At 34.8% G+C, this 132,870-nt stretch overlaps 5 protein-coding genes, 2 long non-coding RNA genes and 4 pseudogenes across 42 annotated transcripts; 8 read left to right on the forward strand and 3 right to left on the reverse strand.

Annotated features, from left to right (window-relative positions):
* The first annotated feature begins 18,585 nt into the window (after positions 1 to 18,585).
* Positions 18,586 to 22,016, forward strand: SCR (GRAS family transcription factor). The gene is made up of 2 exons (XM_086426122.1): positions 18,586 to 21,164; positions 21,399 to 22,016. Exons 1-2 carry the CDS (start codon positions 19,150 to 19,152, stop codon positions 21,838 to 21,840), a joined length of 2,457 nt encoding a protein of 818 aa, XP_086282248.1. The 5' UTR covers positions 18,586 to 19,149; the 3' UTR covers positions 21,841 to 22,016.
* Positions 22,017 to 25,050: 3,034 nt separating this feature from the next.
* Positions 25,051 to 32,413, forward strand: LOC147385187 (uncharacterized). Of its 2 annotated transcripts, XM_086425036.1 has the most exons (9): positions 25,052 to 25,197; positions 25,828 to 25,940; positions 26,629 to 26,717; positions 26,818 to 26,956; positions 29,052 to 29,126; positions 29,449 to 29,570; positions 29,652 to 29,727; positions 31,216 to 31,275; positions 32,118 to 32,413. In XM_086425036.1, exons 2-9 carry the CDS (start codon positions 25,848 to 25,850, stop codon positions 32,253 to 32,255), a joined length of 792 nt encoding a protein of 263 aa, XP_086281162.1. In that variant the 5' UTR covers positions 25,052 to 25,197; positions 25,828 to 25,847; the 3' UTR covers positions 32,256 to 32,413. The 2 variants fall into 2 exon arrangements, with proteins under 2 accessions (XP_086281163.1, XP_086281162.1); XM_086425037.1 differs by lacking the exon at positions 31,216 to 31,275 and having other exon boundaries at positions 25,051 to 25,197.
* A 1,641-nt stretch (positions 32,414 to 34,054) lies between these two features.
* Positions 34,055 to 40,714, forward strand: LOC147385188 (putative galacturonosyltransferase 7). 3 transcript variants are annotated; one of them, XM_086425034.1, is made up of 9 exons: positions 34,055 to 34,559; positions 34,687 to 34,718; positions 34,892 to 34,951; positions 35,914 to 35,998; positions 36,107 to 36,159; positions 36,293 to 36,597; positions 38,115 to 38,472; positions 38,564 to 39,109; positions 39,887 to 40,714. In XM_086425034.1, exons 1-9 carry the CDS (start codon positions 34,421 to 34,423, stop codon positions 40,163 to 40,165), a joined length of 1,857 nt encoding a protein of 618 aa, XP_086281160.1. In that variant the 5' UTR covers positions 34,055 to 34,420; the 3' UTR covers positions 40,166 to 40,714. The 3 variants fall into 3 exon arrangements, with proteins under 3 accessions (XP_086281160.1, XP_086281159.1, XP_086281161.1); XM_086425033.1 differs by having other exon boundaries at positions 34,064 to 34,559; positions 39,884 to 40,714; XM_086425035.1 differs by having other exon boundaries at positions 34,502 to 34,559; positions 34,892 to 35,748; positions 39,884 to 40,714.
* Positions 40,715 to 41,897: 1,183 nt separating this feature from the next.
* LOC147385189 (methylenetetrahydrofolate reductase (NADH) 1-like) lies at positions 41,898 to 48,585 on the forward strand. The gene is made up of 12 exons (XM_086425699.1): positions 41,898 to 42,448; positions 42,565 to 42,747; positions 42,842 to 42,902; positions 43,019 to 43,101; positions 43,793 to 43,966; positions 44,468 to 44,641; positions 44,719 to 44,819; positions 44,926 to 45,037; positions 46,096 to 46,176; positions 46,280 to 46,457; positions 47,763 to 48,097; positions 48,229 to 48,585. The coding sequence occupies exons 1-12, from the start codon at positions 42,230 to 42,232 to the stop codon at positions 48,310 to 48,312; spliced, it is 1,785 nt and encodes a 594-aa protein (XP_086281825.1). The 5' UTR covers positions 41,898 to 42,229; the 3' UTR covers positions 48,313 to 48,585.
* Positions 48,586 to 53,652: 5,067 nt separating this feature from the next.
* LOC147385190 (leucine-rich repeat receptor protein kinase HPCA1-like) lies at positions 53,653 to 62,956 on the reverse strand (annotated as a pseudogene). The gene is made up of 19 exons (XR_015172681.1): positions 62,529 to 62,956; positions 60,368 to 60,491; positions 60,212 to 60,282; positions 59,845 to 59,919; positions 59,674 to 59,745; positions 59,427 to 59,588; positions 59,159 to 59,233; positions 59,014 to 59,085; positions 58,829 to 58,900; positions 58,656 to 58,724; positions 58,461 to 58,535; positions 58,290 to 58,361; positions 58,036 to 58,170; positions 57,413 to 57,882; positions 57,156 to 57,308; positions 56,539 to 56,678; positions 56,230 to 56,449; positions 55,898 to 56,133; positions 53,653 to 54,382 (listed from the first exon to the last, which is right to left on the reverse strand). The product of XR_015172681.1 is annotated as a leucine-rich repeat receptor protein kinase HPCA1-like (transcript).
* A 3,230-nt stretch (positions 62,957 to 66,186) lies between these two features.
* Positions 66,187 to 67,884, reverse strand: LOC147385191 (uncharacterized). Its single transcript, XR_015172857.1, has 2 exons — positions 67,790 to 67,884; positions 66,187 to 66,579 (listed from the first exon to the last, which is right to left on the reverse strand). It is a non-coding gene; the product is annotated as an uncharacterized LOC147385191 (long non-coding RNA).
* A 26-nt stretch (positions 67,885 to 67,910) lies between these two features.
* Positions 67,911 to 69,524, forward strand: LOC147385192 (serine/threonine-protein kinase STN8, chloroplastic-like; annotated as a pseudogene).
* A 4,092-nt stretch (positions 69,525 to 73,616) lies between these two features.
* LOC147385193 (uncharacterized) lies at positions 73,617 to 97,725 on the reverse strand. Of its 10 annotated transcripts, none has more exons than XR_015172671.1 (8): positions 97,181 to 97,720; positions 93,057 to 93,207; positions 92,247 to 92,333; positions 78,107 to 78,318; positions 77,319 to 77,399; positions 76,558 to 76,592; positions 75,220 to 75,394; positions 73,617 to 74,009 (listed from the first exon to the last, which is right to left on the reverse strand). It is a non-coding gene; the product is annotated as an uncharacterized LOC147385193 (long non-coding RNA). The 10 variants fall into 10 exon arrangements; XR_015172670.1 differs by lacking the exons at positions 92,247 to 92,333; positions 93,057 to 93,207; positions 97,181 to 97,720 and adding exons at positions 78,567 to 78,653; positions 79,377 to 79,527; positions 83,491 to 84,029; XR_015172669.1 differs by lacking the exons at positions 92,247 to 92,333; positions 93,057 to 93,207; positions 97,181 to 97,720 and adding exons at positions 78,567 to 78,653; positions 79,377 to 79,527; positions 83,491 to 84,026 and having other exon boundaries at positions 78,107 to 78,243.
* Positions 81,517 to 83,173, forward strand: LOC147385194 (serine/threonine-protein kinase STN8, chloroplastic-like; annotated as a pseudogene).
* LOC147385195 (serine/threonine-protein kinase STN8, chloroplastic-like) lies at positions 95,207 to 96,863 on the forward strand (annotated as a pseudogene). The gene is made up of 2 exons (XR_015172664.1): positions 95,207 to 95,982; positions 96,086 to 96,863. The product of XR_015172664.1 is annotated as a serine/threonine-protein kinase STN8, chloroplastic-like (transcript).
* A 12,702-nt stretch (positions 97,726 to 110,427) lies between the features above and the next one.
* Positions 110,428 to 132,804, forward strand: LOC147385196 (myosin-17-like). Of its 22 annotated transcripts, none has more exons than XM_086425058.1 (23): positions 110,428 to 110,825; positions 111,515 to 111,586; positions 113,236 to 113,310; positions 113,699 to 113,736; positions 114,309 to 114,414; positions 114,528 to 114,796; positions 115,275 to 115,373; positions 115,514 to 115,667; positions 115,998 to 116,462; positions 116,565 to 116,626; positions 117,193 to 117,345; positions 119,755 to 119,940; positions 120,042 to 120,094; positions 120,864 to 121,067; positions 123,151 to 123,232; positions 124,467 to 124,530; positions 124,624 to 124,705; positions 124,788 to 124,837; positions 125,239 to 125,424; positions 125,573 to 125,704; positions 125,796 to 125,905; positions 126,700 to 126,758; positions 131,069 to 132,803. In XM_086425058.1, the coding sequence occupies exons 16-20, from the start codon at positions 124,501 to 124,503 to the stop codon at positions 125,690 to 125,692; spliced, it is 468 nt and encodes a 155-aa protein (XP_086281184.1). In that variant the 5' UTR covers positions 110,428 to 110,825; positions 111,515 to 111,586; positions 113,236 to 113,310; positions 113,699 to 113,736; positions 114,309 to 114,414; positions 114,528 to 114,796; positions 115,275 to 115,373; positions 115,514 to 115,667; positions 115,998 to 116,462; positions 116,565 to 116,626; positions 117,193 to 117,345; positions 119,755 to 119,940; positions 120,042 to 120,094; positions 120,864 to 121,067; positions 123,151 to 123,232; positions 124,467 to 124,500; the 3' UTR covers positions 125,693 to 125,704; positions 125,796 to 125,905; positions 126,700 to 126,758; positions 131,069 to 132,803. The 22 variants fall into 22 exon arrangements, with proteins under 22 accessions (XP_086281184.1, XP_086281185.1, XP_086281180.1 ...); XM_086425059.1 differs by having other exon boundaries at positions 116,574 to 116,626; XM_086425054.1 differs by having other exon boundaries at positions 115,998 to 116,626.
* The last annotated feature ends 66 nt before the right edge of the window (positions 132,805 to 132,870 follow it).

Consider the following 132,870-nt stretch of genomic DNA (forward strand, 5'->3'; position numbering starts at 1 on the left):
TAGGGACTTTATCAATGAATTGATAGATTATAAAAATGACAAATTCACTAAAAAAACATGTTTTGAGAATTAAAATAAGAATTTTTTCATATTCATCGTACGAAATGGTAACTCGCCCTCATTCTTTGACATTTAATATGAATAGGTGATTTTGTGCCCTGATGAAATTCCGAAATCAATACTCACTGATAATTTATCAATCAATTCGTTGATTATAAAAGTGATGAGTTTCATTGGAAAATCAAGTTTTGAGAATTAAAATGAATAGGGTACCAGAACAAACATTTTGTCATAAGTTGAGCACGTTTTGGGAAATATCTCAACATGACTTGGTATGCTCTTAGAAAAAGTTTGTGTGGCAATAGACTTTATGGTTAATTTCTTCCCTAAAAGATCGGATGAGCCTCTTGTCTATCTTGTTTCTTCTTTTATATCAAATATCAATATTGATTCAAAGTCCACTTCGATAACAAAACAGATTTGATTCGGTTTGAATCAAATCTGATTGGTATCAAAACTACTTAAGAACAATATAGGTATATAATTTACAATTTTACATACTCCCTATTAGATTGGGACATTGTTATTACCAACTGATCTCCCACCAAATCAGCAACCAAATCAGTCAAGTATTACCAACTGATCTCCCACCAAATCAGCAACTAAATCAGTCACTGATCTCCCAATCAAATCAGTCAACGATTTCCCAAAATCTCTCTTTCCTTATTTTTCTCTTTATTGTTACAATGAGTTGTACATTCCTTATTGCTGGATTTTTCCCTTTTCTGTTTAGATTGTAACAAGCCTTTATAAATATCATTGAACATATCTCTTCTTTCATTAAGGAAGAGAACATTAGATTCTTTCAGTCTCTTAATTTAATAATTGTTGATCTAGAACCGATCCTTTATGTTTTAAGATCGGATTCGTGTACTTATAGAATTCAAATCTTCGATCCATATACAAAGGTATCATATCAGAATAGAATGGATCGGGTTTCGATTTTGTTCCAAACCATTGACAACGCTTTGCACGCCCTCTATACTTCCACATGAAATAATTGATCATCAGCCCATGCTAAACGCAATCCAATTCTTAGGGGAGTAGATCCTCTATAGCATGTTTCCTCTACAACTCTCTGTAGCTCCAACCAATGATTGGGTGTATGCCACATCATCAAGTAGTTTTCATCCAATCGTTAAGTTTAAGAGGTCAGTGACCATCCAATTTCAAACACTATGTTAGAATCCTAAAAATATTTTTTTAATATTTAAAAAAAAAAATGATCTAAACCATGAATCCAAGAGATCTATGGTGTTATTTTTATTCAATCTAATATTTTATGGACCGTAGAACAAGAGTTACCAGGGAACGCACCACAGAGGATCTACTCCCAATTATTAGGAAGGACACCCATCTTAGTAAGGGCACCCTTTTAACTTATTTCTATGATTTGAGCATCACGATAGATTTGAGCACTCCATTTTTTTTTATGTCAACATTGACCAAACAATCTCGACTTGAACATGTCAAGGGGTGCTTTAATCATGGTAAACTTAAGGTTTGCTTGATAATGCTGTTAGCTTTTATTGTCAAATTCTGAGACTGGAAACAGTTGAAAAAAGTTGGAGCTATGAAAAACTTATTTGATAGAGTCCTAAAAAAGTGTTGTGTTGTTCGATACAACTATTGTATTTTGGTGAAATGATCAGAATGCCCTTAATATCTACAATGTACCAAATTGCATCGAAATACATAAAATGACCTCAATAGTTAAATAATAATACTAAAAATATTTAAATTTAATATTCTATAATTAAAAATTAGAACTAATTAATTAAAATTAATACATTAATTATATTCATCTTTATACCCATTTATGATCGATCGACCCCAACTATAAACGTGTGTCGATCAATTGGTACATTGATCAATGAAAAAGAAAAAAAAGCATCTTTGATACCAATTAACAATCAATCAACCCCAACTAAAACCCATAAGAGTCGATCGATTATTAAACCCACATTTACAATAGACCGATCAACTAAAATCCTTATTTAAACCTTTAACATTGATCAATTAAAAAGAAAAAAATATATATCTTTACAAACATATTTACAATAGATTGATCAAATGACAAATCAATGTAAAAAAATTAAAAATACCTTAAGATTACACCGAATTTTGAAGAAGACCGGTATAGTTTCATCGTCGTTGATCAATCGGTGTTTGAACCATATCACAGAGATGAGATGAGATTTAGGGTAGCGAAGATGAGGTTTAGGGCTGTTGTGTTCAAATGATAGTTTACATGGGAAAGAGACAAAAACCGTGGAAATATTAATTTGTTAAGGGGTAAAATTGACTTTTCCCTTTGAATCATTTTCGATCTTTACTTCTCCAGCAAACGCACTTAAGAAAAGTGGGTCACAATCGAACCTTTGAACCCAAATCTCTTATTCGTAGATTATGCCTATGGAGTCAACTTGCCCGAAAAAATTATTTTAATCTAAAATTAAATTGGAGGGCCATTTAACTATATGAATAGTATTGACCCAGTATCACATGACAATCGATTTCGTCTCGAGGATCCAATCGCTACATAAATCACCCAAACAATTAAGCGGGACAGAAAGGATTTTAAGTGTTGGACATATGGAGCAACATATCCCAAATTTAAAGGGGCCACTTGCACTGCGGTGAGAGAGGTCTCTCTCTCAATAAGGAAGGGAGTACTAACAATAATTGTCAGACAAATACTATATTTTGCTGGGGCATCCTACACGTAATTGGTTACCTAAATTGCTGTGCAATATCTATTTGTCTTAAAATTGGCTATATTTATGAGTTATTCCATTAACAAAGACAATATAAGGATTGCAAAATAAATCTCATTCCAATCTAATTCAAAGATCAAAAGCGATAAGTGTCCCCTAAAGATCCCCAGCTTAGATGTGTGTATAGTGCAACTCTCATCTTCCCTTATGGGTTTGGAGTCTAAAATGCTCTCCTCCAAGCAAAGGGAAGAAGAGTACGTATCAAATTGCTGGATCATATATGTGATTTAGAAGAAAAGTATCACCTTGGTTTCCAATCATTTAAAAACCGTAAACTTGACTTTTCGAGGGGATGGTGCATGTGATTAGTCTCACCTGAAGGGTGGGGATACCCACAATAAGCTAAAAAAAACTGTTAACTTTGTTTAGACGAAAACGAGAGAAACCTCATCCCAATCATTTACAAATTATTAATTTGATTTAAATGAAAACTAGAGAAATCCAAAATCATTAGGACTTCTCTAACCTCAACTCATGATTGAGACCTTCCATCAACATGACCATTGGGATTTGAGGAAAAATGCAAATTTCCTAGACATTGGTAATGCTCTTCTAGAGATTAACACACACATCTTCCTAGGGAGACATTTTTTTGGGAATCCCTAACACCCTATAATTTGTAAAGAAATCGATTGAAGAACAATAAAGAAATAAAATAAATCAAGATGCAATCGCACACATATATAAAAACACAAAGATTTTACAAATCATTTATTTTTTAAGTAACAGAATTACCTCTCTTAGAAATGATTTTGATCAAATCACAAAAGGATGATTAATGTCCAATGATAATAACAAATACACAGCTTTTGGTTACCAATTAAACAATGAAATGGCCACTAGTTTCACTTTGTGCAAGCATTTGGAGCATGAGAATATGCTTAAAAGACAATTTTGGAGAACGGACTTATCGAAAAGATAACTTTGTTCGAGATCAAAATCTCCGATGATGAGTTAAGGAGATAGTCATGGGTGAACAAACTCATGTTACTTCTTGTTTTTTATTGAATTAACAAGAATAATTACGTCATACATAATTCTCGAAAGCAACTGAGGAATGGAAAACATAAAGGACGTTTGATAGCAAAAATAAATTTTCTAAATGTATTATAGAGTTACCAACCAAAAATTAGGAGAAGAAAATCCTATGTATATTATGGTGTATTATATAAATAATAATGTTGAAGAGAGGTTATATATATACTTAGACAAAAGTGGAGTAGATGGGACTGATGTTAAGTTAAATAAATAGAGTGTTACCTAGTAAATGTGGGGAAGGGGGGCAAAGGCACATGGCGGAGATCTGGGAGGTTAGATACTTAAAAATATTAATGTCGAAGGAAGGAAAGGCATTGATAGGAAAAGGACGGAAGGAGAAGGTACCGAAAATTCGAGGTGCTACAACACAACAACTACAAAGGTGTCAATATAAAACCAGTAGAGAACAGATAAAGCGGATGAAGGCGGGTGCATAAGTCAAACACTACGTCGTCTCTAATGTCCATTCTCACCGCCATTGCACAGTTTTCAATTATTATGTATTTGCAATCAATATAGTATAATAGTATTTAGTTAACATGTCTTGTTGTAATATATAGCAGTGTTAATTATATAGGTTTTGATCGACAAGTTAGTTTCCACGTTACCAATCAATCAATCACTCACTCACTCACCCATCCATCCATCCATCATTCCTCATGCATGCATCCATCATTACACATATATGATTTATTGAAATGGATTTGACAACGAAAAATCAGGTTTCTCACACTAATTAAACAACTGAAAAGAAAGAATAGAGAGAGCAAGTTACCCTTTCTTTCTTCTATGACAAAGTATAATACTGTTCTCTTGAGAATCTTTTATTTGAGAAGTTATATGATGAGAAAATATAAACCATCTTAATTAAGGATGAACAGGAGACCCTTTAATTAGTTAGTTCTGTTACACAGGATGGAATATCCCATTTCCGAATAGGTGATGATGAGTAGCTTGACATAAAAAGGTGCATATATAGGAGATTTGATTGACTTCTATAAAAATGTTCCAAGTTTCAACACACACCTCCTAAAGTGAAGCATGGATCGCACTTGAAACTTAATTTGTCCCAAAAAAGAAGGTAAGTTTGCTTCTCTCGTAAAAATGTATATGAAAAAGTTGCATATAAAGAAAAAAAAAGGACACACACATAAGAGGGGCCAAAAGGCTAGTTATGTTGTCTTGATGATGAATAAGGTGATAATCAATATCTCATCGTGTTGTTTTAATTGGATAATATATATATATATATATATATATGATGATCTTAATTACGTACATAAACAAGATAATACTAAAAATTTTATTTTCATATTTCTGATTCCACCAATACCTCCAAGCAGAAAAATAATACCCAAGCATATATGTATGGATAAGGTAGTGTTTGAGGGACAATATCACATAATGCCTATTCATGCACTATATTCTAGTCCTAAACACCATACAATATCACACAATGGCCTTTGGGCACGAGGGAATATGCATGCCACTATATAATCCTTAACCAATGACAATTTAAGTTTATCTATGGGAGTCCCTTGAATTAATTGGACAAGAAAAGAAAAAGGATATTCTTGAAGAATCTTTTCAAAATTAAATAGTGCACAGTATATAGATACTTTTAGAAAATTTGAAGAACGAGTCTGACTTTGAAATTTTGAAGGAACCCTACTTGTTACAAGACATGCGGTGTTTTGAATTTATTTCATGCCCCTACATTTCCGTCAAAATTTATAATACCTTCTTGAAAATGCCACGTGTGATCCACTGGAGAGGGTTCCTTCAAAATTTTGAAGCAGGGCACCCGCTTCGAAGTTTTTTCCTTGATGAACACTATGAAAAACGCGTTAGGCTGCTTTAATGTCCAACTTATCATTCAAAATCTGAACTCTAGGTTGTCTTCCTTAAATAACTTATTTCACATATTCCAAAAAATCACATCAACGCCCAAAAATATCTAGAGTGCAATTTACCTCTACAATAACATAAATCCTAAGGAATCCATGAATACCTCAGGTCCAAGGACTACACTAAATTGCATAAGATAAATATTACACATCACCATGGTAAATTCCAACGTGTATTATCCAACATATCCAGTTAATGTACACATCTCTTGTATACATTCGCATCTAATTCAAGAGTCTCTATCACCTTGACTAATACAAGGCACTATTGAATAAGATCTAACTTTATTCATAATTTCTTAAATGATTATTACATGAACCCTAATAGAATATTTATAAATATTACATCAATTAAGATATAGAAAATAATCCAATATAAAGATTTTAATTAACAATACTTTCTAATATAGAATATCTTAATTAATATATTAAATATATCATTAACCTGCATCACAATCTACCATTTGTGATGAGATATATTAACAATGATACAATGTATCTCACGTGTCAAGATTCTTGAATCATATGTCTCGGTTATGACAATACTTATTAGGGGGGTTTTTGGACACCAAAATTAGGAGGTGACTTCATTCCTTTTCCTATATAAAAAAAAAAAAAAGAGCTTCTATTGCCACACCAACTTTTGCTAATGCCACTCAAAGATGTATGCAAATTCTTTGGGGGATTTTTTTGAAAATGGATGCAACTTTTGCAAAATTTTTGATTCCAATACATTGTTCTTTTTAATTCCTAAAACGTATTTTTCAAGCAAGTTTGCTGACGATCTCGTTGATGAAAGTGACGATGTCACTAGTAAAAACACATTTTAGGAATTAAAATGAGCAATGTATTGAACTCAAAATTTCACCATATTTAATATGTAAACACCCTATTTTTGCTTAGACCGAGCTTGAGAACACCAAAAACATTTCAATAAAGGATTTGACTTGAGTCAATTTCAAGTGGTTGCGAGGACCACATGTTGTACCAGCAGATAATTGCATTTTTATGATTTTGGCATGGTATGGAGGTAACTAACAGTCAGATTTTTTTTTTTTTGTCTAGCCATAAGTTACCATTGGCCAAAAAAAAAAAAAGCTAAGACTATATGGAGGTGACCAACGGGCAGAAGGAAATTTTGCAGTGCCCATTAGTCATCTAAGGCCAATTCTGTTGGAAAGTTTTGAGCCCCATGTGCATTCAAAGTTGTTAAGGTTCAATTACCTTCTATTCCTCATCTTAATCGTTTTTCCCTCAAGAAAGCCTCATATTTTGTCTTTTTACCCATAACTTAATTTTCCAATAAACTTATCACCAAGGTTCTTTATTCAATTTTTTTTTTTTTTTAAAGTCTCTTGATCAATTTGGTCCCCACATGAGTGTAATTATTACTATAATCGCAAGTTGTTAGAGTCTAATCTAGGTAGTTTACACTTATGCCTCTTAAGTTTATCCTGAATCTTAAAAATGTCAATATAATTAGACAAAGTTTTAGAAGTGTTGACAATTTTACCCAATCCATAGAATTCACTAGAAATTGTGAACAAAGACTAGACTAACCCTAGGTTGTTAGAGAGTTAGTTGAGTTAGATGACATTAATACCCATATTTACATGCAAATTTGACTCAAAGCCAAAAACCTAAGACTCTTCTACCCTCCTCAAAGAATTCTCTAGAAACTATGACTTTTACAATCCTACCCACTTGATCATCATGATTGGTGAGACATTAAATTAGTAAAAGACCTTTAAGTCCAGGGAGAGTAGAGGTCATTTGGATTTTCTCTAGAAGTTTATTTGCAGATAGTAAGAACCTTAGAGTTTATGACAAATTTATCCCCAAGAGTCTCTTAAATTCCTATAAATATGACCCCCATCCAAGGCAATATGGAAAAGCACAAGAAGCTAAAATTCTGTCGAAATCCATTCTCTAACATTTAAGAAGCTTTAATCAAGAGAAAAAAAAAATCAATGTAGGGTTGAACCCTCCATTCTCCCCTTCTAAGCCTCGCTCTTTTACCTATCCCTTTATTTTCATTTAAACAAGTTTATTTCATGTTTCTTTATCTGTAGTAATGTAGATCTTAACATTGTTCTTGTGTGTCTTGGAGGTAGAAAGTAAGACATCTTAAAGGCAATTTCCTCCTATAAGTCCTCAATAAGTTCCATGAGCGTTAGAATAGTCTTATTTTTTTTACTTTTTAGTCATCTTTAAATTCCTAGAGTAATTGTTTTACTTTCCTTGTAATTTAAATCCTAAAATAGATTTTTTTTATATTTTTTTCTTAATGACTTAAGAGCTAAATAGTAATAATCTCTTCTTAAAGGTAATATTTTCTTTCAAATCCATTACATGTATACACTACATGCACATACATCACTTTTACTTTCTTTAAAATAGCTAAGGGGTTAAAAGTAAGGATCTACTTAGATCTACACCTAAATCCCTAAGCTAATAAAAACAATCTCAAAGAGGACACATTGCATGCATAAATTTTCTAGTCTTTCTATGGTGGTGTCCAACTCATGGACACCCTCTAAAGACTAATCTAATAACAAAATGCTCTCAAGTAAGCACATAACTTTTAAAATAACTTTTAGATCCCAAAAAGGTAAAATCCACATGGATTCTCACCAAAATCCTAGGCTTATAAAAATTTTCAACCAACACATTTTTCTATTTTGATTTGCCAATTGGTTTAATTTCTTAGTTTTCTAAATATAGACTATAATTATTTAATTTCTTAATTTTCTTTGTTGTTTTCAAAATCAAGTTAATATTTCAAAATCACACTTATGGCCATACATTGATAGCCATCATAGGATGGGTGGGACAAGGTGCCTAACCCCTTCTTTATCCCTCAACTGAATATTTTTACCTTAAGAATCTAGATAGACAATTTTTTTTATCATTTGGATATATGAGTCATTACAAGTCAAAATATAGAATTTCAAAAAAAAATTCATAGAGTCCATTCATACTTTAATTGAATGGTGACAACTCTAAAATCATGTAGATGAACTCAAAATCTCTCAAAAGTTTTCAAAGTCTGTGTATCTACACAGCATATGAATTGAGGTGGCAATACTAGAAGTTGGTGTGGCACTAGAATCTCTCTCTATAAAAGAAAAAAAAAAGGATAGAAATACAATAAAATAAAATTTGGAAATTGATCCATTTGGACGGATCCCAAATTGATAACCCTACTTGAAAGTTCAATTCAAACATTAAATACAAGAACATGGCATGGGGATTGGATTGGATTTCACTACTTGAAAGTTCAATTCAAACATTAAATACAAGAACATGGCATGGGATTGGATTGGATTGAATTGGATTTCGAGAGGGATGAAAATGTAGAAAGAAGAGGAAATAGGGATTTATTTGTATAGATGATGAGGAGGACCACAAGGGAAAAGGTGCCCCCCTTGGAAAATGGTAAGATGTTTTTCAACATGTCACGTGCAGCTGATAGCTGATGGAGAGGACAGGGTAAAAGACATTGGACTTTACACACACCAACCAAAAGTTTCTGAACATCTATCAGTTTACAATTACATTACCACTTGCTACCCAATTTTATTTTTCCACAAAAATAAAACTTGGAAGCCCAACTAATATTTTAAAAGATTGAAGAAACTTTCTAAATTTTCAACACGTGTACATCAAACGCTTGGGTTTTGAAGATACATACACGTGGTGAAAGATGAAGTGAGTTGCTTATTTTAAAATTTTGAAGCGGGTTGCTTTATAGTAAGATTCCCAAATTTGTCCGCGTTCTGTAAGAAACTGGTAGCTGTGATCAAATCAAACTGACATAATAAAAGGATAGAAGAGATGACGGCGAAGAGCAGAAGACAAAAAGCTTAATAATATAATAATATATAATAGTAAATTATTAGACAAAAAGCTTAATGCAGTTGAAAGGAAAATGTCAAACACTACGTTGCATTTTGGGGAACTGAAGGCCCACTGTCCCACGAAATTGTCCGCCCATCCCAAAGACACAAACAGCCCACAGGCCACAGATGTGATCTACTTGACACTGCTGTACAAAGCCCGGGTCTACATGGCCCACAATCCTACAATACTACCTCAAGAATCATATATATTATTATATGGAATAAGATCTCACCCATGATGACATATATATATATATATATATATATATATATATATATGGGTCAGGTTCAAGGGCCGTCTGAGAAACCGTCTAAGAAAACTTTCGACGGTAAATAAAATTTTAAAATATGGGTTAGAAATTTTGGATTGAGCTGATTTTTTGTGAGGATGATCTCTATGATGGGAAGATCATCCAAAAAAAAAATCAGCTCAATCTGAAACTTCTAACCCCGTTAAAAGTGATTTAGAATGTGGACCGTCGATTTTTTACCACTTTTTATCACTAATTTGTAAATCACTTTTGATGGATTTACAAGTTTCTGATTGAGCTGATTTTTTGTGAGGATGATCTTCTCATCATAGTGACCATCCTTGCAAAAAATCAGCTCAATCCAAAACCTCTAACCCTTATTTTGAAAAACGAAAGTTTTCTTAGACGGTTTCTCAGACGGCCCTTGAACCTGACCCTATATATATATATATATATATATATATATTATTTTATTTTATTTTATTTTAAGATCAATTGAGTAGAGAATGATTGATGAGGATGACAACAACAATACTGCTGGAAAAGATGTTTGTTTGAATTTCCCATGTGATGTGAGTGTTATTTCTCTGTTTTCACAATCTAATCGTTTTGGGTATGCATACATACAAGGGAAAAGGTGGCTGCTATTCTTTCAGACTACCGACTTAAAAAAAAAGAGAAAAAGGAGAGCTTCTATTTCTATACCAACTTTTGCCAATCACCCTAAGATGTGTATTAATTTTTTTGTGATTTACTTATGAATTGGGGTGGCCTTAGGAAAAGTTGATGTGGCAATAAAATTTTCTAAAAAAAAAATAAAGAGTCCCAATAAATTGACTTGAAAAAAAGTCACTTGTTGACGTGACATGTGCATGGAACTATAAATCTTTTCCTTCATAATACACAAGGAAAAAGATCTATGATTTCGTACATTCATATATGTTAGCGAGTGAATTTCAGGTCAATTTATCATTAGTTTTTTTAAAAAAGGGAATATAACTGCAAAAACTTATTTTTTGAAAATATGTAATGAAAAATCCCTTCTAAAACAAATGTGAGCTTTTTAGTAGGGGTGTCAATGGGTCAGTTCTGGTTCGGTTCCTAAGGAACTTAGAATCATAACCATTATATTTATTTTGATTTTAATTATTGTCGATTCCAAAATAAATAGAATCGAAACTGCAAAAAAACACTAGTATCCATTGGTTCCGATTCTCAAGAATCGAATGAGAGAAGAAGTGTTTCAAATCATTATAAAATTTTATTTCTTTCAAGAAATTAACATATTATCTACAAAATTATTAACTTTGTTAATTATATTAAAGATATAAGTTTATGATTTTTTTCCAAAAATAAAAATTTATCTTATTTAAAAGTAATAATTTTTTTAGAAGAGATAGTTCATTTTAAGCTTCAATCGAAATTTGTATGAAAAATTGAAGAGCTTTATATAACATGCATTAATTTTAAAATAAAAATAATACCTTAAAATAGGGGTCCAACTTGGTTCGGTTTGAGGTCAAATTGGAACCGAACAAACATAGGTCGGTTCGACCAAATAAGAATTAGAACCGAACCAAATTCCATTGGAACCAAACCAACCTAAATTGAACTAAAGTTGGTTTGGTTCAGCTCGGTTCTACGGATTGTCAATATTTTATAAATTTTAAGTAATATTTTTTAATGAAAAAACAAACATATAATAAACATAAAATTTCATACAATAATCACTAATCTATCTATAAAAAGTCATTAGTTTATCCACAAAAAAATACAAATCTATATCCTAACTCCTAAAATAATTATAATAATCATTATTTACATATATATTTATTTATTGCATAGGGGTTCGGTTCTATACAAACTTGATCTGAGAACCGAACCAAATTGATCGGTTCTCCATTTTCGTAACATGGAACCGAACCCCAACTTGTTCCAAACCACCCCAAAGCTATTGGTTTGGTTTGGTTCTTGGTATGAACTGGATCAAGTTGCACCCCTACCTTAAATCATCTATATTACAAACAAATAAAAGTGACACAATAAATCGGTTCAAGGTACTCATTGGATAGAACGAAACGGTTCTGATTCTTGTGAATAACTTTTAATAAACAAAGATATTTATATGTTTTTTTTCATAGAAATATTAACAATCGAATAAGTTGGTAAAGTTTTTTTAATTTTTATTTGACTTAATATATTTTTAGACAAACCACTTTGGTAGAATTGTTAAAAGGGTCTTTCAGGTATTTTTCTTAAAAGAAATCTTCAAAAGATCTTTAATAGGTTAATATTTTATTAAGTGAGATTTAAATAACCCTCATTTTTTACCAAGGGACTATTTGGTACATACCCTTAATAAAGAGTCATTCACAATCATTGTTCCACTCAAACATACACATGACATGTGTATAGAACAATAGATTTTTTAGTCATGCTACACTGCTTGTGTTGGACACTACGTTCAAACTAAGGTAACATGGTAGTGCACATATAACCATAGATTTGTTTTCTTCAAGATACAAATTAAAAATAAATGATTGGATGGTCCAACTCAGTGTTGAAGGCAGTGTCCAACCCAGGCATTCCATCATTTTCCTAGATTTTTCTTCTCAAGATATGCAAGGAAACAAATCAATGGTTATGTGCACAGTCCATGTGAGTTTAACATTTTTATTCAATTTATTATTATTATGCACTCTTTACGTAAGAGAGTTTCTATTGAAACACCAAATTTTACTTATAACACACTAATTTACATGTGAACTAGGGGTGCAACTTGGTTCGGGTTGATTCAGTTTAGAGCAAAATCAGAACCAAACCAACCAAGATCGATTCCATTATATGAGAACTAGAATCAAACCGAATTGGTCTAGAACCGCACCAACCTAAATCGACTTTCATTCGATTTGGTTCCATGGGTTGTCAAGAGAGAGATAGAGAGAGGGATTAACCTTTTTAACTCAACATTCCAATTGTACACGAAATTGATCCCCAGTTCTCCTATTCAAATCTTATAATCACTAAAGATCAACAACACAATTAAAGAAGGAATAAAAAATAAAATAAAAAATCCAAACTTAAACGTCCAATTGTCATAAACCCTTTTGATTCGAAACTATAAGAGAAACTAGAAAAATGAAGAATCAAATCGAAGAATTTGAGATTTTAATCTAAAAAGAGAGAAATTAAAGATGAAATATAGAAGCGAGAACAATGGATTTGTGGGTGATTGGATACTTGCAGGTCACAACCGCAGATTGTTGGTCGCAGGTCATAAATCGTTGGTCGTAGATCGCAAATTGCAGGTCGTAGGCGCAGATATATATAGCCGATGGTAGTCGATGGCAGTCGGTGGCAACTGCAGGTTGCAGTCGCAGCCGCAAAGACGAGAGAGAGAGAGACGAGGGTTAGGTTTGAAAAATATTTTACATTTTATTTTTATAAATAATATTTTGATTTGATTTGGTTTGGTTATTTATAAACCTTGAATCGAACTGAATTCATCGATTTTTATTTTCTTTAATCTGAAATCGAATCGCACTTAGTTAAAATCTAACCAACACAATCTAAAATTCACGGATTGATTCGATTCTCGATTTGAACCAAATTAAGTTGCACCCCTAACGTGAATCATTTAATTTGAAAAAGGATTGGTGTGTAACAAGTAAAATTTGGTGCATAAATAGAATTTCTCTTTATTTATTAAGTGTGGGTTTTTTACTTTCCAAATAGTTAGGTCAGTTATTACCCCACAACCACTCCTTACCTATCTGAGTTGTGAGGATGAGAGTGGCAGCAGCTGAATTAAAAAGGGCATTTTGGCACGTCAGTCTCTTCCCACGTGAGAGGTTGAAAATTGAGTTTGTGAACCCTACGGCCTACTCTAGTAAAGCAAACGCTTCCATACATATAAAGATAAAAGATGAAAAAGGTTATTTATAGGATGTCACACCACAAACTTCAACGTGGTCGCTCGCGTCTCCAAATTAGAATAACACTTAAATTGTCAATATAGATTTATAGAGGAACTAAAAATAAATAAAAACATTCCCCAAGATGGACTTTGGCTTCGCAGTCAAATATATGTATAAGTATTACTTAAATTATGCGTCGTTTTCTCCAAGAAGTTTATATATATATATATATACATAAAATAGAATAATCTCGTTCAGAACAAGAATAGTCAAGCATAGATCATCCACCCCTTTTATTAATTGCATGTAAAGGAACGGAGACCTAACTGATAGTTAACATTTCACATTCATTTATAAATATAACCAAGTGATACAGACAAGAAGATTATATATATAGAATAATGCTGAAGTGATTTTAAGATTGTACCTCATATCACACTTTCCTACAATTGAAATGTGTATGAGTGAAAAAAAAGCATTTATGGTCCAGAATGGTGTTCCATTCCTATAACAATACAAAGTGTCTATATTACAAGTTTTAATTGGAGATTAAACACATCGGGATGTTATATATGTAGAAAATGATTTGGTTTGATGTCTTTTAAACTCCAACCAAAACATGTCATCTAAACATCATTTTCTATTTTATATGAACATGACAACTTACTTAATCTAGTACTTAAATTTGAATACAATTGGCGATCCTTGCAAGAATTTTATTAGGCAATTATTTAAACAAGAGTCCATTTTAAACACATGGCGGCTGTATGTTAGAAGAGTACTAATCCACTTGGTCAATAATGTTTATGGGGAGGGGTATGGTTTCTTAACAAGTTTGATAAAATTTAAAAGATTAGCATTGTACAGGTAAAGTTATACGGAAACTACATCTCTCTTTGAGACAATTGCTACACGGGGGTGGAGAATTTCATCCATTTGTGCCAAATAACTAAGAACAAGAGAAAAGCGGTATCTTAGATTAACTGTGAATTTGATATGATCTTTCACAAAAAAGTATCCAATATAGTATGTTGGGAGACTTTCATCCATACCTGCAATCGATGACGCAAATCTCAAAAATAGAACCATGGATATCTAGGATAAAAAAACATATCAATAACTAATGGAAATCGTAAGTCGAATGAATGGTATAAGGGGAAATTTTCTAGGTCCGGGTGAATATGACCAAATTAATCATTAAGCTTTTTGCAAGTACCACAATTGTACCAAACATTATGGAGAATGAATGATATCAAACACATATTATTAGTGATCTCAAGGTGCTAAGAATCATCATTGACTATATTGAGTTATGTCTTTTATTCCTTATTGGTGACTTCGGACTATGTTGCGGGTAGGCACTGGGTTGAGCTCCTCAATGAGCTTGTGAGGGTGCAGGGAGTAACACTCCTGAGCCAAAGTATAAGATAGTTTTTTATAAGAGAGAGGAGGTAGAGGAAGATTGTAATTTTGTTCTTCGATTGGTTAATATGGTAAAATTGTCATTTTCACTCGTGAATGTAGGTCAATTCCAACTGAATCACGTATATCTTGTGTGATTATTTTATATGTTCTTGTTGATTTTATAGTTCAATTTGTAATTTTGATTTAACAGTCTAACATTGAGTGAACACTATCTTCAAAATGTATTTAAAATGAGAAATACAATTTTATATTTTTGTCATTTTATCAAGTAGCACAATCATTGACTAGGAGTGTATGAATGCTAATTTGAAATGTATTTAAGATGATAAAAATATAGGGGACTTTCTCTTTCAGCAAAGATGAATGTCAAGGGTACATATCGGGCATGTTCTTGTTTAAAAGACAAAAAAAAAAAAAAAAAAAAAAAATTAGAGAAGAAAAATAGAAGAAGAATGAGAAGAGAAGAAGAAAAGGAAGAAGAGAGAAAAAGGAAAAAGAAAAAAGAAAAGAAGAAATACCTAATTTGAACTTCCTTTGAATCTGACGGAACTTCGACAATTGAACCTGAGAGTCTCAGGTTCGTTCCTCTCTCTCTCTCTCTCCTGGATCTCTAACAGATGAAATCAAAGATCCCGTTTTAATGTTTCGATACAGCTCTTAATTGTTTCATGTCCATATGCTGAAAAGCCGAAATATTTCGACCGAAACACACTGAAACGAAACGAAAATTTGAACCATGGATAAAACTACTATTAGTGATTGAAAATGGCTGAAAGACCATCTTTATTGTCACCCATTGTTTTTAAAAATAGATGGAAATAATAGACTATACTCAAACCAAGGTTTAGGTTGAAGAAAGGAGAACTCTAATCTTTCCAAACAGATGAAGGTTACGAAATTTGTTCTCAAATTGAACTCTTGAAGAGTTGGGATCCATCTGATTTTTTCTGGTTTACTTCCTCATCCGCAATACTTATTAATGGATGTCAGATTAAATTCGACAATTGGCTTGTATTGTTCAAGAAAACATATATGGAAACTTTGGAATTCATTGCTTCCGACGCTTTGACCTTTCTTGATATGCAATAAATCACCGACATAGTTAAATGATTTGCCCTAAAAATATTGTACAGAAAAATTTGCTATTGCGTTCATTTACTTTTACTCATCACTCATTCATATTCAATTATAATGCATACTAACTTGATCATATCACTTGCAAAAATAGTGCCACTCTCATGGAAATTATGTCATGTAAAATATGAACATCATCGTAAGGGATTTGGCGAAGGATAGTTAGGAATTGTCTAATAATAAAAGATAAGGGTAAATGAAGGTCTCTTCATTTGTACGATCATCTGGGTTTAGTGTTTGGCTGTTATGGGGACAATGTATATTGCCTAATACACTGCAAAAAAAAAAAAAAAAAAAAAATGTGACTCACTTACCATGATGGAAATAGAGGAAAATAAGATTTGGGTAAAAAAAAATAAAATAATAAGGGTTCCTTAATTGAAAAAATCACTAGAAAAGATTCCTAGAAAAAGAAGTTTTGCTGAAAAAAATCATGCAATAGATTAAAAAAGAAAAAAAGGGCAAGCAAACAATGAAGAAATGTAAAGTTTGAAAATCAAATGTAGTATCTTATAAATACACGTGCATTCGAGAAGGAATTTGAAAAAGTTAAGTTGAGAAATTTTTTCCATGAGTATGGGTAAGTTTATATGCCCACATTAGAGGAAAATGAACCGTTGAGAATAGATTGATAGAATGCGTGTTGGCATTTAATACACTATTTTTTTAGCAGCCAAATATGCACAAAAGAAGAAATATTGGGATTAAAGAGCATGAAAAGTACTATGTATTAGATGTATTGACAACTAAGAGACTGTTCCTAGGTAATAATAGAATGATGAAAAATGTCTCATTGGGAAGACACAAAGGTTAAAGCTAGAAAGACACATGCATAAAAATTATTGGGATACGATGAGAAGCAAGCCATCCTGAGATGGGATAATTGATTAGTACCTAAGGATAATAATCTAATCCACCATACAATAGGACAATCTTGATAATTATCCTCAACATATCAGAAGAGATCTTGATGATCATCTTCGGGGGGACAAGGGGGCTCAAAGGAATTCTCGAGTGACAATAAGTGAAGTTTGGAGGGAAGCGAATCCTCTGTAGTGCAATTTCCTTGTAGTCCTTTGGAACGTGATTCAACAATTGGAAGAGTGCCACATCCATGAGATACTAAAATCTCACAGTTTGAAATTGGGAGTTCATTGACCGTCATTTTAAAAGTTCTGGATCTAACCAAAAAAATATTTTTATTTTTTAAAATCAAATCTTGGCCATAAACACTACAGGATTGAGTTGTTATTTTTTCCCAACACAAATCACTCTCTAGTGTGTTGCAGAGGACAACAAGGAAGTTGTGCTATAGAGGATCCATTCCTAGTTTGGAGAGCTACATTGATACTAGAGAGTCATATGAGTGTAAAAAATGAAAACGATTTTAATGAAAATCAAGGGAAAGAAGGAAATAAATCATTATTGAGTTCAACAAGGAAACAAATTAGAGAAACATGAAAAGAATTTCAAAAGTCAAGAGAAGAGAAGAAAAAAGAAGAATTTTATTTATAAATAAAGGTAATTTTATTTATTTTTAATTGATCAATTCTAATAAATAATTTCTCTACAAATTTAATTTAGATATGAGAGTTACTTTGCCAGGGTTAAATAATGATGAGGATTTTTGTAAGCTTGGATTGATAATATCAAGATGGAGGTACGAATTTTTCTATAACAACAAGAAGATCAATAATAATGTCATCATAGAGGAGAGGAGACTTTTCCAATAAATAATCGGAAAAATCAAGGATTACCCTAATTTTAAGTGTGGGAGTAGTGGCTTTGGCTAAAACAGCTAACAAGCCGGGTGAGGCTATCAAGGAATTTATGTCAAATGGATTTTCTTTTGTTTCATTTACAACGCAAAGATAAAGTTGGAGGGGTATTTAATATACGTCAGAGTTGCAGCAGCAACAGAAGCATAAGGGGGGAAGGACGATGATAGCAGTGGTGAGACAGACAATGGACGGTGGAGATGGAATGACGTGCTGTCTTGAACGTGTGGCATGGATCGTTTCACTTTCAATGTAAAGAGACAGCTGTAATTAATTAACTAGAGAGTTGTGATTAATATGTAATAATTATTAATACTATTAAATTAAATAATTAGTTAAGAAACTTAATAACAAGAATGTGATAGTGAGAGAGGGAAGCTTGATGGCTGATGATGATACCTAATTTGTATTTCCAACTCCGCCCCCCCCCAACCAAAAACGTCAAACACACAACGACGAACGGACACACAGAAAGACGCACAGAAACAACGCAAACAGAAGAAGATAGATCTCCCCTCTTCACCTCTCATCAACACCATCCCATCCTTCTCCCTCCCATCTCTTCTCTATTTTCAGTCCACATACCACCCCCCACCCCCCATAATAAATATAAAAAAATACTCTCTACTTTGCAATTAGGAAAAGGGCTACGAAAGTGAGGCCAAATAAACAAACACTTTGGGCTCCCAACTCGCAAGTGTGTGTGTTGGGTTCAGAGAGAGAGAGAGAGAGAGAGAGAGAGAGAGGAATCCGACCCCCCATGTTACAAATTCCAATCCCCTCACCGTTATCTGTTTGGATGCCATCGGCTCAATAACCCATGTTCATTTTCTCTCCTCTTACAATTACATAATAACAACATCAACTCACTCTTATGTAGATGTAGAACACCATCTACACAATCACCACCACCACCACCAACAACATCAACAAGAAGAAGAAAAAAGTTTATCTCCTTTCATGGCTGCTTGTATTATGATAGGTAGCAATGGAAATGGTAGCAACAATACTAGTAGTAGCAGCGGTCGATTGGGTAGCACCGCCTCCAACAGCGAAGACAGAATCTTCCCTCCAATACCATCAGTAGCCCAACAACAACAACAACAACAAGAACTCCAAAACGATGGAAAGATGATAGCGAGGAAGAGAAATTGTTCTGAGATGGACCACCTCTCAAGTGAAGAGGACCATCACAGGCTTTCTCGGCGCCCCACCACTGACATCACCCGCTCTTCCTTGGCTGCTTTCCCAGTTTCTAATCTTGTTTTTACAGACAACAATCACCCTAGTCCTTACCATCATCACCACCATTCTCACCCTCTCCCTAATAACAACAACAACAACTCTTCTAATCCTTCTCTCTCTATCACCAACCACTCCACTATCTTACTACCTTCTCAGACGAATTCAACTCTCGCGTCATCATCAGCTGGTGCTGCTTCGGCCTTTTCTTATCTGGACTCTCATGCACCTTTACCACCACATCCACCAGCTGTGTCTGTATGTGGTTTCTCTGGTCTACCCTTGTTCACATCTTCAGAAAGAGATCGAAACGTTGGCACCACTACAACCTCCAATACATCTATTTCTGAAGGGCTCCTTCCTATTCTACCTAGCTCTTCTCCTCTCATGATGGATGATACAAATACAACAACCACAACAACAACTACTACAACAACAACAACGGCGTGGATAGATGGCATCATCAAAGACCTCATTCCAAGCTACACCAACGTCTCCATACTTCAACTTATCCAAAAAGTAAGGGAGGTTATCTACCCTTGCAACCCCAACCTCGCTGCCCTACTTGAGTACAGACTACGTTCCTTGACCGAACCAGCTGTAGTTGATCATCATCAGATGGACAGAAGGAGACAGGAGGTTGTGGTGCAAGGGTCTTCTTCTTCTGGTCTTGGGCTCTATCTAGATCCTTTATCAGGCTTTGAAAACGCTTATTCCCTTCAAAACCCTTCTTCTTCTTCTCATCATCACCATCAGTACATGAACTGGGGTGTTACAAACCCACAATCTCACGATGGAAATCAAAACATCCATCTTCACCCACAACAACATCAGCATCCAAACTTTTCTGTTGCACCAGTTTTATCCCTTCCACATCAGCATCAGCATCCGCAACAACCTCCTCAGCATCAACAGCAACAGCAACAGCAACACAACTCTCCTCAGGCAGTAGTGGCACAGGCACCTGCAACAACATCAAATGCTGTAGTGGCAACAACACCAACAGCACATACAACTATGATCAGAGATAAGAAAGAGGAAATTCGACAACAGAAGAGAGACGAAGAAGGTCTCCACCTCCTCACCTTACTCCTTCAATGCGCGGAGGCCATCGCAGCCAATAACTTTGAGGATGCCAAAGATATGCTTCTTGAGATCTCTGAGTTGTCCACACCCTTTGGCACGTCTGCACAGCGTGTGGCTTCCTATTTCTCTGAAGCAATGTCAGCTCGACTAGTGAGTTCTTGCTTGGGCTTAAACTCGCCTCTACCAAATGCCCCACATCACAGTCAAAAGTTAGCTTCAGCCTTCCAAGTCTTCAATGGCATCAGTCCATTTGTGAAATTCTCGCACTTCACCGCTAACCAAGCAATACAGGAAGCCTTTGAGAGGGAAGAGAGAGTTCATATCATCGATCTCGACATAATGCAAGGACTCCAATGGCCTGGACTATTCCACATATTGGCTTCAAGGCCAGGTGGACCACCTTTCGTTAGGCTCACTGGATTGGGAACTTCCATGGAAGCCTTAGAGGCAACGGGGAAGAGATTGTCTGATTTCGCAGACACACTAGGGCTTCCCTTTGAATTCTTTCCAGTGGCGGAGAAAGTAGGAAATTTGGATATAGAGAGATTAAATGTGAGTAAGAGGGAAGCCGTAGCTGTGCACTGGTTGCATCACTCTCTCTATGACGTTACCGGATCCGATACCAATACAATATGGCTCTTGCAAAGGTAGCTTCGTTTCTTTACAAAAGAAAACACAAATAAAATCTGATTTTTTTTTTCTTCTTCTTCTCTTTTGTTTTACTTTAATGTTACAAGAAGAAAAGCAAGTAACCGGTCTCGAAGATGTTTTGGATAGATGGATTGATTGATTGATGTTTCATTTAGCAACAACAAGTACGTGTTTTTTTTTCTTCTTCTTTCTTGTTGTTGTTTTAAGTAATAATGTGTCTGTGTGTGCAGGTTGGGGCCAAAGGTAGTGACGATGGTGGAGCAGGAGCTGAGTCACGCAGGATCCTTCTTGGGAAGGTTCGTGGAGGCAATACATTACTACTCAGCAATGTTCGACTCGTTGGGAGCGAGTTACGGAGAGGAAAGCGAGGAGAGACATGTGGTGGAGCAGCAATTACTGTCAAGGGAGATAAGGAATGTGTTAGCAGTGGGAGGACCTGGGAGGAGTGGTGAGGCTAAGTTGGGGAACTGGAGAGAGAAACTGAAGGAATCAGGGTTCAGAGGGATATCTTTAGGGGGTAATGCAGCCACACAGGCTAATCTTTTGTTGGGTATGTTCCCTTGCGATGGCTACACACTTGTTGAGGACAATGCTACTCTCAAACTCGGATGGAAAGACCTTTGTTTGCTCACGGCTTCTGCTTGGAGACCCATCCACACCACCTACAGGTAGCCCAGCCAACCAACCAACCAACCAACCAACGTAAAAAGATGTATACTTGTTCTTCCTTGAGTTGAAGGAGGGAGGAGAGGTAGAGCTAGAGCTAGAGCTAGGGTATTGAAGAGTATTCGGACTTTGTTGTTTTATTACTTCCATTTCATCAAGCGTAATTTCTGTTTTTTTCTTAACTGTTGATTAAGGTCCAAATTAGCAACTATGATGCTAATATTATGATATGTAATGCTCCATCATGTTTGGAAACACAAGTTTGAATCGACACGCATCTCGAGGAGTTAAAGTCCAATGTTAACTTTACTCAGAAGTTCTTGTTTTTTTTTTTTTTTTGTGTGTGTTTGTGGGTGGGTCTGGTTCTGGTTCAGCTGCTGGCCTGGCATGTGATTTCTTCCAAGGAAAAATATTCAGCTCAAATCTATTTCATCTCTCTGATAAATTATATCAGAGTGCCTGCAAAGGTGTATGCCTTTTAAACCTTTTGATTCCTGTTTGCTTTCTCAATGTGAGTCCTTTGGAAGATTTGGATTTGAGCCATTTTGGAGAAAGAGAGAGATAGCGACAAAAGCACCTTGGGAAAAGCGTGATAGATTTTGATTATACAAGAGATTATTTTTCTACTGACATGAGGGGGAGAGATGGAAGTTGAGGGTAAAAGTCACGAGCGAGCGAGATCTGCCTGTGTTTTGATTTAAATTTTGGTCCCCCTCACCCCAGTCTTCCAAGTACCCCTAAAAACCGTGATAAAGTTGTGCTTTTTCATCCTTTTAGGACCAAACACAGTGAGGAGGGAGTGCTGGGTCAGGGGCAAGTAATGCTTGCCTCTTTACCAATCCCAACACTAAGGCCCATTTATACACGCATTACTTTGCCATCCATGCAGTGCTCTTTGTGCTCTTAATTTCATTTTTATTTTTTATGTTTGTTTGTGGATATGTATAGAAATTAAATCATTTTGTTTTGATCATTCTCTTCCCCAACCAACCAATGGCTTGAGCCAAGGTCTTGGGCGGGCCCAATTGTGATTGCTATTTAGAACTCTACCGTAAAGTTTGAGGGCCTTTCTATCTCTCTGAACTTGAAATTTTTTCTATCCACTATTATGCTTTCCTTGGATGTCCATTAGACGCTCTAGGTTTGTAATAATTGAAGAAAAGTGGGGCTCGACGTACACCACCACCAAGGGTTTGCGTCATCGTAAAGGGGGGGTGCTTCAATAATCATCACAAAGCTGTCCATTAGGGTGTGGGCTTATTGTGTCAAGTAATACAATTTCCCAATAGGCCTGCTTTTGGCCTCATTCTCAACTTGAGGAACATTGTACTATAGATCAATGTAGAGTAGCTCCACTTCTAGAATCTACTATTATTTGTATTAACATTAAAATTCCCTATGTTAAGTGTGTTAGTCAATACATTATAACGTAGGATGTGTTTGGGCTTGGACTTCAAGAGCTTAAAGGAGACCTTTCTCTCTCTGGGCCTTGCCCGAGCATGTATTCTTTTGGAGAATGTCACCTAGGTTTTTTCTTATTGACATAGGAAACCACATTGTTTCCCGTTTTCATTTTTGCTAGATATCTTTAAGGTTGTATAAAGTCAAAAGAATATTGTATTTGGATTTTGATCTAATCCATAGACACACTCTTGAACCATGTAAATCCTTGTGTTCTGTGTGCTATTTTATTCTCTGATGTATCGTTTTGATAGGAAATCCACATTTTGTAAGATTTTCGATCAATGCTTTTTCTCAACGGGCATAAACAATTGAGGATGTGGCTCGTTCTCTTAATCTCCATTCTTCCCATGGTAGAAAGACTGAAGAATCACATTGATCATAGTTCCGGCCTAGTTTAAATGCTTGGGGAGGCAGAGAGGGTACCTTCGGATATCTGCACAATTGCCCTCTTTCTTTGTGGCTTAGACTTCGATCTACATGGTGCATGTATAAACATAATTTAGTGCCAAAGGAAAGTCGTGCGATTATCCTAGAATTGTGTAGTCTAGCCTAGAAAGGGTGGATGAATGCAATCCCAAAAAATAGCCTCAATACACTAAAAAGAGCATGGGGAAGCTTGGTAATCTTGAGAACTAGCCAATTAAGAAAATAATATAGAAATTCTAGGGATTAATATCTATCTCATTAAGTTAGAAAGAAATTTTTGATAGAGTCCAAAAAAGAAATGGAAATCTTGCTAAAGAGGCTTGAATGAAAAGAAATTCAAAATAAAAGGGAAACTCTATAAGTATACATAGGCATAGGAGTTTCTTTGACAAGTATTACACTGATGCTTGTAGATTTAATTTGGTGGTGCAACATCACACTTAACTACTTCAATGGTCCTAAGCTGATCAAATCCTTAACGTGTTGTCTTTCCCCGACAGTGGTAATGTTATGAAAAATGACAATATAATGATTTAAATGAACAAATACTTTTAATTGAGATCTTTTGGTGAGGATGAAATGTTGGATGGACTGATTTTTGTGAGGTTAGTTTACATGGAATGAGATTGTTTATGTCCATGGGTGATGATGAGATCCTTTTTCAAAATTTCTACGAGAAACCAAGGTTACAATCTCCCAATATCTCACCTTCTCCCATGAAAACATCGAAACAAATTAGTCATTAAAATCTTAAGTTGAATTTGTACGATTGATTTTCAAAGTTTTTCTCCAAGAACATGATCCCATGGCATGGGTTAATCTGATAGGGCCCAAGACTTAAGATGTTGATCTCCACATGTGTGCTTAGACAATATGGCCTATATGCAATACTACAGACAGGTAAGAAGCAATCAGTGATGACCACCATGGTTTCAAATCTCGTCCGAGACTGAGATTACTCGCCCCAGTCAGTTGGTTCTAGTCCATGAACAAGACAAATAGACATTGCATCTCAACTATGCTGTATCTCGCAAGTAAATGAGATGACTCGGACTTGATTTTGAAAATATCATCCAAGTTAGTAAAACTTAGCCGATTTGGTAAAACTCAATCAGAGTCAATTGGAAATTTCTATATTATACTTAAAATTATTATTATTATTATTTTTGGTATTTTACATTTATATTATCGAAATGACCAAACATCTTAGCTTATTATATATATAAAAAAAAATTAAAATTATTTTCATAAAAAAATATATTTGAATAAGTAATTGCAAATCAACGTAAATGATTTATCTCGTACGAGACGAGTTGACTCGTCCGATACAACTCGGTCTCTTCCATGAACGAGACCAGACGTCAAACCAAGTTTTAAGACCATGATGAACAACCCAATCCCTCCGCCAGAACTCCAAAATTCTGTCCATTCGTTGCTGTCTTTTTCTGCGTGTACCCTCGGATCTTCTGAAAGGTATTCCTTCCACCATCTATTATTGCTATTAAATACTTATATATATATTATTAGTTTTCTTCGAAAGAAATTTAGCTTTCTAAGATAAAGATTTGAGTAAATATGCTGTTTTAAGATTTATATTTAAAGACAGACAGACAGACAGCTTCTTCGCTTAATTTCGATCAGAAGAAACGGTGTTTCTTTACTAAAATCATCATCTTTTATATATTTAGTTGTGTGTGTTTCTTTGAAGAAATCTGTTTTTGATTTCGTCATTCTAGAGCTATTATATATAACTCTATCTTCTGTCAACTCACGAGTCTTTCAGATATTTTCTTACAAATTATAATAATACAAGGGAAGGGAATTCTGAATTTCTGATTACTTTACATAGTAGTAAGATGAGATTGGGATGAGGACTTTCATATAGATTTGACTTATATATAGAAATAAGTATTGTATATTCATTAGGAGATCCAGTGTCTCTAATTGGCCTCAAAACAATCATCATCTTCTTCTTCACCTTTTCGAGCTTTTAATTAATTCTCCTTCTCATTGGCTCTGACATATATAAATTCAACAGCAGATATTGAAAAGGGCTTTTGTAATCCTTTTTTACTTCTGAATTTGGGATTTATGTTGCAACAGTTTGATCTGTACAAAGGGACATGGATGCAAATGACTTAGTTGCTAATGTTGCACCAAGCGACCAATTTCTCTGGATGATGTCTGTTTTTGCTGGCATTGTTATGTGCAAGACCGTAAGTGAAGTGGTTTTTTTAAGCACTGTTAATCTGAAATTGTTGTATATCGTAAATGGATCTAGAGCCTTCTTCCATTAATCAAAAACACAATTAACATCTACAAGAGGCTTTTTTATTTATTTATTAACATACCTGTAGAAGGAGAAATTTGAAAGATAAGCTATAGAATAAGAAAATAGGAATTCCTTGTGTTTCTTGATTCCAATGCACAAACAAACAATAACCCCTTTCTTCTTGAATACCATGCAAGATCAAAGTGATGAAAGGAAAACACTACCCCCAAAAACCCTGTAACACACAAATTAATGTGAGTTTTTGAAAGTGTTTCCTATTTATAGTGCTTCTTCCACTTCTTCCCATCATGGTTGTCGGAGAAGAGATAGGAGCCACTTCACTATGCATGAAGATCACACCCATGAACTTTTATTACCAATACCAAAAAAAATTGGTTTGTACCCTTTTGAATTTAGATAACCTATTTTATGGAAACGAATTGTACAAGTGGACCATATAAGGAGGTTTTTTAAGTTAAATATTTTATTTATAAAAGAGGTTGTGGGTTATCCCACGATTCCTTGCCAAACCAAAAGAGTGTGGGTTGTCCCACGACCCTTCTATTTTGTTACTTCCCTCATTTTTAAAGTTAAATATTCACTTTCTTAAAATTGTGCATTTTTTCTTGAAGGTCTATGAAGTTACAGGTTTGATTAGCTTGTCGTGTTTCAAATGCTATACCAAGCTAAGCAAAGTAGAAAAAATCGAATGGAATAACCGGTAATATTTCCTCTTTATGTGGAACTAGGTGCACACATATTTAGTCCTTTCCACAGTCAAGTTCCATTATGGATTACTATTTGAGAATTTCTGCTTGCAGAGGTTTCTCTACATTCCATGCATTTGTCGCTGCTGTTGCTGCTTTCTATCTTGTGCTGTTATCCGATCTTTTTGACAAAGATTCTCGTGATGATTTGATCATAAAAAGGAAGTCTACCCTGTCTGACACCATATTGGGGGTATGTTAATACTGACTGCAGGGGAAATTTTAAGGTTTTTCAGTAGTGAATTTCTATCACTATAATGAAATTCTTTTATTGCCTTTTTTATTCTAAATCTGAATCTCTTTATTTATCATAATGATGTCACATGCATTCAAATGCTTCGTTATAGCATCATATAGATGAAAATTCATATTAGCATACTCAAATAATTATGATGGTTAGGTTTGTGGACTTTCCACCTAGACTATGATCCTTTCCCTATCCACAGTCCACTGTTTTAGACTGTCATGTGCCTCGGCCGGACACTTTGGAGAATACTAGTTTATGGCAGTTAATTCAAAAGGGAAGCTGTCATATAGAAATATAAGTTAAAAAACATTTAGGTCATCTTTAAAATACACTGCTGCTCTGACAAAACAATACCTGCAACACATACTTGTCTCAACATCCACGAGTACATCCAAGCTATGTGAACTTGTTGCACTCATCACAACATCTCACACACCAAAATGCTCAGGTATGTAAATTTTGAAACCCATACTGAAAGCATGGAATCAAATGCTCGATACATTTAATATCCCAGAGTTGCAAATGATTCCTTTGTTAATCATTTGTTTGCATTATTTTCCACAACCAGAAGATTCTTGTGTTATAAGTTTATAATGTAAAAAAACTCTATCTTATTCTCATGCTTGCCGGCAACATCAACTTCGAATGTAAGTTTCTTACCTTTTTATTGGAAACTGAAGAGTAAGTCCATTCACCGGATCTTGATCTCTTTTGCCCTGGTCACGAGTCATGACGGATATAAAAGATGCTAAAGGTGTGTGGATATGCCCCTTCTTCAAATTGAAGCATTTGGGATGGGCTCATGTCCTTCAAAATAAAATTATGGATTTGGTTCAACTTAATGTCATTTGGTTAATCATTAATGACACCCTAACAAAATAGGAAGTAAAGAAATAGGAGATATATGTACATCTTAACATGATTATCTTTTGTCACCACAAGAGAGTTCTACTTTTTCATTATTGTACTAAGCCAAATTTGATTAGCAGGAATCTTCTACCCATTATGCCATTCACGCTCCGAAATCCTCCTCTTGCTCTGATTCTGGTTATAAAAAAATAGTTCAATTTCTATCAGGGGCGGAGCCAGGATTTTGTGCCCATGTGGGGGCAACCAAGAGTAGAATTTTTTTTGTGGGGGCGACTAAGAGTGAAACATAATATTTGTGGGGGCAGCTAAGAGTGAAAAAATACATTATAGGGGGGGGGGGCAATAGGGGCATATTTTGTTATCTGCCACTGAAATCTGTTGCAATAGCACTAGTCCATAGACTTTGAAAGTTCTTGTGGGGGCAAGTGCCCCCACTGTAAATCCGCCCCTGATATCTATTCTTAAACGATTCTCTCGTTTACAAAAATAGAACCACTTCAGAACATGTTGAAAATATTTCGGGACACACTCAATGGTTTGGGTTCTTCGTTTCATTCCATATCGTTTGAAACATTTCAAGATGGTCCAAAGTTTAAACCACAATCGCTATGAAAGCTCAAACTTTCCAAAATGATGTTGTAAACATCTAGGACAATATGAGGATTTTGTAACTCACTCTATGTTTTTTTTGGAAGATAAGCATTGCAACTTATTGTGAAAAGGTAGGATAGAGCAATACAACCTAAGAGGTCGTGATGAGCTACAAGAGAGGAAAAATGACATGAAACGAAGTGGTCAATATTTAATATTTTGTCTAATAAAGCAATGCAAGTGAAAAAGGAACATACAATACTTATTTATAGACAACCCCAGAATACAGTATAGCTCCATATCTTATCAACCAAACATATCCTGATGACCTTGTTTTTCCACAAAACACTCATATGGAGATAGCCTCAAAACCGCATATAAATCCTCTCAAAAAGGGGTATATTTACTACTGATTGACCTTTGGTGTTTGAACAGGATGGGGAATGATGTAAACGAGTTGTGATTTTAATTATTTATGACAGTGTAGGAACATACTTAATATTTGATAAGATCATTTAGATAGTTTTGTATTATTTTGTTCTTATTTATTTGGTTTGATGTTTTGTCATCTTTCATACAGATCTCAATGGGTTATTTTCTATCAGACTTGGGAATAATACTTTGGCACTTACCAGCTTTAGGTGGTATGGAGTTTGTAAGTATCCAGATACCTCTGTTGAAATTCCTTTAAAACTGAGATTGTTCTACCTTCCCAGTGTTCACAAACTCAAGTCCAACCCTGAAATAAGTCATTCAATTTCTGAGTTTGAATTGTCCGATTTATGAGAAATAAATTACTATTATAAAGAATTTTCTTAGTCAATCATCTAATTGGTTGATTGTTTTTTGAAACTTGTTGCCTGGATTGGTACCATGAGCCCATCAAACTTTACTGACTCGGACGAGATACAAAGCATTAAATGAGTTTTGGGTGGTTGGTTTTAACATTTTTGGTGATCTTGTACATCCTCTTTTAGGTTCTACATCATGGACTTTCCATGTTTTCGATTTTCCTCTCTCTCACAAGTGGCCAAGGTCAAATTTACATACTGATGGTTTTATTTTCCGAGAGCACAACTCCCTTAGTAAATCTAAGATGGTAAATTTTGACAACCTAGAATTGCTTCCGTTTTCATATCCATGTTCAAAATTTGCTCATCTATGAAAATTACACGTGCAGGTACTTAGACATTGCTGGACAAAAGAGTTCCAATCTTTATACCTACAATGGCATTGCAATGTTCTTTGGATGGCTGGTATGGTTTAAGGCCTTTCAATAATATATTTGGTTGTTGCATAATTTAAGTCTGCTATTAAGTGTATCTGCATCAATGGCAAGTGAACATGAGGTCAAATACATAAGTGTGCATGTGGACACTGAGATACATCTAAACCTGTGAGTGCACAAAATGAGTGGCCATAGAAACTTTTGTATGTGCATATGCAAAGCTCAGCTCTCTTGCATGAATGGTTTTCTGTATGTATGCATTCTTTTGATATGCAATGCTCATACCATACGGGATGTTTATAGTCTAAAACCACCTTAGCCCCATACAAGCTAATTTGGTGCATTTGGAAGATGTTGAAATTGAATTGGACAATAATTTTGCAAGCAGTGGAATTTGATTTGAATCAAGAATCAAATGGGGGATAATAGGATTTATAAATATCTTCCTTCTAAATGAAAAACATAAATAGTATTAAAAAATTCTATAAAAGTAAATAATAAAAAAAAAAAATCCTCCATGTTACATTTTATTTATTTTTATTTTTTGTGAGTATAAAGATTTTATAAAATAAAAATAGAGTACAAAGGGGAGAACAAAGGAGGCCGAGATGGCCCCCAAGAAGAAAAACACAAACCAAACAAAGAAAAGCAAAAGTTAATCAAAGACAAAAACAAAAGAAAAAACACAAGCAGCACAAGCGAATCTAGGAGTTACACAAGCCTTCCCATCTAAACACAAAATCTTCAAAGAAAAACCCAGAAAACTCCTTGCTTAGCTTAGCCATAAAAAACATCAATCCAAGAATCTCCATGAACACCAGGTGCGCGTTGTTCTCCTTGCCTTTGAACACCCTATTATTTCTCTCCTTCCATAGATCCCACACTATGGCCAAAGGAAGAATGGACCACTAGTGCCTCTTTTTGTGAGAGAAGATATTATAGCCCCGACCCTCTAACAAAGAGCGAAAGTTGTTAGGAAAAACCCAACTCATATGAAACAAAGAAAGAAATGTACTTTTGTCCATTGTCTGTTCAATTCCAGGTAATAATTGTATTTTGTAATCAAATTATATGCAACAATAGATTCCCCTTTTATATGGATAATGCCCATTGTAGGTGCTAAATTGCACTTAATCTAGGCTATTTGTAATCTTGAGATATATGAGTCTAGCACTCAAGAATCTAGGAAAGACCTAAGAAGTCAGGATATCGTGTTTCTTTTTGCTATAATTTTGAAGTGATTCGAGTGGATGAAAAGCTCATCAATTTCAGAAAATTATCAGACAGGGACCTGGTACAGGGAAGCTGACCAGTCCACGTCAACTTCACTGAGTTCTGAGGGATTATAATGAGCTTCTGAAATTAGCTGGAGGGCCGTCGTATTTTTAACCCTTCACTGTTTTGATCTTATGACTAATGCAGCCATTTGGAGTTTTTATATGTTCTTTCCCACCTGCGTTTGTATTTAACCTTTTGATGACATGATTCATAACTCAAGGATTTTCTATGACTTTAGGTTGCGAGGATCCTTCTGTTCATCTTCTTTTTCGCCCACCTGTACCTCCATTTTGATCAGGTAAGTTTCTGCTGGGTTGGTCCATATTTTAAGAGAGTGCTATTACGAACCCATTGATTCATCTTCTTTTTCTCCCACCTGTACCTCCATTTTGATCAGGTAAGTTTCTGCTGGGTTGGTCCATATTTTAAGAGAATGCTATACCACAAAAATGGATCAGCTATCCTTCTGTGCACGCATGCGAACATGTTCATAACCTGAATTCAGAGCCCAGAGAAAACCAAAATACCCTGGTATTCCAATAGCAACCCAACTGTTTTATGACCACTGAACTTTGTATATCTTTTTCTTTGATGGGTAATCTGGACTTGAACCCACGACCTCAAAGTTGCTTTGCAATGTGTGAAACCAACTGAACTATGAGTCTAAGCCCAACTTCGTATATCTTATTTGTCATTTATATGTGCAAAACACATGTACAGGGTGATGTAGTAACCAAGGAAACCTGATTTACCGATGCATCCAACAAGACATTATCCAAATTTAAGACCTCAATCTCCATGATAGCATCAATTAGTTTTCATTAAAAATTCTTCCTTTAGGCTGTTAGGATTGGCAAGTGGTACATATTTGTCCAAGAGGTGGTCCATTGGTTGGGCTTGTGAGTGGTCCAAACCATGGTTTGAAGTTTTGTACTGTCTCAGAAGGTTTTGGTCAAGACTGGACTGAAACATTGACCTCAAAATATGAAACAATTAGTGTTTTTTTCCAAATGTCTCGGTTGAGACAGCTTTGGTTTTTCTGCTTTTTTGTGTAGATTACTTCTATAATTTAGGGTGGGTCTCTCTCTCTTTCTCATAAAGATTGGTAATCCCATCTTGTTTTTCTATTTTAATTTTCAGGTCAAACAAATTTTTCCTTTAGGTTTCTACAGCTTGCTAGTGATAGCTCCCACGTTGACAGTGATGAATGTGTTTTGGTTTTGGAAAATCGTCAAGGGCTTGCTAAAGACTCTGTCGAAAGCTAGACACAGTTTCTAACCCGGCCCTTGCAGGGGCCTTGTCTGTGTTGTACGCTTCAGGCTGAAGTGGATGGGTGTATATCTATATGACCTTCACTTGTACATTCTTGTAATTTTCTCTCCATTGTGTCTTGATTGTAACTAATCTTTGGCAATCAGTTGGTTATCTTTTTGCAATTTTGGTTCTCATTGTAGAAATGATGAGGATGTGTCCCTATATTGGAAATGATTTTGGCAAGGATGCACTGGATCTTCTCATTGAGAGAGAGAGAGAGAGAGAGATCCCTTATCATGTTCTTTCTTTGAGAATGTATATGTGAAATGTCCCCTTAGGTTTGGAATGATGTATCCTAGAATTGGTTAGAATGCTTGCACAACAAAAATGTGAAAACTCTCTCGTTGGAAAGAAGTTCCATGCTATTTTCTTACTCTCTCATTCATGCATGAAAAATGATGTTTTTGGTGCCATCTCGAGTAGAGAAAAATGCCACCAACTTGATCTCTTGCCATTTGCATGATGATACTAATGAATCTTGGGGTGTATTCTTAGAGTTGCCATCTCTCATCCTTTTGGTCAGATTTCCTTGCAGATCATGTTCAAGGTGGAATCCATCTGACCGGAAGTAAGTCGATGTACAAGAATTCTATTCTATTCTTAAAAATAAAATAAGAAGTAGAAGGGGGATGTAAAATAAATAAAATACACTAAACCCACATTGTTGTTGAGAAACTGTATGAGAATTTGTAGGTCAACCATCAAACGTGTGCATCTTCTCAAGTTAAGCATGAAATAAACCCCAAGGGGTTGGCCTAGTGGTAAACTGAGCCTTGATAAGCTCTTCCTCGGGAGGTAGGTCAAGAGTTGGAAACCCTATGAAGCAATGAATTCCTTGGGGTCACCCTCTAGGGTCAGGTAGACCCTTGGCTCAACCAGTTGCACATAGGACTTTCAGAGGGGGAGGTGCAAATTAAGCATAAACTAAGTTAATATGCAAGATAATAAGTTAGTGCGGCTGAATCCATATGGAAGCAATGAATTCCTTGGGGTCACCCTCTAGGGTCAGGTAGACCCTTGGCTCAACCAGTTGCACATAGGACTTTCAGAGGGGGAGGTGCAAATTAAGCATAAATAAGTTAATATGCAAGATAATAAGTTAGTGCGGCCGAATCCATATGGAATTCCTTGGGGTCACCCTCTAAGGTCAGGTAGACCCTTGGCTCAACCAGTTGCACATAGGACTTTCAGAGGGGGAGGTGCAAATTAAGCATAAACTAAGTTAATATGCAAGCTAATAAGTTAGTGCAGGCGAATCCATGTGTTAAGCATTAGATTTGTGGATCTTTTCAAGCACGGAATTTTGTCCTGTTGGATCAAGTAAGTTTCAGAAACATAGTTAAGCAATTTGTCAGGCAACGTTGGGTGTGGTATGCAATTGTGTACACGATCAAGTATATGCAGTAGTGGGCGTTTCTGCTGTTGTCTGCAAAGACTAAAAAAATAGAAATATTGCAAAACCATCAGTAAAAGCAAATCACATTCTAAATGTTAATCATATAAGTTGAGTTAGTTAGTAATTTATTATTATAAATTTCTTAGGTTATTAAGCGTTCCATTGAAACCTCAAATAAAATGTGTCAGGCGTTGACTGGCTAGTGTATTAAATATTATTCCATGAATTTAAGTGTGATAAGCCTTGACTGGTGTTCAATGAATTAAAGTGTGATAAGTAAACATTGGGGTACCAATATAATTTCTTTATAAATAAAAAAGAAAGAGAAAGGGAATCGAAGGGTGAATAATATTAATAAGAGACGTCTGTAAGACGATCACTGTTCCTTTTTTAAGTTCCTCTTTTAGAAAAGAAAAAAAAATCTGATCTTTCTTTTTCTTTCTTTCTTCACTCACACATTCTTTTTCCTCTGTCATTCACGTCTGTCTGTCCGTGCGTGCGTGTATACGTAGTTCGATCGAGAGCCGACTTGATTTGAGCGAGTTTAAACGAAGGAAAGAAATTATTATTATTTTTTATTAAATTAAAAAGTAAAAAAAAGCGCGCGTGTATTGAAGAATGTAGAATGTAGAATGTAGAGGCAGCGATTGGTGATATATGCTGTGCTTTAACTGCTTAATGCCTATGGTAAACAAGGAATATAAAAGAGGTGAGGACTGAGGACAGAGGAGTGATGAAGGGAGGATTCTCTTCTTATTCCGTAACTCCAAAGAGAGGATGGAGAGGTCTTGCCATTGCAGTGCTTTGCCTTGTCATCCTCTCCATGCTCCTTCCCCTTGTCTTCTTGCTTGGCTTTCATTCTCATTCTAATGGTACGTACGTCTCTCTCTCTCACTCACACTCACACTCACTATGTTATTACCCTAAGTGAGATCTCTAGATCTGAGCTTCCTCACTCTCCTTCTGTATCCAATTATCTTTTCTTCTTTGGATCTGCAGGATACGTGGCTGAAGATCTAAGTTCTGCTCAGGTATGGATCTCTTTTTGACGGCATTTATGTTTGTTAATTGTTTGCTTGCTGTTTTGATTATTTTGATGTAATCTCCATCTGTCTCTTTTAATCTCTTTTTTTTTTTTTTTTTTTTTTAATTTTATTTAAATATATAGCAGACCATTCTAATTTCTTTATTTGGATCTTTGCAGGACTACAAATCAGCTGGCATAGACGATCTAATGAGGAGATTGGAGCCATCTCTATCAAAGGTTCTGTTCTCACCGATCTAAATAAACTAACCATTTGATATGGTCTCAAACATTACAAGAGATGTCTTGGAATTACAAGTTGTTGCTTGGATGTACCCCATAGACCTTTTTTGGTTGTTGAATCATTTGGATTACTGGATACCAAGAGAAGGCCAAACTGTGTATTGTTTTAATTTAATGAGAGAAAAGACAAACACTCAACTCAATCCGAACGTATGACATTCCATTTAACCATAAAATTTTCGAAGAAGACCCCTTTAAATTCATTAAAGGTTTTTTTGCTTCATAGCAAAATTAACCCCACAATGGCCAAGATAACCTCTTGTAAGGAACGCTCCTTCCCTAAAAAGCTCTACCATTCCACTCCATCCAAATTCCACAACATGTGGGCGAATGGGGTTTCGATAGAGGGTGGTCCGTGTTGGATGTAATTAGATGTGAAATTCACCTGTTGAAGAACTCAATGGAAAATAAACTTTTGTTTTTTGGGGGGTCTGTAGATCTAGTGAGATTCGCATTGTAACTACATGTAGGACCACTCATAAGGTAGTTGTCTACATTTCACCTTCCACTGGCATTATAATTAGTTCATACTTCCTGGAGAGTGTATGAATGTTTCACGTTTACTACAAAGTTGGATTGGATGTCAAGCTGTGGAAGCACCAGTTATACTATTTTGGATAAATCCTCCTTCCATTTTCTTCTTCTTTGTCATAACACCCCATCAAGGTTAATGTTGGTGGCTCTTGATTTCAACTGATCTTTTTGTCTGGTGATGTCACGTTGCCACTAATCAGGTACATATAACGTTTTTTCATGCTGAGAGAAAAAAACAAACACAGTTCTGGTTGACTTTGATTTCTTAATCATATTCTTTCCATGTTGTTAGTTAAGATATTTAATTCATGTTTGAACTAGTTTTCCTGATTTTCTTAAATAAATTGAATTTATTCATGTGTCAGGATGTTATTGAGAACTTTGCCAAGGAAGCTGCAAATGACACTGTCAATAGGGTGGCTATGCAAGTCACCACAGAACAAAAAAATGGTGTTGTTGAAATTACTTTATAGGCATTTTGTTGCATTTTTTTCTTTCTTTTTTCTTGTCTCTTGTTAAATTTCAACTGTATCTCTGCTCACTTTTTGTTATACACAGGTCAATCTGTATTGCCGGAGGTTGTGCTGGAACTGGTCCCTGATTATACAAAAGTAAATATTTTCTGAATGTTTTTCTTATCTGTTTCTTCATCTTGCAGTTAAAAAGTTCTTGTCCTCGTGTATTCTTTTGGTAATCAACTTAAAGAGGCTTCTCTCCCTCTTTTTTTTTCCAAATATGTGACAGAAGAAGGGAGACAATGGTACAGTTGAAGTTACTGAATATGTGAATGGTGTAACTGGTGATGAAACAGAAAAATCATGTCAGTTGGAATTTGGGAGTTACTGCCTGTGGTGTGAAGAACACAAAGAAGAAATGAAGGATTCAATGGTGAAGAAATTGAAGGACCAGCTTTTTGTGGCCAGAGCATACTATCCAAGCATTGCAAAACTTCCAGCACATGACAAGCTTGCACATGAAATGAAGCAAAATATTCAGGAGTTTGAGCGAATTCTCAGTGAGACAATCACTGATTCTGATCTTTCACCAGAGTAAGTGTTGATGACTACATGATTGCACTATAATTATGTCTCGATGGAGAAAAAGTGCTAAGCTCCTTTGCACTACTCTAAGGTGGAAAAATAACTGACACATGCTTCTGTGTTACAAGGATATTCTTGTTTAGACAGTTTTCATATCATGAAGACAGATGGTTATGAAATTGGAGAATTCAGTTGTATGAATTTATCATTTAAGACCCATCCCAAATATTAGATGGTATCATGAACCCTTTTCACCGTTTAGCTCCATCTGAAGGCATGCCTTTTATCAAGGAATGTGATTTCAGATATATATATATATATATATTTTGATTTCAGATATTTTCTTATTACCTCAGTCTACCTCATTTTCAGCCTTCCTCTCTCCGTTTTAGGGCATTCTATTTGAACCAAAGCGTTCCTCACTGGCGCTGTCACAGTTGCACATTGTACATGTCCAAACCATCTCAATCGACTTCCCTTCATTCTATTTCCTGTTGTGACTATTCCTTGATTCCTTTGAATGTATCTATTTTTGACCGTGTGTTTCCTAGGCTTACCACTCATCCATCTCAACATTCTCTTCTTCATTATATGTTCATTTTATCGAGGAAATAACACACTTATCTGCAAATTTAGGGGAAATTATAAATGAAAACATGGAGCCTACAGTTGAATGGATGTGCCTGTCTGCTGCATTTTTTTCTTCTAGGCAAGCAAAGCTTTAAACAAGTTCAGAAAAATAACATGAATTACATAGTTTCAGGGGCATACCCCCTACAAAACAAAGTTGGATTCCAAAACAACAGAAATCCAAAACCGGAATCAAACTCAGACATGGATAAAAGCATAAAAGTAATGAAAAATAACATTGCCCTAAACATGGCTAGAGCCTAATTCGAAAATATTGATTCTTCCTCAAAAGAAAAAAGCTCATCTTCTTGATCGAGAATTAGTGTTAATTGGAGGTCCTAGGAAGGACCATGATTTTTTGTCCTCAATTTACCTGTTTTGGACCGTACAATTGGTTCCGATTGAATATCCCATTCATCTACCGCTTCGGAGGGAACCCTTCCAGCTTATCACTCTTTGATTCTTCTATCAATATCTGATTGTCGAACGACTTGGTTTGGTTTGGGATTGGGAATCAATCTGCTCCTCTACATGTCCCATCATAAGATTTTCTTTCCTTGGTTGGAGAGGCAAAACCTCAGAAATTGAATCTTCCTCCATCTCCAATGCATTGAATGGATTTGGGTCCATCAGATTTGATTGGGTTGAACTATAAGACTTCCCCTTCTAGTTTGATCCTATTTATTTAGAGGGGATTAGCGGGTGCCTATCTGCTGCATTTGTATTGCCATGGTTAAAAATGTTACTGTCGTGTTCTTTTTTGTGTAAGACTGCATCATATTTGCTTCATTCTGCTTTTGTAGTGTGTTTAATGATGTCATTATGCTAGTTGTTTATGAGCTTTTCTTTAGGAGTCTATTTGGAACATTAAATACCATTTGGCATGTTTTTGTCAGTGTTGAAACAAAGCTACAGAAGATGGAAGCTGCAATAGCCAGAGCTAAATCATTCCCGGTGGACTGCAATAATGTTGACAAGAAACTGAGACAAATACTAGATCTAACTGAGGATGAAGCCCATTTCCACTTGAAGCAGAGTGCATTCCTCTATCAACTTGCTGTCCAGACCATTCCCAAGAGTCTGCACTGCCTTTCTATGAGGTTGACAGTAGAATATTTCCGATCCTACTCACTTGATATGGAGCTCTTGCCAGTTGAGAAATATGCCAATCCAGAGTTGCACCACTACGTCATTTTCTCCAACAACATACTCTCCTTGTCTGTTGTAATCAACTCAACCGTAATGCATGCCAAAGTATGTTGGACTGTAAACTCCAGCATGTTAAAATTGTGTTCTGTATGATGGTAAACTTTTTTGATTGGTTCTTCTGCTACGTATGTTACAGGAAAGTGGGAATCAGGTTTTTCATGTGTTGACAGGTGGACAGAATTACTTTGCCATGAAATTCTGGTTTTTCAGGAATTCTTACAAGGAGGCCACCATTCACGTATTGAACATTGAAGATCTAAACCTAGACTACCACGATGCAGCAAACCCACTACACTTGTCATTGTCTGAGGAGTTCCGTGTTTCCTTCCGGAGTATTGATAAGCCACCTGCAACCCAAATGAGAACTGAATACATCTCAGTATTTGGCCACACACATTTTCTTCTTCCTGAAATATTCCAGAATCTAAACAAGGTGGTGGTTTTGGATGATGATATCGTTGTTCAACAAGATTTGTCGCCACTATGGAGTCTTGAGATGGCAGGGAAAGTAAATGGTGCTGTTCAGTTTTGTGCAGTGAGGTTGGGTCAGCTGAAAAGTTATTTTGGTGGAAACAGTTTCAATAGGAGTTCTTGCACGTGGATGTCTGGACTGAATATAGTTGATCTGATGAAATGGAGGGAGCTGAACCTTACTGATACTTACCGAAGGCTGCTCCAAGTGGTAAGTAAAAAAATTTGTCCTCTGGAAGTTTTCTATGCAATTATGGCTGGGAGCAAGTACTGCTTAAATTACTAAATTCAATGGTAAATCAATCGACCGTATTCCTACTTTAGCTTTGTCAATTTCATCAATAATTTGTTGGAGACCAAGTGGATAGTTTGTTTTCTCCCAATTATTGGGTAAACCATGTTGGTTTAGATGAGGAGTTTTTGACCACTTAGTATACAGGTTTGTGCCATTAACGCACAACCTGCCACACAAGCCTTTTATAGAGCTTAGAATCTGGCATGGGTACTCTATTATCAGATTGTACTCACATTCTGTAAATATGATACCCCTTCAAAGAAAGAATTACTGTTTTTGTTTGACTACAGGAGTTGTGTTACTGCCATATTTGTCATTTCTGAAAACAATGGGAGTATTTTGATCATAGCTGGGTTATTTTGTTGACTTGAGAGTACCAAATAAAAATCGACCAATTGAAACTCTAGCCGAGAATCAGTGAGCTGGCTCTGGTGGAATTCTGGCTGGCTTGATTACCTTGAATGAGCTACAGTGGTGGACCAAGCCTATGCCTTTACAGTGTGTCTGAGCCTAGTGGAAAGGAGTAATCCCCCTGCGTATTTTTTTTTTTCTCCTGCTGTTTTATGGAATTTTGATATTAGTTCATAACTTTTCATAGTTTCAAAAGAAATGGTATAAAATTTTCTAACAATGGTAGTAATAAGTTGTAAGCTTTTAACTTTGTGCTTTCTCTTCTTCCTACATGAACAGCAGCAGAACGTGAGAGAGGTATCACTGGGGGTTGGAATATTACAAGCAAGCTTGCTCACATTTCAGGATCTGGTTTATGTTCTTGATGGTTCATGGGCTTTGTCTGGACTGGGTCATGACTACTGGATTGATTCCCAAGCCATTAAAAAAGCTACAGTATTGCATTACAATGGGAACATGAAGCCATGGCTAGAGCTGGGCATTCCAAAATATAAAGTGCACTGGAAGAAGTTTCTGAAACAAGGGGATCAGTTCATGGGAGAGTGCAATGTAAACCTGTAGTGGGCTCTAATGACTTAAGGTGTAAGTGAGACAGACTCCCCAAAACAGAAGAGAGGTTCAACAGAGACTAAGCTATGGATATTCATTTAATCAAGTGCAGAAGATAGATCTTTTTCTGGGCTAGGGGTCAAGGCTGGATGGATGATGATGATGCAGCAGTGATGATAACCATGTTGCTCTGATTTCTGATTTCTTGGGAAACAGTTGCAAGCCAAGAGTTTTGCTGGTGGGATCAGCATCAGTGATAGATTTTAAGGTCTCAGAGAGAGCACGGTTCTCTGCTTGTTAGTTTCCAGGAATGTACAAATATTTTTTGTAAATGGGTGCACGATATTGGAGGTCAGTTCCCAGGAGATTAGGTTGTCATTCACTTGTGTTATATAAATGATTGTTGGGTCGGTGCCCCCAAATGGTTTGTCACCATTCATTTCTGTTAGCATAAGTTTTTTTTTCAAATGTTGTTGATTGGTGACAAGGTACTACTGCTATTTGACAGCCTGCTTGCATATTATTTATAAAATTCATGGCAATAACCAAGTCCTCTTGGTACTTTCAAAAATTGGTTAAATATTTTTATAGTTGATAATTTGGGCATAACCAAGCCTAGGAGAAATGTTTTCTAACAGTGATTTTTATTTATTTTTAATTTCTCTCCTCAGTTCTAAACCAGACTATCAGCTCTTGATTGCCAAAGGAACATTTGTAGTCCTCACTGCCCTTTTCTCCTTCATGTTTTTGTACTGCATCATCACACTCACATCTTTTTCTTGAATTTTCACTATCAGTTCATCTGATGTCAAGATATAAGTCCTTTGTAAGGTCCTTCAACTGGATCCACTCCACAAGCATCTCGAAACAACGAAGCACCAACACATCTTCTTTTACCACATGAAATTGTCACCCATCTCATGACTTGGTTGGAGAGGTTGGAAAATGAAGTGATACTAGTGGAAACGAAGATATATGTGGGATTGGGCAGAGTGAGTGAATTAACATGGTGGTTAATTTTTAAGAGTCGCGATCTAGAGTGAGGGCCCGTTCCTATTAAAACTAAACTTAGGGTGTTTATGTGGTATGTTTTGGTTAAGTAAATAATCAAAATATAGCATCTAATTCCTGAAGTAACTTCACTTGGTAAAAGTGTGTCCTCATGCTGTTTCTTCCTAAGGTTGATCACTCTTAATCAGACTTTTGAGAAGCCCCTATCAACTAATTATAGTAGTGGGGGGGAGCGGGTAATTGTGATTTTACCTAATAGTTTCATCACTATATGGAATCATAAGAGAGTCGGATTACTGGCAGCAGCTGAGGTGGTGGTAATTAAGTGGTCCACATGGGGGTTTCACAAGATAAATTACAATTGAAGCAACAATCCTTCACCTCTACCTACCATCAGTGACGTTCAAGTGTTGGAATTAGTAGGTATGGTGGGGCCTTCTCACCAACCAAACCAATTCTTGATTGTTGACTTCGTTAGAGATTTGGTTTCAATTTGAGATTTTTCCTATAAAGCCGATAATCTACTAAAATAATAATAACTGACTGGCCACGTTTCTTTTTCATATTTTCATACAAAATACGAATAAATAATTAAATGCTTACAATACTTGTTCGATCGTGGTGTTGTAGTTGCATCACACAATAATAATCTTTAAAAAAAAAAAAAAAAAAATTTCTTCAGCAGTGAAGATAGATATATGTTGTGTCGCTCTTCCTCGAACAAATAATAATAATAATAAAAAAAGGGTTCGATTTTCCAATTTTCAGTAGAGGGAGTGGGTGAAATGAATTGGGTAATGGTAGGTGTCCAGAAAAGGTTGGTAATGTAAGAGATCGCGCGCCAATTAAAACATTTGTGGGAGTTGGTGGCAAATCAAAGTCGTCCTCCCCTTAATCTTATTCCTCGAGTCAATTAGCTCATATTATATATTATATTATAATATAAAAGAAGAAGATAGATCGAACATAAAAAGTCCGTCTCTTCTTCTCAATTCTCATTCTATTATTTTGGGTTGGATCTGATATTTTTGTGGGTAAGGAAAAGAGAAGAGAAGAGAAGAGAGAATGAAGGTGATTGAGAAGATCAGAGAGGCATCAGAGGAAGGGCGAGTAGTATTCTCGTTTGAATTCTTCCCACCAAAGACGGAGGATGGAGTGGACAACTTGTTCGAGAGGATGGAACGTATGGTCGCTCACAACCCTTCCTTCTGCGATATCACCTGGGGCGCTGGTGGTTCCACTGCTGATCTCACCCTCGACATTGCTAACAAGATGCAGAACATGGTTTTAACAATTTTTTTTTTCTTTTTTGGAATTTGTGTTTGTTAGATTTAGATCTGCTTGCTTCTCTTAATAGTTCTTGTTAGTTAATTGTGAAATTTTAATTTTTTTGTTTTCAGATCTGCGTAGAATCAATGATGCATTTGACTTGCACGAACATGCCTGTGGAGAAGATCGACCATGCTCTCGATACCATCAAGTCTAATGGAATCCAGAATGTTCTTGCTCTGAGAGGAGATCCTCCACATGGACAAGATAAGTTTGTTCAGATTGAAGGCGGATTTTCTTGTGCTCTCGATCTCGTAATTCCTCTTTTACTTTTACTTTTACCATTTTTTTTTGGATTTCATTTAGAGACCAACCACTATATGAAAAGATTTGGTGTATATTTTGCAGGTTAGGCATATCCGATCCAAATATGGTGATTACTTTGGCATAACCGTTGCTGGTTATCCAGGTTTGTTTGAATTTAAGCACTTTAAAAAAAAAAAAAGGAGAAATAACAATTTATTGTGGTCTGGCATCTCTATAGTATATGCATTGCTGTAGACATGATTTGTAATCTTGCTGCAGAGGCACATCCTGAAATGATACAAAGCAATGGTTTCGCCACATTGGAAGGATATCAAAATGATCTCGCTTATTTGAAGAGCAAGGTATATCCAATATCTTCTCTTATTAATTTCTCTTATCGTGTGTCTTGTCGGTGCTCTAAATTCTTTTACAATTAATCCGTTACTCAGTTTCCCTTGATATTCATCTAGTCACTACTACTTTTTCTTTATCGGTAGATGACTCATGGTTTAACATGCCAAATTATTTATGTTTCTCAATCACATCTTAATGAAAAAAATATTTGAAAGATGGGCATGGATATTCAAAGATTCTAAAGTCCCTTTCCTCCCAAATCCCTCAACATACTGCAAAAGATGTTATTGCCTATATAATTATCTCTTTGTGGAAAGGCCTTGATATGCCAAAAATGAAGCAATGTTGTTATAGAGGTAGGGAAGTACACAAACTATGGAACAACGATCGGAGATGAGCCCTTACTTTCCTTACGAATGAACAATGAATAAAAGGATGATCGGCTGACTCCCCATCTAACTTACATAGGAAGCAAATATTAGGCATGGATAATCCTTGTTTCATATGATTTGTAGTGAGATTACTATACAAAGCGGGTATTTTCTAATACGGTTTACTGCATTGTTCAATTTTTATGGAAGATATCTGGTTATGAAAGTAATTCATAACCTCAATATGACATTTTTTATCTTTTATTTTATAGAATTCTTTCTGCTTCTTGTTATGTTTGACCTATATTGATGGAGGTTTCTTTTATAGGTTGATGCTGGAGCAGATCTCATTATCACTCAACTGTTCTATGATACTGATAATTATCTGAAGTTTGTCAATGATTGCCGACAAATTGGAATTACTTGTCCTATTGTCCCTGGTATCATGCCAATCAATAATTATAAGGGCTTCTTGCGCATGGCGGGCTTTTGCAAAACTAGGGTATGCAATCTCCTCCTGTTGACCTTTTACAGGCTAATTTTTGGCAGATTTTAGCCTTGGAGATGGTATAGTAGATCAGTCGTTAAATGAATCATTGTACATTTCTTATCTTCTGACATTTATATCACTTTTGTCTTTAACAAAGTTAAAAATTTGAACTAGTTTTCCATTCAGGACAATCTTTGTCATTTGATAATCACATAATTTTTTTTTTAAATACCTAGTTTTTTCTTCTTTAGTAAATTATGTTCTTAATTATAATAACAAAGGTCTAGTATGAGAATGTCAGCCAAGTCATGGATGAGATAGCTCCACTGAAATGTGGATCTTAGTTTTCAAATACTAGGTACATATCAGGGAAGATTTGTGCCAATTGAAAACCTGGTCTTGAACATGCTGACCAATCTTTTCCCCATCGAACATTGCTAAATTTTAGTGTTAGGTAAACGTATGTCCATTAATTTTAACATGTCCTGTTTGTGTTTTGATGTCATATTCTAGATACCATCTGAAATTACAGCTGCTCTAGAGCCTATTAAGGACAATGAAGAGGCTGTCAAACAGTATGGAATACACCTTGGAACTGAAATGTGCAAGAAGATTTTAGCTCATGGGATCAAGACCTTGCACCTTTATACACTAAACATGGACAAATCGGCTTTGGCAATCTTAAAGGTTATTTTCCATATCCTGTTGTGGCCTTTGTTTGTAATATTTGGATTTAGACCTTATATGAAACTTATGAATGACAGAATCTTGGGTTAGTTGATGGAGCCAACATTTCAAGGCCTCTGCCGTGGAGGCGTCCAACAAATGTCTTCCGTGTTAAAGAAGACGTTCGACCAATTTTCTGGTATACTAAACCTTTGGCTACAAATGCATTAATGGGTGTTGTGAAGTATTTTTTGGTTTAATCAGACTCTACAAAGCTTCTGACCTTCTCGGATTGATGATGGCAGGGCCAATCGTCCAAAAAGCTACATAACAAGGACTATAGGATGGGACCAATACCCACATGGGCGATGGGGTGATTCTCGTAATGCCTCCTATGGAGCATTGACCGACCATCAGGTAATGAGCTTTAACATGCCGAATAATTCTTCCTGTCTTTGATTATTACTTCTTGGGTTAGTTCACAATTCAGTTTAGAACACTGATGTCATAATCCCATTGGCAAATAATACAATATTATCTCATCCCAGCAGTTAGATATGGAATATGTAATTTTTTGTTATTGTTCTCCAATCCAATAACTTGCACGCTAGAGTTTTTAAACTCTTTAATCACATAGATACATGATGTGGCATCCTCATTTGATAGACCACCATCTAGATTGACTCGTGGACTATGCCCTTGTTCCCATCACAGCCATATACCACCAATGTGTTTGTTAGAGTTTATCTCTAATTCGAAGGCAAGTAGATGGGTTGGCTGTGCAAATATTGGACAGCCAACTGCAAATGGAATTCTTGAAATCTGGATTGATTTTGTAATTTCTTGTTAATTTAGGCATGGCTTTAAGTTTTCCCTATACATAGGGGGTGAGCCAAAAAAATTATGGCATCGCACACTCCCAATGGTGTGTTTTTGGGAGAGTTTCAGCCACTGAAGAAGTATCCCAAGGTACCCCAGGCATTGGAATGGTATCCTTTGGAACTCTAGGTAAATGGAGGGGGTCCAGGTATTAGGTATTCTCTTCAGGTAATTGGATTGGGCGAGTTTCAATCGGGGAACAATTGGAGGTTGTGAGTTAAGTGCTGTCGTTTTTGAGGTATCTTGTATTTTGCCCAATATGCGTATTGTTTTTTCTCAATTGTCAAAGCCTGTAGACATTACTCTTAGTGTTGAACCACCTAAGTATTATACTGCTTGTGCGGTTTCGGTTGCTTTCTCTATTCTCTTTATGTTACTGCTATTAATTTTTGTGAGTTTTTGGTATTACTGCTTGTTACTATAAAGGTAATATTTTAACCATTCTCTTGCAGACCGGTTATCTCTAGTGTCTTTCAGTCTTTTCTGGTCATAACTTCAGTTATTTGCTTCATTGATATATTTTTTCTCCTTATTTATTCCATTATGCTATTCTAAGATAGCATAAATTAAAAAAAAAGTGTTAATTTTTATGATAGTTTCTGCGACCGCGTTCACGTGACAAGAAACTTAATGAGGAGTGGGCTGTCATATTGAAATCTGTTGAGGACATTCAAGAGGTACATTCTTTCAAGTCATTTCAATCTTTTTTCATCAAATTGCTCTTGGGTATGTATGATTTCTCATGGGAATGTCTTATATATTTACCTTCTGCTACATCAGAGATTCAAGAGATTCTGCATGGGAGAACTTAGAAGCAGTCCGTGGTCAGAGTTAGAAGGGCTTCAGCCGGAGACAAAGATCATAAATGAACAGTTGGGAAATATTAATTTGAAGGGGTTTCTTACCATCAATAGCCAACCTGCTGTTAATGGGGAGAAATCCGATTCCCCTTCTGTTGGTGAGTGAAATATTATTTCTAAGATATGCCTTGTATCATATTATTATGTTTTATTAGGGAGTGCCAATATAATTTAAACATGATTAGCACGTTTTATATGTCAAAATATTTTTATTATTGTTGTTGAAATATTATTTTTTACGATTTATTCATCAATATATATATATATATATATATATATATATGAAGCACTCTTCTCATCATAGAGATCATCCTCACAAAAAATCAGCTCAATCCAAAGCTTCTAACCCATATTTTGAAAAATGTTTGTTTTTACATATGTTTCGACTTACGTCCCTTGAACACCCCCTATACATATATATATATATATATACATATATATATATATATACATATATATATATATATATATATGTTTTACAATTCCAATCCTTTGATAAAACTGTACTGTCAGGTGTCAAGAATCAAAAGTGAATTGTACAGCCCACTTGAGAAATTGAAGGATCTGTAATTTTTTTTTATTTAAAAGTTAAATTGATAATTATAAACGCCGTTGCCGGAAAGGATCTGTAATTTCACATGACATTTAGATTTTGTTTGATTACTGAAAATCTGTTTACACTGAAAATGGACTAATTTTGTGTGTTGGTTTGCTGATCTCCAGCAAACAGATTTCTCATTAGTAATCATATTTCATTGAGTGGGAAAACATTTTTCCACTCCCCAGAGGAAGGAAAAAAAATTCTCATGAAAACGAGAGTACCGCTCGAGCAAGTACCAGTATTGACTTGGAACAACTTTCTGTCGGCTGGTTGCCGACATACTGTTCCATGTTTCTTTTGTGCTGTCTGAGGATTGATAACCTCTTCTTTCTCCCTCTGATCTGAGTCAAATCCAATCCTTGGACCGTAGCCATGTTTTTGAATTGTCCGAGCAAAAGGATTTTTCTGACATACAATCCATATTCTGGTATTCTGTTTTTGTTTTCTTGGGGGAGAGAATTTCTCTGCAATCAAACAGATCCTTAAAGTTCTTATTTACCAATGGTAATGAAATAGAACCACATCAATATTTTGAGATTTTTTATATATAAAATTTTCAATGCTCTATATGGTATGTTGCTAGCAGAAATACTTTGAGATGTGATGCAGTTTGATTCCTTTTGTTGTCCTAAGATTTCACGATCTGATTGCTTTTGCAAAATGTTTTGAATGTCATGTTGGATCTTACTCTTAGAGATTATCTGTTGGGTGAATCAATTATTATTGAATAGGATTTTCAACAATAATTTCTTTTTGTCAAATCAATGGCATTCATTAATTCTCACCCTGATATGCTTGGCAGGATGGGGTGGTGCCGGTGGATATGTTTATCAGAAGGCCTATCTAGAATTCTTCTGCTCTCCAGAAAAACTAACTGCATTGACTGAGAAATGCAAGACTTTCCCATCTCTCACCTACATCGCTGTAAACAAAGATGGGAAATGCATATCTAACATCAGCCCAACTGATGTGAATGCGGTTACATGGGGAGTCTTCCCGGCAAAAGAGATTATCCAACCAACTGTCGTGGATCCTGCAAGCTTCATTATTTGGAAGGATGAGGCATTTGAGATCTGGACAAGGGGATGGGCTTCTTTGTACACACAGGGAGACTCTTCAAGGAAATTATTGGAAGAGGTTGGTATCACTCTTGCAAGTTGCTATTAATTCTTTCTCTTTGGTTATGCATTCTTTGTGCCCCCTTTTCATGTTGTTGAAGGAGATTGGATTAGCAAATTGAGTCAGATGTTTTATTCTCATTATTGCAGGTGCAAAGCAGTTATTTCTTGGTTAGCTTGGTTGATAATGATTATATTCTTGGAGATCTGTTTGCTGTTTTTAAGGATTTCTGAGATGATGTAGGCCTGCCCCTGTCACTTGTGGCATATGTTGTTGGTCTAATAGCGCCAATTTGCTGAGTAGGTGGATTAATTACTTATAAGCTCTGTTGTTCTATTACTATTATTGTGTGGTAACTTCGTAATGGATTTTGGTGGTGTTTTTTCCTCTTCCCCTTAATGCGAATCGCATCTAGAAGAGCAGCCAAGTTGTATATCTAAACAAATGCCTATTAGCATTTTGTATTAATAATCGATTGATTTAATGGAGGGATCCCTCTTCTACTATTGCTTTCTTTGATGGCTTAAAGCTTGTATGATTGAGAGGGGAAATTGTTTTCTTGTTTGGAAGGGAAAATACCAAAACTAAAATCCTCTTGAGATTTTCTTTGGTACATTCAAACACCAACAAGATTTTCTTGAGGAAATCTATTCTCTCATAGGACATTGACTCTACCAAGTTATGTAGAAAAAGAGTAAAATAGATTGACTCATTCTATAGTTGACTTTAAATAAAGATTTAATTAGGTATTTGTTTGGTTGTTAAAGAAGGAAATTGATAATTGTTGAATGGCCTTTAGCTTCAATCTCAACACTTTCCCAGGTCTACGCTCAAAAGATAGCTCATTCCACCAAGTGTGGACCAACTCCCCAAAATCTTGAAAGTCTAACCACATCTTCTCAAATCTGAAAGGCGTAGGGCGATTCCTTGGCAACCCCGCCACCAAAGAAATAGGACTATGATCTGATGCAGGGTTTGGCCACTTATCTTGATTGATCCTTCCAAAATGTTCCTCCCACCCTAGAGACACAAGAAAACGATCCAATCTACTAAGGGTGGGATTGTTCTGGTTATTTGACCACGTGAACCTACTTCCACCAAGCGGAAAATCTATCAATTCATTCCGATCTACAAACTCTGAAAATCTACGCATTTTTGGAGTGAGTCTCGAACCCCCATTCTTTTTCAAAACAGAAACAGATGACATTAAAATCACCTCCCAAAACCCATGGTCTATCCCAACGGCCTCTGATATCATCCAACTCCTCCCATAACTGACTTCGCTTACTCTCTATCGTCGGACCATACACCCTTGAAAAGACCCAAGAAAAATCCTCTCCAATCCTTCTGCAAAGGACTGAAACTGAGAAAGCCCCTATGAGATTATCTTTCACTACTTCCATTTTTCTATTCCACAAAAGAATGATACCACCTGACGCCCCCCAAGAAGGAAGCTCACACCACCCTACTAAATGGATATCCCAAATCTCCTTAATCATCCTTTCATCAACCTTTTCTAGTTTTGATTCTTGTAAAACCACAATATGGGGTTTCTGGAGATGTAAAAATGCTTTAACTGTTGATCTTTTCGTTGCCGCATTCAAACCCCTCACATTCCAAGACAATATCTTAATCGACATTAAGACCAACCAAGCGCCTTCCGGCCCTCTTCCCATTAGTGGCTATGAGCGGGAATTCCTCCACGGATTTCTTGAGTTGAACAATTTCCTTCTTCAATCTCTTATTCCTCTCCTTTATCGTATTCTCACACGACGATAAAATACGCGCAACCTTCAATCTTGAGAACTTAAGATGAAAACGATCCTTCGGTGACATTTCCGTACCCTCCCTATCAAAAGAACACCCCCCCTGAAAGAGGCCACTGCCCCACAACAGAGCCTTATCCCAAAAATGTGGGTTTCACTAAACAAATGATGTTCCCTCACGCCACTCCGTCCAAGGTCAAATCTTTTGTTAATGATTCACTTTCTTTTGGGTTTTCATCTAGTTCTTTAAGGACCTTAAACCCGAACATTTCTTTTAATTGGGGTCATAATCGGCCTTTGTTGAACATAGCTAAATCTTCTCGGTTGATATTTTTTTCCTAACTTTCTGCCTATTGGATCTACTCCTACATTTGTTTTCAAATGTGTCGTTTCTAACTTTGTATTAATAACTAGTCTTTCAACTCATCCATCACAACATCCTCATGTTTGCTACTCTCAATTTATTAACATGACTCTTGGTAATTGCCCAACATTTTGCTGCATAAAGCATAGTTGGTCTAACTATCATCTTGTTTTAGTTTTGATTAGTGCGCATCTATCTCATAGTATTTGAAGTACACCTCACTTTAGCCTAATTCTGAATGAGTTAAAAATGGAAAGCTGGACTATATATATATACAACTGATCAATAAATAAATAAATAAATTATGGTAGGGAGGATGTGGGATATCAATCATAGGGGGAAGTAGAGTATTAAATATTCACATGATGGATGGTAAATCAATATTTTACCAAATGCACTGAGTTTTGGGTTATAATCAACAACCTGATTGTAGAAGTTGAATCGTTCCTAGAATTTTTTTTTCTTGTTTAAGTGGTCATGGCAAAATTACCACTCTCTTGGAAAGATAATCTAAAAATCCTCAAATATAGAAAAAATAGAAGCCGATGGATGATCTCCTTCAACATCTTCAGATTGAATCTTGTTGAAGGGAAAAAATTGAGGAGTAATCCGAACTTGCATCTTAAGGAATATCTGGTTTAGTCAAATGATGTCAAACAAAGAAGAAATAAAAGAAAAATCAATTCATAATGTTTTCATAATGCAGAAAGAAATCACATGTTTTATGTTCATTCATTTTGAAATATGGATACCTAATAATTTTAGATTATCATAAAGTAGATAAAAGATATTTCGTCACATTCATTGGTGATTGTTCTAGATCTATTCAAGTGTATTTACATTTTTTTGGTTCGATGGGTTCAAGCGTATTTACTTGAAAATAAAAATTAGATAGTAAATCTTAGGAAACCTTCTACTTTAGATCTTCTCTTATTCTCTTTATAATTCTGTGATCTTTCCTCCACTAACTAAGTTTTAGGTCATGTTAAGTTGAGTGCAGATTGGCCGACGGAGTGATTCAATTTTGTGTTGGAGTATTTTAAGCATCTTGTCAATGCCGACCATGAGAATTGGGCGAATTTATTTAATTCCAACTTTCACAAGAACTCTTCCTCCAACAAGAGTAGCCCCTTTTGATTCATCCTTGCCTTCCAATAGTGGTCACATCCCACATGGAGGCATCTTGTTGGTCTCATTAAATGTAATTATTAAAGAAATTTGATTTTAATTGAGAATCTTAGATGTATGTTACTTGAATCCTACTAGGGTATTTATAAAGATTACATCGACTAAGATATTAGACACTAACCTAATATATTAGAAACTCTATATTATATATATATATATATATATATATATATATATATATAGAAATTCTATAATTTCTAATGTAAAATATCTTAATAGATGTTGCTAAATATTTTATTCTCAATCACAACTTTAACCTTTCTTTTATTATAAGATACATTATTAATGATACAATATATCTCATGCATTATAATAATATCAATGAAAAAATAATAGTTGTCATCTCATAATGATCTTCCAAATGAAATAATTGAATGAAGTTAAAAAGTAACGAAAGAAGGAAAAAAGAAGATAAAATCTAGAAAATAATTATTATTTTTATTTGGTGAAAAGTAATATTGATGATTTTATTTAAGAAAATTAATAGTGTCTTAAGTGAGCATAGAAAATGATCCTTGGGAGTTGTCACACAAGTAAAATGTGATTTTTCCACCCTCCTTGATTTGGAAGTCTTCCATCCCCTCGAATGTGGTACTGTTTTTCGTGGATAATGTTGTTAGTGACTGCTGGTCAACTTTACACTTAATCTCCCTTTTTCCAAGAAGGAATGTGCAGGATGAGCCTGATCTCTGCTGTTGAGGAAATGATAATTAAGAGTAGGCTACTCTTGGTCGAAGAAAAGAAGAAAATTCCGTACGCAGAATGAGCATTAATTCCTAAAGGTTGGTGGGTGTGATGTGTGGGCATTGTACATGTTGCATGCCTAATCCTTGGATAAGGCCATGGTCTATGGATTGGACAAAGTCCAGATATGAGTCTGATCCGTTGCCTACAATAGGGGTGCAACTTGACCTGGTTTAAATTAAAAATCGAGAATCGAACCAAATTGATAGCTTTGGGGTGGCTTGATTCGATTTGGAATAATTTGGATATTCCAATGAAGTCAGTCCAGCATTTTCACTTTTTTTTATATTATAAAAATCATGAACACAGTTCCTCATTTGACGATGAGAATAAAAGAAATTCAAGAGGCTTTACAACGCTCGTAACTCTTTGATAGTATCGAAGAACCATGACAATGACCCATCCTTGGCTGTACCCAGGAAATACATTCAATGCAGTACTGCCTATTAAATTTTGGGAAAATTACATAAAGGATTTTAACTGAGGGATTTCTTTCTAAATACATCCTAAGTTTTGATTGGCAGCTTGATAGTCCATTTAGTAAATTTTTTATTTCTTAATGGTCCATCATCCCCATCTCATGTTATAATGTTTTTGAAATATCCAAATTACCATTTTTCTCATCTTCTTCACATATTTTGATTTTTCAACAGCAAGCGCAATTATTTCCGATGATTTTTTTTTTATCATGAATGACGAATGAAAATAATATACTTCTAATTTTGAACATTTACACGTATTTTTTAATTTATTTTGAATGATTTATAACAAAAAAAAATGAAGAACAAAGTTGAGATTTCAAAATTTTTATACAATGTTGAGTACAACATTTTTTTTATTGTTGAATTTGGCAATTAAATTTTTTTTTTTTTAATGAACTTGACAATAAAAAGTGGTGAGCTCGACACTGGTAAAATCCACCCGCTATCATTTTCTGAGTTTTTCCGACCAAAATATATGGAAAGATCAACTAAAAACTTGATATAACAATTTGTGTGGATGATTTCAAACCAAAAGAATCATCCTTGATTGATTTTCATCTAAAAATGAAGCAAATTTTTTTTTTTTTTTTTGAAATAATCCTACCTTTTTTTACATGTCTTCAAAATGCTTGAAAATGACATATTTCTTCTTAAATCCTTTCCATCACAATGGAGTTTCCTAACCTCAATTGGGATGCCAAGAATCCAATTTTTTTTGGACGAAAATGACGAATTCAAATGGTTAGGGCAGTTCTGACATTTCACTCGTGAGAAAGTGGAGAGTGGGGTTCGATTGATTAGAAATAAAAGTTTTACTAAATAGACTATTAAGAGAAGTCCTAAAACTTAGGATATAATTAGAAAGAAATCCCTCCGTCAATTGCTCACAGCCAAAGTTAACTTCAAATTCAATCGAGTCAGATCGACTTGGCCATTTTAAAACATGGGTGTCAAGTGAGGCTATTCAGTGTACCACCAGTAAAAACAATTCAAAAGTATTGATTCTCTTGTTTAGAATATCTATTGCATTGAAAGGTGTCTGATTATATTGAGGCCAAATTTATATCGATATCAAATCAGAGGAAAAGTTACACACATGTAGTAATTTCAGTGCTGTGCCTGTCATAATTTTTTTTATAACAAATACATGGCAAACAAATATTATAAAGGGAAACAAATTCTCTATCAAGATTAAAAAAAAAAGAAAAAAAAAAGAAAAAAGAAAAGAAGAAAAAGAAGAGAGTATCCACTATTTCGGTTCAATTTTGGCTGAGAGTGTGTACCCACCACTGTAGTCGAAGGAATCGCTGTTGTTTACATCCTTTCTTGGAAGAGTATCATTATAAGGATGGCGAGGAGCACCCTTTGCAGTTCCGAAGTCAGTAGCTGATGATGATGCTGATGTTGAGTTTGTGTTCAGCCCGTCGTTTTGAAGCATGACTTCAATCTCCTTCACCATATCACTCATCGTAGGACGGTCTGCGGCTGATTCTTCGACACATTGCATGGCCAACTCCACAAATCTCTCAAAACCAGTAAGATTTGTTGAATTTCTAATAGCTGGATCCATTATCTCCTTTAGGCCACAATGTTGTACCTCGTTCTTATCAATTGCTGTCCGAACCTCTCGAACAATGTACTTGCCTTTCTCTATTGGCTGCTTAGCAGTTATCAGTTCAAGCATGACTACACCAAAGCTGTAAACATCGCTTTTTTCTGTCAATTGTTGAGTCATATAATACTCAGGATCCAGATAACCCTGTGACAAGATGAGATAATTAATAGAATATTAGATAAGGTGCATTGTACTATAGGCTTATTTTAATGAACCAGCTCATCTTCTCATTAAGAATAGGGTAGAGATTATGTGTAACAATGGCACAAATAAGTGATGGTGATTGGTGTTGAGTAGCCTTTAAAAAGTGCAAAAATGTACATACGTCCATTCAATTTGGTATAATAGAATATTCTAGTTATGTTTAAATAAAAATAAAGAATAGTCTATGAAAAGTCAAAGAAAACACTTCCTTCCATATACTACAGTACCATTTAGTACCTTGATAAATATAAATGGATATATAAGAGGGAACATAATCAAACCACTGAGGCTATTTAAGCAATGCTTTCAACATCTAATCGGATTTAAAAATCTTGATTGGGAGAGATTCAAATTTTTATATCGTAATATTCATAAAGATCTATGCAAGTAACTAAAATATGAAATAATTATTAAAAGCTAAAAGATGATTATTATAGTGACCAAGTCTTTCATAATCCATCATAAAATGCCTTTCTATGAACATTTGCAAATAATAACAGAATAATCTCATATGATAAGAGTCAATAGTTTAGATATATACAACTACTTAAAAGAACATTTAAAAAAAAAATTGATCAAAAAGATCATCCACGCTTCATGGAGCTAAATATTGACACTCAATAACCAACATATTTATTATGTGTAGTAGAGATGAAGATGATGAGATGGATGAGTGGAAAATAAAAAATGAGAACATTTGAGGATATCTAAGAATATACCATGTTAGAAAAAAGAAGAAGAAGAAGAAGAAGAGAAGAAGAAAATCAATTGAGATGATTTTAGCAAATACATCGAAGACCAATGATTGCATCATTGAAAAAGTGCTATAGAAGGCCCAATTGAAGGTATGGCCGTGGTTAGAGTTGAATGACATGATTCATGTTGCCAACCCCAATGTCTGGAATAAGGCATAGGTAATGATGAAGAATCAAAATCATGTATTATGAATTCAATAACAAATTAAGCATGTTTCCATCTCTCATCAACAAAGTCAACTTTCAAACACATTCAATTGCATGTTTGGGATCTTCTCAATTGTAATAAGTTCATGGGAACTTACTATGATAAAAATATTTTTAAAGTCAATTGCATTAAAAGAGTATCTAGCTGTAGGATATCAAGTCTACCATCTCATATTAATGCATTTTAAAAAATAGCTTGTTGTTGTAGAATATTAAGTCCATAATCCCATTTTAAAAATGCAAATCAACAATGGTTGGAGGACTTGGTCTTGAGTTATACTTTGATCAATTTAAAAATGGAGATGTCTTTACAGGGATGGTATGCGCTAAATTAAGACAAATCCCCAATGCCTGTCTGATAATTTATAAATGAGTGTGGAATATGGAAGATGAAACACACCACCCCTTTTGTAGAAATCATTTTCTTGGGGTAAACTACGATATTTGTCACACAGCTGCAAAAAATTAAAGTATAATTTGATTGAGTACTCACCAATGTGCCTTTAACTTGAGTAGAAACATGCCCCTTTGCACTATCTGATACTAGCTTCGACAGGCCAAAATCTGCAACCTTTGCAGTTAAATTTTCATCCAACAGAATATTAGTTGATTTGACATCTCTGTGAATTATGGGGGGATTAGCAAGCTCATGAAGATAGGCTAATCCTCTAGCTGAGCCTAAAGTAATGCGAAGTCTCCTCTTCCAATCCAGATGAATACCAGATCTCCCTACAGTTAATAAATGCAGTGGGATTTCTGAATAGATATTACAGGTGTATGTATAAAATTAGTTTTCATTCAAAAAAATGAGGTTTGGAAATTTACCCGACAAACTTTCTCTCAGTGTCCCATTAGGCAAAAATTCATAGACCAGCATCTGCTCTCCTTGCTCGAAACAAAAACCCACGAGGCCAACAAGGTTCTTGTGATGAACCCTTGAAAGCAACTCAATTTCAGTCTTGAACTCTAGCCCACCCTGCATAGATCCTAGTTGTGCCCTTTTGATTGCCACAACTTGCCCACTTGAGAGCATTCCTCTATAAACCTGAACAGAGTAGGAAATAACACAGTAGAGTTTTGAGCAAAATGTTTCAATAATTGTTGATAAATGAATTCCAAGGAATGGATTACCACCTTCCCATAGCCTCCAGATCCAATCTCGTTGCTCTCCGAGAAGTTATTGGTGCACTTTCTTAGTTCTTCGTAAGAAAACCATCTGGCTCCTTTTAATTGTGGTGCACCACCGCTATCTTTACCACTTGGAGCCCACGATGCTGGATCATGGAGAAGAATAATTCAAATAAGTCAATGATTTTCGGCAGATTGCATCTCTCAGACATATTTGCAAACATCTGCATCTTGCATTTTGGTTCGGATTTTACAATCTGCTTCTTGCATATAATCGAATTCTGGGGTCCAATATTACATTTTGTTCAGATTATGAAAAAAATTCTCCTATAATCAGATACATACATTTTCAAGAATTAGAAACAAGGCGGGACCCATTTCCTGCATATTCATAAATCTGTTTCTTGAGTTTATTATTAATTTTTTGCTAATGTGACATTTTGTGCTTAGGTTCATACCACAACTGTGGAAACAGAGTCAGTCAAATGAGATTTTCAATCTGAGATTATGAAATCAGTTTCCATAATCTGATTCTAAAAATCCAAAATCAGAATTTACCAATATAAATGAAACAGTTGCAATATAGTGAAGCAGTAGTTTTCTAAATAGTTGTCACACATTACCAAATGGTTTACTTAATTCAATTGCTCTTTCTGCACGCTTCTTTTGCCGGAAAGCGTAGATCCCAACCCCCATGAGTATGAGGATCAGAACGACACCCCCAATTGCTATTCCAATAATCACACCCAAACTTAGTGTAGCTCCTCCTTGTTCAGCTGAAATATATATATACATATATATATTTTTTGTCAACCCAACCCATGATCAGTGATAAGGCATAATTCAAACTATATCCATAAATAAAGACGGGCTTGCATACCTGGGAAAGGATAAGGAGATGCAATGAAATAGTAGGGTCCAAACTCAGGTGGAGGCTTATAAGTTTGATTAGTCAAATCAAAACCAATCCTCTGAATTTCAGATCTATTAAAATACATCCCAGTGGATGGAAAGAGGTCCAACTGAACTTGAAGATAATCATCAATATTGAAGAAGGGATTCTGAAGGTAAACTGAACCAGGAGTGAGGCCGAGTTTCACCCATAGGCTCATTTCTAGTTCATTGAACACAGTTGCGTTTGACAAGTCCCGGAAGTATGGTGCTCTAAAATATAATGTCCCTTCATAAGGATAGGCACAGTTGCAACTCTGCGGACTGCGCTTCTGACCGAGTTCACATGTTTTGGTGCTGCAATGAGCAAGGCTGGTGGAATATTGATTTGTTGGTTCTTGCCGAAGCTGGCAGTAGTTGGTATTTGAAAGAACAGAACAAACTGGGTTTCCAACAAGTCTGCAATACATTGATTGATAAAGAAGGGAAATGGTCAGGGCAATACATGCAAATGCACTGTAAGTGTGAACAAAATAACAAGATCGAATCATTAAGGCAATCAATACAAATAAGGAACTAGATTTAATACTGGTTATGCATGCGAATTCTCACATTAGAGTATTTGTGTATCCAGAGCTCAGCTGTACAGTGGAAATACGATTATTTTGAAAATCAACGAGCTGAAGCTGTGGGCTTATGGTGTTGCCCATGTTTAGAGTTTCATTGAATTGATTGTCCCTTAGCTTTCTGTGACAAACAAACAAGAATTTAATTAAAGCTTTTTAGGTTAATAAGAATTCTTCTTATCTCTGACTCCAATGCAAACCAATACCCTCACTTTCTTCATCTTACATCCCAAAACTTACACTTGCTGTAGTTGTGGAAAGCTGAAGAGATTTTGTGGTACAGATCCTTGAAGATTTCCATACTCCATCACCCTAATCACCAACCATAAGAATTTTCTCAGTCAGATAGGTTATTGGTTCTAGGAAATTCTCATAGTTTTCAATCTCAGCTTGGATACCAGGAAAACTCACAGAGTGGTGAGAGTGTGGATGGTCGAGAACCAGTTTGGCGCTTCTGATGGGTCGAATGAATTGTTGCTCAAGTCTCTGGTGTATAAACAAACCATTAACATAATCAGTTGTTAGTGATAAAAGGAAGAGCAAGATGATACATTTAATTTGAGACAATTCATTCAGATTATGACAACTCCCACGCCGCCTTCTTACACATAATTAAGGGAATTCATTCCAGTTAGGTTCGGCACTGGGCCCATCAGCCGATTGTTTGCTAAATGCCTGAAAGTGAACAGGGAAGGAGTGAGGTAAAAAAAAACTATTGCTGAGTGCTACCAACATGCAGTACTACTAAAGATGCAAACCGTTAAAAGAGGGATACTTACAGTTCGTTAAGGTTGGTGAGATTGTTAAGGTTGGAGGGAACTGGACCTAATAGAGAGTTCCTATCAAGTCGACTGGTGAATGGTAGTGGTGTACATGCAAACCAACACAAATCAGGAAAACAGAAGAAAAAAAAAGATGCTCATACAGATGAACATAAGCAGCTATAGTAGAGAAGGCCACTCACAGAACCTCAAGAGTGGTAACAAGCCCCAAGGTGGATGGGATGCTTTCAGTTAACTGGTTTCCATCGAATAATCTGCCAGCAAAGACCAAACTCTTAGAAGAAGGAAAAAAGATAATAATAATATGAAGAGTGGGTATTATCTTACACATGTATCAGCACCATCTCAGAGGTGAAAAGCTTGGGAGGGATAGAACCAGACAGCTGGTTCTTGTTGAAATGACTGCAAGTACATAAAAAAATCAGATAATTTCTTCTATAGAGAGAACAAAATTGCATAAATGAAGCACAAGTGGGTTCTTCTTTCTTCTTTTTCTTTTTCTTTTTGAAGTGTGATGAGAAATTACAGACAATCCCAAAATTTTGAAACGAGGCCTCATTGTTGCATGACAGTGTTGAAAAATTAACATACTTACAAGTGCTTCGCATTTAGAAGGAGGTCCAAGCCAGGTGTGGTGTCAGTCGAGACGGGGATAGATCCTTTGAGCTGATTGTCCGCCAGATCTAACCAGTAAAGTTTGGAAAGGTTACCCAAGGATGGAGGTATATTTCCAGTGAAGTTGTTTGAATTCAGAGCCCTGAGGAGAGGAGAATTGTCCATTTTTTATAGGTGTTCTGTTAATAACATTATGGGAAAAGATTGGATATTTGAGCAGGTCTTACAAGAAGGAAAGATTTGCTAGATTGCCTATTTCCTCTGGGATGTTTCCAGTGAAGCGACAGCCAGCTAAGATCCTGAGTAATGGCAGAAGAAGATATGGTTATGAAAAAAAAGCTTTGAAGCATAAATGGGTGGAGTGGGGTATAATCAATAACCAGCTTATTGAATCTTACAGAGTGTTGAGATTTTTTAAATCCCCTATCCGTGCAGAGAGTGTTCCAGTAAGGCCTTGGTTGAATGACAAATCCCTGCAGTCGACAACAATTGCATGCATAGATACATACAGTGTGAGTGTGAGTTGAATGAACCAACAAGAGCATACTAATCAAGCTAAGATGGCTACATTTCTTTTACTATTTTTTCTGAGTTTAAAATTTTTATTTTATTTTTTTATGTGTTGTATTGTGTGTTGTTCAAGTGTTCCAAAAACTATTTGTAGTCTGAGAATGGTGTAAAAAGTTTCATAATTCCGTGATTATTTGTTGAGTTGTAGTGTTGTAGGATATGAAGAGAGAGTAGTCTGAGAAGAGCAGAACTCACAATGATCTCAATTCAGAGAGAACACCATGTCACCACCTACTGTACCTACGAGGCCCATGGTGGATAATCCCCTGAAAAAGCAATAATGGTTGGTTATAAAAGTAAAGGTAAAGAGAGAAGGAGAGGGTGGTTATTAAGGAGAGGAAGGGAATTTACAATGCAGTCACCCTGGTACCAGTGCAGGTGACTCCTTCCCACTGTCCACCACAAGGATCATCTGATCTTCCCCAACTTGGAGGCGTGTTGCGCCATTGAGCCTTTAGAGCCCCAAGTGCACTACCTGCATGCATCACCACACCACCATAGTGATCCTAGGCTAGGAAAACTTGTATTTACCGCTACCACCAGTGTTCCAGTTGTTCATCCGTTCCTTCCTACGTCTCCAACAAACGGTTTAGATCTTTCTATCTCAGCCGTCCGTTGGAACGGTTTAGATCTTTCTATCTCAGCCGTCCGTTGGATATATATATATATATGGGTCCCGTTCAGCACCCTAAACTTTACCACACACTTTAACAAACGTGTTTTGTCTTACATGGATTAGAAGTTTTGGAATGGACTGATTTTTTGTGAGGATGATCTCTATGGTGAGGAGATCCTCCTCACCAAAAATCAGCTCATTCCAAAACTTCTAACCCCATCAAAAATGGTTTACAAAAAATGGACGGTCCACAATTTTTCAACGTGTAAACATGGGGCTAAACATTTCGGAATGGGCTGATTTTTGGGGAGGATAATCTTCTAATCATAGAGATCATCCTCACCAAAAATCAGCCCATTCCAAAACTTCTAACCCATGTAGGACAAAAAACGTTTGTTAAAGTGTGTGGTAAAACGTAGGGTGCTGAACATTTCCCTATATATATATGGAAAATGTTCGGCACCCTACTATTTGCCCTACGTGTTTTAGAATACATGGGTTAAAAATTTTGGAATGAGCTGATTTTTGGTGAGGATGATCTCTATAGTGAGGAGATCATCCTCACCAAAAATCAGTCCATTCCGAAACTTTTAGCCCCATGTTTACAAGTTAAAGAATCGTGGACTGGCCATCTTTTGTAAATCATTTTTGATGGGATTAGAAGTTTTGGAATGGGCTGATTTTTGGTGAGAATGATTTTTATGGTGAGGAGATCATTCTCAACAAAAATCAGCCAATTCCAAAACTTCTAACCCATGTAGGACAAAACGTTAGGTAAATACTACGGTGCCGAACATGGCCCTATATATATGGGTCCTGTTCGGCACCCAACCATTTACCCAACTGTTTGCCCAACAAGTTTTGTCCTACATGGGTTAGAAGTCTTGGAATAAGCTGATTTTTTATGAGGATGATCTCTATGGTGAGAAGATCATCCTCAGCAAAAATCAGGCCATTCCAAAACTTCTAACTCATCAAAAATGGACGGTCCACTATTTTTCAACTTGTAAACATGAGGTTAGAAGTTTTAGAATGGGCTGATTTTTGGTGAGGATGATCTTCTAACCGTAGAGATCATCCTCGCCAAAAATCAGCCCATTCCAAAACTTCTAGCCCCAGTTTATAAGTTGAAAAATCGTGGACCATCCATTTCTTGTAAATCATTTTTGATGGGGTTAGAAGTTTTAGAATGGGCTGATTTTTGGTGATGATGATCTCCTCACCGTAGAGATCATCCTCACCAAAAATCGGCCCATTCCAAAACCTCTAACACATGTTTTGAAAAATGTTTTGCCAAAATGTTTGTTAGCTGAACATTTCCCATATATATAAAAGTAGAAGAGGAAAAGATAAAAAAAATTCTCAATGAAACCTGAATTTCTCTTCCCATCTCAACGCTCCTAGATTACAATTCAACAGCCTTCGGGGTGCTTGAGTAATTTATTTCTAGAAGCAATCTATTGATTGCAAAATTAGATCTATCCTGATTCTGGATCGATCGAATTAGTTCCATTCTTCACAAAATATGTGAGGAAGGAAACCAACCACCCCTACAAAATTTATTTGATAAATATGAGAAAGAATCGTATGTTATTTTTCATGGTAAAAAAAAATATGATTTTGGAAAATCATATATGTTATGGGTACCCCCAGTTTTCAAAGAAAATGTTTCCCTTCTCTCATCTGGCTCGCTAATTGTTCTTGAAAATTGACGACCTGTCTTGATTCCTCCCATAATAACAAAAACATTCACTAAATTCTCAATTTTCAACCGATCTAAAAGAAAAAAAAACATTTACTTGGGTTCGGTGTGTGTGAAGTGGGAACAGGGAACATAATGAAAAAGAAAATTCTAACAAATTGAACAAGTATTATAATGAAAAAGGAAAAATTTACGGTCGTCAGAGTTGGTTTCGATGGAGAATACGTAGTGTTCCCAGCTGGAGCATAACACCAGAAAGAGAAAGAGCGGAAGCAGCTTCAGCTGTATCGCTTCCATTAATCGGTAGTAGATGGGATGTGAGGGATCTCAAAGATATGGTTTGAAGTAAAACTCTTCACGATCAATTTAACCAATTGATTTGTTGGCCGAATATAACCAAAACTATCTGTGATTACAGTGTTTGTGTTAAAACACTTGAAACGCATCCACCAGCAACATAACTCATCCAATTGTTAGGTCTGTTGTGATTAGAGTGTTCTGCCTTGTCCTTTTTTTCTCCCATTTTACTCATTTGACTTGTCTTTTAAGGCAAATAATCCCTCTCTGTGATTATTGTCTCAACCCACCCCCATCATCACCTCTCTTCCTCCCTTGTACTCAAAATTCATTGACTTTGACGTTTTACCGTTTCCTCCGCCCGCCCCACCACTATCTTTTTAAAAAAACATAAAAAAAAAATCGACTCTCTCATACTCGAACATCCAGTGTGTCGACTCAACCAGTTATCTCGCAAATCGACTCGGATACTTAATAATATTTAAAATGTTCCAAATCTAGAAGTGTATTTGTTTTTCATAGAATATTTAAGAATAATCACATAAGTTTGTCGAGTCAAAATGTTTCAAAATACCTGGGAAGAATTACCAATTGACTAGGTGAGTTGGCTAGGAGGATTTCGATAAAAAAGACAGAAGAGAAGTAATAGGGCGTAAATGAACGACTTTGAAATTGTCTTCGATGCCATCGTCCTTAGCCTCCAACAAAATTGAATTAGTAATAAATTTGATTAAAACTAATCGATTGATGAGGTATTCTTTTATGCTTAACAGTTGGGCTATGACCCCTCAATTCATATATATTATATTATATTAATAATGATTTAATATAGGAAAATGCTAGGATGACACGAACAAAAACACAAAGATGACAAAAATGATGTGGTGGTACGCACATAATCATAGATGTTTTTTACTAGTATCTCGTAGAAAAACATTTATGATAATGTGTGCTACACCACATCATTTTGTCACTTTTGTGTCATCTTAGCACGACTCTTAAATATAAGAGTCGATATTTCGTCTGTCAATATTAGTTGGTCCAGTTGCCGTCCTTTGTTAATATTATTTTAGTGGTTGCTCTTGGACAACTGGAGTGCCCAGACCTGATTGAGTTAAATAATATCCACACCTATATTATTCTTGTGAGTCGCTCTTAATTGACTTCCTTCCACACAGCGGGGCAGAGTTGAGAGAACCTTAAATTTATGAATAATGATTTTCTACATTTTTCTTCAACCCCCATTCTTCTTCTGTGACATAACCCCCTATTTTTCTGATGTGGCATGTATTAGAATCATATATATATTTTTTTGGGATACATAATTACACATATTTATAAAGATATGCAATTGTGTATACCGAGAAAAAATCAATGGTTCTAACACACATCATATCAAGAGAGTATAAGAGAATATGTCACAGGGAAGTAAAAAAATCACGATTCTAAATTTATTTCCAAGGGGAAAAAGAAGAAAAATTATAATTCCTTGAAAATTGTCATGTCAATATACAGTGTTGAGAATAATGTCAAAGAAGTTTGTTCAGAATTAATAGCAGAAATTGATAAATATACCCATTCCATTTCGACTTTTATGTATGTACACAAGTTGGGTAGCTTACACGTGTGACTTCCTACTTCAAAACATAGAATAGACGAGCACCTACATGCTACAACGTATATTGAATAGAAAACAAAAATTATAGTGCCACACCCCAGGATCTGGAATCTGGATTACCCAAATCTTGAGGGTAAGTTAAACTAAAGTGTAAAAAGTATGGTGGAGATTTAAAAAAAAGAAAAAAGAAATTTGCTAGAAACTCCCCTAAAAAGTGACATGAAAAAATTGTAATTTATAAATAATTCCTACAAGAAATATTTTATATATTTATCCAATCCTAAAACTATCAACTCATCTTTCATTATATCTAAAATTTATCCTCTAAACAAATATTATATCTCCACTCCCACTATGTATATCAAAACCACACCACCATGTACCTCAAAACCACATATAATATTTTAGAGTCGTGCTGGGGTGACACAGGATTTACAGTGATTCTCACAATTCTGACGTGGACATGCATATATAACCGTATATGATTTTACACGTATCACGAGAAAATACATCTATGGTTATGTGCACATCCCACGTCAGACTTGTGAGAATTGCAATAAATGCCCTATGTTATTCCAGCATTTTCCAATATTTTATGATTATAGAGCACACTATAATAATAATAATAATAATAATAATAATAATAATAATAAAAAGTATGCCAAAAGACTATGTACACCTCAAAATAAATCACACATGATTTAAATAAAATTACACTTATGAAAAAGTTACATGGGAACGAGAAGACAAAATTAAATACAGGTACCCACATCTCTTCAATGATAAGGTACGTGAATTTAGAGGACTAAATTTCTTCTAAGGAGGGTAGAATGTAATGATTTAATCCAAAATTAGTAGATTAGGAAAAAACAATGATAATAGTAAATATTTGAGTGATGGGTAATAGGATCAAAATATAATAAAATTTTAAAATTAGGGGTAAGTAACCTTTTCTATTTTATGGTTCTGTAGGTTTTAACTATTGTTGTTCAAAATTTGTTAAATATGCTTGATATCTATGAACTTACAAGAAAAATCTGATTTATTGGATAATTATTTGAGCGGCAAACGATGTGATTTTATTTAAATTATGTGTGATTTATATAAATTAATTGAATAAAATAAAATTTTGAATTAATTATGAAATAGTTTGCGTGTTTGTAATAACATTCCGCATATGTCAGGTTTGAACCTTCTAATTTGATGAGTTACAAAATTACTTTTATATTCATAAAATTTTGATTTGGGCAACTGAGATAGAATACCAAACTTCAGTCTAAGTAGGGCATAGGGATCCCTTGGGTGCAAAACCCTTAATTCCGATGGTTATTTGTGGACCCCAACTCTTTTAGTTGGGAAGTGTGTTTTGATATTTGGTGCGGAATGCCAATTGACCCAAAGATGAATTCTATATGAATTTGTTATATTAATGTGATTTTACAATGATTGTTTCAATGATAAATTCTTATATAATTTGATGTGGTTATGATTGTCAATTGAACGTTTATGAGAAAAATGTACATTTAGAAATGAGAATTTTTATGAAAATTCGAATGAATCTAATGTCTAAAATGGTAGTATTATTTGCTATAACATGTATTAATTTATGTTATTTTATGACTGACATGAATTTTTTTTTTTTTGTTATATTTATTTAGTAAATTGATAAATATATATATATATATACAAACAAAACCCTATTACCACTAGTATAAAAAAGACTTTAGACATCGGGTTTCACCTGATATCTAAAACTATAGACATTAGTATAACATCTGATGTTTATGGAACTGATGTCTAAAGTCAGAGCTTATAAACACCGGGTTTCCCTTCTTGATTGTTTTTTGTTTTAATTTTTTTTATATATTTTAACAATTGTTCTATTTTATCTGCATACCTGAATACACAATTTCCAAGATAAAGAGGAACATGAAATATTTATAGATAAACTGACACATTTACTGAAATAAATATAGGTTCATAAACTTTACACATATTTAATCAAGGACTTTATACATGCATGCTTCATAAATGTATTTGAAACAATGAGTATAAAACAATCCCATTCAATCTCTCTCTTAACACATCCTAAAATGATGACTCGTTATTTATTCATTAGTAGTAAACAAGAGCATCTAAACAGAGATTAATCCTTATATCTCAAACAATTTGATTAAGGTGTTCATTCATGGTGGTGTATTTCACATCAGGATAAAGCTTAAAAGCTTCAACTCCAAATGAAGGTTCAATCTTAAAGTTGATGCGGTCTCCCTTCACTAAAACTGAGTGAGTGGCTGATAATATGAAGTTTATTGATTGATTCACGGCCTCTGCACCAACAATCAGACAAGAGAAATACAACAAAATAAACATCAGGCGATATTATAAAACATATAAAAGTGAGCCAAGAAATCCAGTTTTTAAACACCATATCAACCACCATCATCACCACCGCTGCCATTGCACCACCATGCCAAATACAATGTGAAATATTTAACCGTTTGTTCTCTATTTGGATTTTGGATTACTAGTTACGAAAAAATATTCTAAAACAAATTATTTCTAATAAATTTTTTGATATAAAATGGATAAGAATGGTGTTCGAAATAGGATTAGGTAGAGGAAAAATTGCAGAAAACAATCCAGGTACTAAAAGAACAAATTCAATTGTATGGCAAAGTATAGCACAACAGTCCATAGAGCTTATTGAATCTACTAGACCATATTAGGGAGTTGGCGAGAGGGTGGTTTATTATCTTCTCTCACACATTATGAGATGAAAGTGGTCAAGTGGATTCTCAAGCTAAAAATAGTGTACAAAGAGACTTTCTTGTATATTGGAAACTATGTTCTTGTCTTCTTGATGTCACATTTCTAAATATATAACACATTGTTACTTAGCAAGAAAATGTTAAAATAAAAAATAAAAAATAAAAGGTGGAGCAAAGTTTTTCTATTAACTATAGCAGGGATACTTGTTTAGCATGCACCAATAAATTTTAAAAATGAAGCTCGAGTATAAAGCTAGTTATATAATAGTCTTGAACCTTAATCTACGACTTTATACTTAATAAGAGTATAATGAGGATGCTTCCTAGGCATAGCAACTCCATAAAAACCCCATAATGGTTTTTTTTCCACAAGTTGAATAAATTACTTTATATTTGATTTCCATTGCTTGCATTTCTGAAAAAGAAAAATTTCAGATTGTTGTGGTTCAATTCTAATTTAACTTGTGCATTTTCCATCACTAACAGTAATTGTGTCATCTAGTAGAAGAATAATAGCTTTTATTACACTATTCCTCTCAACACCTACAAAGCCTAGAATGAATGCGATCTCATTTGTTAATGGCCAGAATTTAATTCTAGACTGCCCGTCAATCAACCTATAAAGTGTGAATAGTGTGTATGTCGTGTGCTAGTACTGTTTTAACATACGAGTTCTTAAAAGGAGTAAATCATGGCTATAGTAACAATCAATAGCCCAAGCTATACACAGTCAAGATTATACACATAAACAACTTGCAGAAGCCTTTACCTCAGATTTATGACCTTCAAGCTGGCTAGTAGAGTCATTTGAGACACAAAAATCATGTTGAAGTATGCTAGGGTCACTTCTTAAGACGATTTTTCCATTGACACTGGTAAATGTACATTAAGTTGCAACTTTTGGGTTAATTTTGTTCTAAAATTTATCTGAGAATTTGATGGTTACCATTTTTCTTTGTCATGTATCCATTGTATAGCTCCGTGGGTGTTAAAAAATTCGACTCAGACCTCTTATCACCTTGTTTGACACCACAAACTTGGTTTTGAAATCCGTCCACACCAATTTGCTTCCACTTTTCTTCCAACACAAAAGATAATATATTTTTTGCTGCCAAAATAAGTTTATTTGTTTTATTTATAGATAGTGTATAGTACTATATGCTTGCATATGGAATTTCTGCTTGTTGCGTAACTTATTATAGGGAACCCATGTTCCAGGGAGATCAAAACTTAACCAATTACATGAGGGATTGCAGCTTCCCTTTGAACTTAGAGTCCATTATGTTTGGACGCATCTTACAAGGACAAGACTCGATTGAATGGAATGCTGTGATCATCAAACAAATTATGCGTCACATTATAACTTCTCTCAAGAAGATTCATGACAATGGTATTATTCACCGAGACATTAAACCAGCCAACTTAGTGGTAACAAAGAAGGGACAGATCAAGCTCATAGATTTTGGAGCTGCCACAGACCTTCGAATTGGCAAAAACTATGTTCCCAACCGTGGTCTACTCGACCCAGATTATGGTCCTCCTGAGTTATACGTGCTCCCAGAAGAAACACCCATCCCTCCCCCAGAGCCCATAGCGGCTTTACTTTCTCCTATGCTTTGGCAGGTATAGTTTTCTTCCTGACGTGTACCACGGACGTCCTCTTATTGAAAACTCTGTAAAATTCGTTCTTCGAAATGTTAATGTTTGGTTTTGTTTATGAATTCAGCTTAACAGTCCAGATTTCTTTGATATGTACTCGGCCGGAATTATACTATTGCAAATGGCTATTCCCACCTTAAGAACGACATCGGGTTTATAGAATTTCAACTCGGAAATAAAGACAAATGGATATGACTAAAGTGGAGAGAAATCGCTCGAATGAGACCCGACTTACAGCTTCTTGATCTTGATTCTGGTAGAGGTTGGGACTTGGCTACAAAGCTTATTTCCGAGAGAGGTTTCCTTAGAAGAGGGAGATCATCGGCTTCTGCTGCACTAAGGCATCCGTATTTCTTGTTGGGTGGTGATCAGGCGACCGCGGTTCTTTCGAAACTAAGCTTAAGCAAGTAATCATTTTCTCAATTATGTAAGTATTGCATTGTTTTCTTCCCTCTATATTTTCTTCGATTACTTCTCTTTGAGTTCATGAATTCAAGTCTAGCTTACGTACCAAAACAAAATGTGTACTTGATGTTTATAGATGACTTGAGTAAAATTAAGGGAATTTTCGATCATTTTTTATTCTTTTTTTTGTTTGTTTGTTTTCGAGAAAGATTTCCTGACCTTTTCTTCCTCATTAATTCTATCGTCTCTTCCCAGATGTTATAAATTTTGACGATATTAATTCTTTTTGACCGATTCATCCTCTTTGATGCAGTCTGGTAAGAGTTTTTTGCCAAAAACTTCTCACAAAGTCCCATCTTTGTGAAGTCACCCTGCTAAGATCTATGAAAATGCCGTAACTTTCTCATGTGAGTTTGAATACTGATAGCTTGCATTTAAAATATTTTTTTCCCGCTATTTAACGAAAACAAAGAATCGAGAAAATCTTTTGTTTGCCTTTCAATATAGAACTAAGAATCAGTGCCCTTTAATATTTGCTAAATTTCTGTTTTTATGATTTGTAAGACATATTCTCAACTATCCTAATAGTTGCAAGACAAGCATCTGAACAAAGCTGTTCCATCAAAAGTAGAAACAAAAATGGATTCTCAAACAAAGAAAATCCAATACAGAAAGACAACAATCACAAAGGCGTAAATAATTGAAATATATAAAATAAAATTTTAGAAAATTTAAGAGAGAGAGAGAGAGAGAGAGAGAGGACCTGAATATGCAGGGTATGTTGATCATGACAGTAGTCTTAGAATTAAGGTGTCCACTGATGAAAAACGTAATCATCCCAACAACATCCAACGTTTAAGAAAAGAAAACCCAATCTCTCTGTTTCGCTGTCTGTCGCTCTCTCTCTCTTGAAGTCTTTGGCTTCTTTAACATTTGAAGGAAACGCTTCTGAATCTTGAAGAAGTCTCGGTCGCACCAGCCATTCCTACCCAGCCTTAACATTTATGGATTGAATGAAACACACTCCACTCTCCCCCAAATCGGTGTTTCCTCTCTCGGTAGTAATGTTTGATGTGAATCGAGTCCGCAATACATTCATCTTCAACAAGGCTTCTCTCTCTCTTCTTTGGGTATATTTTCTGTTTTTTTTTTTTTTTTTTTTTTGACGTTCATATTTAGATCAGGAAAACTTGGGCGAGAACATCAAATGCATCTTCGAGTTGACATTAAAATCACTCTTACAAACTTGTTGGCGAATTTTGGGGCGGGATCGACTCGGAAAAAAACAGCAATTTTTTTATTTTCTTATTTTTGACATCAACTCTTCAAAAATTCTAACCGGACATAAGTGGACTGAGCCAACTCGGTCAACAGAGTCAACTCGGTGATCTGAGTCAATTCGGGGTACTGAGTCAAACTCGTGCACTGAGTCAACTCGTTTGACCGAGTTAACTCGGTGACTGAGTCGACTCACTGCACTGAGTTTGGCTCGGTGACTGAGTCAAACTCGTGCACTGAGTCAACTCGTTTGACCGAGTTAACTTGGTGACTGAGTCGACTCGCCGTGCTGAGTTGACTCTGTGCCTGAGTCAAACTCGTGCACTGAGTCAACTCGTTTGACCGAGTTAACTCGGTGGACTGAGTCGACTCACTGTGCTGCGTCAACTCGTTTGACCGAGTTAACTCGGACACTGAGTTGACTCGATGAGCTTTGTTGACTCGGCCACTGAGTCAACTCGCTGAGCTTGAGTTGACTCGTTCGACTGAGTCTGCTCTTGCTTGAGTCAACTAGGTGGCTGAGGTGACTCGGTGAAGCACCTTGCTTTATTAATGAGCACCGGCAGAGCTAATAAGGAGCTGGTGGGGGCACACCTATACGTTTTCCTCAAATAGATGCCCCATTTGTCCCCACTCCCTCACCTCTCTCCCCATTTGCCCTCACACCCTCAATTTTTGCCCCTCCCTCCTTCAATTTTTTTGTTCACGACATTGGAAATGACCTAAATATCCTTTTCTTTAACTTCTAACCAAAAACCTCCTCCCTAAAATCATTCATCTTCAAGTTCTTCAACTATACAACTAACCATAGTCTGCCCCCACTACAAGAAAACCCTGGCCCCGCTCCTGTTAATGAGGGCATGCTTTTGGAGCGTTGAAAAGTTGTACATTTGATCGCTTGGCCATAGACGATTTGAATAATGACGAACATGCACAAAAGTGTGAAAAAGCAATTAACGGTTAAAATTTTACTAACATTCCTATACTCAGTGCCATTTCCACATAATCGTGAGCTACAAAGAGGATTTGCAATTGCAATTGAACGAAGAATTGAATCATAAATTATGAAAATGTGCACTGTTTTTTTCTTTTTTTTTTTTTTTTTTTCCTTTTGTTTAAATATCCAATTTGATGATTATGTTGTAGCATTTGCATGTGATGTAATCAGTTGTGTCGACGGGCGAAAATGCGGGAAAGGCTCGGGTTAAGGAATTGGATGGCAAATCTGTTCAATGACAATCTGCAGATTATCGAGGAGGTTAGTTTTGTAGTTTATGTGATTCAATGCAATGGTATTGTATGTTCGTCCTGCTCTTTCGGCTCCAAAGCCAGGGTTGAAGGACCATAAAGTAATCAGCTGAGATCTAATATGTGATTTTTTAGCTGTTGGAAGTCTCAAGCCGATTAAAGGAATAAATGAATACGTTAAGCTTCCTTAATTGTATTATTTATATGTGTTGTTTGAGGATTTGGGATGTCAAGAAGAAGAATTAATTAAGAAGATAGGAGAGACATATGCATGGCAAGAGGTTCAAAGATCCAGAAGATAAAGAAGATTATTCCAAGCAAGTTAAACAGAGTTGAAGCCAAAGTGATGCTTGGTAACCGTCTATCTGAATGGGTTATTGCCGTAGATAATTGCATGAAAGGAGGAGGATCTCATCATCATCAGAATGCCCTTAACACATCATTTTCTATTTTTCCAGTCCCTAAGAACATGCTTCAACTCAAGCCAAATACTTATAGGCCCAAAATCATCTCCATTGGCCCTTTCCATACCGATGTCAAAGAGGTGCCTCTTAGGCATCTTGGCACGACATAATAATATTAATCAGCAGCAAGACATCACTACTACTACTACTACTACTGTTACTGTTCTGAAAGAGGATGATGAGGAACTAGTCATAGAAGCTGCGGCATAACCTAATTGCATGAATGCAGAGACACATTTCATGGCCACGAAAATTTTGGAAAAGAAGACTAGAGCGTGATACTCAGACTCCTTCATTAAGGAAGTCATCCCTAGTGATAAACTTGTTCTGATTATGCTTTTTGATGGTTGCTTCGTTATCGAGCTCTTGCAATTGTATAACAAGGTCTTCAATTAGGTATAACTACTCTTTAATTAATTACCATATACTCACTGACGATCTATGTATCTCATTTTCATCCTCATGTGCTAGCTAGCTTTTAATTCTAATTTATTAATTAGCATGTCATATTATACAGATACACTACTAGAGCTATACCTACATATATACATTCTTCATTTTTTCTTATATATAAATATTAATTACTTGGCTTGCTTTGTCGTCAAAAAGATCGAATTTGTCGACCTTCAATCACAAATTATGGGAATTCGAAATGATGAAAATGTTGATCGGATATTTTTCGTTCTTCTTGTTTTTATATCCAATTTGATGACCATGTTATAGCATTTGCATGTAACCAGTTGTGTGGATAAGCTAAAATGTGGAAAGGCTTGGGTTAAGGAATTAGATAGCAAATTGGATTCAATGAGAGTTTGCATCTCTTCAAGGAGGATTGTTTTAGAGTTTGTGGGATTCAATGCAATGGCATTGTATGGTTGTCCTGCTCTTGCGGCTTCTATGCAAAAGGTGGAGTACCCTGAAGTAATCGGGTGAGATCTTGTATGTGTTTTTTTCTTTCTTGCATGCCTGAAATATATTAAAGGAACAAATGAATACGTCAAGCTTTCCTTGTTCTTTGACACTTGGTTATCAATTCTTATGAACTATGGGTATTTGGAATTTGAAGCATCCAGGACTCTAAAGATGCCCAATAGGGTGAGGATTCAAGGTAAAGTTTCATATTGTACCAAAAAATGATTGCAGAGAAGTATTGAATTTGTTTTTTTTTTTTTTTTTATGTATATTTATTTAGTGAATTGATAAATATGACTGACATGTATTAATTTATGTTATTTTATGACTGACATGAATTTTTTTTTTTTTGTTATATTTATTTAGTAAATTGATAAATATATATATATATATATATATACAAACCCCTATTACCACTATATAAAAAAGACTTTAGACATCGGGTTTCACCTGATATCTAAAACTATAGCCATTAGTTTAACATCTGATGTCTAAAGTCAGAGCTTATAAACACCGGATTTCACTTCTTGATTGTTTTTTGTTTTAATTTTTTTATATATTTTAACAATTGTTCTATTTTATCTGCATACCTGAATATACAATTTCCAAGATAAAGAGGAACATGAAATATTTATAGATAAACTGACACATTTACTGAAATAAATATAGGTTCATAAACTTTACACATATTTAATCAAGGACTTTATACATGCATGCTTCATAAATGTATTTGAAACAATGAGTATAAAACAATCCCATTCAATCTCTCTCTTAACACATCCTAAAATGATGACTCGTTATTTATTCATTAGTAGTAAACAAGAGCATCTAAACAGAGATTAATCCTTATATCTCAAACAATTTGATTAAGGTGTTCATTCATGGTGGTGTATTTCACATCAGGATAAAGCTTAAAAGCTTCAACTCCAAATGAAGGTTCAATCTTAAAGTTGATGCGGTCTCCCTTCACTAAAACTGAGTGAGTGGCTGATAATATGAAGTTTATTGATTGATTCACGGCCTCTGCACCAACAATCAGACAAGAGAAATACAACAAAATAAACATCAGGCGATATTATAAAACATATAAAAGTGAGCCAAGAAATCCAGTTTTTAAAACACCATATCAACCACCATCATCACCACCGCTGCCATTGCACCACCATGCCAAATACAATGTGAAATATTTAACCGTTTGTTCTCTATTTGGATTTTGGATTACTAGTTATGAAAAAATATTCTAAAACAAATTATTTCTAATAAATTTTTTGATATAAAATGGATAAGAATGGTGTTCGAAATAGGATTAGGTAGAGGAAAAATTGCAAGAAAACAATCCAGGTACTAAAAGAACAAATTCAATTGTATGGCAAAGTATAGCACAACAGTCCATAGAGCTTATTGAATCTACTAGACCATATTAGGGAGTTGGCGAGAGGGTGGTTTATTATCTTCTCTCACACATTATGAGATGAAAGTGGTCAAGTGGATTCTCAAGCTAAAAATAGTGTACAAAGAGACTTTCTTGTATATTGGAAACTATGTTCTTGTCTTCTTGATGTCACATTTCTAAATATATAACACATTGTTACTTAGCAAGAAAATGTTAAAATTAAAATAAAAAATAAAAGGTGGAGCAAAGTTTTTCTATTAACTATAGCAGAGATACTTGTTTAGCATGCACCAATAAATTTTAAAAATGAAGCTCGAGTATAAAGCTAGTTATATAATAGTCTTGAACCTTAATCTACGACTTTATACTTAATAAGAGTATAATGAGGATGCTTCCTAGGCATAGCAACTCCATAAAAACCCCATAATGGTTTTTTTCCACAAGTTGAATAAATTACTTTATATTTGATTTCCATTGCTTGCATTTCTGAAAAAGAAAAATTTCAGATTGTTGTGGTTCAATTCTAATTTAACTTGTGCATTTTCCATCACTAACTGTAATTGTGTCATCTAGTAGAAGAATAATAGCTTTTATTACACTATTCCTCTCAACACCTACAAAGCCTAGAATGAATGCGATCTCATTTGTTAATGGCCAGAATTTAATTCTAGACTGCCCGTCAATCAACCTATAAAGTGTGAATAGTGTGTATGTCGTGTGCTAGTACTGTTTTAACATACGAGTTCTTAAAAGGAGTAAATCATGGCTATAGTAACAATCAATAGCCCAAGCTATACACAGTCAAGATTATACACATAAACAACTTGCAGAAGCCTTTACCTCAGATTTATGACCTTCAAGCTGGCTAGTAGAGTCATTTGAGACACAAAAATTATGTTGAAGTATGCTAGGGTCTCTATTTTCAGAAGACTATGCGTGAAATCCATGCCAAAGCACCAATTATTGTTTGATGCCCACCCATGGTTCAGACCTTACATCGAATGCCATGCCACATCTGTCACAAAACACCAAAGCATCCAATGCAAAAAATGATTTTTAGTGCATGAATATCTTTCCAGACTAAAGAGAAGTGTAAGAGCAAGGATAAAAATCTGTATCCACAAGATATTTGCAATCCATGTTCTATTGAATCAAGAATATGGATCATCAAGTGATGACATTCAAATCCAAGGGCATTAACAATGATGTTGAAGTTGCAAACCGAAAGTTTTCTAGCGGGTGATCCTAATTCTATATGATAATATTCACTTCTTTTTTTCGGAAGGGTAAGCTGGAGTGCTGGACTTGAACCCACGACCTCAAAGTGCTTTGCAATGTGTCAAACCAACTGAGCTGTAGGTCTAAGCCCAAATATTCACTTTATTTGTCCACACATGCCTTTCTCTACACTATTCCAACACAACTTCTTATATGACTAAATTTTCCCTGAATGAAGACCTTACAAATTTCTGAGTGGTGACTTCATCTTTTGGGGTACTTCAATATATATTGGAGCAGGTTTCACATCCCAACCGGTATGAGTGTTTATGCCTTAATTTGTGTATTGTGTTTCTAAATTCCTTGTATCATTTGCTGCTAAAAGTTTTTCAGAAAAACTTGAATAGAGCATTCAAATTATGGGAACTAGGCTACCTAACTAGTTCTCATAAAATCATCCGTTAGATTTTTATTCTTGGGATAAAATCATCCTCGAGATATATGATATTAAAATAATATAAATTTCATCCGTTAGATTTTACATGATTGGGATCACATGTTTTCTCATGAGTCATTGAAACCTACTCATTAGTAACTGAGAGTTTGCTTGATTTGGTTCATATGACTTCGGCTAAATCTTTTGCATGCATGAACCAAACAATGGACGGGAGCGACGGTGAACACAGAGGCGGTTTCATCCACTCACCACCACTACCTCCCAAAGCTCCTTGGTAGAGGCTTCCATCATTGGTGAGCTCGGTCCATAGATGAATCCGAGAGACCTCACTTATACATCATATAAGCCTATTGAAATGCAATATTTATGAAAATTCAAACATGTAATTAACCATTCAAACCCCTGTTATTTTTCATGAGAAAAGAGAAAGGGGCTTGCTCCCTTACAATCATACAAAGCGAAAGAGAAAAGCGTGGGAAATTTTAACATGACAAATATATTACCTATTCCAAGCTTCTTTCCCACTTGTGCTTCTTACCTGCAACATAATCAAGACAAAGGAGATTGTTGGTTGAGACAGGAATTACGAGACAAAATGAATTAATAATGCCTGATATGGGCTGTTTTCAAATTACATTTTTTAGCTTGTTTCAAAACTTCTATGAGAGAATTAAATATCACTGCAGAGTTCAGAAGGTAGAAATTGTCTGAGTGTGCTAGATGAAAATTTGAACTTGCAAGTCTTGAATTCTCAAGGATTCATGTGAAGCAAGACACCTCGTTTGGTGATATTCATGTGGTGAAAAATCTTAGATTGAAGCAGTCGTACAAAGCCACAATTTGTATAAATATGTCGGGTATATTAGGTGGACCCAATTAGAGGTGGGAAAATTGACAATGATAACAACACACTTGCATGAGTCAACTATACCTACTAGTGATGGGAGAGGTAAAACCTATCCAATCCAATATTACAAACATAGGTTTAAAGAAGATCAAAGTGTAATAAAACATTCTCGGATAGCATATTATATTCCAGGAAGAAGAAATATTAGAGAATTTTGACAACTACGGAGAAAGGTCATGCAATGCTTATATCAGCTCAACAACTTGCTTAATAAGCAAGCTTGATGCACCCTTTATTATCAATAAGAACGTTTGCCCCCTGAACGTTGAACTGACTCAGTCGACTAGTTTTGGAAATATAGTAGACTCATTTTTTTTCTCAAATTAAAAGTACCAATTAAAGAGAAGGGAGATATACCTCAATGTCTTTGTGCATTATTCCATTCTTTTGAAGATACCCCAGCCCTAGCAACAGTTGCTTCTTGTACATTTTGATAACCTATCAAACAAATGAGTATGGAACATATCAGTAAACCAAGCATACCAACTCTGCAGACACTGTGAAAAAAGCCCAATATTTGACAGACCTGCCTGTCAAATATGCCCGTCAAATATACTTATGAAAAAAAATATATGCCCCTCAAGTATTTTCTTGTATAATTTTTTTTGACGGTCCTGAACTGTCAAATTATTGGGGGATAAACTTAAAAAAATAAAAAATAAATCCATAGTTTATGAGCGTTGAATATGGAGGTTTAACAAACAATAGGACCGTCCTATAATTCACCAATCACAATAAACGAAATAAAAAAAAAAAAAAAAAAAAAAAATTAGAATAAAAAAATCATAAAACAAAGATCATTCATAGAAACCAAATCTTGACCACCCAAGAAAGTCAATTCACATCAAATCCAATTAGAAACAAAACACAAAACATATCATTGCAATACCAACTAATTCACAAACAACATAGTGTAAAAAAAAATTGTTCAACTAAAAGGAAAGACTGTCGACAAGACAAAATGTCAGAAAAGAAAAAAAGAAAGGTAGCTCAAAGAGATCAGAAATCATAAAAGAAAAAAAGAAAGGTAGCTCAAAGAGATCAGAAATCATAAAAGAAAACAAGCAATCAAACCGATGTACCATTAGAACTAATGGAAAGACTATTTGAATCTCTTCTCTATTCTTATCTTCTATGATACTAACCTTATGTCCGTTGCTCGAAGAATTGCATCTTATGGGTCATCTTAATTTTCTTCCAAATCTTCAAATCGATTGAGTTCTTAGTACATCTACTTCTGTTCTTCTTCTAATGGGAATTGTTCCTTTGGTACATGATTCACCTGAAATTTTCCATAATTGAAAGCTTTCCAATGTTGTATTTGTCGTGTTATGGCCTTTCGGCCTCTCCAGTGGATCTTACAAAAATAAAAATAAAAAAAATATATGGACAATTTTAGGCTTTTAAGAATCTCTTGAACTCAATTGTATATCTCCAAAATCAAAATTTTCAAAGAACCCAATTCAATAACCAAGATTTCTGTCCTTCTAACTGAGGATGATAAAAGGCTAGTTGTTACTATTGAACTAGAAAATAAACATTAGAGAATAAAAGTAATGGATTGTTGAGCTAGAAAATAAATTAAATTAAAGCAAGGAAACTTACACTGTCGTATTAGCCCTAAATCCTTCCTTCCGTTGTTCATTTATCCCAATAAGAAATGGCAGACTAGCTATAAAAACAAGTTCTCTCCTTCACCACAACGCATGAAAGGCATGTTCATTTGCAATTCGAGCCAATTAAACATACTCAATAAGAGAAAATATAATTATAAACAGGAATTGAAAGTTGCAATTGTATTAATTCTAGCAAATTCAAGGCAACCTTGTCAAGATTCAAAAAACCTAATAAATCCAGCAAAAAATAGCAAAATTTGAATTCTAGTCTCCAAAAGACCAATATATTTTGTTATAAACTTTGTTATAAAATCATATTAATTCTTGAATTGCCTCTAAAAACTTCTAGGATTTCGAATTGAAACATCGTACCTGAATCTTTGTTGATGCTAGTGGTGGGGGAAGATGAAGAAGCTTCAACTATTGCTTTTTTAATGAAAATCATGGGTAAGGCAAACAACAAGATAATAATGTTTGTTAACATAGAACATCTATGGTGATAATAAAACCCAGAACAACAATTAGTGTAAATTTGTGGAACTCTGTTAGTTGTAGAAACACCAATGGTACAACCTACAAATAACTTAAGAATTACTTAATCTGTTTCTCATCTACAAAGTTGAATCATAAATAAATAAATAAGGTTAAAAACAAGTTTTGAACAACTAAGATACATAATCCAGCTACTTTTCCAACAACTATCATCCTCATTCAACCAGTCACAAGGAGAAACCAAACTTGGACAAAATGATTTCAGAACAACCAAAACTCCAAGCATCAATTTAAGTAAGACTTGTACCTATTATTCCAATTTGGTTGAACGCTAGTTGTTGCCCCATCCAATAAGTGATGAGCAGGATTTCAATCTTCTTAGATCTAACATATTCAAGGCTTGGAGGCACATAAATCTCTTGCTATCAATTAGGCCATCCATCATAATTGAAAATATTCTGAGAGAAAAAACACAAAGAAGTAATAAACCACACCATTTGAGTATTAAGAGCTTTTAGAGCAAAGGGTCTGTTTGGTAATCCCGTAGTTCCATGTCTTTTGCAAGGTGGGGATGGAATTAAAAAGGGAAGAGCCTATGAAGGATTAGCTCTATTTGTCCATCCACTATACTGGACCCACCCACACAACAATCCACCAAAACTTTGTTTCACTTGGCCAAAATAGATTATAAAATATTTCAAATCTGCACTTCCTTGCTAAGTCTTTATGAACATTTCCCAAACCATATTTCTTAAGAGTTTACAGATAAGAAAACATGAAACAAGTCCTACAATCAGTACATGAGAAGTACTTCTCACAGTTAGCTAAACCTACTCCACCCCACCCCACATTTGTTTAATGAAAATCTAACAGAGCAATCTAGGTATAATGATTCTTAATTTCAATGACCTCATTAAAGGATAGTTTCCCAAATTTGGGTCAAATCCTTTCGTATTCTCCATTTTAATTTCACAACCTAATCATCTCGAGAAGAAAAAAAAAAAAAAATGAATCTTAGGCCATGGGTTCAAGTTCATCTTAACTCTAAGAAAAAAAAATGAAATATCGATATCCATGAGATGGTTTTCTGTTTATTTAGTTGCTTAGAATGCTCGTTTTGTTAACAAAAAATGCATACCAAATAAGAAATATTTCAAAATGAACAAATTCCCTTGTCATAAACTTGTGTCCCTCTGTTTAATGTAGGCAAGAGTATCTTCAGCCACTAATTATCAAGAAAGTAAAATCAAAATGAAGCAGAACCTGAAATTTAGTTGAAGTTTTGTACCATCACAGAAGGTTTCAGCTGAGCATGCATTATTACATGGTTGATAAGTAATAAATTACCATTTACAATAGCAATATAGCATAGGTTGATATTAATGCAGTGATGTTACCCTATATGTTTTCCTATATTTCAAGACAATAAGTACAGTAAAGTGACCTTTCAAACATTTTAGCCAATCAAGAGCACTAAATTTGCCTAAATTCATTTAATGTGCCTACTAACATAAAAAAAATGCATGACAATATATCTATTGAAGTAGATATTAGTCTCTGAAATTAAGCATCTTTGCTCTCATTAGTATTTTGTTGTACTCAAAAAGCTAGTGGGAAGATAGGCCTTTGGGGTCCATTAGTGCTTGATATATATATATTAGTGGTGTAGATACGTGGGATTCGAAACCTTTGGGGAGGTTTGAGGTAATCTACATGGGTTTAGGAGTTGCCACCATTCAATTAAAGTGTGAATGGACACTATAAAAGGTTTTTTAAAATCTGTTTTTCGCTTGTAGTGACTCACATATCCAAAGATAAGCGGAAATGGTCTACCTAGAAATATAAGGTAAGGAGGTTTGGTTGAGGGATAAGAAACCTCTTAGGTGAGTTGGCAAGAAACTTAGGGAGTGATTCCAAGGAATCATCTTCTACTCCTAAATCTTCTTCTCTTTATCTTCTATTTTGTTTGATAAAACCCTAAATTCCAAACCCCTTGATAAATCTCCCTAACTTGTTTCCATTAACATCTAGAAAACACCCTTGCTCTTTCACTATAGCTACCTAATCCCCAACAACCCTACATTTAATTTCAGTCAATTCTTATTGACTTTAGATTGGAATATTGCTGAGATTATATGTGGAGGTTGAACTTAATGGATTTTTTAAGAAAGAGTATTGCTATTGCCCCACCAAACTTTTACTAATGCCACACCGATTCCTATGATAAACTTCAGTAAAATGAAAGCGGGAGGACAAGGTGGCCCCTTAAAAGTACAAGATGCAAAACAACTAAGAAAAACCAAAGCAACAAAATAACAAAGCACTCTGAAGACTCCAAAGAGCACAACTCCTCCCATCTAAACACAAAGTCTTCAAAGAATACTCATTCAAATTATTTTCTCAATTTGCACCAAAAGAATAGTAAATCGAAAATCTCCAAGGTCACTTCTTAAGACGATTTTTCCATTGACACTGGTAAATGTACATTAAGTTGCAACTTTTGGGTTAATTTTGTTCTAAAATTTATCTGAGAATTTGATGGTTACCATTTTTCTTTGTCATGTATCCATTGTATAGCTCCGTGGGTGTTAAAAAATTCGACTCAGACCTCTTATCACCTTGTTTGACACCACAAACTTGGTTTTGAAATCCGTCCACACCAATTTGCTTCCACTTTTCTTCCAACACAAAAGATAATATATTTTTTGCTGCCAAAATAAGTTTATTTGTTTTATTTATAGATAGTGTATAGTACTATATGCTTGCATATGGAATTTCTGCTTGTTGCGTAACTTATTATAGGGAACCCATGTTCCAGGGAGATCAAAACTTAACCAATTACATGAGGGATTGCAGCTTCCCTTTGAACTTAGAGTCCATTATGTTTGGACGCATCTTACAAGGACAAGACTCGATTGAATGGAATGCTGTGATCATCAAACAAATTATGCGTCACATTATAACTTCTCTCAAGAAGATTCATGACAATGGTATTATTCACCGAGACATTAAACCAGCCAACTTAGTGGTAACAAAGAAGGGACAGATCAAGCTCATAGATTTTGGAGCTGCCACAGACCTTCGAATTGGCAAAAACTATGTTCCCAACCGTGGTCTACTCGACCCAGATTATGGTCCTCCTGAGTTATACGTGCTCCCAGAAGAAACACCCATCCCTCCCCCAGAGCCCATAGCGGCTTTACTTTCTCCTATGCTTTGGCAGGTATAGTTTTCTTCCTGACGTGTACCACGGACGTCCTCTTATTGAAAACTCTGTAAAATTCGTTCTTCGAAATGTTAATGTTTGGTTTTGTTTATGAATTCAGCTTAACAGTCCAGATTTCTTTGATATGTACTCGGCCGGAATTATACTATTGCAAATGGCTATTCCCACCTTAAGAACGACATCGGGTTTATAGAATTTCAACTCGGAAATAAAGACAAATGGATATGACTAAAGTGGAGAGAAATCGCTCGAATGAGACCCGACTTACAGCTTCTTGATCTTGATTCTGGTAGAGGTTGGGACTTGGCTACAAAGCTTATTTCCGAGAGAGGTTTCCTTAGAAGAGGGAGATCATCGGCTTCTGCTGCACTAAGGCATCCGTATTTCTTGTTGGGTGGTGATCAGGCGACCGCGGTTCTTTCGAAACTAAGCTTAAGCAAGTAATCATTTTCTCAATTATGTAAGTATTGCATTGTTTTCTTCCCTCTATATTTTCTTCGATTACTTCTCTTTGAGTTCATGAATTCAAGTCTAGCTTACGTACCAAAACAAAATGTGTACTTGATGTTTATAGATGACTTGAGTAAAATTAAGGGAATTTTCGATCATTTTTTATTCTTTTTTTTGTTTGTTTGTTTTCGAGAAAGATTTCCTGACCTTTTCTTCCTCATTAATTCTATCGTCTCTTCCCAGATGTTATAAATTTTGACGATATTAATTCTTTTTGACCGATTCATCCTCTTTGATGCAGTCTGGTAAGAGTTTTTTGCCAAAAACTTCTCACAAAGTCCCATCTTTGTGAAGTCACCCTGCTAAGATCTATGAAAATGCCGTAACTTTCTCATGTGAGTTTGAATACTGATAGCTTGCATTTAAAATATTTTTTTCCCGCTATTTAACGAAAACAAAGAATCGAGAAAATCTTTTGTTTGCCTTTCAATATAGAACTAAGAATCAGTGCCCTTTAATATTTGCTAAATTTCTGTTTTTATGATTTGTAAGACATATTCTCAACTATCCTAATAGTTGCAAGACAAGCATCTGAACAAAGCTGTTCCATCAAAAGTAGAAACAAAAATGGATTCTCAAACAAAGAAAATCCAATACAGAAAGACAACAATCACAAAGGCGTAAATAATTGAAATATATAAAATAAAATTTTAGAAAATTTAAGAGAGAGAGAGAGAGAGAGGACCTGAATATGCAGGGTATGTTGATCATGACAGTAGTCTTAGAATTAAGGTGTCCACTGATGAAAAACGTAATCATCCCAACAACATCCAACGTTTAAGAAAAGAAAACCCAATCTCTCTGTTTCGCTGTCTGTCGCTCTCTCTCTCTTGAAGTCTTTGGCTTCTTTAACATTTGAAGGAAACGCTTCTGAATCTTGAAGAAGTCTCGGTCGCACCAGCCATTCCTACCCAGCCTTAACATTTATGGATTGAATGAAACACACTCCACTCTCCCCCAAATCGGTGTTTCCTCTCTCGGTAGTAATGTTTGATGTGAATCGAGTCCGCAATACATTCATCTTCAACAAGGCTTCTCTCTCTCTTCTTTGGGTATATTTTCTGTTTTTTTTTTTTTTTTTTTTTTGACGTTCATATTTAGATCAGGAAAACTTGGGCGAGAACATCAAATGCATCTTCGAGTTGACATTAAAATCACTCTTACAAACTTGTTGGCGAATTTTGGGGCGGGATCGACTCGGAAAAAAACAGCAATTTTTTTATTTTCTTATTTTTGACATCAACTCTTCAAAAATTCTAACCGGACATAAGTGGACTGAGCCAACTCGGTCAACAGAGTCAACTCGGTGATCTGAGTCAATTCGGGGTACTGAGTCAAACTCGTGCACTGAGTCAACTCGTTTGACCGAGTTAACTCGGTGACTGAGTCGACTCACTGCACTGAGTTTGGCTCGGTGACTGAGTCAAACTCGTGCACTGAGTCAACTCGTTTGACCGAGTTAACTCGGTGACTGAGTCGACTCGCCGTGCTGAGTTGACTCTGTGCCTGAGTCAAACTCGTGCACTGAGTCAACTCGTTTGACCGAGTTAACTCGGTGTACTGAGTCGACTCACTGTGCTGCGTCAACTCGTTTGACCGAGTTAACTCGGACACTGAGTTGACTCGATGAGCTTTGTTGACTCGGCCACTGTGTCAACTCGCTGAGCTTGAGTTGACTCGTTCGACTGAGTCTGCTCTTGCTTGAGTCAACTAGGTGGCTGAGGTGACTCGGTGAAGCACCTTGCTTTATTAATGAGCACCGGCAGAGCTAATAAGGAGCTGGTGGGGGCACACCTATACGTTTTCCTCAAATAGATGCCCCATTTGTCCCCACTCCCTCACCTCTCTCTCCCCATTTGCCCTCACACCCTCAATTTTTGCCCCTCCCTCCTTCAATTTTTTTGTTCACAACATTGGAAATGACCTAAATATCCTTTCCTTTAACTTCTAACCAAAAACCTCCTCCCTAAAATCATTCATCTTCAAGTTCTTCAACTATACAACTAACCATAGTCTGCCCCCACTACGAGAAAACCCTGGCCCCGCTCCTATTAATGAGGGCATGCTTTTGGAGCATTGAAAAGTTGTACATTTGATCGCTTGGCCATAGACGATTTGAATAATGACGAACATGCACAAAAGTGTGAAAAATCATTTAACGGTTAAAATTTTACTAACATTCCTATACTCAGTGGCATTTCCACATAATCGTGAGCTACAAAGAGGATTTGCAATTGCAATTGAACGAAGAATTGTTGACCTCAAGAATTGAATCATAAATTATGAGAATGTGCATAGTTTTTTTTTTTTTTTTTTTTTTTTTTTTTTTTTGTTTAAATATCCAATTTGATGATTATGTTGTAGCATTTGCATGTGATGTAATCAGTTGTGTCGACGGGCGAAAATGCGGGAAAGGCTCGGGTTAAGGAATTGGATGGCAAATCTGTTCAATGACAATCTGCAGATTATCGAGGAGGTTAGTTTTGTAGTTTATGTGATTCAATGCAATGGTATTGTATGTTCGTCCTGCTCTTTCGGCTCCAAAGCCAGGGTTGAAGGACCATAAAGTAATCAGCTGAGATCTAATATGTGATTTTTTAGCTGTTGGAAGTCTCAAGCCGATTAAAGGAATAAATGAATACGTTAAGCTTCCTTAATTGTATTATTTATATGTGTTGTTTAAGGATTTGGGATGTCAAGAAGAAGAATTAATTAAGAAGATATGAGAGATATATGCATGGAAAGAGGTTCAAAGATCCAGAAGATAAAGAAGATTATTCCAAGTAAGTTAAAAAGAGGTGAAGCCAAAGTAAAGCTTAGTAACCATCTATCTGAATGGGTTATTGCCATAGATAATTGCATGAAAGGAGGAGGATCTCATCATCATCAGATTGCCTTTAACACAACATTTTCTATTTTTCGAGTCCCTAAGAACACGCTTCAACTCAAGCCAAATGCTTATAGGCCCAAAATCATCTCCATTGGCCCTTTCCACACCGATGTTGAAGAGGTGCCTCTTAGGCATCTTGGCACGGCATAATAATAATAATCAGCAGCAAGACATCACTACTACTACTACTACTACTGTTACTGTTCTGAAAGAGGATGATGAGGAACTAGTCATAGAACCAGCAGAGAAAGCTGCAGCAGAACCTAATTGCATGAATGCAGAGACACTTTTCACGGCCACGAAAATTTTGGAAAAGAAGACTAGAGCGTGATACTCAGACTCCTTCAATGAGGAAGTCATCCCTAGTGATAAACTTGTTCTGATTATGCTTTTTGATGGTTGCTTTGTTATCGAGCTCTTGCGATTGTATAACAAGGTCTTCAATTAGGTATAACTACTCTTTAATTAATTACTATATACTCACTGACGATCTATGTATCTCATTCTCATCCTCATGTGCTAGCTAGCTTTTAATTCTAATTTATTAATTAGCATGTCATATTATATATATACACTACTAGTGTTATACCTACATATATACATTCTTCATTTTTTCTTATATATAAACAGTAATTACTTGGCTTGCTTTTGTCGTCAAAAAGATAGAATTTGTCGACCTTCAATCACAAATTATGGGAATTCGAAATGATGAAAATGTTGATCGGATATTTTTCGTTCTTCTTGTTTTTATATCCAATTTGATGACCATGTTATAGCATTTGCATGTAACCAGTTGTGTGGATAAGCTAAAATGTGGAAAGGCTTGGGTTAAGGAATTAGATAGCAAATTGGATTCAATGAGAGTTTGCATCTCTTCAAGGAGGATTGTTTTAGAGTTTGTGGGATTCAATGCAATGGCATTGTATGGTTGTCCTGCTCTTGCGGCTTCTATGCAAAAGGTGGAGTACCCTGAAGTAATCGGGTGAGATCTTGTATGTGTTTTTTTCTTTCTTGCATGCCTGAAATATATTAAAGGAACAAATGAATACGTCAAGCTTTCCTTGTTCTTTGACACTTGGTTATCAATTCTTATGAACTATGGGTATTTGGAATTTGAAGCATCCAGGACTCTAAAGATGCCCAATAGGGTGAGGATTCAAGGTAAAGTTTCATATTGTACCAAAAAATGATTGCAGAGAAGTATTGAATTTGTTTTTTTTTTTTTTTTTATGTATATTTATTTAGTGAATTGATAAATATGACTGACATGTATTAATTTATGTTATTTTATGACTGACATGAATTTTTTTTTTTTTGTTATATTTATTTAGTAAATTGATAAATATATATATATATATATATATATACAAAACCCTATTACCACTATATAAAAAAGACTTTAGACATCGGGTTTCACCTGATATCTAAAACTATAGCCATTAGTTTAACATCTGATGTCTAAAGTCAGAGCTTATAAACACCGGATTTCACTTCTTGATTGTTTTTTGTTTTAATTTTTTTATATATTTTAACAATTGTTCTATTTTATCTGCATACCTGAATATACAATTTCCAAGATAAAGAGGAACATGAAATATTTATAGATAAACTGACACATTTACTGAAATAAATATAGGTTCATAAACTTTACACATATTTAATCAAGGACTTTATACATGCATGCTTCATAAATGTATTTGAAACAATGAGTATAAAACAATCCCATTCAATCTCTCTCTTAACACATCCTAAAATGATGACTCGTTATTTATTCATTAGTAGTAAACAAGAGCATCTAAACAGAGATTAATCCTTATATCTCAAACAATTTGATTAAGGTGTTCATTCATGGTGGTGTATTTCACATCAGGATAAAGCTTAAAAGCTTCAACTCCAAATGAAGGTTCAATCTTAAAGTTGATGCGGTCTCCCTTCACTAAAACTGAGTGAGTGGCTGATAATATGAAGTTTATTGATTGATTCACGGCCTCTGCACCAACAATCAGACAAGAGAAATACAACAAAATAAACATCAGGCGATATTATAAAACATATAAAAGTGAGCCAAGAAATCCAGTTTTTAAAACACCATATCAACCACCATCATCACCACCGCTGCCATTGCACCACCATGCCAAATACAATGTGAAATATTTAACCGTTTGTTCTCTATTTGGATTTTGGATTACTAGTTATGAAAAAATATTCTAAAACAAATTATTTCTAATAAATTTTTTGATATAAAATGGATAAGAATGGTGTTCGAAATAGGATTAGGTAGAGGAAAAATTGCAAGAAAACAATCCAGGTACTAAAAGAACAAATTCAATTGTATGGCAAAGTATAGCACAACAGTCCATAGAGCTTATTGAATCTACTAGACCATATTAGGGAGTTGGCGAGAGGGTGGTTTATTATCTTCTCTCACACATTATGAGATGAAAGTGGTCAAGTGGATTCTCAAGCTAAAAATAGTGTACAAAGAGACTTTCTTGTATATTGGAAACTATGTTCTTGTCTTCTTGATGTCACATTTCTAAATATATAACACATTGTTACTTAGCAAGAAAATGTTAAAATTAAAAATAAAAAATAAAAGGTGGAGCAAAGTTTTTCTATTAACTATAGCAGAGATACTTGTTTAGCATGCACCAATAAATTTTAAAAATGAAGCTCGAGTATAAAGCTAGTTATATAATAGTCTTGAACCTTAATCTACGACTTTATACTTAATAAGAGTATAATGAGGATGCTTCCTAGGCATAGCAACTCCATAAAAACCCCATAATGGTTTTTTTCCACAAGTTGAATAAATTACTTTATATTTGATTTCCATTGCTTGCATTTCTGAAAAAGAAAAATTTCAGATTGTTGTGGTTCAATTCTAATTTAACTTGTGCATTTTCCATCACTAACTGTAATTGTGTCATCTAGTAGAAGAATAATAGCTTTTATTACACTATTCCTCTCAACACCTACAAAGCCTAGAATGAATGCGATCTCATTTGTTAATGGCCAGAATTTAATTCTAGACTGCCCGTCAATCAACCTATAAAGTGTGAATAGTGTGTATGTCGTGTGCTAGTACTGTTTTAACATACGAGTTCTTAAAAGGAGTAAATCATGGCTATAGTAACAATCAATAGCCCAAGCTATACACAGTCAAGATTATACACATAAACAACTTGCAGAAGCCTTTACCTCAGATTTATGACCTTCAAGCTGGCTAGTAGAGTCATTTGAGACACAAAAATTATGTTGAAGTATGCTAGGGTCTCTATTTTCAGAAGACTATGCGTGAAATCCATGCCAAAGCACCAATTATTGTTTGATGCCCACCCATGGTTCAGACCTTACATCGAATGCCATGCCACATCTGTCACAAAACACCAAAGCATCCAATGCAAAAAATGATTTTTAGTGCATGAATGTCTTTCCAGAGTAAAGAGAAGTGTAAGAGCAAGGATAAAAATCTGTATCCACAAGATATTTGCAATCCATGTTCTATTGAATCAAGAATATGGGTCATCAAGTGATGACATTCAAATCCAAGGGCATTAACAATGATGTTGAAGTTGCAAACCGAAAGTTTTCTAGCGGGTGATCCTAATTCTATATGATAATATTCACTTCTTTTTTTCGGAAGGGTAAGCTGGAGTGCTGGACTTGAACCCACGACCTCAAAGTGCTCTGCAATGTGTCAAACCAACTGAGCTGTAGGTCTAAGCCCAAATATTCACTTTATTTGTCCACACATGCCTTTCTCTACACTATTCCAACACAACTTCTTATATGACTAAATTTTCCCTGAATGAAGACCTTACAAATTTCTGAGTGGTGACTTCATCTTTTGGGGTACTTCAATATATATTGGAGCAGGTTTCACATCCCAACCGGTATGAGTGTTTATGCCTTAATTTGTGTATTGTGTTTCTAAATTCCTTGTATCATTTGCTGCTAAAAGTTTTTCAGAAAAACTTGAATAGAGCATTCAAATTATGGGAACTAGGCTACCTAACTAGTTCTCATAAAATCATCCGTTAGATTTTTATTCTTGGGATAAAATCATCCTCGAGATATATGATATTAAAATAATATAAATTTCATCCGTTAGATTTTACATGATTGGGATCACATGTTTTCTCATGAGTCATTGAAACCTACTCATTAGTAACTGAGAGTTTGCTTGATTTGGTTCATATGACTTCGGCTAAATCTTTTGCATGCATGAACCAAACAATGGACGGGAGCGACGGTGAACACAGAGGCGGTTTCATCCACTCACCACCACTACCTCCCAAAGCTCCTTGGTAGAGGCTTCCATCATTGGTGAGCTCGGTCCATAGATGAATCCGAGAGACCTCACTTATACATCATATAAGCCTATTGAAATGCAATATTTATGAAAATTCAAACATGTAATTAACCATTCAAACCCCTGTTATTTTTCATGAGAAAAGAGAAAGGGGCTTGCTCCCTTACAATCATACAAAGCGAAAGAGAAAAGCGTGGGAAATTTTAACATGACAAATATATTACCTATTCCAAGCTTCTTTCCCACTTGTGCTTCTTACCTGCAACATAATCAAGACAAAGGAGATTGTTGGTTGAGACAGGAATTACGAGACAAAATGAATTAATAATGCCTGATATGGGCTGTTTTCAAATTACATTTTTTAGCTTGTTTCAAAACTTCTATGAGAGAATTAAATATCACTGCAGAGTTCAGAAGGTAGAAATTGTCTGAGTGTGCTAGATGAAAATTTGAACTTGCAAGTCTTGAATTCTCAAGGATTCATGTGAAGCAAGACACCTCGTTTGGTGATATTCATGTGGTGAAAAATCTTAGATTGAAGCAGTCGTACAAAGCCACAATTTGTATAAATATGTCGGGTATATTAGGTGGACCCAATTAGAGGTGGGAAAATTGACAATGATAACAACACACTTGCATGAGTCAACTATACCTACTAGTGATGGGAGAGGTAAAACCTATCCAATCCAATATTACAAACATAGGTTTAAAGAAGATCAAAGTGTAATAAAACATTCTCGGATAGCATATTATATTCCAGGAAGAAGAAATATTAGAGAATTTTGACAACTACGGAGAAAGGTCATGCAATGCTTATATCAGCTCAACAACTTGCTTAATAAGCAAGCTTGATGCACCCTTTATTATCAATAAGAACGTTTGCCCCCTGAACGTTGAACTGACTCAGTCGACTAGTTTTGGAAATATAGTAGACTCATTTTTTTTCTCAAATTAAAAGTACCAATTAAAGAGAAGGGAGATATACCTCAATGTCTTTGTGCATTATTCCATTCTTTTGAAGATACCCCAGCCCTAGCAACAGTTGCTTCTTGTACATTTTGATAACCTATCAAACAAATGAGTATGGAACATATCAGTAAACCAAGCATACCAACTCTGCAGACACTGTGAAAAAAGCCCAATATTTGACAGACCTGCCTGTCAAATATGCCCGTCAAATATACTTATGAAAAAAAAATATATGCCCCTCAAGTATTTTCTTGTATAATTTTTTTTGACGGTCCTGAACTGTCAAATTATTGGGGGATAAACTTAAAAAAATAAAAAATAAATCCATAGTTTATGAGCGTTGAATATGGAGGTTTAACAAACAATAGGACCGTCCTATAATTCACCAATCACAATAAACGAAATAAAAAAAAAAAAAAAAAAAAAAAATTAGAATAAAAAAATCATAAAACAAAGATCATTCATAGAAACCAAATCTTGACCACCCAAGAAAGTCAATTCACATCAAATCCAATTAGAAACAAAACACAAAACATATCATTGCAATACCAACTAATTCACAAACAACATAGTGTAAAAAAAAATTGTTCAACTAAAAGGAAAGACTGTCGACAAGACAAAAATGTCAGAAAAGAAAAAAAGAAAGGTAGCTCAAAGAGATCAGAAATCATAAAAGAAAAAAAGAAAGGTAGCTCAAAGAGATCAGAAATCATAAAAGAAAACAAGCAATCAAACCGATGTACCATTAGAACTAATGGAAAGACTATTTGAATCTCTTCTCTATTCTTATCTTCTATGATACTAACCTTATGTCCGTTGCTCGAAGAATTGCATCTTATGGGTCATCTTAATTTTCTCCCAAATCTTCGAATCGATTGAGTTCTTAGTACATCTGCTTCTGTTCTTCTTCTAATGGGAATTGTTCCTTTGGGACATGATTCACCTGAAATTTTCCATAATTGAAAGCTTTCCAATGTTGTATCTGTCGTGTTATGGCCTTTCGGCCTCTCCGGTGGATCTTCCAAAAATAAAAATAAAAAATATATATGGACAATTTTAGGCTTTTAAGAATCTCTTGAACTCAATTGTTTATCTCCAAAATCAAAATTTTCAAAGAACCCAATTCAATAACCAAGATTTCTGTCCTTCTAACTGAGGATGATAAAAGGCTAGTTGTTACTATTGAACTAGAAAATAAACATTAGAGAATAAAAGTAAATGGATTGTTGAGCTAGAAAATAAATTAAATTAAAGCAAGGAAACTTACACTGTCGTATTAGCCCTAAATCCTTCCTTCGGTTGTTCATTTATCCCAATAAGAAATGGCAGACTAGCTATAAAAGCAAGTTCTCTCCTTCACGACAACGCATGAAAGGCATGTTCATTTGCAATTCGAGCCAATTAAACATACTCAATAAGAGAAAATATAATTATAAACAGGAATTGAAAGTTGAAATTGTATTAATTCTAGCAAATTCAAGGTAACCTTGTCAAGATTCAAAAAACCTAATAAATCCAGCAAAAAATAGCAAAATTTGAATTCTAGTCTCCAAAAGACCAATATATTTTGTTATAAACTTTGTTATAAAATCATATTAATTCTTGAATTGTCTCTAAAAACTTCTAGGATTTCGAATTGAAACATCTTACCTGAATCTTTGTTGATGCTAGTGGTGGGGGAAGATGAAGAAGCTTCAACTATTGCTTTTTTAATGAAAATCATGGGTAAGGCAAACAACAAGATAATAATGTTTGTTAACATAGAACATCTATGGTGATAATAAAACCCAGAACAACAATTAGTGTAAATTTGTGGAACTCTGTTAGTTGTAGAAACACCAATGGTACAACCTACAAATAACTTAAGAATTACTTAATCTGTTTCTCATCTACAAAGTTGAATCATAAATAAATAAATAAGGTTAAAAACAAGTTTTGAACAACTAAGATACATAATCCAGCTACTTTTCCAACAACTATCATCCTCATTCAACCAGTCACAAGGAGAAACCAAACTTGGACAAAATGATTTCAGAACAACCAAAACTCCAAGCATCAATTTAAGTAAGACTTGTACCTATTATTCCAATTTGGTTGAACGCTAGTTGTTGCCCCATCCAATAAGTGATGAGCAGGATTTCAATCTTCTTAGATCTAACATATTCAAGGCTTGGAGGCACATAAATCTCTTGCTATCAATTAGGCCATCCATCATAATTGAAAATATTCTGAGAGAAAAAACACAAAGAAGTAATAAACCACACCATTTGAGTATTAAGAGCTTTTAGGGCAAAGGGTCTGTTTGGTAATCCCGTAGTTCCATGTCTTTTGCAAGGTGGGGATGGAATTAAAAAGGGAAGAGCCTATGAAGGATTAGCTCTATTTGTCCATCCACTATACTGGACCCACCCACACAACAATCCACCAAAACTTTGTTTCACTTGGCCAAAATAGATTATAAAATATTTCAAATCTTGCACTTCCTTGCTAAGTCTTTATGAACATTTCCCAAACCATATTTCTTAAGAGTTTACAGATAAGAAAACATGAAACAAGTCCTACAATCAGTACATGAGAAGTACTTCTCACAGTTAGCTAAACCTACTCCACCCCACCCCACATTTGTTTAATGAAAATCTAACAGAGCAATCTAGGTATAATGATTCTTAATTTCAATGACCTCATTAAAGGATAGTTTCCCAAATTTGGGTCAAATCCTTTCGTATTCTCCATTTTAATTTCACAACCTAATCATCTCGAGAAGAAAAAAAAAAAAAAAATGAATCTTAGGCCATGGGTTCAAGTTCATCTTAACTCTAAGAAAAAAAAATGAAATATCGATATCCATGAGATGGTTTTCTGTTTATTTAGTTGCTTAGAATGCTCGTTTTGTTAACAAAAAATGCATACCAAATAAGAAATATTTCAAAATGAACAGAATTCCCTTGTCATAAACTTGTGTCCCTCTGTTTAATGTAGGCAAGAGTATCTTCAGCCACTAATTATCAAGAAAGTAAAATCAAAATGAAGCAGAACCTGAAATTTAGTTGAAGTTTTGTACCATCACAGAAGGTTTCAGCTGAGCATGCATTATTACATGGTTGATAAGTAATAAATTACCATTTACAATAGCAATATAGCATAGGTTGATATTAATGCAGTGATGTTACCCTATATGTTTTCCTATATTTCAAGACAATAAGTACAGTAAAGTGACCTTTCAAACATTTTAGCCAATCAAGAGCACTAAATTTGCCTAAATTCATTTAATGTGCCTGCTAACATAAAAAAAATGCATGACAATATATCTATTGAAGTAGATATTAGTCTCTGAAATTAAGCATCTTTGCTCTCATTAGTATTTTGTTGTACTCAAAAAGCTAGTGGGAAGATAGGCCTTTGGGGTCCGTTAGTGTTTGATATATATATATATATATATTAGTGGTGTAGATACGTGGGATTCGAAACCTTTGGGGAGGTTTGAGGTAATCTACATTGGTTTAGGAGTTGCCACCATTCAATTAAAGTGTGAATGGACACTATAAAAGGTTTTTAAAAATCTGTTTTTCGCTTGTAGTGACTCACATATCCAAAGATAAGCGGAAATGGTCTACCTAGAAATATAAGGTAAAGAGGTTTGGTTGAGGGATAAGAAACCTCTTAGGTGAGTTGGCAAGAAACTTAGGGAGTGATTCCAAGGAATCATCTTCTACTCCTAAATCTTCTTCTCTTTATCTTCTATTGTGTTTGATAAAACCCTAAATTCCAAACCCCTTGATAAATCTCCCTAACTTGTTTCCATTAACATCTAGAAAACACCCTTGCTCTTTCACTATAGCTACCTAATCCCCAACAACCCTACATTTAATTTCAGTCAATTCTTATTGACTTTAGATTGGAATATTGCTGAGATTATATGTGGAGGTTGAACTTAATGGATTTTTTAAGAAAGAGTATTGCTATTGCCCCACCAACTTTTACTAATGCCACACCGATTCCTATGATAAACTTCAGTAAAATGAAAGCGGGAGGACAAGGTGGCCCCTTAAAAGTACAAGATGCAAAACAACTAAGAAAAACCAAAGCAACAAAATAACAAAGCACTCTGAAGACTCCAAAGAGCACAACTCCTCCCATCTAAACACAAAGTCTTCAAAGAATACTCATTCAAATTATTTTCTCAATTTGCACCAAAAGAATAGTAAATCGAAAATCTCCAAGGTCACTTCTTAAGACGATTTTTCCATTGACACTGGTAAATGTACATTAAGTTGCAACTTTTGGGTTAATTTTGTTCTAAAATTTATCTGAGAATTTGATGGTTACCATTTTTCTTTGTCATGTATCCATTGTATAGCTCCGTGGGTGTTAAAAAATTCGACTCAGACCTCTTATCACCTTGTTTGACACCACAAACTTGGTTTTGAAATCCGTCCACACCAATTTGCTTCCACTTTTCTTCCAACACAAAAGATAATATATTTTTTGCTGCCAAAATAAGTTTATTTGTTTTATTTATAGATAGTGTATAGTACTATATGCTTGCATATGGAATTTCTGCTTGTTGCGTAACTTATTATAGGGAACCCATGTTCCAGGGAGATCAAAACTTAACCAATTACATGAGGGATTGCAGCTTCCCTTTGAACTTAGAGTCCATTATGTTTGGACGCATCTTACAAGGACAAGACTCGATTGAATGGAATGCTGTGATCATCAAACAAATTATGCGTCACATTATAACTTCTCTCAAGAAGATTCATGACAATGGTATTATTCACCGAGACATTAAACCAGCCAACTTAGTGGTAACAAAGAAGGGACAGATCAAGCTCATAGATTTTGGAGCTGCCACAGACCTTCGAATTGGCAAAAACTATGTTCCCAACCGTGGTCTACTCGACCCAGATTATGGTCCTCCTGAGTTATACGTGCTCCCAGAAGAAACACCCATCCCTCCCCCAGAGCCCATAGCGGCTTTACTTTCTCCTATGCTTTGGCAGGTATAGTTTTCTTCCTGACGTGTACCACGGACGTCCTCTTATTGAAAACTCTGTAAAATTCGTTCTTCGAAATGTTAATGTTTGGTTTTGTTTATGAATTCAGCTTAACAGTCCAGATTTCTTTGATATGTACTCGGCCGGAATTATACTATTGCAAATGGCTATTCCCACCTTAAGAACGACATCGGGTTTATAGAATTTCAACTCGGAAATAAAGACAAATGGATATGACTAAAGTGGAGAGAAATCGCTCGAATGAGACCCGACTTACAGCTTCTTGATCTTGATTCTGGTAGAGGTTGGGACTTGGCTACAAAGCTTATTTCCGAGAGAGGTTTCCTTAGAAGAGGGAGATCATCGGCTTCTGCTGCACTAAGGCATCCGTATTTCTTGTTGGGTGGTGATCAGGCGACCGCGGTTCTTTCGAAACTAAGCTTAAGCAAGTAATCATTTTCTCAATTATGTAAGTATTGCATTGTTTTCTTCCCTCTATATTTTCTTCGATTACTTCTCTTTGAGTTCATGAATTCAAGTCTAGCTTACGTACCAAAACAAAATGTGTACTTGATGTTTATAGATGACTTGAGTAAAATTAAGGGAATTTTCGATCATTTTTTATTCTTTTTTTTGTTTGTTTGTTTTCGAGAAAGATTTCCTGACCTTTTCTTCCTCATTAATTCTATCGTCTCTTCCCAGATGTTATAAATTTTGACGATATTAATTCTTTTTGACCGATTCATCCTCTTTGATGCAGTCTGGTAAGAGTTTTTTGCCAAAAACTTCTCACAAAGTCCCATCTTTGTGAAGTCACCCTGCTAAGATCTATGAAAATGCCGTAACTTTCTCATGTGAGTTTGAATACTGATAGCTTGCATTTAAAATATTTTTTTCCCGCTATTTAACGAAAACAAAGAATCGAGAAAATCTTTTGTTTGCCTTTCAATATAGAACTAAGAATCAGTGCCCTTTAATATTTGCTAAATTTCTGTTTTTATGATTTGTAAGACATATTCTCAACTATCCTAATAGTTGCAAGACAAGCATCTGAACAAAGCTGTTCCATCAAAAGTAGAAACAAAAATGGATTCTCAAACAAAGAAAATCCAATACAGAAAGACAACAATCACAAAGGCGTAAATAATTGAAATATATAAAATAAAATTTTAGAAAATTTAAGAGAGAGAGAGAGAGAGAGGACCTGAATATGCAGGGTATGTTGATCATGACAGTAGTCTTAGAATTAAGGTGTCCACTGATGAAAAACGTAATCATCCCAACAACATCCAACGTTTAAGAAAAGAAAACCCAATCTCTCTGTTTCGCTGTCTGTCGCTCTCTCTCTCTTGAAGTCTTTGGCTTCTTTAACATTTGAAGGAAACGCTTCTGAATCTTGAAGAAGTCTCGGTCGCACCAGCCATTCCTACCCAGCCTTAACATTTATGGATTGAATGAAACACACTCCACTCTCCCCCAAATCGGTGTTTCCTCTCTCGGTAGTAATGTTTGATGTGAATCGAGTCCGCAATACATTCATCTTCAACAAGGCTTCTCTCTCTCTTCTTTGGGTATATTTTCTGTTTTTTTTTTTTTTTTTTTTTGACGTTCATATTTAGATCAGGAAAACTTGGGCGAGAACATCAAATGCATCTTCGAGTTGACATTAAAATCACTCTTACAAACTTGTTGGCGAATTTTGGGGCGGGATCGACTCGGAAAAAAACAGCAATTTTTTTATTTTCTTATTTTTGACATCAACTCTTCAAAAATTCTAAACGGACATAAGTGGACTGAGCCAACTCGGTCAACTGAGTCAACTCGGTGATCTGAGTCAATTCGGGGTACTGAGTCAAACTCGGTCACTGAGTCAACTCGTTTGACCGAGTTAACTCGGGGACTGAGTCGACTCACTGGACTGAGTTGACTCGGTGACTGAGTCAAACTCGTGCACTGAGTCAACTCGTTTGACCGAGTTAACTCGGTGACTGAGTCGACTCGCCGTGCTGAGTTGACTCTGTGCCTGAGTCAAACTCGTGCACTGAGTCAACTCGTTTGACCGAGTTAACTCGGTGGACTGAGTTGACTCGATGAGCTTTGTTGACTCGGCCACTGAGTCAACTCGCTGAGCTTGAGTTGACTCGTTCGACTGAGTCTGCTCTTGCTTGAGTCAACTAGGTGGCTGAGGTGACTCGGTGAAGCACCTTGCTTTATTAATGAGCACCGGCAGAGCTAATAAGGAGCTGGTGGGGGCACACCTATACGTTTTCCTCAAATAGATGCCCCATTTGTCCCCACTCCCTCACCTCTCTCCCCATTTGCCCTCACACCCTCAATTTTTGCCCCTCCCTCCTTCAATTTTTTTGTTCACAACATTGGAAATGACCTAAATATCCTTTCCTTTAACTTCTAACCAAAAACCTCCTCCCTAAAATCATTCATCTTCAAGTTCTTCAACTATACAACTAACCATAGTCTGCCCCCACTACGAGAAAACCTTGGCCCCGCTCCTATTAATGAGGGCATGCTTTTGGAGCGTTGAAAAGTTGTACATTTGATCGCTTGGCCATAGACGATTTGAATAATGACGAACATGCACGAAAGTGTGAAAAAGCAATTAACGGCTAAAATTTTACTAACATTCCTATACTCAATGGCATTTCCACATAATCGTGAGCTACAAAGAGGATTTGCAATTGCAATTGAACGAAGAATTGTTGACCTCAAGAATTGAATCATAAATTATGAGAATGTGCACTGTTTTTTTTTTTCTTTTGTTTAAATATCCAATTTGATGATTATGTTGTAGCATTTGCATGTGATGTAATCAGTTGTGTCGACGGGCGAAAATGCGGGAAAGGCTCGGGTTAAGGAATTGGATGGCAAATCTGTTCAATGACAATCTGCAGATTATCGAGGAGGTTAGTTTTATAGTTTATGTGATTCAATGCAATGGTATTGTATGTTCGTCCTGCTCTTTCGGCTCCAAAGCCAGGGTTGAAGGACCATAAAGTAATCAGCTGAGATCTAATATGTGGTTTTTTAGCTGTTGGAAGTCTCAAGCCAATTAAAGGAACAAATGAATACATTAAGCTTCCTTAATTGTATTATTTATATGTGTTGTTTGAGGATTTGGGATGTCAAGAAGAAGAATTAATTAAGAAGATAGGAGAGACATATGCATGGCAAGAGGTTCAAAGATCCAGAAGATAAAGAAGATTATTCCAAGCAAGTTAAACAGAGTTGAAGCCAAAGTGATGCTTGGTAACCGTCTATCTGAATGGGTTATTGCCGTAGATAATTGCATGAAAGGAGGAGGATCTCATCATCATCAGAATGCCCTTAACACAGCATTTTCTGTTTTTCGAGTCCCTAAGAACATGCTTCAACTCAAGCCAAATACTTATAGGCCCAAAATCATCTCCATTGGCCCTTTCCATACCGATGTCAAAGAGGTGCCTCTTAGGCATCTTGGCACGACATAATAATATTAATCAGTAGCAAGACATCACTACTACTACTACTACTACTGTTACTGTTCTGAAAGAGGATGATGAGGAACTAGTCATAGAAGCTGCAGCAGAACCTAATTGCATGAATGCAGAGACACATTTCATGGCCACGAAAATTTTGGAAAAGAAGACTAGAGCGTGATACTCAGACTCCTTCAATAAGGAAGTCATCCCTAGTGATAAACTTGTTCTGATTATGCTTTTTGATGGTTGCTTCGTTATCGAGCTCTTGCAATTGTATAACAAGGTCTTCAATTAGGTATAACTACTCTTTAATTAATTACTATATACTCACTGACGATCTATGTATCTCATTCTCATCCTCATGTGCTAGCTAGCTTTTAATTCTAATTTATTAATTAGCATGTCATATTATATAGATACACTACTAGTGCTATACCTACATATATACATTCTTCATTTTTTCTTATATATAAATATTAATTACTTGGCTTGCTTTGTCGTCAAAAAGATCGAATTTGTCGACCTTCAATCACAAATTATGGGAATTCGAAATGATGAAAATGTTGATCGGATATTTTTCGTTCTTCTTGTTTTTATATCCAATTTGATGACCATGTTATAGCATTTGCATGTAACCAGTTGTGTGGATAAGCTAAAATGTGGAAAGGCTTGGGTTAAGGAATTAGATAGCAAATTGGATTCAATGAGAGTCTGCAGTTCTTCAAGGAGGATTGTTTTAGAGTTTGTGGGATTCAATGCAATGGCATTGTATGGTTGTCCTGCTCTTGCGGCTTCAATGCAAAAGATGAAGGACCCTGAAGTAATCGGGTGAGATCTTGTATGTGTTTTTTTCTCTCTTGCATGCCTGAAATATATTAAAGGAACAAATGAATACGTCAAGCTTTCCTTGTTCTTTGACACTTGGTTATCAGTTCTTATGAACTATGGGTATTTGGAATTTGAAGCATCCAGGACTCTGAAGATGCCCAATAGGGTGAGGATTCAAGGTAAAGTTTCATATTGTACCAAAAAATGATTGCAGAGAAGTATTGAATTTGTTTTTTTTTTTTTTTTTATGTATATTTATTTAGTAAATTGATAAATATGACTGACATGTATTAATTTATGTTATTTTATGACTGACATGAATTTTTTTTTTTTGTTATATTTATTTAGTAAATTGATAAATAAATATATATATATATATATATACAAAACCCTATTACCACTATATAAAAAAGACTTTAGACATCGGGTTTCACCTGATATCTAAAACTATAGACATTAGTTTAACATCTGATGTCTAAAGTCAGAGCTTATAAACACCGGATTTCACTTCTTGATTGTTTTTTGTTTTAATTTTTTTATATATTTTAACAATTGTTCTATTTTATCTGCATACCTGAATACACAATTTCCAAGATAAAGAGGAACATGAAATATTTATAGATAAACTGACACATTTACTGAAATAAATATAGGTTCATAAACTTTACACATATTTAATCAAGGACTTTATACATGCATGCTTCATAAATGTATTTGAAACAATGAGTATAAAACAATCCCATTCAATCTCTCTCTTAACACATCCTAAAATGATGACTCGTTATTTATTCATTAGTAGTAAACAAGAGCATCTAAACAGAGATTAATCCTTATATCTCAAACAATTTGATTAAGGTGTTCATTCATGGTGGTGTATTTCACATCAGGATAAAGCTTAAAAGCTTCAACTCCAAATGAAGGTTCAATCTTAAAGTTGATGCGGTCTCCCTTCACTAAAACTGAGTGAGTGGCTGATAATACGAAGTTTATTGATTGATTCACGGCCTCTGCACCAACAATCAGACAAGAGAAATACAACAAAATAAACATCAGGCGATATTATAAAACATATAAAAGTGAGCCAAGAAATCCAGTTTTTAAAACACTACATCAAAATTATTAAGAATTGATAACCAACTACTCTAAATTTCTTTTTTCACATAGATATTTTTTCTATGGTTTTGTCATTTATCTTCTCTCATTGTTGGGTTTGTGTTGACTCTATTGTTAGCCTCTTAGTTTTATTGCGTAAGTGGGGAAATTTGCTATAAATTGATTTGTTTTACAGCCTAAAACTCATGACCAATCATACCATAACTCTAAAATCAAATACCAAAATGTTTTCTACAAACCTCTATATATATATATATATATATATATATATTTTAAACAATCTTATCTCAATTAACTACTTTGCCTTGCACAAGAACTTAGGCCAAATACAACTAAAGGAAATAACTCTATTGTGTTACATGGGTATTTCTCTCGATATCAGACTAACTTTCTTAATTTTTATTTGAAAATATTATTGAAGGGGAAGGCCTAGAAGCTCATGAAGGGAATTTGGTTGAAGTTAATTGTGTTTGTAGGTGTTCAAAAGGATATTTTGTTCATAGGTAGAATATTCATGTGTAATATTTGAGTTTTCGTATGGGGCATTGATATTTTGTTTCCAGTACCGTTCTACTTCTGTTTTATTTCTTTTTGAACAACCGAATCTTTCAATTTATATTGTAAATAGAAAAATTAAGATTCCTGATATATTTCATTGTAGCACTGTGGATCAATTTAGTGGAGAAAGCAGGCCTGTGGTAATTCATTTGGATGATAATCAGGTTAGTTTTATTCTGTTCTTATTATTGAAACATTGAAAAATGTGGAATATGTTGGTGCTGAGTTTTCAAATTTATTTTTCTTTTCTAGTACTTACCAAAGGTCTCCAATTAACATTAAAACAAGCATAAGATAATGGAGAATTGTTAATATCACTTTATTATTATAATAATATATATGAAGTAAGGAAGTTAAGTACCTGGACTGGGTCCATTGAATCTATAAACTTCAGTATTGAGAAATTGTGTCCTTATTCTTGTAATCCCGCATTAGTTGGTATACTAATCATAAGGTGTTCCTCGTAATAGATTATTAGGGGACGGAAGGAGGTTTTGATTGGCATGAGGATTAGAGGTAAGCTCTGCAGTCACAGATTTCAGGATTTTGATAACCGTCTCTATGTACCAATTAGTGTATGTGCTCAAATTCAAGGCTTGCTAAACTTTTAGGTGCAGTGTAATCCTGGAACAACTCATGCAGTGTGATTTTTTTCCATCATCCAAAGAGTGCTCAATCAACTTGATGATAGTTTGGATCAATGGAATATCCAATAGATAATATAAAAATGACCAGTCAAGTGGATTCTCAAGAGGGTGGTTTATTATCTTCTCTCGCACATTATGAGATGAACTTGGTCAAGTGGATTCTCAAGCTAAAAATGGTGTACAAAGAGACTTTTCTGTATATTGGAAACTATGTTATTGTCTTCTTGATGTCACATTTCTAAATATATAACACATTGTTACTTAGCAAGACAATGTTACAAATAAAAATAAAAGGTGGAGCAATTTTTTTCTATTAACTATTGCAGGAATACTTGTGTAACATGCACCAATAAATCTTAAAAATGAAGCTTGAGTTTAAAGCTAGTTATATAATTGTCTTGAACCTTAATCCACTAATTGTCAAAAGCTTTATACTTAATAAGAGTATAATGAGGATCCTTCCTAGGCATAGCAACTCCATAAAAGCATAGCGACCCCATAATGCTTTTTTTTTTCCACAAGTTGAATAAATTACTTTATATTGGATTTCCATTGCTTGCATTTCTGAACTGAGACATTTCAGATTGTTGTGGTTCAATTCTAATTTAACTTGAGCATCTTCCATCACTAACTGTAATTGTGTCATCTAGTAGAAGAATAATAGCTTTTATTACACTATTCCTCTCAACACCTACAAAGCCTAGAACGAATGTGATCTCGTTTGTTAATGGCCAGAATTTAATTCTCAACTGCCCATCAATCAACCTATCAAGTGTGAATAGTGTGTGTGTATGTTGTGTGCTAGTATACTGTTTTAACTTGAGAGTTCTTAAAAGGAGTAAATCATGGCTATAGTAACAATCAATAGCCCAAGCTATACACAGTCAAGATTGTACACATAAACAAATTGCAGAAGTCTTTACCTCAGATTTATGATCCACACATTGGCAAGCATAGTCATTTGAGACACAAAGATCATGTTGAAGTATGCTAGGGTCTCTATTTTCATAAGACTATGCGTGAACACCATGCCAAAACACCAATTCTTGTTCAATACCCACACATGGTTCAGACCTTCTTACATCGAATGCCATGCCACACCTGCCACAAAACACCAAAGCATCCAATGTAAAAAATGATTTTTAGTGCATGAATGTCATAACAGAGTAAAGGGAAGTGTAAGAGCAAGGATAAAAATCTGTACCCACAAGATATTTGCAATCCTTTTTTTTTTTCTGTCATATGTTATATTGAATCAAGAATATGGGTCATCAAGTGATGACATTCAAATCCGAGGGCATTAACAATGATGCTGAAGTTGCAAACCGAAAGTTTTCTGGCGGGTGATCCTAATTCTATATGATAATATTCACTTCTTTTTTTGGATGGGTAAGCCAGAGAGCTGGACTTGAACCCACAACCTCAAAGTGCTCTGTAATGTGTCAAACCAACTGAGCTGTAGGTCTAAGCCCAAATATTCACTTTATTTGTTCACACATGCCTTTCTCTACACTATTCCAACACAACTTCTTATATGACTATATTTTCCCTGAATGAAGAACTTCCAAATTTCCGAGTGGTGAATTCATCTTTTGGGGTACTTAAAAATATATTAGTGCAGGTTTCACATCCCAACTAGAATGAGTGTTTATGTCTTAATTTGTGTTTCTAAATTCCTTGTATCATTTGCTGCTAAAAATTTTTCAAAAAAACTTGAATAGAGAATTCAAATTATGAGAACTAGGCTACCTAACTAGGACACTATCTTGAGTCTTTTCTGTCTTGATAATATTGGTCTAGAAAATTTATTTGTTTTTTCTTTTCTCATTAAGCCTATTTATTTAGTAGATCTTTACCTTATCTGTTGATTTCAAATTTCTCCATCAACATCTCTTAGGTTTGATTCTTTCCTACTTTAGGAGAACTAATATTACAGAATTTGGAGGAGGTCAGAATTTCTATGAATTTGGAGAACTAATATTACAGAATTTTGTTTATGTTATTCCTCAACTTCATAAGACATGCATCTGTTATCCACTATGATGCAAAGAGCTGATATTCTTTTTTGAGAAGCAATACTGTCAAACATAACGAGGGAAAATTTACCATGTTACTAGAGTTGTTATGCCTGATAACTATGAAAATAGAAAAAGGATAATGGTAGAATTTTAAATAGAGTTACACCACTTAAGTTTCTACTTGTATGGAGTCTCACCTCACAAACATAATGGAAGAATCTCACCTCTGGAAGGATCAAGCAAGTAATCAAGGAAATTTTATTCAATCTATGTCATATGCCATAAAATGAAGTTGTCACGTCATATTTATAGAGGCTTCCCCTCTTTAGTGACCTAAAACAACTCAATTTGCATATAAGAAAAGGAAACTAATGGCAAATCTACAAGCCAAAAATCTGAAAATAACATTAAATAAAATGTTCTCTTTTTTATGTCATTTTTGTTTTCTTTTTTTCTTAAAAGTTGTTAAAGGCTTTATTACCAACTTTTGCATGAAGTGTACACATTATGGAGACATGTTACGAATTACCACTTTAGAATGAATCAATGAGATGCATTACATGATCATTGATGGCTAATTGAATATGAAAATTAGATACTTGGGAGTTGCATTTCTTCCTTTTCCCATCTAATTGCTCCTATCTGAAATTGGTAGCTTTCTCCAGCAGACCATAAAGAATGGCAGAAGGCGATGATATTCAGCCTCTTGTATGTGACAATGGGATAGGAATGGTTAAGGTAACTAATCCGGATTCTTCATCTTTGAGTGTTTAATAGTGGGATACTGATAATTATGATCAGCTAGTCATTACTAGTTTATGAGAAAAAAAATAGAACATTGTTGGCCGCCCATGTCACACAGGTGTGATGGTTGGCATGGGCCAAAAAGATGCTTATGTTGGGGATGAGGCTCAGTCCAAGCATGGTATTTTAACTCTGCTATGTATGTTGCCATCCAGGTTGTTCTTTCACTCTATGCCAGTGGATGTACAACTGGTAAGGAACTCAAATCGTTATGGGTCATTGTTTTAAATTTCTGCCAAGCTAACAATCAGGTATGAATTGGCCAATTAATCTCTCCAATGGTATTCCGCGGGGGGGGGGGGGATTACACAAGTGCTTTCTTGTACCGATAATGATGATTGTGCATACGTGGATTCCGAAATTACTTCTTGTAATTGATGAAGATGCATATACTCATACGTGCTTGTGTAGACATTGTATTGGACTAACAAACATATGAGAAGCATCGTCAATATGTAGAGTATTTTTCTAAGATATGTCTAAAAAATCATATAGTAGAGAGATATGAAGCCGTCTTGCACCATTAAATTCTGATTGGATGAATTTACCTCTAATACCCCTTGTTCTGATTGGATGAGTTTAATGACCCAACAATATCCCACTCCAACTATCCCTTTTTGTCCCCCACATTTTAGTTTTTCTTTTTCTATTTATTGAAGGAAGGATCTTAATTCTAGTATTTCACCTTCTCCTTTCTGGTTTAACATTCACATACAACTTTCCAATCATATCAAGACAAACAAATGCATATACTTTACATTCCTCCAAAGTGAAAACTCACCTAATCATATTGAGTTTTACATACGTGAAAATATCATAAGTTGGTTTACTTTATACATCACCCTTCATTCTTGTTGATCTGAACACCTCGTTTGTTTCACATAGATTCACTGTAGTAAGGGGAATGCTTTTGCCTACAGTGTGACGACCTTTCCCTTTCCTCATCTTTTTTATATTGAAAAATTCATTATGTTTTATTTCATCTTGGTTGGGCTATAAATCATGCATGCTAAAAATGTTGCAGGGGACTTACGTTGAGGGCATAAAGGAAGAAATAGTTTTGACACCTGGGCATGCTCTTTCTTTCATTGCTGCTGGAGAAGGTACTGCTGCTGCAACACACACGCACATAATGCTTTGATGAACATAGATGTATTTTTCTAACTTCGGATGTTTATGATGGCAGAACATCGTCACGTTGGTTCAAATAATTTTAACTTGTTTAGTAGCCAGAGTCGCACTATATTCACATAGGTAAGTACTTTTGGATGGAAGAGGCCTATTCTTGCTCTATTAATCATTGAATTGGCTTATTGGGGAATATAAGGTGCTGCATTATGGCCTTGCATGCTTTATTCTTGACTTGTCAATGCTTTTTCTTTTTGGAAAGTTAATTGACTCAAGTGTTCACCCTTATAATTACCGTAGTAACTTGTTGTATGGTATCATTTATATGTAAGTGTTTTACTTCTTTTGGAGCCTTGTAATGATATAGAGAATGACTGAAATGACTATTTGTGCAGGTTGAGAGCGTTGTTTTGAGTATAATTTCCATGCTTTCAAGTCCTAATGATGAATCTCCAGCAAATGTTGAAGCTGCGGTAAGTGAAACTATTTTGTAATATTTATCATCACTTACCAGTGTTTGTCTGTTTCCTTTTCTATGATCCCCAATTTGTTGTCCCAAGTAGTTAATTTCTGTTATCCTTTGGGTTTACATATTGAAATACGCATCTATTCTAAATATGTCTTACCAATCCATGCAGTGACAGTGTTCATTTAGTAATTTATTTTATCCTTCACATTCTTTGGAGTATTTTCTGCATGTCTGCTTCCTCTTTCACAAATTAGAATGCAGGCTTAATTTTTAGCTAATTAGGAAGAAAAATGTAGTGCCTGGACCATATTTGGGCCCCTACTTCAAATATTTTAGGAGCTAGTACATTTCAAATATTTGGGAAGGAGACCACTCGGGCTGATAGGAGGTTGAGTTTGGATGAATCGTTTATATTGAGGTTCTTTGTGTTGAAAATAAACCTGCTGAAGATGTTGGACATGCCCTGCAATTCTTGGAATTCTACAATGCTTTTGGACAGGTAAATGCAACTTTGGTTTTGTTAATTACATTCAAACCACTAGTGGTATTAGAGACCAATGATATATCAAGTCAATGACATCTTGTTGACATGTAATGTAGTATGCTTACTCTGTACAGAATTTGGTGAAATGAAGCAGTCTAGTTCCTAGCATATGAAGTTATTGTTTTCTTTTGCAGTAAGTACCATATGTGTAAAAGGTTAAAATGTGATACTTTATGTCATGTAAATCTGCATGTTGTCTTTTTCACAGACTATAAGACATGAGCATTGATGTGTGCACTGGGTTTTTCGACTGTTATATAGTATCTCTTGATTGTTATTTTTTTTTTAATCACTATCTTTGGATGTTATGGAGTCTCATATGCATTTGCTGATGCAGCCACTGATGACACACAGTGGATGATGCAAATGAGTGGATTTGGCTTTGATCCTTCAAAGGTATGTCTATTTGGTGGCTTTTTTTTTCTTCTTTTAATTGTCCTTGTATATTTGATCTAAGATGTTCCTATACTACCAGTGTCAGATATCAAAGAAGATGAATTGATTGTCCTTTAAATCTATTTCACCTTGAACTTAGCTTTATAGTAACAGATATCATAGATTGTGTTCTTCACATGTCCAAATGTCTTTTTGACAAATGCTATATCCCTTTAGTAAGTTTAAGGCAAGTGCTATGCTAGCTAAAATTCCTTCCATGGTTAATGGTACTCAACCATGTTTTAAGTTCTGTAATTGGAAGTGAGTTCATATCCACTTTCTCTATCTCAATCCTTCACGTGCATTCTAATATTGTAACTTGTATATCATGTTTCATGTGCATCTTTCCAATAATTTGTTAAATTGGTGGAATTATGGAAACAGGTTTCCCAAAAAATTGATCTGCAGAAGATGGTAGACTCCAAAGGACAGAGAAATAATCTTGGTGTGAAGCTTGGGCATCAACTCTTTTTACTCTGAAAAGCTAGTATCTTTAATTTATTGAAGATTGCTATCCAAATAGGAAACCATCAACTCTTTTATCGCTAATATTTGTAAGTGATGACGAGGCCCATATTTTCCTCACCCACATAAACAAACATCCCAGCCGACATCTACTTACAAGCAAATACATAAAAGATATATGCCTTTCACAAGTGCGCAAAAATGAGCTTTTTCTTAAGTTTTATTGTAAATGGTATAAATCTTTCTTTCCTTTTTTTGTTTTTTTGGGGTGAGTAACTGTTATATATATCCTTTATTAGCACAATTAACTACTTTTATCTGGTGTAAGGACCTGCACAAGCTCAGAATTTGAGAGATTCACTTGCAGAGGTGAAGTCTAATATTGTCGTCAAGGTAAATTCTTATAAGCATTTGTTATATTCTCATGGATTACAGTACCAGCTATTCATCTATATATTAACTTTATTGTGGTTGCTTTTTATGCTACTGATTGGGTCGAGGAAAGGCTCACTTTCTTTTGATGAAGCGCGTATTGTGGGATTTACCGACGAGAGTGGAACTCTGGGTGACATATGGGAAACAATCTTAGGAAGTGATCTTGTGTTGCTATTGATTTCCGATGCAGCACAGGTTGACATTTCTTAATCTTGAATTTTCATATGCAATTGCTTGATATGCTCTGAGGTATATAGCTTCTTATAGCTTACCTGGGTCATGTTAATGGTATTTGAGTAAGAATGTGTGGCTGGTTATGCATACTGTGTGATATATATGCCTCCTGAGTTGTACATGCTCCCAGAAGAAGCACCCATCCCTCCCCCAGAGCCCATAGCGGCTTTACTTTCTCCTATTCTTTGGCAGGTATAGTTTTCTTCTTGATGTGTACCACGGTCGTCCTCTTATTGAAAACTCTGTAAAATTTGTTATTTGAAATGTTAATGTTTGGTTTTGTTTATGAACTTAACAGTCCGGACCTCTTTGATATGTACTCGACCGGGATTATACAATGCAAATGGCTATTCCCACCTTAAGATCGACATTAGGTTTAAAGAATATCAACTCGGAAATAAAGACAACTGGATATGACTTAAATAAGTGGAGAGAAATCGCTCGAATGAGACCCGACTTACGGCTTCTTGATCTTGATTCTGGTAGAGGTTGGGACTTGGCTACAAAGCTTATTTCCGAGAGATGTTTTCTTAGAAGAGGGAGATTATCGGCTTTTATTGCACTAAGGCATCCATATTTCTTGTTGGGTGGTGATCAGGCAGCCGTAGTTTTTTCGAAACTAAGCTTAAGCAAGTAATCATTTTCTCAGTTATGTAAGTATTGCATTGTTTTCTTCCTTTATATTTTCTTTGATTACTTCTCTTTGAGTTCATGAATTCAAGTCTAGCTTACGTACCAACTTGAGTTCATGAATTCATGTATTGTAACATCTAACTTGGCAACAACTAACCAATTTGAATTCATGAATTTAAGTCTAACTTATGTACCAAAACAAAATGTGTACTTGATGTTTATAGATGACTTGAGTAAAATTAAGAGAATTTTCAATCATTTTTTTATTCTTTTTGTTTGTTTTCAAGAAAGATTTCCTTTATCATTATATGTTTGTAATAACATAGTAAATGGATTATATATTTTTGTGAAAAGCTAACTTGGATTTGCTTCATTATTTGTCATTGCTTCATTATTTGTCATTCCCTTATCAAATGATTAATTCTATATGGGTTTTGCACACAGTAGACTCCCCCCTAGAAACCCATTTGATGACCTTGAGCTTCATGATAGTTTGAAATATCAATTCTATTTTCTTGTGATTCACTACAAGAAAATAGTGAATTTGGAACAAAATTGTGAAACGGGTTATGGCCGTTTTTTATGAAAAACGGGTTTGAACCTTTTCTCTCTGATGGACCGTTTCTCAATATCAGATTTTAGATCCATAACCTGCAAAAATGCCTTTCAAATTTGAAATTCGAACAAGTACGAGAGTGACGGAAACCCTAACGAAACTCATTCTTCGTTTTCGATGAAGTGTTCTTTGATTTCACTGTGTTTCTTTTACTCTAACGAAGTTCTATCTTCGATTTTCATATTGTTCTTCATTTCTCACATCTGATATTTCCTTCTCAAACCCTAACGAAGCTCCTTCTTTGTTTCTTAGATCTAATGGAGCTCCATCTTCTTTTTCCATCAAGTTTTCTTCGATTTCTCAAATCCTCAAATCCTACGAAGCTTTATCTTCATCTCGACCAGTCTCAGACTTTCAATGCATGGGTGCGAAGAGAAAATTTTCTAGGGTTTTGCTTTCTCTTTGAGATTTCAAGTTCTATTTGAGGATTTCTAACAATCTTCAAGGTACGGTTCTTTATTTGTGAAAATATTTTATAGACTTTTTGATTTTTTTTTTTAATTTTCAATGTTTTTTATTGAATTTCAAGTTCCAGGCTCGTTCATTGGTAGGGAAATGCCGAATCTGAGTAGAATCCAATAATTTTTTAAAAAATTCAAGATCTGAGAAGGATTCTTATCGATTTTCTATGTATGATCCTAATTTCAAGCATTCTACCCTTTATTCTCTATTTTCTGTGGTTTATGTATAAAAATCGAACATTTCTAGTTGTTTTTGTTCTAAAAGATATAGAAATTTACCAAACATGGATTTAACATGAAAATGTGCATTAATGATTTATCTAATTATGATTTCTATTTATCAAACATGGATTTAACATGAAAATGTGCGTTAATTGGATCTAAAGAGATTCAAGGTGTACGAGACAAATCCACTAGAACTAATCTGAACGTGTGTTTCTTCAAATGGCAAATTGAATAACTTTGATCTTATATAAATATAAAGTAACATTGAGTTGCGTCTAAATAACCTTAAATATATTAGAATAGCATCGAGCTGCATATTTATCTGATATTTTCCCTTGAGCATTTATGTGAACTAAGCATAATTGTCTTAGTTGTTACTGCTTTTAGATGACAATGACGACAATGTCTTGTCTGATTGAGCTTTTTTGGTATCATTTTGTATGTCTCAGTGGGCTGCTCATGTATACTCAGAAGCCAAGCGTGTTCATGCTTTCAAGGACACTATTTTTATCAAAACTAAGGTGTGTCTCATTTGCAAACAAAAGATCATTTTATGTAATCTATGTATGCTGATGCATATGCTTACTTTAGTTTCTTTTTATTAGTTAATTGATGAAGAAATTGCCTTCAAAATCCTTCTCAATCATGAATTCTTTGCTTATGAAATTGCAGTGTGTTATACTTATACAATGTGCTATTCTTTCTTTCATTTATTTGTTATTACAACAAGTCTATCATTTTTATCATATATTGGTCTGATCAAGCAGTCTAGATTGAATTATGGGTGGACCACATAAAGCCTATGGTTCCACACACCAATCACTAATGGTGTTTTTGTAGCACTACATACTTTTCCTACCCAAAATCCAGCACAAGAATTTGACATCGCTTTTACTAAATATTGAGGAAGAATGCTCTCATGACCCCTTGCAGTCTTGGCCCATTACTTGGACCTGCAACGAAAGCCTATTGCTGGATTTGAACTCCCAAGTATTTTTTTTGCCTGACTTGCTTTGAGATAAATTTTTTTGAATCTGGGTGTTCTGGCTTTTGATGATTTCTAAAGTTTTGGCATTTGGGTTTTGTGAGTTATGGTTTTTTCATTTATTGGGTCTGTTTGTGTATATATTTTTTCTTTTGGTTTATTAGTGGCTTTGAAGTTCTTTACTCTGCTTTATTTTATAAAGATTAAAGCAAGTTACATTTATGTAGGCTTTTAGGTACATGAAGCTAACCTTGAGTTATGGAAAAGTCTGGTTTAGCTGTATTTAAAAGTGTCTACAACATTGAAACACAAAAATTTCTTTGAAAACATACTAAATCATATTAGTTGTTAGTTCACATAAAGAATCCAACAAGGGAGGCTTTTATTTTAACAATGTATACTGTATAATTGCTTTTCGTTTTGAAAGATAATTGTAAAAATTTGGTTGCTCTGCCTTCCCATTATCTCACTTGTTCTCATTTTCTTGTTAAGCTTATAGAATAGTTCCAATAATGAATGGAAAACCCTTAAACTGTAATTATCTTCGAAATCTTGTGAAATAAGAAAATCTATAACAGGTGTTCTAGCATTCTCTTATACAAAAATGTTTTAAAACAGGATCCTAGGTGTTTGATGTGCGATCTGAGTTGAACACAGGTGCCATTGTGAAATATTCACGGATCACGATCTTTGGTAGTTCAATTTGTTTTTGTTTATTTAGTTTCTGTTGAATTTTTTAGTTTGTTCTTGCGCAACTAATTTGCTCATCCAGTCCTCAACCATACAATGGTATGCTATTTAAGTACTCGAACCAAATATAATGATCAGATATTTCAACTTAGTAATCCAGTTTTCATAACATTAATCAAATTCATATGAGCTTATTCTTTTAGTAGATCATGTTTATGTTGAGAATATAATATCCAACAAAGCCTTCAACTTGTCTCTGTGAATGAAATGTAATCAATTTGTACATGTGACATTCTAGATAGGATTCATCAAGATTTATGTGATTCTTGAATGTGTGCCTGGTGGTGAATTATTTGAAAGAATTGCAAGGAAGCTTTTGTTACATTCATTTTTTTCATATATTTTCAAATTTCTGAAATAGTAAGCTGTTTTTTTTTTGTTTGTATTTGTATTTTTTATGTTGTATTTGACATCTATGAAGTGTAATTCCTATAGGCATTGAGAGGGAAGCTTTCAAAAGCCTAAGAAAGGAAGCTCATCAATAGTTAATGGACAGTGTAAGCTAATTAGGTAATCTCACGCCCTCTATTCAAATGGAATACTATCCCTTTGTTTGTTTGCTGGTTTGGGTCTTAGAAACAATAATCCAAGTGGCTCATTTCCATGACTTAACCCCTTTGTTCTATTTGACTTTCAGGGTACGGTTTGTTAAAACCTGCCCTTGATATACTACTTTTTGTTCTGGGATTTCATTTCCATCTTGAAAATTAGGATGATTGCTTATTGCACACAACCTGTGGAACAAAAAATATAAATTTATTTTGAAATTTTTTTCCATTCTTTTCCAAAATATTCCTTATATTTATCTATTATATACCAAATTAAACTCTAGCATACATGTATATATGCAACATTTTCTTAGTTAGAACTGACTGAACGTGTTTGTTGATTTGTTTAGGTTCCACTAACATGGATTTGGGAGGAATGGCTTTCACAGTATGAATATTCTACTAATTAGTTTTATCTTTGGATGTCGTATCTTCAATTTGTGGTTAAGAATAATGCCGAAGTGACCTCAAGATTGGACCTCACATTGCGCACCCTGATGTGAAAGTGTATTTTTTTTTTTTTTTGATAAGTAAATAATAATAAATATAACGTGAAAGTGTATGGGAACGATAAATGCTTTCCCTCGAGATATGAATGTAAAAGCATCTATGATTCCTATCTACTTTCACGTCAAGATGTGCGATATGATGTCACTCCAGCACTACTTATGTTAATTGTTTCATTACTTACTATTTAGAAATTTTGTGATATGGCAGAATGGATTTTATCAATTGTGCACTTATGATGCCCTCTCTCAATAATTTTGAAATCGCTTTCGTACAACTTAAATTCCATACATATAAATCCTCCATCAATCTGATGGATCACTTTCGTACGTGTTCTATCATCAAGCTTCACAAACTTTTCTTTCCAACTACATTCGGTAAATTGAAATTTGTACCAACTCATGTAGTTTCAAATGTTTCCCAATATGGTATGACATGCATGTACCATCACAGATATTTACGATGATCTAATATCTCGAAGATTCAACTCCAGTGATGCTGAGAAGTTTGCAGAAGTGTGTCCTTGCCCTTGTAATGCTGTTGCATGGGGAGTCATTTGGTATGGGAATGACTTATTGTTTCTCCTACTAAATTGTGGAAAATTTTTACAATACCATATTTGTTTTATGTAGCTTCTTCACTCCTGATTATAACAGTTCTCAAATATTTCAGGGGATTGATCTCATTTTTGTTTCTCAGTGGAGCCGTGTACCTTGGGAAGCTCATTATGCTCTCTGAGATACAAAAATAAATATAGTATTGATCTCAATTTGGATATACTGGTTGGTAGCCTTGTGGCAATTGTTGGTAGTATCAGAGAAGGAAAGACATCATTAGCATCAGCGATGCTTGGGGAATTGCCTCCAATAGCAGATGCAAGTGTCGTTAGTCGGGGAACTGTTGCTTATGTTCCACAAATTTCATGGATTTTCAATGAAACTGTGAGACAATATTTTTATAGTTTTTCTTATGTTGTTATTTGAAAGTGGATATGGTAGCTAGATAGCTCTCATATTTAATTCATCTTGTAGCTTCCAATCTTCTAACACTGTAAATCTCACAATCCTTGATGTTGCAACCATGCTCACGTAAGAAATAAATATTCTGGTTGCTTATATCACTATGGTTTCGACAATATGGATTGTGGGATCTATGGTGTTAGAACTAGTTTAACCACTTCAGTTACTTACCAGTACAAATAGGATGACTCCAAAATATTTGGTGTAGGAAGCATGACCATATAAGCAATAAACATTTTGGTTGCTCATATCACAATGGTTCTCCCACTGTGGGTGGTAGGATCCGTGGTGTTGGAATCATTTCGACCACTTCAATGGAATGGCTTTGCATGTTATTTGTACTCTACTTTATAAAATTGCTAACTGTTACAAGTCTTGGATTCAAATCATACCCATTTAGGTACGTCAGAACATATTATTTGGATCTGTTTTTGAAGCAACACGATATGAGAAAGCAATAGAAGTGACTGCACTGCAGCATGACCTTGACTGACTTCCTGTAAGTATTTATATTGCACCAGAATAATCTTCAAGTTATTTGATGATAATACATGTGCACTTGTAATGTTCCCATTAAAATTTTACTCTTTTCATTTTGTGGCCTACATATCAAAATGACTCACGCATGTATTATATCAGGGTGGTGATCTTACAGAGATTGGTGAACGGGGAGTTAATATTAGTGGTGTGATGTAGAGGAAGGGGTTCAAGGGCTCTTCTGAAGTGGTTTAAAAATGGAGCAGTTGTACATGATGCGAGCTACTATGTTCCTGTCCAATTGGAGGGTCCAGAGGTAGGCATTGCTCATTTCTTCGTAACTTGTAAACAATTTCATTATATCTCTATATGGACCTAATAAATTCGGGTTTTCCTTGTTATATATATATTTTTTCAGGATTCATTGCTCTCAATTTTAAGAATGGTTTAATGTTCATGCAATTAGAGTTTAGAATAGTGTAAAATCTCACAGAACCCTCATTTCTTTTAGGTTTTTTTCCATGGATGGTTTACCAATGACCTTGTACCTCTTCCAGGGAATTGATTTGTGCTATATTTAGTGTTCACTGTTAGGAATCTGATGGTTGCTTATAAATGGTAATATCCTTGATACTGGGTTCTGTAGGAACAAGCAACCATAAAATGAGGAAGAAGATGCCCCAGAAATCACCTCATTCTTATTGTGAAATTGCTGATAACAATGGTAACGAAGGCATTTGAGCTCATTAGACTAGAAATGTTGCTGGTTGTGTTAGTTTCTGTTTACAATTTTTTTATTTTCTACTTCAAATTATAAGTATTTTGATTCTACTTGTTCTCTTAGAAAGCAATAGTTTTGTAGCCGTGGGGAAAAATAATCTTGCCTCTAGACCTTGAGATGTGTGTAACATTTGATGAAGTGTTGAAGGAAGGTTTCCCCGTCACATCTTTGGTGCCATTTGTGGGATCTTTTCACATCCCAGCTAAGAACAATAGGAATGGAATGAATGACAAGTCACAAATCCAATGCTGGAGAGGGAAGCGAAGTGAAGTCGGAGGACTGTTGTCAAATGTGTCACACGTCTCGAGGTGTGGAGAGTAGCTCTCCTTAGTAAGTTGTAATCGTGTGTATTCAATGCAACCTTTCATTGAGTGCATCTGTGTAGTTTGAGTTAAATTTCCAATATCCTCACCTAATGCTTTGGATGATAAGTGTGTGCAGCATCGTTCAAGAAGCCCAAAGGACCAATTGAGGTACTAAATCATCAAATGCAGGTACTAATCTAAGTTTTATATCCTAATAGACTAATGCTTCTATTGTGTTTTCTCTTTGATTTTTTTCCTTTCATGACTTCATTTTAATATTTATGTGTTTCACTTGCATCAATAAACAAGTTAACATGCTTTACACAGTATGATCCAGACTTAACCAAATAGTTCTCAACCTTCGTTTAAGTGCCTCTAGTTAAAATGCCAAAAATCAAATAATACAGAACCTTATTAGGAACTAAGATGTATAAGATTTTTTATTTTATTTATTTTTAAAACCCATTGAAAAAAATGATGAAATGGTTAATTTTTGTCAAATTTTGGTATACTGGAACTTTTAGTAAAAAAATGATAAATTACTTAAATTGATAAAATGGTAAAATGATTTTGATTTTATAAGCCTTGCTTTCTTGGATAAATAATGGCAAATTGATGTGGTCTCCTCGTATAAGATACTATGCAAAGGATGCAGAGATCAATGCACTCACAATATTGGCCATCCCACACAGTACTCTCCATTTTTCTCAAAAACTTGGTCATCGATTGTTCTTCTTATCTATACTCGAATGTAGGTGTCATTAACTGGCATGAAGATATTGGGAAGTGCTTAGCATTGGAGGCTCACACCAGGCTTGCAACTGGAATGGCAATGATATTCTTCGATGACGCCACCGAGGGGTTGGATTGTACCATTCCGATCTGAGATTGTCTTCGTGACCCATCAGGTAATAGCCCTTGCCATTATTAGTAATATTACTTGTTGGATTGTTTTATAAATGATTTTTTGGGTGCTATAAAAATTAGTTTTATGAGATTGATTTTGTGTGTTGTAAATCAGAGTTCTGCTATTGGTTTTGCACTACAAAAACTAAATTTGTTAGAACTATTTTAGTGGTATAAAACCATGTCTCTTTGGACTGATTTTGTACCATAAAAATTGAGTTTTGTGGGGCTGTTTTGTGGTCTAACAAACTAGTTTTGTGAGGATTTGTTTGGTGCTTAAAAAACTGAAGTTTTGGAACTATTTAATGATGCAAAAAAACTGGTTTTTGTGGCCATGATTGGGTTTTTATTGTTATTTTTTTATTTTATTTTATTACTGTGTTGATGATACACAAACACAGATTTTGGGACTGCTTTAACAGTGCACAAACCAGATTTATTTTAAAAAATCGTTTGGAGGTGCGTAAGCCTTACTTTTTGTAATTGGTTTGGTGGTGCAAGAATCCAATTCTTTTGGGATTGGTTTAGTGTTGCCAAATCAGATTTTGTAGAAACTGTTTTAGAAGTGCAAAAATTCAGATTTTTGGATATGTTTTAGTGAGTTCAGATTGTTGCGAATGTTTTGCGTGACAAGAAAATGAGATTTCATGTCATGGGTTGTAATTCATATATATATACATATAATTTCTAATTAAGATTTTTTACTACATCTCAAATTCATATGATCGATTAGTGAGTTGACACATTTAATCTTTTAGATTTAAAAAAAAAAAAATTCATAATTGTTTAAATGAGTTAATTTGATAATGTTATTTGTGGGAAAGATTGAATTTCGAAATAGTGACGACATTTAGCGAGAACGAACTTATTTCCGTCGCTGTATAGCACCATAGCAACAATTAGGGGTGCAACTTGGTTCGAGTTGGTTTAATTTAGAGCAAAATCAAAACCAAATTGACCAAGGTTAGTTCCAATATATGGGAACCAGAACCAAACTGAACCAACCCAAATTGACCTTAATTCGATTTGGTTCGGTTCGGTTCCATGGGTTGTAAAAATTTTTTTTACACAAATTTATCAATAAAATTATGTAAAGAAATGAATTATGAAAAATTAAAAACCCAAAAACAAGATTGTAAGATCACATAAAATAATTAGATTAATTAAAAAAAAAAAACGATTGAGTTTCTAAAAATTACAAAAAAATTAAATTTTCTTCAAAAAGACCAAAACTACAAACCCTTCCTAAAGCAAAATGGTTTCCAACTTTCCATGAGAGGTTCCTGCAGCCGCACGCTCTCAACCGCACGCGCACGAGAGAGAGAGAGAGAGAGAGAGAGAGAGAGAGAGAGAGAGAGAGAGAGAGAGAGAGAGAGAGACCTGCTGGTCATCGAAGTTGACAGCACGCCCACAACCTCATGGTGAGAGAGAGGCTGGTGGCAATTAGTGGTTGCAGGTCACGGCTGCACAGTCGCACTATTGCACACGATTGCAAGAGAGAGAGAGAGGGATGGGCACTATCGCCTACTGTCAGAATCCAGCCCGCAACTGAACGCTCATTGCAAGAGATGAGACAAAGAGAGTAGAGGGAAGGGAACCGAACGAACGAATGGGTTTGGGTTTTGTATAAATAAAAATCGAATATAAAATTTATTTTAAATTTATATTAGTTCGATTTTCGATTTGGTTTGATTTTTTATATTATCTAAACCAAGAATCGAATTGAATTTATCAGTTCTTTATTTTTTAAATTTGAAATTGAACCGATATCAATCTAAACCGAACCAAACCAATCCAAATTTCACGGATTGATTCGGTTCTCGGTTTGAACCGAATTAAGTTGCACCCCTAGCAACGATGTGGGTCGCCGAAGAGTTTTTAAATCTTGCCTGAGCCTCACAACTCCCTCACAGATCCATTGAGCAAGCTCGCCCTCTCTCTCGATCTAGAACTTCACAACTCCCTCACTTAGATCCATTGAGCAAGCTCGCCCTCTCTCTTTCTCTCGATCCAAATCCTCACAACTCCCTCACTTAGATTGATCGAACAATCTCTCACTTTCGATCCAAAACCTCACAACTCATTTACTCAAATTGCTTGAGAAAGCTCGCCCTCTTTCTCTCGATCTCTTCTCGTTCTTCTTAAATGAATCAAACTACTTGAAATACAGGATTTCTCTGTGATCCCATGTCGATCTCTTTTGGTTCTTCTTCTTAAACAAATCAAATAGCCTGAGATCTAGGGTTTCTCATCGATCACATCAAGGTAACCCTTTCTTTGTGTTTTTGTGTGTGTTGTGGATCAAGGGGTTGTTGAAAACGAGCAATGTTGTTTTTATTTTTCCTACCTGATTCAAGAGATCTAAGGTATTCGATTCCACATAACCTAATCGAAATTTGCTTCTTCAACAGGCGATGTTGCTACTGCGAGGTTTTCGTTTCGATCATGAGGTTTGCTTCTAGGTTTTTAATATCAAGACAAGATCCGTCTAGTTGAGTTTCCTGCACCGACACACAGGTTTTTTAAGAGCTCATTGGTTGTGATTAGGATACCATAGCTCTGATCTCAACCACGTTTAGGAAGAAATCAGATTTCAGGTGAGTTTATGATTTAATTTCAGTTTAAAAAACTTAGATTTAGGGTTTCACTTTGAGTTAATAGAATTAAACTTTAATTTTAGTTTAATCATCTGTTTCAGTCGGTCTCGACTCTCTCTCTCTTTCGATCGAAATCACCAATTGGGTTAACCAAGTAAGTAATTCGTTGTGATTATGAGGTTCAAAATTTTTGTTTTTATTTTGGATTTGGACTAGTTTTGGTTTTATTTATGAACTTGCTTTACTCAGTTTGATAAGCTCTTTGTGAAATCAACAATAAACAATCTGAGTGAAGGACAAGATGTCTACACCTCATCTTAGATCATTGGGTTCAAAACATGAATCCTATGCCACAATATGTTTCTTCATACTTCATACGCATTTTGATTAATTCTAGTGATTGTTATTGGAAAATCTGTAATAAAATGTTGGGTGAATTACTATTTCGTGAGCTGAAATTAGTTATTTAAGATTCCCGCCCACTGTTCATTTTAATTACCAAAACGTGAACAATCACGTTTTCATTAAAAAAATAATTCAGAAGTGACTATTTCGTAGGTTTAAAGTGAGGTTTAAAATGAAATTACACTTTAAACCTGCGAAATAGTCACTTTAAAAACCTCCGAATTCGTAATGCCCTTTGTAATAGATGCTCATGTTTCAATTTTCTTTCTGGTGTTATGAATATAGACATACTATTACTATAACTTGGAAGCAGCTGATTGAGTTAATGAAACTTATTATGAAAGAATTAAGTTTCCTTCTTCGTACAAAATTACACTGAACATTGCATTGTGCACATTGGTTATTTTACCCTTCCCCCTATTCAATCTATTGTGATGTAATTTTTATATATAAGTAAATCTCATTTTTTTAATGGTGGAACATTTTTATTTGCTAATGTAATCCATAAACAACTCCAGATTGATAGAGACAGTAAATGAAGGATTGACTATGGGTAGTGACACCTCTCTAGATTGACAGAGAAGTGATGTACACCGAGTTACTTGAGGCTATTTGTCTTCAGTGGGATCACGATCCGACCTCTTCAGCTTCTAAATGGAAGGAAGTAACAGTGATATTAAGTACCGAGGTTCTATTTCAGCCCCAACATTTTGATAAAGTCTGTAAGTTCATGCTTTCTTCTATGTTCTATGTCATTCATTTTAGTAATTCGTGTCATCATTTTTAATGTTTGGGTATCAATTTTTTGGGACTCAATATGGTAATTTAAGGTAAAGACTGTTATGTTCTTTGATTTGATCTATTGAGTTTTGTGGCGTAGAGAAATAGAAGGTTGTATGTTCTTTTATTCGAAGTGTTGACATTAAACATGGCTAGTTAAGTCCACCAAAGATCAATGTTATAGTCAAATCAAGGTAATTTTCCGATACAAAAATTGTGTTGACATAAAATTGGGCATCTATCAAAAAATCTAATCATTAACCAATAATCTACTTTGATTGATCCTATTCTGCTTAGGGTGTACATTCAATTTTCTTTGACTAGGCTCATGGTGTACATTCAATTTACTATGACTAGTTCTAATTATTGCTTCATTGGGTTTGATGTTGAATTGTTGATCTAACACACTTTTAGTGAAATAAAAGTCACTTTACTTTGTTGTGTGCAATTGACTATTGATTTCATTCTATTTAATACATTGGACATTGGACTTGAGCTATGTCCATAGCTAAGAAACTGATATTGATGGGGCCGTGATTGAAAAATGACTCAACTGTTAATCTAGTGTGTGGGGATTAGTTTGTTTGATAGCCTTAGACCTTAAAGAATTTGCATCATTATTCATATTGGATCATCCATCCATAATGTCTGAATCACCCTAATTTATCTATCATGCCTTGAGAGTTTTTTGGATGTTTAATTTGGCTCTATGTGCCTCACATAGTCTTAGCTCGTATTGACAAAGACATGAAACCATGTAGAAAATTAGAAAGGACACCCTATCTGTTAAGTATGTACTTCATCTTTAAACTTATATAGGGCATAACAAATCATCAAGCTTTTCTTTAAAAATGCATTTTTGCTAAGAAATTTTGTTGAATAAAACATGAAAGATGAAGAACCAAAACTCAATCGTATCTCCAAACAATTTTCTCCACAAAGTCACACGTCAAAAGTTGGCTTAGACACCATATGTTAAGTAACCAACTTCCAAGTGGCTCCTATATTACACCTCTGTTGGATAAGTGCTTACAATTGTGATATAGGCAGTGTGTTTGAGTTGTTTGTCTCAGATTTGTTTCCACTTAGGAATGAACCCAATTGTCTTCTTTGTTCAAGTTTTTTTTTGTCTTACTTCTGTTGGACGTTGGTATCATGGTTTGAAATGTCTTACATTGAGCTCTACCTGAATCGGCATTCTTGATCTTGACTAGATTATTTCCCACTCTTTATTATGTATGGTTTGAAATTCTAGATATGTATGTTCCACTTTGAATGATGAAAAATATCCAGAAGTTTCTCCGATGCCCAAGTATCCGTTAGGCTTAGTACATATATAGTTGGGTCCTACACTCAATCAGCTCATCACCCAATATAACATCCAACATAAAACCTGACATACACACGCCACACATTACAGTACTCAGAAATCACACTGATTGTGATTATTAACAAACACAATTTTCAGGTTAAATAATTTTTAGTTATATTAGTTGTTAGCTTTGGCTTTTAAAAATTGTTTCTCTCCTCTCTCTCCAAGTCTATGTTTTTCTTATTCAAACCATCGAATAACCATACTTTTCTGTTAGTAGTTTCCTAACCCTAATTTGTTAGGGGTATTTTTACTAATGTTCTATGGGAGAAACATTGTAATTCCTTTTTGGCTTTTGAACATAGTGAAATTAGTGCAGCCTGTGTTGTTGTTGATTTCTTGGTTATTGTTTTCTTGTTTCTTCTCTTCAATTGATTTCTCATAGTTGAAGGTTGGATTTTTTCCAACATTTGATTCCTTATAACGTGAAAATTATCATGTGTCATATAATAACACTCTTATGCAAAATATCCGCTGGTATTTCCCAACCCACTAGAGAAGTGTATCCATTTGATTTTGGACTTGCTAAGATGTTGACTTCAGATGACCTTGCCTCCTCAGTGAGTGACTTTGATGACATAATGGGTTTGATTCCAAGTTTATACTTAATGCACGACTGTTCAATTAACATGGGTTATCGGCTTTTAATGCAGGTTGTTGGAACTCCCAGCTATATGTGCCCTGAGCTTGTTGTCGACATTCCATATGGTTCTAAGCTAGACGTTTGGTCTTTAGGTAAAGCATTGGATACTTTATCTATTCTCGATTGATTTTTAATTCTTTTGCTGGGTACTTAACATATGTTTTGTTTATTTAGGGTGCTGTATGTATGAAATGACTGCCAACTTCCAAGTGGCTCCTATATTACAACTCTGTTGGATGAGTGTTTACAATTGTGATATAGGCGGTGTGTTTGAGTTGTTTGTTTCAGATTTGTCTCCACTCAAGAATGAATCCAACTGTCTTCTTTGTTTAAGTTTTTTTTTGTCTTACTTCTGTTGGACGTTGGTATCATGGTTTAAAATGTCTCACGTTGAACACTATCTGAATCGGCATTCTTGGTCTTGACTAGGTTATTTCCCACTCTTTATTATGTATGGTCCATCCATTAGACCAAGTTAGTGAGGTGTGAGAATTCCCTTGTGTGTTAGTAGCAAGTTAAGGTTCATGTGGAGTATGTAAGGCTGTTTGATTTTGACCCCCAAAACAAAACAATCTATCATTTTTAGACCCAAAAGTAGGTCCTCGACTAGGCGTCAAAGCATGTCATTTTGTCTTATTTCATTGTGCCCTACACTTTCTAGGCTTTATTGTTGGGTTAGAGTTTGCTCTAAAGTTTATTGGAACCAAAATAAAGATTGTGTTTCTTACTCATGGAGCATCTACCATTGTTTTTTTATTTTTATAAGTCTGATCTTTGTCTCCAATCTGATATTGTGGTGTCTGTATGGTTTGAAATTCTAGATATGTATGTTCTACTTTGAATGATGAAAAATATCCAGAAGTTTACCCGATGCCCAAGTATCTGTTAGGCTTAGTACATATATAGTTGGGTCCTACACTCAATCAGTTCATCACCCAATATAACATCCAACATAAAACCTGACATACACACACATTACATTACTTAGAAATCACACTGATTGTGATTATTAACAAACACAATTTTTAGGTTAAATAATTTTTAGTTATATTAGTTAGCTTTGGCTTCTAAAAATTGTTTCTCTCCTATCTCTCCAAGTCTATGTTTTTAAGATTCTAGTGTTCTTATTCAAACTATCGAGTAACCATACTTTTCTATTAGTAGGTTCCTTTTTGGCTTTTGAACATAGTGAAATCAGTGCGACTTGTTTTGTGGTTGATTTCTTGGTTCTTGTTTTCTTGTTTGTTCTCTTCAATTGATTTCTCATATGTGTCATATAATAACACTCTTATGCAAAATATCTGCTGGTATTTCCCAACCCACTAGAGAAGTGTATCCATTTGATTTTGGACTTGCAAAGATGTTGACTTCAGATGACCTTGCCTCCCCAGTGAGTGACTTTGATGACATAATGGGTTTGACTCCAAGTTTATACTTAATGCACGACTGTTCAATTAACATGGGTTATCGGCTTTTAATGCAGGTGGTTGGAACTCCTAGCTATATGTGCCCTGAGCTTGTTGCCGACATTCCATATGGTTCTAAGCTAGACGTTTGGTCTTTAGGTAAAGCATTGGATAATTTATCTATTCTCGATTGATTTTTAATTCTTTTGCTGGGTACTTAACATATGCTTTGTTTTTTCAGGGTGCTGTATGTATGAAATGACTGCTCACAAGTTTGCTTTTAAAGTCTTTGTAAGCTGCCGTGCCATTTTACACTTACATTTGCATAAATTCTATAGATTTCTGTGTAATCTCTGTGATTTTTTACCTCATTGAAAAAACTATGCTGGTAAAGGGGTCCACAAACACATGCACAAGTCGAATTTCTTAATAAGTTGAACCCATCATTTGATAGTAACCATCCAATCTAACTTCACTGCCTCGTAATTTCAAGTTCCAACATTATGTTTGTGCTCTCTTATTAAAATACTAGATACATAGAATGCTTGGGACTGTTTATGTAGTATAAAGGACATTATGTAGGCGAGAACACTATTATGGTCTTTCTAAGAGGTTTAAATCTAGACATCTTGTCAGTGCTGGAGTGTAATTTGAAGTTTCAACATTAAAATATTGAATGTTCTTGTATGCAGCTTCCAGCATCACGAACTCCGGCAAATAAATCTGCCCAGCCAACTTGTCGTGCCTATCTACCACTGCCCACACCTACAAGAGTTGCAACACTCAACTCCCATTCTTTTGTAGCAGGCCTGTTCCCTCCACCTCCTGAGGAGACAACGAAATCTTCGAAGTTTTCTTCTATTGGTTCTCGTTTTAAGGTATATTTTTGAATGTGATAATGGGTTTTATCTTAAAGTAAGCTACAACCAATTAAAGATCTGAAAACTTGTAACTTGTCTTGTCCCATTGATATGCTACTTGCTCATTATACTGGTGGTTGATTTTATTATGATCTAATTGATGCAGATACAACTACAACAGTTGATGGAAATTTTAAATTCAACAGAACCTCACTACATTAGATGTGTGAAACCAAACAATCTTCTAAAACCTGCCATTTTTGAGAATGTCAACATCATGCAATAATTGCGCTGCGGTGTGAGTACAAATTGAAATTGTACAATGCCTTTAACCTATATATAGCCAGATAACCATTTTAATTGCTATTTTGCTTGTAACTTCCTTGCAGGGTGTTCTAGAGGCAATTATAATTAGTTGTGCTGGATACCCTACTCGCTGGACATTTCACGAATTCCTCCTACGTTTAGGTATTCTAGTTCCAAAGGTTCTGCAAATAATGTAAGAACCTATCTTTGCTTTACTTGCAAAACACATAAAATATAGTAATTTATTTGTCTGGGTAATAATGAACGCATGAGCAATCCAATTGGATAATTTATCATGATGATCCATAATACCAACCAAACTAATTTGAGTTTTGACCAATCTAAGCTTATGAGAAGCAAATGATAGAAAAGATACCCTTTTTTGCTGCTATTTAATTTCTTCTCCCCCCATCGTTGAACTGTGCATATCAGATCAAGATTAGAACATCCATATATTTTATTCATTCCCCTGTTTTGAGAAATGACGTCTCTTGTGATTTATTTGATTTGGAGTGTGGGTACAAGGAATAGAGCTAAAAAAAAAGAAAGATAAAAAAGTAAATTAATTTCATATACTTGAGCATGGAATAGCTATTGTACAATATATTTATAGTATAGCATAAATCGATATTGTTTAAAGTGTTTATCTTTACGAGAGTAACTCTAACAAATTAAATCCAACATTTAAATTAAAATGCAATTAAGAATCCAAATAAGATTGGGTTACCAAACTTACTGTGGACACTTCTATGGAGAATTGTGTTATGGTACGTCTTGAGGCTGGAAAACCCATGTATATGCCATCGTGAGTATTGGAAAATATTATAATGTTATTTTTTCACAAATTACAAGACATGAGCATAGATGTGTGAACTGGGCTTTCCAACTATGTTATATAGTATCTTTGCATTGCTATTTTTTTATATTAATATTTTTTTATCATTATCTTCAGATGTTATGGATTCTCACATGCATTTGCTAATGCAGTCACTGATGACACACAACGGAAGATGCAAATGAGTTGATTTGGATTTGATCCTTCAAAGGTATGCTTATTTGGTGACTCTTTCTATTCTAATTGTCTTTGTATATTTGATCTAAGAAGTTCCTATACTATCAGTGCCAGTTATCAAAGGAGATGAATTGAGTTTCCTTTAAATGTATTATACGTTGCACTTGACTTTCTAGTAACAGAACCACTTAGCACGATTAATATTTTATGTTCTTTTACCACTAAATGGTCCTGTTGTTTGTTTTAAGGCTGATTGAGACATTATGTTAAGGTCAGTTACATATTGTCACTAGTGTTCTATGATTATAGTGTTGTGGTGTTGGTGAAGGTTACATGGTAGATTTGGGGATTAATCATTAATCGTTTAGTACTTTAGTATTATTTGTCGAAGTTTTGATTTTTATCTTTTACATGATAATTAGTTATAATTGTTTGTCATGTTTTGAGATATATTACTTCCAATGCCTCAACTCTGTGGAAAATTCTATTTTATTTTTATCTTTTTCACTATTATATAGAGCTCTCTCATTAATTTTTGTGTTCATTTTGCTTCTGTTTGTATGCTTTTTAAGTACCCATTTGTTATATTTGATAGAATTTCAAATCTTAGTATTGTTGATTTCCTGAAAATAACTCAAAATTCGGTTGATGAATGAAGTTCTTCCATTTTTCTTCTTGGGGTTTCAAAATGAGTGTGGGATTGTTTCTATCTTTTAAATTCTATTAAAGGCTTGACAATTTTGTATGCTTTCTAGCTTATTTAATTCGAAGAACACCAATTTCATTATCTGCATGTAGTTTCAAACTTCCTTTTATGATATTTTATGTGGAACTGTTATATTTTAATTTGAACTGCATCACTTTCATATATTTTCAATTGATTGTATTTTGGGTGCATTTTTTAGATTATTTTCAAATTGGTTTCCACTTACATTGTTTGAATTTTCACTCTCAATATCCTATAGTGACGGTCGGCTACTGTAGCTAAAGGCCTAATATATATATATATATATATATATATATATATATATTTATAAAATACCCTATAGCGATAACGAATATGTCAAGAGGTATGTCAATATCTAACTTGGAGCTTTATGATAGTCGATTAAGATAACGAATACCTTATGTAATTAGTATAGCCTTATTTAGCGCAATAATTGGTGATTTATCAAATATGGAGCTCACAAACCTAAAAGCTTAATGATATCATAATAAAAAATGATCTGAAAATGTAATTAGAACTAAGAAACTTTAAATGGTCGATTGTACAGGCCTCTTGACTAATGTTCGTGTTTCAAAATGAATACACTTGTTTCAGATGGCTAAGCAAAATGGGAGTCTCTATGCTCATGTTTTATTTTTGTATTTGCTAAAAAGATTACACCATATTTTCTTTTTTATAAGTAGGATATAAACATGTTTATAGTTTGATATGATTGCAATTATTTTAGATACATTATAAATCTCTTCTTGTTTTTTAGCTTTAGAGGATGAGTTTTGAGGCCACATGCTTTGTATTATGTAGGACAACAAGGTTTAGATTGTGGTAGGGTTGAGCAAAGGGTTTTAATCTTGGTGAGTTCTATCTAAGTTTTTAGATGCTGAAATTTTCTGCACTCAAGGGTTGAAATCTAGTACTCATTCAGGGTTTGTAGGAAAATAAAATTAGGGCTTGAAATGTTGCAATTTAGGCAAAAAGCAAAGTTTAAGGGTAGAATTAATAAATAAATGGAAATTGGACGAAGGATGTGTTTGTAAATTGAGAGTTGATTATGAGAGTTATAGTGTGTTTGGAAATTGAAGTTTGGGTGTGAGAGTTGGACTTTCAAGAGTCCAACTCTCAAAAGTTCAACTTTGGAAAATTGATTGTAAGAGTTAAGTATAACTTCGGTGTTTGGTTATTGAAATCCACCCAAAATTAACAGTTGAAAGCATCTGTCCATATCCTACTCAAATGGTTTGAGTATCAAGAGATGGAGAGAAGGTATCACGGTTTTTGTTTTCTTAGAATCCATTATTTTATTTTGAAGGTTCCTTTTGCTCAGATGGGTATGTAAATTTAATACATTGGGAAAGAGATCCTATTATTATGGTCATCAAGGAAAAAATGAAGGGGAGAGAGAGAGAGAGAGAGAGAGAGAGAGAGAGAGAGAGAGAGAGAGAGAGAGAGAGATTAGTGATTAATGATCATTTGTTAGTGGTTGAAGGTTAGTATTTAGTAATTGATTAGAAATGATCAATAATTTGACTTTTCATCAAACAATAGTTGAGATGTCCTATGCATAAATTGATCCTCACGTTTGCTAATTTTTAATCAAAATATTGGTTTATTTTTGTGCATCACTTTCATGTTTATTGGATTCATAATTTTTTTGTTTTGAATGCACTACTTAAGCAATATGCCATCCATTATTTCAATTCTAATTCCAATTTGAATTTGAACCAGTTCCAGTCATCACTTTAGAGTATTTTATGTACACGCTAGGTATTTTATCATTTTGCTTACATTTGTTTGCATCATTATTATTGTTGGATTACGCAAGTTAGGCATTACAACAATAAATCACGATTTCTGATTTGTTAAACCATTTGTTGTGTATTTTAGTGAGGTTTCTGATCATTAGGGATTGTTTGCATGCTTATAAAATGTCAAATTTTAATTCAAATTCTGCTTTTTTATAACATAGAAATAACTCTAAATTTTGTTCTTTTACCTTGATTTTTGGTTCGTACCATAAAAAAATGATCCAATTTTTTTTTTTCTTTTGCAATATTAAACCATTCTCAAATTCTAATTTTTTGTACTATGAAAATAATTTTCAAACTTCGATTTTGTGATTGGGCTCTTCCAAGTCCCACTCTGGGTAAACAAATGGTATTTGAGCATTAGAGCTTCTTATCATGTATGAAGTCACTTTCGTTTCACATTACTTTATTATATGATTTTTTACATGGTGGTTTGATTTATGTGATTGGCGTTTCTTCTTTTTCACCCCTTATTACATACTGATTACTGTTGCCTTTGGGTTTTATAGATCGTATTTGATTCATGCTCTTGTTGTTCATGCCTTTGGGTTTTTGATTTGCATTTTTCCTCTAATTTTCTTTGATAAGTCATTTTTCCTCTAATCTCAATCGTATGTTTGATGTTGAGCTTCAAACATTGTATGAGGTTAGACAACTTCCTTTAAAAATATCATGTGACATTTTTATTTTAATTTGTGCTATTTTTGTGGGTGTCTTAATTTTTGATCTACCTTTTGATGGACCTATGTATATGAATCTCCTTGATTGTTGATTTGTGACCATTGTTATATTTATGTAATGTTTGGGATAGTTATGAACATTTGATTTTCACTTGTTTAAGTTTTTAGATTCAATTGTTGCAAATCATTAGTGAAGTTGTTCTTTGTGGTCTTATACAAAAGTTGATTTTTGTGGCATAAATTTACTAAAAGTTAAGAAAAATATAATGCGTGGTTGGGTCAGAAAATGTTCCTTATGTATTATTATTTTGGGTTTTAGGTAAGTTGGGTTTAATAGTAAGTCATTAGATGTTTGTTTCTCTTTCTTATATTTTAGAAAAATTGGGTTTTATGCAAATTGAAAGGTTTTGGGATCAGGTTTTGAATTAGAAATTTAAGCTTTTCACTTTAAAGGGGTATAGAGGTGATTTTTGGGGTTTTGAATTTTGGGTTAGATTTTAAGATTATGTTTTGTGCCTCCTTGGTTGAGATGTTCAAAATCTCAATGGATTTGTGAGTGGTGTATCAATAATGAGTCTATAAGTTCAAGTTTTATGGATTGTGATTTATGTTTTAGATATTTTGAGTTTTAGTCAAATTGAAATTTGATTTTTTGTAAGTTTTGTCCGTACCATCGTGATTGAGATATTCAAAATTTGAGGGAATTTGTCAGGAAATCTTGGACAAATTAACTTGATTTTGAAGTTGAGACTAGAAATGGGGTTAAAAATGTATGAGGGTTTGTGGTTAGGTTAAGTTCAATGATTAGTATCTAAGGCCTGATAATTAATGGTTAATAATTTATACTTAATACTAATTTGTATAGATTTCATTTTTCTTAGATACGTATTAACCACAATTACTAACAATACGATATTACTAAGTATTTAATAGTAAATTAAAAATAATTTACTATTAGTGGTTATGATTTTTCATTCTTGATTAGTTATTAGTGTGTAATGTGCGATGAAGTAAAAATTTTTAATATTAAATAACTTTTCTAGATTTTTCTTGGTTGGACTAAGATTGCTGTAATTAGATTATTTTTTTTAGACTTTTTTTTAGTGATTTGAGTTATGACAAATCGATTTTGCAGGATTGGATTTCTAATGGTGGAGGATGAGGATGCTTTGGTAGAGAAAAATTTCTTCTAGATTAAAGGATTACTTGTCAATTTTTATTTGGGAAGGCCCAAATTGTAATAGATTTAAGGAAGGAGGACAGTGGGACGTAACTGTCTCGGCCCCTCAGGTTCGTACATCGAAATTGGTGTCGGTGGCTTGAGTCGACTCAACTAAGTCATCCCTCGTCTTGAACGGGAGGTACGTTGTTCTATCACCCACGAATCTATTGCAAGTGGGTTTTTTTGTTTGTTTGTTTGTGTTTGTCAATTTTTATTTTTATTTGGGAAGGCCCAAATTGTAATAGATTTAAGGAAGGAGGACAGTGGGACGTAACTGTCTCGGCCCCTCGGGTTCGTACATCGAAATTGGTGTCGGTGGCTTGAGTCGACTCAACTAAGTCATCCCTCGTCTTGAACGAGAGGTACGTTGTTCTATCACCTACGAATCTATTGCAAGTGGGTTTTTTTTATTGTTTGTCTGTGTTTTTAGTTTTCACACATTGGATGCACCGTTTTTAGTTAAAAGGGGCACTCCTATGGGGAGGACATGCGATAAGATAAGGATCAGATTTCATCACTGATTCCTTGCTCTTTTTAGGATTAAAAATTAACCCACTTAGAAAGCCCAATATCTCAAATTAATTAAAATTCAGTAGACTAAAGACCTTAGGGTCCACGAGCTCAATAGGAGAAACTCGTTTCAAGTTGCCCCAATTGTGCTTCTTGACCATTAATCGGTGCCTAAGGACGGTTTTGCCCCATTGTACCCTGTTGTATAAGGGGAGTAAATCACGTTTATTCTAGATTAGAGGTGATTTAAGAGTGCCCTTGTTATGCATTGTGCGCCACCTCTTATCTGAGAACCTGACTGGCCGATTTTGGTTTCAGAGAACCGAGTTGGAAGGCTTGTTACGTTGATTCTAAATTGTTAGGAGCTGTCTAGAATTAAGCACCCTCAAGTCAGTATTTTGGATTTAGGTGTTTAAGGTTTAGAGTTTAGGGGTTAAAGGTATTTAGTTGTTTGATAGTTGTTTATGGTTAGACTTGGGACGTTAACATTTAGTAGATGGTCGTTAATAGTTAGTTTATTATTAACATTTTATGGATAGTATTTTAATGTCAGTGCTCGATATAAAGTCGATAGTTAATAGAGCAAACAGTAGAGGGTTTAGGGTTCAAGGATTAGAGTTTGGGGTTAAAGGAAAATATTTAGTGGTTAATAGTTGTTTATGGTTAGATGTGGGATGCTAATGTTTAATAGATGCTTGTTAATAGCTAGTGCATATTATAGATAGTTGTTGCAAGTTAGAGCGTTGTGGTTGGTGTGGAATATTGGTTTTCAAATGAAGGTTAAAGGTAGATGGTTAGAAATTTATAGTGGTGCGTAATTAGTTATTAGATGTTACTATTTAGTTGATAGTCATTAATGGTTAAAGCGTAGTTTAGTTAGTTAGTAGATATTAGTATTCAGTTAGTGTGCAATAATAGTTTGTAAATAAAGGTTAGACGTAGATTGTTAGTAAGTAATAGTTTTTTATATTTAGATAGAAAAGCTAGATGTAATTTTTATCAATTAATAGTTAGTTTATTAATAAAATTTTGTAGATAGGTATTTCATGTCAGTGCTCCATAGAAAGGCATTAGTAAACGATTCAGGGTTTATGGTTTAGAGATTTTTAGGGTTTAGGGTTAAAGGTTTTTTAGGGTTTAAGGTTTTATTTAGGCTTTAGGATTTTATTTAGGGTTTAGGGTTTAGGGTTCAGGGTTTAGGGTTT

Source organism: Akebia trifoliata, chromosome 15 (genome assembly GCF_017979445.1).
Source record: "Akebia trifoliata isolate Shusen 1 chromosome 15, ASM1797944v1, whole genome shotgun sequence".
Taxonomy (NCBI): Eukaryota; Viridiplantae; Streptophyta; class Magnoliopsida; order Ranunculales; family Lardizabalaceae; genus Akebia; species Akebia trifoliata.

Excerpts from the sequence above, each read along its gene's own strand:
- SCR (XM_086426122.1), top strand. The coding sequence starts at position 19,150 with ATGGCTGCTTGTATTATGATAGGTAGCAATGGAAATGGTAGCAACAAT. Across the intron at positions 21,165-21,398 it reads ACAATATGGCTCTTGCAAAG|GTTGGGGCCAAAGGTAGTGA; the intron begins GTAGCTTCGTTT and ends CTGTGTGTGCAG.
- LOC147385189 (XM_086425699.1), top strand. The coding sequence starts at position 42,230 with ATGAAGGTGATTGAGAAGATCAGAGAGGCATCAGAGGAAGGGCGAGTA. Across the intron at positions 42,449-42,564 it reads CTAACAAGATGCAGAACATG|ATCTGCGTAGAATCAATGAT; the intron begins GTTTTAACAATT and ends TTTTGTTTTCAG. Across the intron at positions 42,748-42,841 it reads TTTCTTGTGCTCTCGATCTC|GTTAGGCATATCCGATCCAA; the intron begins GTAATTCCTCTT and ends TATATTTTGCAG.
- LOC147385188 (XM_086425033.1), top strand. The coding sequence starts at position 34,421 with ATGAAGGGAGGATTCTCTTCTTATTCCGTAACTCCAAAGAGAGGATGG. Across the intron at positions 35,999-36,106 it reads CACCACAGAACAAAAAAATG|GTCAATCTGTATTGCCGGAG; the intron begins GTGTTGTTGAAA and ends TGTTATACACAG. Across the intron at positions 39,110-39,883 it reads ACCGAAGGCTGCTCCAAGTG|CAGCAGAACGTGAGAGAGGT; the intron begins GTAAGTAAAAAA and ends CTACATGAACAG.
- LOC147385196 (XM_086425046.1), top strand. The coding sequence starts at position 124,552 with ATGGGTTTGACTCCAAGTTTATACTTAATGCACGACTGTTCAATTAAC. Across the intron at positions 124,838-125,238 it reads AGTTTGCTTTTAAAGTCTTT|CTTCCAGCATCACGAACTCC; the intron begins GTAAGCTGCCGT and ends TCTTGTATGCAG. Across the intron at positions 125,425-125,572 it reads CTATTGGTTCTCGTTTTAAG|ATACAACTACAACAGTTGAT; the intron begins GTATATTTTTGA and ends TAATTGATGCAG.
- LOC147385187 (XM_086425036.1), top strand. The coding sequence starts at position 25,848 with ATGGATGCAAATGACTTAGTTGCTAATGTTGCACCAAGCGACCAATTT. Across the intron at positions 26,718-26,817 it reads AAAATCGAATGGAATAACCG|AGGTTTCTCTACATTCCATG; the intron begins GTAATATTTCCT and ends TTCTGCTTGCAG. Across the intron at positions 29,571-29,651 it reads CCCTTAGTAAATCTAAGATG|GTACTTAGACATTGCTGGAC; the intron begins GTAAATTTTGAC and ends TTACACGTGCAG.